This window comes from Phoxinus phoxinus, assembly GCF_949152265.1.
Source record: "Phoxinus phoxinus genome assembly, chromosome: 20".
Classification (NCBI taxonomy): Eukaryota; Metazoa; Chordata; class Actinopteri; order Cypriniformes; family Leuciscidae; genus Phoxinus; species Phoxinus phoxinus.
Genome location: NC_136895.1, coordinates 27,443,348 through 27,587,526, shown reverse-complemented (window position 1 = coordinate 27,587,526; position 144,179 = coordinate 27,443,348). Strand labels below are relative to the sequence as shown.

The window sequence follows — 144,179 nt, the reverse complement described above, 5'->3', positions numbered from 1 at the left end:
CCATGAGAGTTTTTCTACCAATTTGCATGATTGACATTATTTTACCATGTTTTTTCTTCTTAGGTTTGATGTACCTGATTATTTTAAAGTTTGCACATAGCATTTTCAAGCTGAGCCTAATTTAAATTATTCCAGCGTAGACCGTTTAACTAAAAACATAAAACTTATGTTTTTTTTGGCCGTTCATTTACACTAAAACGGCGTTTAGGAAGCCTGAAAACGTCTCCATGTAAACTACAAAAACGTGAATTTGTGAAAACGTTGACGTAATAAACATATGCATAACGTGTTCAGTCTATTGGGGCGTAGTGTTTCTTTACAAAGTGGCATCAAACTCCGTTTTTTTAGTCGTTTTCGTGAATCCGTGTGAACGGGAATTGATTTGATAACGTTGTCGTCTGTATGCGAATAACACAACTTTTCTGTTTTTAGCACATTGTTGTCGTGTAAACACCCTAAAACTATTAAAAAGTAGTTTTCATTAATTGAAAATATTCAAATATTCGATTTAGAAAACTTAAAAATTTGAAATGTTGCCTTGGCAAGTTACTGAATTAAAATATTTAAGTACTAAAATGAGAAGCTGAAATGAATTAAATAAGAACATTTAAAAAACACTAAAACATGAGTACACAACAAATCACAAAAACTTAAAAGCTAAAATGGAAATAAATATAAATGAATGCAAAACAGAAATATAAATAATAAATAAAAATGACTAAAGTACACAACAAAATGACAACTGGAAATATAGAAATACAAACAGTTATATTCACCATGACAGTCGTTCTCAACTGGTTTATAGATATTATTTCGGACAACCAACATAGTTGCACAATTTAATTATCAATTATAATTTAGCATTGTTTATTTTTCTCTCTAAATGCTCTTTGATCAAGACCCATTTTTCCCCAGTTGAGAACTAGAAATGTACTTTTAAAAAAAGAAATTCAAGCCTTTAATCACCATTTTAATACAACATTTCTAGTTTGACTGATCATTTTATAAATATTTATTTGCAAATGTATTTCATTCAAATCTACCCTGTTCATCAAACGGAAGGTGAAAACTCACCTATTAATCAAGAAGCATCTGATTACAGGACCCATCTTTCATTTTAATAACCTTATTTGGTTTCCAAAAATAAAAAAGCCAAATGAAAAACAGCACAGGAAACAAATTACAAACACATCAGTAACCAAAACAAACAACGGAAAAAAAAAAAAAACAGTATATGGAAACTCAAGTACGTTGAGTTTAACTCATGAGCATTAAAATCTGAAGAGGACGTTCTCCCCTGACTTCAGTAAAACGCGAAGCGCGGAGAAGAAACGTCTTCCCAGCTCCCGAAACTAGGAAACGAAGGAATGCAGATCTGACTAATTTAATCATTTTCTCTTTCACAAGCTTCTTCTTCTTATATAGTGGCCATATTGTCATTAGTGTCCCATCATCATCACTGGAATAGCGTCCCAAACTCCGTCATCGAGTCTCAAAAAGTCCCACAACTGGATGTTTTGTTGGTGTTTGAGTGAGGTACAGGGATGAGAAGTAGTCCCGTTGTGATATATCCGGCACACGAGTTCGTAGTGCGCGAAGGCCACGTGGAGGGAGTGTCACCAGTCGCTGTGGTTCTGGCTCCAGGATTTGGGCCCAAAATGGCCGTTGGTGCCGTTCTCTCCTCTCGGTGAATGACTGCGAGCGCCCGCTTTGAGTCGCTCTTTGGAGGGTGTGTCAGTATCTTCGTCCGAACTGCTCTCGATGTCGCTGCGGTCGTCTTTGGACACCTGGAACGACATTTGGGTATTAGCTGTGGCTCTTTTAAGGGTTTAGATGTAGTGTGCATGTATAAACATTGTTCAATCGTCTAATAGACCAATCAAATGGTCGGTTTTCAATTAAAGAACTTCAATACACTGTTGGCGTCCTTCCTCAAGAGGGCGCTTAGGTGCTTTAAAAGCCTTAAAGTCCTACATTTTAATGTTTTTGTCTAACTAAAGAAGATAAGTCCAAAACAATCCTTAAACCATTTGGTATTCTTCATATTTAATAAACTGCTACATTTTGATTGATTTCTTGAGTAAAATTGATGTGAATTTCATATTTTGCATTCTAATGATGTCCATGATTTATTAAGTGTGTCATATAGCAAGTGCCATAAAAGGCAGCAAGTTTCGTACCATTAGGATGAAGCCAAAATGTCTAAAATGCACTTAAAAAATATTTAGGCCTACATTTTTTTATTTATGTAATTGCATATAAAATTTACACCCATTTGGATAACACGATTTTAACATTGACCAAACTGATAGACTTAATGTGACGCATATTTGCCAGTCATGCGTAAGATTTATGTGCTCAAAATAAAAATAATGGCATAGTTTACTTAGATAATCATATATTCAAAATGCTTAGCATCAGCATAAATTCTTGCAAAAGCAATTAAAGTTAAAATACGGCTAGCTTTAAAACAAAATATTATAAAAGATTGATTTTCATAATAATAAATGTACAAATCTGGTTATTGTGCATTTAAAACTCATTCAGTTTATTAGTAGTTCTATTATCTGCTTTTTTTATGTACCATATAACTCGCTAATATTCGCATGAAATGCTAAATTATGCTAAATTACACTAAAACTGCATAATCCAAATGGTTGGATATTTTAAATGCAATTCAAATGCATAAATATTAAATATTTGTTGAGTGTGACCGAAGGGCTAAACTATGGAAGCTTGTTTCCGCCACAGAGTGAGAAATAAAAAAGGTAATTCTGACTTTTTATCTCAGAATTGCGTGATATAAAGTTGCAATTGCGTGTTATAAAATCTGAATTATGAGATATAAACTCGCGAGACATTGCGAGAAATATATTTGAAATTCTGACTTTAAAATATGCAATTGGGAGATATAAAGTCAGAATTGCATGATATAAACTCGCAATTCCTTTTTATAAAGTCAGAATTGTGAGATATAAACTATTCTGAGGTAAAATAAAGTTTTTTTTTTTTTTTTAAAGTCGCATTTGCGAGAAATAAAGTCAGAATGCGACTATTCGAGAGTTCTGCGACAATTCTGACTATAACATGCAATTGCGACTTTATTTCACGCAATTCTGACTTTATATCTCGCAATTCTGACTATAACACGCAATTGCGACTTTATTTCACGCAATTCTGACTATATCTCGCAATTCTGACTATAACACGCAATTGCGACTTTATTTTATGCAATTCTGACTTTATAACACGCAATTGAGACTATTTCACGTAATTCTGACTTTATATCTCGCAATTCTGACTTAATAAAACGCAATTGCGACTTTATTTCACATAATTCTGACTTTATATCTCGCAATTCTGACTTTATTTCACGCAATTGCGACTTTATTTCACGCAATTCTGACTTCATAACACGCAATTGCGACTTTATTTCACGCAATTCTGATGTAAGATGTAAACTTGCAATTGTGAGATAAAAAGTCACAATTATTTTTTAAAATGTTTTATTCTGTGGCGGAAACAAGCTTCCATACTAAACACATATTCTGGGAACAACTAAAACAAATCACAGAAAACAAGTAAAGAAGCAAAACTTACAGCCGAAGAAGATACAGAGAGCGAAAGACTCTAAAGCGAGTGAGTTTAGCAGAAAGAACGAGAGATTTCTATCAGGACAGAAGCAGAAAGACAGGAACAGCCTTCCAGCCAGTGAGAGAAGGAAAAGACATGTTCTGCAGGAGAGAGAGATAAAAGGAGGAAACGCGTGTAACTACACAGAATCATGTCCTGGAAGAGCGTCTCAGAACGAGGAGGTTTCTGCGCACCTTTCCTCTCATGATGGCTTTGAAGGCGATGCGTGCGATGAGGTACGACCAGAGGACGTGCAGGACCTGCAGGACCAGCAGCAAGAAGTTGAAGAGCCACCAGGACGGGTACGGCCCGATGATGTCCCAGCTCTCGAACAGCGTCGTGTTCAGGATCCTGCAACAGACCACACACCACAATACCGGCATGAGAGCAGCTCCATCTCAACCAAACCTGGGGTGAACACTTTTCAACTCTCCACAATTATTATTTTACCATTTAACAAAATATCCATAATAAACTCGTACTATTTTGGAGAGCTGCACGATTCTGGATAAATTGAGAATCACATTTTTTTTTTTTTTTTTTCAAATAGAAATCATGATTTTCCCATGATTCTGAACAGACATCTAAACAACAGAACATGTAATTTACTGCAAGTTGTTTAATTGATTTGAATGAATAATAAAAAAATAAAAAAATCAGTGACTGATTCAATGACTCACTTGAATCATTACTTGATGAATCAGCATTTTTGAACGAATAACTTGAATGGATGATTCAATGACTCACTCAATTCATTACTTGATGAATCAGCATTTTTGAATGAATCACTTGAATGGATGATTCAATTAATCATTCAAATCATTAGTTGATGAATCAGCATTTTTGAACGAATCACTTGAATGGATGATTCAATGAATCATTCAAATCATTAGTTGATGAATCAGCATTTTTGAACGAATCACTTGAATGGATGATTCAATGAATCATTCAAATTATTACTAGATGAATCAGGGTTTCTGAACAAATCACTTAAATGAATGATTCAATGACTCACTCAAATCATTACTTGATGAATCAGCGTTTTTGATCGAATCACTTGAATGGATGATTCAATGACTCACTCAAATCATTACTGGATGAATCAGCATTTTTGAACGAATCACTTGAATGGATGATTCAATGACTCACTCAAATCATTACTTGATGAATCAGCATTTTTGAACGAATCACTTGAATGGATGATTCAATGACTCACTCAAATCATTACTTGATGAATCAGCATTTTTGAACGAATCACTTGAATGAATGATTCAATGAATCATTCAAATTATTACTAGATGAATCAGGATTTCTGAACAAATCACTTGAACGAATGATTCAATGACACATTTTAAGTCATTTGGCGCCAACTTGTCGGTGTAACAATGTAATTAATACAAGCGTTATTAAAAGCGCAAAGTTACTTTCAAAAGGATTTGCTCTATTTTGATCGTAACCATAGACATCAGTGTTTATATACAAACTTGTATCCCAGTACTTTCTCTGGGTCAGCAGTAGCGTGACCACAGATTTGAATAGCTGACACCATGTTGCTGTCTGGGGTGGACGCTTGAATTGAGATTGCCACTTTCAACGATTAATCGTGCAGCTCCACATATTTTGTATAATAATATTTATACCATATCATATCCATACCAAATGTTCGAGAGAACAAAATTATTTATCACTTCTTGGAAAATTAGACCAAAGTATCAGTAATGAAAACGTAAGTTGAGTCTTGTTTTTTCCCCTAATAGATGACTTGTGTTTATTATTAATTAAGTATTAATATGCAAGTAGTATTATATAAAGTAATTTATAACACTATGAAAGGTTATATTTAAGACAGCACTAGCTTATAACAGTGTGTTCTGTGTGTTTTGTCAATCAGACACCAGGATGTGATGTCCTCTGATTGAGTGTCATGTCTGCAGTGGAGGTCAGGTGATCTGGATGTGGATCACGGTGTCGGTTCAGTCATCGTGACATCAGAACCCAGACACTGAATCCAGCCGCTCGGGTTTCAACTCTGTGCAGGAGGCCATCAGCGCAGCCGGACGAGCCACCGCTCGCAAAGACAGCTCGTTGGCACACACACACACACACACACACTCTTGAATATGTGGTTTACGGGGAGTCTCCATTTAGTGTTTTTTTTTAACGAGGACCACATTATAAATATACCACATTATCCTCATAAACTACATTAACCTGTACACACACTAACACTGACCACACACACACACACAGAATATGAGCAGTATTCAATGCTAAGCATATCCCATCATGCATCATGTTCGGGAACTCGAGTGCTCCGAATTCACGAGAACATTTCACTGCAAGTCAAATGAATTAGATGTTACATATAAAGTGAAATAAAGTGTTGCACATTTGTATCGGTGCAAAGATGAGTAGGCTATGAATATTTTGTACAACATTTGCAACTAGTTTTTATCACTTAATTAGAAGCTCCGCAATTTTTAAATGTGTGTCTTCTGTTAGTTACTGGTTTATTTTAAAATGCAAAGTATTGAACATTTTAAAAAAGCTCTGTAAACACTTGCATTTTTGCAAGACTATAAAAGTGTGTCCCATCGGGTAATCTAAAGTTCTGCACACACTTGCAGTCTTCAGCGTTCATGAACACTTGGGCCAAATACAGGTCAATGCGTCATGCAAGTGACCATGTGCAAAGACTACAAGTGTGTGTGTTTGGACAGGGCATCACACGCACACGTTCATGCACAAGCACACTCGCTCGCTCACACTCCTGCTCGCTCACACACACACACTCGCTCGCACACACACTCGCTCGCTCACACACTCGCTCGCTCACACACTCACCCACACACACTCGCTCGCACACACACTCGCTCGCTCACACACACTCGCTCGCTCACACACCCGCTCGCTCGCTCACACCCGCTCGCTCGCTCACACACACTCGCTCGCTCACACACACTCGCTCGCTCACACACACTCGCTCGCTCACACACACTCGCTCGCTCACACACACTCGCTCGCTCACACACACTCGCTCGCACACTCACTCGCTCACACTCGCTCGCTCACACTCGCTCGCTCACACACACTCGCTCACACACACTCGCTCACACACACTCGCTCACACACACTCGCTCACACACACTCGCTCACACACACTCGCTCACACACACTCGCTCACACACACTCGCTCACACACACTCGCTCACACACACTCGCTCACACACACTCGCTCACACACACTCGCTCACACACACTCGCTCACACACACTCGCTCACACACACACACTCGCTCACACACACTCGCTCACACACACTCGCTCACACACACTCGCTCACACACACTCGCTCACACACACTCGCTCACACACACTCGCTCACACACACTCGCTCACACACACTCGCTCACACACACTCGCTCACACACACACACTCGCTCACACACACTCGCTCACACACACTCGCTCACACACACTCGCTCACACACACTCGCTCACACACACTCGCTCACACACACTCGCTCACACACACTCGCTCACACACACTCGCTCACACACACACTCAGATGATGTGATACTGACCAGAAGGGGAAAATAATCAATCTTGTCCCGAAGAAGATTATCCCGAACACCACAAACAAGAAGTCACATAAACGCTGGTATTTGGCGTAGTTTGCCAACTTTGCAGCCTACAATGGAAAAGACAACACACAATTATTCCTAAAAAGGACAAAAACATTGAGATTATACATCAATCCTCATTTAAATATATTTAATGCAGAACTGAATAAAACAATAAAATACTGGCAGTTTTGGGAGTATAGTGCATTTTTTTTTAATCCAGATCATTAATTAAACATTATTAAATAAAACAAAAAATATAAAATTAAATAAAATCTAGAAATTAAATAAACATGAACTTGAAGTTGAGGTACTAAAAAGTAAAATAAAAATGACTAAACTAAATAGACGAGAACTAATAAAAATTACGAAAACATACAAGAAAAAAAAAATAAAAAAAAATGGAACACCGCAATAAAAACGTTCAAAATATTAATAAATTAGTCAAACTCTCAATGAAATTATAAATGCTAATGCAAATATAATAATATAGTTGATTATACACAGACACATGGATGTAAAATACATTATCCCCCTAATATATACATAAATAATTATACATTTTAGGTAAAAAAAAAGTAATTTTAGGTGCACTTTTACATTATTTTGCAATTATTTACGTAGCACTGAAAAAAAAACAGGTATTGCAGGTAATTTAGCATGAAGTCCCTCAGTTAAATGCTGGTTCATAAATATAATAGAGAATATTTGTAAAGGATAAGTCCGGCAGGTGTTCTTACCTCCAGCAGGAAGTCCGAGGTGTCGTGAACACACATGACCAGACTTCCCACGCGCAACATGTTATTTACATACGAGAAACTGATCAGGCTTATGGTAGCCAGATGATGAACGAACATAATGAGGAAATCCTGAAAGCACACAAGAAATATGTTAAACGCTGCCAGCACAATACGGAAATATTATGCAAACATTTTTTTTTTTTTTTTTTTTTTTACAGTATTATCCTTTCTCTTTCCACTTGACAGGTTCCCTGTGTAAACACAAGCAGGACCTGCATTCTCCAGATTTGTTTAATAAAGAGGAGCATTATATCTGTGTTATGATTGCTCTGTATCTTGCTACACAAATCTCTCGCCACATAATGGATATTGCTGCGGGCTTTATCTTACACAAACAGACGAGGCACACCCTGAAGACGGCCAGCCGAGGGAAACACAGGGATTATCTGTCTCTACGGCTGGCGGGATTGAAAAGGGCTAATGGTGTGAGACTGACAGATCAACCACAGACAAACAAAAGCCATGTGCGTCTGACAGCTGTTGAGTTTCCTCTCCATCACACAGCAGTTTGGTCATGTGATCTAGATTTGAACTAGTTTACACTGACGTGAGATTGTTGCGTTATATGCCGAGTATGCTGAGCTCATCAAGCAACATCATAATTCAGATGCTGTAGGAAGTTGAAGAGAGAGAGAAGTAAATGAAATAATAGGATTAAAACACAATAGTGCGCAAACACTGACCTTTCTTTTGATGTCTGTGAACTGGGAGAACATGAGCGACCAGTAGAAGGACAGTTCTGTTACATAATAATGATACAGGCCTGAGGTCAGCACCTATAGACACACACGCACACACACACATTATAGAGCAGAAACTTCATCGAAGGCACTGTTAATATGTCAGATTTTTTTTTTTTTTGCAATATACAACTTCTTATGAATACAAAGTACATTTATTCCACAAATCCTCATTAAAACAAAACAAAATAAAAGGCCATTTTAGTGAATTTTCTTTTATTTTGCCAGTGTGAAATTTCTTTCATGACTCAAGACCATTTACTCCCTAAATCCTCATTCTCTAAAATAAAACAAAATAAGTAATTTTTTTTGTCAATGTGAAATTTCCTTCATGACTACCAAGCACATTTACTCCGAAATCCTCAAAATAGAAATGTAAAAAAATAAAATAAAATGTCATTTTAGGATATTAAAGTTGTTTTTCTTTCATGACTACAGAGAACATTTATTCCATAAATCCTCAAAAAAAAAAGAAGTAATTTTAGGATCTTTAAGATTTTATCTTTTGGCAATATGCAATTTTTTTCATGACTACCATTTCTTCATTATTACAAATACCTTTTTTTTTGCATTCTCCATTGTGATTCTCATTACTGTTATGAAGGCATTTATTTAATAATTATTATAAAATAATGCAATAATTTATATACTTAATTATGAGATTACTTAATTAAAATTGTCATACAAAAACTTTTAAATATATTCATATAATAAACAATGTAAATAATATATTACTGCATCGGGGGGGAACATGTAGTTACTTGTCATGAAATAATGTCACAATGTAATTTTGTGGACGGTTCACACGGTTGAAATATTTCTGGCACAAGATTCACCGTCAAGGTTCATTTGAACTCAATCTGGCATCGTTTTAAGCATTACCTGATAGGGGTAGTTGTACCAGCATTGTCTCGTATCCCACATCCAGGGAGACTATGAAACACACACACACACAGTTAATAATGACAATACACAAAACCACAAGCACTCACAGAGCTGTCCAGCTGAAACTCACCTGCCACAGGAAATGGATCCCGTAAGTAAATATATAAAGATAGAATGTAAACCTCCACCTGCAGAGAAATCACAGCGGCTGTCAGATGCGGCGGTACAGAAAACACATCACAGATACTCACACACAGCCACGCATAGAGAAGGAAACAGTTTTGCACTCAAAAAGGAAGCATTAAAGGGATAGTTCACCTAAAAATATATATAAAAAAAATAGCCCATGATTTACTCACACTGAAGTCATCCTAGGTGTATGACATTCTTCTTTCAGACCAATACAATCAGAGTTATATTAAAACATGTTCTGGCTCTTTCAAGCTTTATAGTGGCACCATTTTTTTGAAGTCCATGAAAGTGCATCTATCCATCATAAAAGTGTCCCAAACGGATCTGACGGGATAATAAATGCACTTTTATAAATGCACCGACGGATGGATGGATGCACTTTTATAATGGATGAATGCACTTTTATGATGAACGGATGCACTTTTATGATGGATGGATGCACTTTTATGATGGATGGATGCACTTTTATGATGGACGGATGCACTTTTATGATGGATGGATGCACTTTTATGATGGATGGATGCACTTTTATAATGGATGGATGCACTTTTATAATGGATGTATATACTTTTATGATGGATGGATGCACTTTTATGATGGATGGATGCACTTTTATGATGGATGGATGCACTTTTATGATGGACGGATGCACTTTTATGATGGATGGATATACTTTTATGATGATAGATGCACTTTTATGATGGATGGATGCACTTTTATAATGGAGGGATATACTTTTATGATGATAGATGCACTTTTATAATGGATGAATGCACTTTTATGATGAAGGGATGCACTTTTATGATGGATGGATGCACTTTTATGATGGATGGATGCACTTTTATGATGGACGGATGCACTTTTATGATGGATGGATGCACTTTTATGATGGATGGATGCACTTTTATAATGGATGGATGCACTTTTATAATGGATGTATATACTTTTATGATGGATGGATGCACTTTTATGATGGATGGATACACTTATGATGGAAGGATGCACTTTTATAATGGATGGATGCACTTTTATAATGGATGGATATACTTTTATGATGATAGATGCACTTTTATGATGGATGGATGCACTTTTATAATGGAGGGATATACTTTTATGATGGACGGATGCACTTTTATGATGGCCGGATGCACTTTTATGATGGGCGGATGCACTTTTATGATGGACGGATGCACTTTTATGATGGACGGATGCACTTTTATGATGGACGGATGCACTTTTATGATGGATGGATACACTTTTATGATGGAAGGATGCACTTTTATAATGGATGGATGCACTTTTATAATGGATGGATATACTTTTATGATGATAGATGCACTTTTATGATGGATGGATGCACTTTTATAATGGAGGGATATACTTTTATGATGGACGGATGCACTTTTATGATGGCCGGATGCACTTTTATGATGGGCGGATGCACTTTTATGATGGACGGATGCACTTTTATGATGGGCGGATGCACTTTTATGATGGACGGATGCACTTTTATGATGGACGGATGCACTTTTATGATGGACGGATGCACTTTTATGATGGACGGATGCACTTTTATGATGGACGGATGCACTTTAATGATGGATGGATGGATGCACTTTAATGATGGATGGATGGATACACTTTTATGATGGATGGATGGATGGATACACTTTTATGATGGATGGATGGATGGATACACTTTTATGATGGATGGATGGATGGATACACTTTTATGATGGATAGAAGCACTTTTATGATGGATGGATGCACTTTCATGATGGATAGAAGCACTTTTATGATGGATGGATGCACTTTCATGATGGACAGATGCACTTATGGACATTTTTTTATATAACTCTGATTTGTATTGGTCTGAAAGAAGAATGTCATATACACCTAGGATGACTTAAGGGTGAGTAAATCATGGGCTAATTTTCATTTTTTGATGAACTATCCCTTTAAAGGCATTTAAAAAAAAAATCCAATCAAGTATGATGGCGAAACGTGGTGATTTCACTTCTGAATCACAGAGGATGTGGGCGGATCTTTTGTTTGCCAACAAATGCATTTGATATTGCTAAATCAGAAAATACATCATACGACTCCGTTTACAAAATATGCATGTGTGCACAATGGTGACAGACGTGTAAAAATGTCCCCAAGTGAAGGACAACAAACTGTCAATCATCAACATAATTCACACATAATGTATGGCCAATCTAGGGCACTTCCACTGTGGTAAAGTGAAACTATGAAGAGACTAGTTCAAATATTTTCCATTGAAATGTCAAAACATTCCTCACTAATGAACCAAACCAACCAGCTCCAAGATGAGTTATTAGCTTGTGTACGAATCTAGCTTATACTTGAAACTTGAAGCAACTATTGTTGGTAAATTCCCCATCGCTTTCGGTTTGGAGGTTCTGGATGGCATATTTTCTTTCATTATATTCTATGTGCTTATGAACTAGCATGCATGTGCGCTAGCAGAAATTGAAAACCTACAAGCTCTCGCAAAACTTTGTTCTTGTACTGGGTTTGTCCTGGTTCCGCCGCTGCCGAAACCATCGCTGGACCTTCCGCACGTCCCAGTCCAGCTGTTTAGACAGACCCTCTAAATGCCGCGAGTCCGGCGACTAGAAGAAACACAGAAAAACGGCGTAAATTTCATTTCAATCATTCTGTTGTGGAAGTGATGCTGGCTTTAAAGGATTAGTTCACTTTTAAAATGAAAATTCTGTCATCATATACTCACCCTTAAGTTGTTTCAAACCTGTATGAATTTCTTTCCTCTGCTGAACACAAAGGAAGATATTTAGAAGAATGTCAGTAACCAAACAGTTTTTGGTTCCCATTGACTTCCATAGTATATTTTTTTCCTACTATGGTAGTCAATGGGAACCAAAAACTGTTTGGTTACTGACATTCTTCTAAATATCTTCCTTTGTGTTCAGCAGAGGTAAGAAATTCATACAGGTTTGAAACAACTTAAGGGTGAGTATATGATGACAGAATTTTCATTTTAAAAGTGAACTAATCCTTTAATTATGTTTTTAAAAAAATGGCTTAAAAAAAAAAAAGGAACAAAATGGCTGCTTTTGAATTGCTAAGTTTAATTTCATTGCTAGAATTGTATTTATTTATCCCAAAATCCATGCACTTTTTATTAGGGATGTCCAGATCCGATCACGTGATCGGAAATCGGGCCCGATCACGTGGTTTCAGACTCGATCGGAATCGGACGTTACCTCCCGATCAGGACTCGGATATATATGTATATATATTCTCATTATTTTTTAACACATCTATAGTTATGCGGTGGCACAGAGTTAGACCCTTTTGACTCCACACACTCTAAAAAATGCTGGGTTGTTTCAACCCAATTTTGGGTCAAATATGGACAAACCCAGCTGTTGGGTTAAATTTTTACATTACATTTTTAACCCAACATTTGGGTTTGTCCATATTTTACCCAAAATTGGGTTGAAACAACCAAGCATTTTTTAGAGAGCACAGAAACAGCAACGCGTGCGGCATGACATCACTTTGTTGACATCACCAAAAGTTGAAGAATTTGTTATTTATTACTTGATTGTTCAAGCTACCTCACAGAAGTGCTCTGTTTGTTAACAGAGTTGTTGAATGTTAAAATAAGGTGAATTAAATAAAAAATAAGGAACATCCTGGATCTGTTTTTTTACCCTTCTTTATTCTTTTTTAAAAATGTATTATAGAAGTATCGGATCGGGACTCGGTATCGGTAGATACTCAAAATTAAATGACTCGGACTCGAGGGCAAAAAAACCTGATCGGGACATCCCTACTTTTTATAATATTCTTACACTTTTTGCATTAACTGACAAAATTGCAACTTGACTGGAAATGACTTGCAGTAAAACTTTTGTTCTCAATAGATATTTACCTTAAATTTTTACACATTTCATGCATTATATCTCAATGCATTGCATTATATTACAATTACATAAGTTCATGCATTATATGTATTGGTAAACAAGTATACTAACTTTTAATAAAACTTTATAAGACAAAAAAAACTTTTTGTTGGAGATACTACGTTACAGACGCAATTTGTGTAAAAAAAAAAAAAAAAAAAAGGCTTTGCTTGCTTAGTATTTTTTTCTTGTTTCCAGTCCAAATATCAAAAAATTATTAAATCAAGATGCATTACCTAAACTAGTAAAATGACATAAGATATTATGTCTTATTTTCTTGGGGCAAAATCTAGATTAAGAGACTACGAGTAAAATTATCTGCCAACTAGCTTAGGAAAAATAATCTAGTTTCTGTTTGAAGTATGATTATTTTTTCTTACCCCATTTGCAGATAACTTTGCTTTTCTTAAAGCAACAACTTGCTTAATTTTGATTTATTAACTCAGAAAACGAGACATAATATATTTTGTCATTTTACTCATTTAGTAAATGCATCCAAGTAAGATTTTTTTTTTTTTGCAGCAAAACATTTATTTAATTTCTTAGTTTTAAATAAACTAGTTGGAAAAAAAAAAGATTTATTATGGATTTTGACATTGTACACTTTAAAGTCTGGGACAAAAGTAAATAAATACATTTGTTTTAATAAAAATCAAACCCTGTGACAAATTGCCTTGAGTTATACAAATTTCTCACATTTAAAGACCTACAGAATAATCAGCAAAACGACAAATGCAAAATGAGGCCACGGACGGACATCTTTTATCTAAACTCAAATGATCAGATAAACCTATAACACAACGCCTCAGCTTCAGAGCTGATAAAGATGATTTACAGCAGTTCAACAAAACGGGTCATTGAAGTCATTGGTTATTGTAAAGATAAAAGTTACAACTTTACACCCAATAGAGTCTCTACTTTATTCATCTGTCAGGTAATGCTAAACCTGTTCGAGTTATATCTATGCATTGTTTCTCAGCTAAAGTTGAAGCCCTGCATGATGACATTGCTTTGATGGTCTCATAAAACACAGGCACAGCAGAGGAGCAACGGGTTCGTCATATAAGACACTGAATAAATATTTATGATTAAAAACACATTTTATCATATGTGAGTGTGAGCCTGGATCACAGAAACCAGTCTCGAGTCGCACGGGTATATCTGTGGCAATAGCCAACAATACATTGAATGGGTCAAAATTATCGATTTTTCTTTTATGCCAAAAATCATCAGGATATTAAGTAAAGACAATGTTACATGAAGATATTTTGTAAATTTCCTACTGTAAATATATAAAACATGTATTTTTGTGAGTGAATGCAGCACAATCGTGACATAAATGCACAACTTTAAAGCAGATTTTCTCAATGTTTAGATTTTTTTGCACCCTCAGATTCCAGATTTTAAAATAGTTGTACATCATCCTAATATCATCCTATCCTAACAAACCATACATCAATGGAAAGCTTATTTATTCAGCTTTCAGATGATGAATACATCTCAATTACAAAAAATGACCCATGTGACTGGTTTTGTGGTCCAGGGTCACATATTGCTATCGTCTTATTTTAAAGGTTCCAGGAGTTTGCGTCAGTTTGAGCCAAAACACTTTGGTAAATCACTGTAACCAAGGCTTATCGCTTTCTTTTCCATGACGCTAAAGCATACCTTTGTGATAGATGTAAACACTTTCTCCAGGACGGCGTTGGGCTGAGCTCTCCGACTCGACTCCGTCTGGATCTGAAGGATGGAGGCGCATGGACCTGCGATGCACCTGCACGAGGACACAAGAGCAATATCAGGATCTCATCCATCAGGACAGAAGAATTCATGGGATTTACATATACATCTAGATTGAGACGCAACTAATGTGAAGTGTTTTACATTCAACTGATTTTACTACTTTCCTTCCAGTCAAAGCCACATCCAGCTTTAAGCAAATTATAATGGATTAAACTACATTTGATTTGACCATGTAGACTTCAGAAAACAGTTCGGTAACACTTCACTTAAATCCTGTATCTATAATGCACTGGCCTTTTCATAACGTACATCATTATATCTTTTTGTCACCAAAGTTAAAAAGCATTATAATATAATATTCACAGATGCCTTGTAATCTGAAACATTGTCAAGTTTTACTAGCCTGGGTTTCCCCAGACTGCCTTTGCGCAGCGCGATTTTATTCTCGCTGAAAGGCAGTCTGGAAACCATGGACCTGATTTTCGCATCGTTTAGGGAACCAATCACAGAACGGGGAGGGAGCAGCAAGACGATGACGACATCTTTGCGACACAACTAAGCAGTTTGTTTATATCTATGGAGTCAACATGGCATCAGACGCGAAGCTACCTTTTGATGCAGCCTTAGATATTGTTCTAAGTAGTTTAGATCGCAATTTTATTTAGAAAAAAGAGCAGCGTTTGGCGTTAAACCATTTCTCTACATACGTCATCTGGTATAATGGAAACGATTGGCTATGAGCTACGTACAGGCGCATTTGATAGATATTCTTAGCACCCAATAAACGGCGCCGGCGCATTCGTAAACCACGCCTCAAATACGAGAAAAGGAACATGTGGTTCCCAGACCCAAGTCTCAACGAGAATTGGGTCTGGCGTTAGCCAGGCTAAAGTTTTACTGCATTTAAGGTGCATTATAATGTATTATAACTGTGGTTACGATTATTCATGAGACCATAAAATGCATTATAAGATAGATACATTCATTTACAAGGCATAATTAATGCATTAAAATACTTTTATAATGCATTATACATAATGGCTTTAAGTAAAGTTAACAACAGTTCAAATACAAACTTGTACAGGTTATATCAATTATCGGTAGGGATGCATCGATAATATGCGGATAACTCTTTGTATTTTGACAGCCGATAACCAAAATATTTTTATTTACATTTTTTATATCAATTTTGAGAGCCTGATTACAACAAAAATCTTAAAAGCCATGTCCCAAACACACAATTATAACATTTTCATTATAATTTGATGTAGCCGATATGGCACATGTGTCACTGAACTGTATTTTCCTTCTTTTTTCCCTTTTTTTTTTCATTTTTAAGTGATTTCAATCATACTTCAAGCAATTCAAAAGCATCATGTTGAGCAGTGCACATCTAAAAGTGTCTCAGCTGAAGGAAACGATCCATTATTTATCGGCTTATAAATATAATATTATATAATATAAAGGTCTGGCATTGCTCAGAGTAGCATAAGCCAAAACAAGGGAGGGTTAAGGAGAGGTTTTGTTTTTCAATGCATTATAAGATACATTACAAGGCATAATTATTAATTAATGCATTAAAATACTTCTATAATGCATTATACATAATGGTTTTAAGTAAAGTGTTAACAACAGTTCCAATACAAACTTGTACAGGTTATATCAATTATCGGTAGGGATGCACCGATAATTTGCCAAATACCGATAATTCTGTATATTTTGAAAGCCGATAACCGATATATTGGCCGATAAATCTTCTACATCCAAATTTTATATAAATTTTTAGATCACCATTAAAAGCCATGTCCCAAACACACAATTATAAAATTTTCATTATAATTTGATGTCGCCGATATGACAGACTTGTGCTGCACATATGTCACTGAACTGTATTTTCCTTCTTTTTTTTCATTTTTAAGTGATTTCAATCATATTTCAAGCAATTCAAAAGCATCATGTTGAGCAGTGCACATCTGAAGTGTCTCAGCTGAAGGAAACGATCCATTATTTATCGGCTTTATTATATCGGCCCGATAACGCTAACATTATAAATCATCATATATCGGCCGATACTGCTACTATTGCCGTTATTATTGCTCAAACTTAGTTTAGTGATTTGATAACCTCCTAACGAGAAGGATTAAGCTTCAGTGTGTACCTCGTCCTATACGGTTTCTGTTACAAACATGAGGGATTTCTAAAACGGTCAAGTAGAGGTGCTAATAACTGACTTACGACTTTTGCTAGCTTGAAAAACACAACACAATCCTCCAAAAAAAAAACGTATTAGTTAAAAGGGGTCAGGGTTCCTCCCTAAATTCTCAGCTGAGATTTGTGATCTGGAACATAAACTTCATAAATGTGTCTAGTCGGGTCCGAAACTGAAACACGTCGTCTTTATCAGCAGCATTTCTGAAGCAGTACAACAAGATGTTCATTTGACTCATGCAAAATCCAGCGATGTTGCTAAAACTCCACTGAATGCTAAACAAATCACTTTGACTCACTGATTAATGAACTCACTGACTCACTGATTAATGAACTCACTGACAAAACTTAAGGACGGGAACATTTATGACTGTGGCTTTTAAGATTCATTTAGATCTAGAAACAAGTAAATAAATGAAGACTGGCAGTGGATACTGGAAACACAGCTTGATCCCGAACATCTTACATCGTCAGGTGAGCTTTATCTCACACTATGAACACATTATTGTCTGTTTAAAGGGGCTTTTTATCTCAGCAAGAACGTGATTTTCTAAGAAACCTGGCTAAACAAAAATACTTTTCGTGTCGGTGATGCAACTATTAACATGTGTGTTTTAGCCATTTATAATTTGATTTCTTCTAAAAAAAAATAAACTGTAAACGCTGTGATTTGTGGCATTTTCAAAACATAGCATCCCTAACTGCTAGATATAAAACAAACTGATTCAACCAATGATGTGAGTTTTAGGCGGGAACATCTGTTTGGCTGACCAATGGCAGACAGACGCCTGGAAACCTGTTCGAAACAAACATTTTTGCAATACTTTTCGGCAAAACTAGTGCGACAGACATTACACACTTTAACAGCAAAAATGCCAACAGAGTTTCTACAATTCAGTTCTTTATTAAATCAGTTTTAAAATGAACTAAACATTTAATTGACTGATTTTCTTAACACATAGCCTATAAACAAAAATGTTCACTGAAACACAAGCTTTAGTAAGTTTTAGTAAAATTGTATGTAGGCACATATTGCCGACCGTCTACCATTTATTGTAAATTTGGTGAAATTAACAAATAATAATGTGAAATGTTGTAGTTTTACAATGTAATATTGTACTACAATAAAAATAAAATAATGAAATGTAGTTCATTTAATAAAAACAATGTGAAAAAAAACACGAATTGATCATTTTTATGTACAGATTTACTGTATTTTACTTTTTACATTGAAAATTGTGAATCTACTTGGCAACAATGGCTATTCGGTCCAAAAGATTTTTCCAAAAAAATTGCTTATTTATTAATTTACGATTTAACGCCATATTAGCAGCAATGGCTCGCCTATATTCATGGCAATCAACAGTACTCCACAATTAAAACAAATTATGAATTATGATTACAATATCACTTCAATACACCGTTTACAATAACTTAACAATTTTGTCTTAAAAAAATAATAATCAATATACTAAAACATACATATATACACACACCAATAACAGCAACAGTAATGATAAAACTTACATTGAATATTTCAATTGAAAATATGATAGAAATTCTAAAATTATTCCAGGAGAAACCTTTTTTAAAAAGTCCATTAATAAAATGTTGTCAAATATAATTTAACAATGTATATTTCTATTAAAATATTATGTACACAAGAAACGCTTACACAAATCAGAAACCGGTTTCTCTTTCCCTTTCAATAAACATGAATGAGTGACCAATTCGACTTTCTCGTGTAAACAACCTGGTCATATCTATTTTAAAATTCATAACAATAATTAACTCCTTGATTTAGTACTGGATTCACCTCATAAAATTTGCTAATATGCATTCGGTCCATTTCAATTGCCATTTATTGTACAGATTCAATTCAGATTTGAAATACTGTCAATTATTTTATTTTTTTTGTCCCTCATGCAAAATATTTAAATAAAACGGTCCATGAAAACAAAGTTAATGCGGTCAAAGTCCTTAATATAAAACCTTTAAACTTAATATAAATCATCTCTCAAACAATAAAAAGAGCAGCTTGATAAATACACCACATACTCAATGTGTCGACAATGGTTGTTTTGAGCCGTTTATTAACCCAGAACTGGCAAATGCCGATGAACTATGTCTCCAGGCATGTTAAACCGGCCCACAAACGACATGCTAAACTGTGGAATCTGACGCTCAGCGTAAAAAGCTAACTTTACCAATATGTTTTAATTAAAACAGGGAGGAAAGACATTAAGTGTCTCCCAGAGTTGGCGTTTCTGGCTTGCACAAGTCTAAGACGCAAACCATGTTGCGTAAACAGTGACATACCCTGTGCCTGACACATCCACAATCTTCCCTTTATGACGACAGGGTCAAAGTGACAGATGGGTCTGGACTAAATATTAGCTTGCTAGCTGGAGCTTTGCCTAAATCTCAGCTAGTTCAGTAGACAAACACAAAAGATTTAAACAATACGATCTCGGGTTAATCTTCGACATCGGCGCCGCCGCCGCCATTCATTAAAGTTAGCAGCCAGACTTGAGCTGTCGAGTCACATGACCGTCTGTGTTTTGTTTCAGGAAAGTGGGTTGCAACTGGCGAAGACACAAACTATCAAACCCAAGTGAACAGACTCCACGTGGGACGAGGGCTTTTCCTAGCTTGAGACAATAGAAAGCCTTGTCACCGCACACACACGTCATCTTCTGTTGGGTATATAGAGCTGGATATTTGCACACAACTATGTTTAAACTGTATTTTTCCTCAGTATTTGTCCTGTTTACCATTACAAATGTACTTGAGATGGAAGATGACTAACGATAATAAGTCTGGTTTTCTGAGAAAGTCATAAAAATTGAGTTTATACTTGAATCAAAAAAAAATCCTTGTTTTCCTTTTGTATATTTGCATTATTTCTTGTTTTAAACACTAATTTTCACAAAATAAGTCATTTTTCTTCTCAAGGAAATGCATCTTAACTTAAGTACATTTAGAGAACATCACTTTTTGGGAGTCTATACTTCTTTAAATAGACTACGAAAGGGAAGTAGAGTATTTCCATTCTGGTTTAAGGTTTATTCCTGTCACATTTGGTTTTGAAGACTTTCTGAAACAAATAAAGAAAACCCATTAACAAACAACAGCATTAAAACTCAGATTTAAATGTAAAACAGGATGAAGTGTGAGATCAGTAACAGCTCAACGCCTAAATTCATCCAGATTACATCACTGGCGTCACACACACACACACACGCACATCATTTCTGGCACAGCTTTAGCTGATGTAGTCATTGTAGGGTTTCTGAATAGTTCAGGTTTTATTGGCTGTTGTGTTCCAGCACCGTATGCAAACTCTCCATTGCCAGGACAGACGGGCTAACAGCGTTTGACATTTTCTCACTAACTCGATTTGCGTCTCTGGTAAATGAAACATGACCCGATGATGTCCTGAGTGGGCGGAGACTCGGTCTAGTGTGCCAGGCCAACATGACACCAAAAAAGGGACTGTGGATAAAACTCAATGGCCAATAAAACTACTCGACAGCTCGAGGTTAACGTTAATAAAACACGTAACAAGAGCCTGATAATCACATCCACAAGCCATATAATGCGTGTAAATATTCACTCACAACCATTAGACTTCATTACAATTCTTTCACTAAATGTAATGCAGCAGAAAACTAAATTTGGGAACAAATACAATTTTGATTCTTTACAAAATGTGTGAACGCAACGCACTGAAATTTGATCACACACTGATTTAGTTTACGTACAGGATTTTTAATAAATGGGATCAGACATTTGAGTTTGAGAATCGTGAGGTATTTATTTACATGCATTAACTACAATTCATTTACAATTCAATTCTAAATAATGTGATGCATCAGTAAATAAGAAATTTGGTCACATACTAAGTACTAAATGGACCGGCAAAAAAAAAAAAAAAAAAAAAAGCTGTCTGTAAAAAAAAAAAAAAAAACATGCTTTTTCAATAAAGTAAATACGGAAGAGGATTAGGGCCAGGCAATAATACAAAAATAAAACCATCTCGAGATTAAAGTCATTATAATGCGAGATTAAACTCGTTAAATTTAGAGAAAAAAAGTCGAAATACAATCTTGAGAACAAACTCATTAAATATCGAGAATAAAGTCGTTGTGTTGCGAGAAAAAACTCGTTAAATTCCGAGAAAAAAGTCGAAATACAAGTTTAAGAATAAACTCATTAAATATCGAGAATAAAGTCGTTGTGTTTCGAGAAAAAAATAGTTAAATTTCGAGAAAAAAAGTCGAAATACAATCTCGAGAATAAACTCATTAAATATCGAGAATTAAGTCGTTGTGTTGCGAGAATAAAGTAATTGTGTTTCGAGAAAAAAAGTCGAAATGAAATGTAGAGAATAACGCATTCGATCAGTGTTCATTGCATACTGATATCAACCTCATCGAGGTTTCGTGGTTTCCCAGGATACCATAAGACGCATTATTAATCATTGTTGGTTGTGTACGCCTCCATCCACAGAATGTAACGACTGTAACCATATACAGCTAATAGCAATGCTGTACGGTTTTAATTTATCATAGCTGTCCATATGCCAGAGTGCATTTGGGCCAGCGCAAGTGGCGTCTTCTCAAGCGTCTCCTTCGTCGTAATTCCACACCTTGAGCATCAACAAATAATGCTAGAGGTCGACCGATTCATCGGTTTTGCCGATTAATCGGCACCGATAGTTGACTGGTGGAACTATCGTTATCGGCAAAAAGATATACCGATAGTTTTTCCTGGTTGCGTCCATTGCTGGAGCGGCTGAGAAGCGCGCGCTGTCATTCATTACACAGTGTAAGAGCTGAGAAGGGTCTGCTGAATTGATGCAGTACAAGAGCGGCCTCTAGAGGTGTAATAAAAACTCGTGCCTCGTGTTGTTTATTTCGACACGTGATTCTGCGTGCTGCACTGAGAGCACATGCTGCGTGGAGAGCGCTGACATCAGATACGCGTTTAAAAAGCACCGACAGCTCAAATGTATGTATACAGTACATTTTGTCATATCATTATAAAGTGATTAATTTGTTGACTAAATGCTGCATTAGTAGAGAAAGAACAGCACACCAGTATGTTTGTTTGCCTTCGAGGCTGAGAGGACGCTAACATTACTAGTACCTCAAGCGGTTAAAACACTGACAAACATAAACGTAAGTCCGACCCGAATGTTTAATGTCACATTTGTTACCTCTATTTGCATTAGTTCATATCCAGCTGGTCACTTTTATGCATTAAATATGCAGAGAAGTTGCATATTTAAAGCTAGAGACGTAAGCAAACTGATATGTTCATACAGCCGACAGAAACATAAACGAATCAGAAAAGCATTCGATTTCGGTTATTTATTTTTTTCCATCTTCACTTTAATACAAATTTTGTTACTTTTTTATTAAGTTGGCTTGAAAAGAACAGTTAAATAGTTACATTTTGAATGTAACTGGTTTTATTTGTTATTTCAGTATTACTTTTTGTTTCAGTTTGAATGAATGTCTTTTATTGACTTAAATATTTATTCACATTTATATCATTTCATTTAGCATGTTTTCATGGTTCAATACAGTTTTATTATTTTTATAATAAAGTTCAGCACTGTTTTACTTGGAGTGTTATGTTTGTTTTTATCCAGTATCAATTTTAAAAACTATCGGTTCATTAATCGGTTATCGGCAAGTATGGCCCAACCTAGCTATCGTTATCGGTAAAATCCACTATCGGTCGACCTCTAAATAATGCGTCTTATGGTATCCTGGGAAACCACGATGAATTTCATGTTGGACAAAAGCGAGTACTTCGCGCTAGGGCTGCACGATAATGGAAAATAATTACATTGCCATATTTTTTCCCCCAACAATATATATTGCGATATTGAGAGCCATAACTCCAGGCTAAAGACAATAATTACCATTCCATGATATTAATAATTTCACTAATAAGCAAGCTTCATTACAAGTGACAAAAAGGTCACTTAATATTTTATTCCAAAATTAGAACATTTCTGTAAACACAAAAGCAGAACACATTTTTAAATAAAACGGCAGCTTTACACCAACCCCCTGATTGGTTTACAACAATATAACTTAAAATAAATATATTTTTATAAAACAACTTAAGCATTTTGGTTCACATTCTTTTAAGTCAACTTTTCTTAGCCAAAGTGCCAAAGTAAAACAGTGTTGGTGTTGGTCATCATAATCATATGAAATAAACAAAATGATATAAAACTTTAATATATTTTGTATTAAATCTTCTAAACAGATTAGAGAACATGTTTCTGTAAACAGAAAAGCCGAACATATTTAAACAGCAGCTTTACACCATACCGCCTGTCAGCGTCGCCGCATCACGTGCATCAAGAGCTGAGAGGGCACCAAAAAAATAGCCTAATGAAAAATCAATAATTATAATGGCGATATTATTTCAGTATAGAGATACAGACATCCCAAGTCCCGGGAGTCTCCCGCATATTGATAGCGGCTCACTGATGCCCGCGAATTAGTTAAAATCTCCGGAATCTAGAGCGAGCGTGCCCGCGAGACAGAGACTCTGCTCCAAACCGTGTAGCGCGTGCCTCATGAAGCGCATGTAATGTCTCCTGGTGCTACTGTGCTACTACCCTTCCTTCACATCGCATGTTCCGACGATGCGACTATCGCTCACTCGCACATCGCGATGTCGATGTTAAAACCGAATATCGTTCAGCCCTACTTCGCGCAAATTGGACTGTTTTTTTCTTAGCCGAAAAACACCTAGCCGACCTAGACCATGTTCTATTCTTTGTTACTGCAAGAAAGTCAAAAATATAGATTGACTAAGTGATCTAACTCTGCCATGTCCTCTATCAGTAGGGAGTTTATTCTCACAATTACTTCGACTTTTTTCTTGAAATTTAACGATTTTTTTTCTAGAAACACAACGACTTTATTCTCGATATTTAATTAGTTTATTCTCAAGATTGTATTTCGACTTTTTTCTCGAAATTTAACGAGTTTAATCTCGCATTATAATGACTTTAATCTCGAGATGGTTTTATTTTTTTATTATTGCCTGGCCCTAATCCTCTTCCGTAAGTAAAAACCTTGGTTCAGCTAAAGATGAAAAAAAAAAAAAGACAACTCAGTAGAATTGAAAACAGTCAGAATTGATGCATCAGTAAATCAGAAATTTGGTCACAACTCTATTCAAGAAAAATTTACTAAATAAACATTTTTGACCACAAAAAAAAAAAGCTTTACACTTCAGTGGCTGTAAAAAAAAATAAAAATCATGCTTTTTCAATTAGGGAAATACCCTGGTTTAGATAAAAAGATAAAATGCACGTCGTTGACTCAATTCAGTAAAGTGACAGTAAGAATTGAAACCTGTCAAATTTAAAAAATATTGTAGATGCTTAAATGTTCCAAAAATAACTCATAATTCCTATGTAAACACATAATGCAATGAGAAATATTGATTGTTAACGGTATGCAATGATGTAATCAACTAGCTTGACGCGCATGAAGACATTATTTAACTCCGGAAAAACCCATTGACCCACAGCACAACAGTTGTCTGAAGGAGAACTACAGCATTAACTATTCAGTGGCAGACTGAACTCTAGAGGAAAGGATCCTGGAAACGGGTGATGACACATTTCCAGAGTCGTAACCTCTCGAGCAACCGCCTCTGAATGCCAAAGTCACTCCTGAGGAGTCATTACGATCTTATGTTATCGGCACGACAGCTCAACACATTCCTCTGAGAGAATGAGGCCAAACAAGTGCGGTGTGAATGAGACCTTGTGCGAGTGTGTGTGTGTGTGTGTGTGTAATTGTTCTGGAATGAATGAAGGCTGAGTGAATGTTCTGAGTCCACAGGGAATAAAAAAACACTAAAAGCATGTAAAATTGAGCCAAAAGCACACTTCAATTGAATGCCTGAAAAAAAAAGAAAAAAAAGAAGATTTGGATTTAGATTTAAGATCTGAGGACAAGCACACAATTATAAAATAAACTAATCTTTTTATAAATAACTTAACACTACCCGAGTAATAAAAATCAACCACTAGGACATAAATTATCATCGCTGAAAAAAAGAAAAAGAAAAAAGAAAGTCATGTAGGTCTCAGGCAGGGGCGTTGCTAGACACAAAGCTCTACTGGGGCACAGGTCCCCCATTGTTTGTCTGAGATAGCAACGGTGACTAAGGAGGGCGGGGCTTACCGATAGGTCAATTAAATCCAAATTTCATATCTGAAAGAATGATTCATTGCTATCACACACAATCAAAGACAGTACAAAACACAACAATGAGTTTATTTTCTGTGCTATACAGTGCGGCAGGCAGAAAATTTGGATTACTCGGACCTACGTGTGCATTCGAAGGCCAAAAAATTGGATAACAATAGAAGAAAATAATGAATAAAATTACGATTATTTGTATTATTTTAAAACTTTTGTTTCGTCATGTTTTCATAGCCTACTACCTCCGTGAAAACACCGGACTTCGGTGTGCTCAGATGTGTGCGCGCTGCAGTTGCTAGGAAACACATACTCGCGCGGACATGGATTTCTGTCGCGCGGGTCAGCTTTTTTTATTGCGTTGCTTGTTTTATTTCTGCGTTGCAAATAGATAATTTCAATTACCCTATAATATAATTTCTATTAAATACACTGACAAATAAAATAATTAGTTAAACTCAAACTTCAGATTTACTGGGGCACAGCTGATTTATACTGGGGCACGTGCCCCAGTAAATGGGGTCTAGCAACGCCCCTGGTCTCAGGTTTAGATGTTAAACACCCTCTAAGTGGGACCGCAACTCCTCAATGTTAAAGCACATCAACACTATCTGTGAGCTGCAGTCACCGCTGATGAATAAATGAAGAGAGAGAGAGAGAGAGAGAGAGAGAGAGAGAGAGAGAGAGAGAGAGAGAGAGAGAGAGAGAGAGAGAGAGAGAGAGAGAGAGAGATAGAGATAGAGATAGAGATAGAGAGAGAGAGATAGATAGAGAGAGAGATAGAGATAGAGATAGAGATAGAGATAGAGAGAGATAGAGATAGAGAGAGAGAGAGAGAGAGAGACTGCTGATGTCACCCTGACCGACTGCATGCAAACGTCCTCCTGAAACCAGACCAACCCCCTCTGGACCAACTATGCTAATTGGCCTCCTCGGGGGCTCGCTCAGGCCCGAGACGCGAGGACGTCGTGAAACATGACAGGGGTGCGTGCCTGACAACGCTCAAGTTGGCCTGCACAACAAAAGAGGTCCAATTCACTGAGAGCCAATGTAGTATGTTCATGCATGACACTGAATGATTGGTATGTCCTTCTGAAACCATCAATGCATCAACTCGAGATCCTCGAGGGGACATACTGAATATTTACAAGCTCTTCTACAAGAATGAGGTCCGTCTGGAGTCTTAAGGCTTGCTAATCCACAAAACGAAGCTTTAGGTTCCCCTGAAGGTAAATCTAACTACTAAAGCGACAAGGTGGAGGATGGGAGAGAAAAAACACAACGAGCGAAACTTGTCAAATGTACATTTTTAAACAGAACCGGTGTGACCAGAACTTCACAGCCACGAAAAACAGTTTTTTGAAAAAACAAAGCTTTCCGTTCTCACTTAAAAGTTTTGCGTTTGCTTGCGAAACCTTCACGTTTCATCCGAGAAACTGTGCGTTAACTCGTAAAAGCTTTACGTTTCACCCGAGAAACTTTGCGTTCGCTTGTAAAACCTTTATGTTTCCATCCGAGAAACTTTCCGTTTGTTCGCAAAAGCTTTACGTTCTATCCGAGAAACTTTGCGTTCGCTCGTAAAACCTTTATGTTTCCATCCGAGAAACTTTCCGTTTGTTCGCAAAAGCTTTACGTTCTATCCGAGGAACTTTGCGTTCGCTTGTAAAACCTTTATGTTTCCATCCGAGAAACTTTCCGTTTGTTCGCAAAAGCTTTACGTTCTATCCGAGAAACTTTGCGTTCGCTCGTAAAACCTTTATGTTTCCATCCGAGAAACTTTCCGTTTGTTCGCAAAAGCTTTACGTTCTATCCGAGGAACTTTGCGTTCGCTTGTAAAACCTTTATGTTTCCATCCGAGAAACTTTCCGTTTGTTCGCAAAAGCTTTACGTTCTATCCGAGAAACTTTGCGTTCGCTCGTAAAACCTTTATGTTTCCATCCGAGAAACTTTCCGTTTGTTCGCAAAAGGTTTACGTTCTATCCGAGGAACTTTGCGTTCGCTCGTATAACCTTTATGTTTCCATCCGAGAAACTTTCAGTTTGTTCGCCATAGTGTTGTCAAAAATATCGATATTTCGATAAATATCGATACTGAAATATCTGAACGGTACCAATACTAATTTCCCGAAGTATCGATACTAGCCAAACTTTCACTTTCACTTCTCCCCAAAGGCGCGTTGACAAACACCACACGTGACGCACTCGTCTCATTCGCTCTGGTTAAATAGCAAAAGTGAAGTGAATGGAAAGATGGCGAGGGCGGCGCCCCCGCGACCGGCTTTGGTTGATTGATAAAGAACACCGCGAGCGGGCATGTCGGAGAATAGCGCGGACACGCGTAAAAACACACCGCGAGCGGGCATGTCTCAGTCGGAGAATAGCGCGGACACGCGCTTCACACCGCGAGCGGGTATGTCAGAGAATAGCGCAGACACGCGCTTCACACTGCGAGCGGGCTGCGGGCACCCAAAAGATTGTTTGACAATCAATAATCCCTCACATCACTCATTTTTTAAAATTATTTTATAGGTGAAAACAGACTTAAGGAACAGGCTCCAGGGGTACCATTTAGCAAGCATAGGCTACGCTCAGCATCAAGGGTGTTTGTTGTTTGGACAGACCTTTCCCCACTGCTACAAACAATCCTAAAGGAAACACTGTAACTCTTCTCATTTTAACTTTTCTGAAACATTAACCAAGATGGCCTAGTATTGTTGTTGATATGAGTCTGTGTTGTCTCGTTTTTTCACCGTAATTCTTAAAGTTAACATAATCTGACTGAGGAATCCGACAAGTAAATATTTTAACTGTGGTCAAATGTAAATTAACTTGTGCCTATTTAACTTTATTCAGAAAATTATTATTTAATTCTGCAATTTGCCTTCATTAGCTATTATCATCAATTTGATTACACAGATATGAATTAAACTAGACAGCTAGACAATGGCATCTCTGAATTCAATAATGAAATGCCTTTAACTAAACATTGAATGTTTAATCTTATTATTATACATTACTGACACTCTATCCTCCAATTTGATACTGTTAAGTGCTTTTTTACAGTAAAAAGCAAAAAAACAGTTTTGGCCTACTACAGTAGGCTATATTTTAATCTTTGATTACAGTAGGTTATACAAATACAACGGGTCATGTTAGCCCTGGTCCAATTAAAAAATATTAACAGATAGAACTCAGGACATTTTTGTTCATGTAAAATATATCTCATTGTCATGTTCTAGACTTGTTATATTTAGCTTTAAATAAAAAAAAATACCCCCTTAATATTGTGGCAGTTTTTTTCTCTGTGGTATCGAAAATGGTATCGAATATCGATATTTTTCAAGGTATCGTATCGAAGTTAGAAATTGTAGTATCGTGACAACACTAGTTCGCCAAACCTTTGTTCCATCCGAGAAACTTTCCGTTTGTTTCGCAAAACCTTTACGTTCCATCCAAGAAACTTTGCGTTCGCTTATAAAACCTGTGGTACCAACCGAGAAACTTTGCGTTTGCTCACAAAAGCTTTGCGTTGCCAGATAAATTTTGCATTAATTCGCAAAACTTGTCTTTGCGAGCGAATGCAAATGTTCATTGGGGAACGCAAAACATTTGCGAGAGAACACAAAAGCATTGATATACAATGTTTCACCCAATTCCATATTCTATTCAATCACCATGTCCCTTTAGGGCAGGGGTGGGGAACGTTGGTCCTGGAGGGCCACTCTCCTGCAGAGTTTAGTTCCAACCCTAATCAAACACACCTGGACAAGCTAATCAATGACTACGTTTACATGCAATAACCCGGTCGCGCACGGCCATGTAAACACCGGCAAAAACCCGGATATGCTCATATCCCGGTTTTTAAAAACCGGGATATTATACCTGGGGTACCCCTTTTCTAACCCGAATATTTTGTATTGTAAACGCGTTTCGGCATATCCCCATCAAAATGTGTGTTCTGCGCATGTTCTATTCGCAAGGAATCTTGGTCTTTTGAGTAGAGACGGCGCATAAAAAAACCCTGCGTGCAGTATAGCGGAAGTAAACAAGTCGAGGTTAACATGGCGAGACGCAGCACAGCACCGCACTTTTGGAGCGAGGAGGAGACCAATTTCTTTATTAGTGTGGTGAAAACCAAGAATATAATGTCTTTTATTGGATCAGTACCATTGCCAAAGCGCAAACAAAGACTATCGCTATCTGCCCCAAACTATTCATTATCCGCCTGCTGCTGCTGTTGTTGTTGTTGTTGTCTTTGGATACAGGAAGAAGAATCGGAAATGACGCATATTGCGTCTTAATGTTGTCCGTACGTCCAGACGCTAACCGTGCGTCGCCGTTTACATCGAGATTTTGGCAACTGATTACACATTCCATATACAGGAGTAACTCTCTCTGCTCACGCATGTAAACGGGTTATCCCGAATGTTTCAGAAACCCGAATAGTGACCTTAACCCGACCATAACCCGAATTTTAACAGCTTAAACATAGTCAGTGTCTTCAGGATCACTAAGGCTACAATCAGGTGAGTTTTTTTCAGGGTTGGAGCTAAACTCTGCAGGACAATGGCCCTCCTGGACCAACGTTCCCCACCCCTGCTTTAGGGGCTCAGTAGATATCAATCCGAAGAAACTATAATAAAAAATAGTTTCTTCATCTAAATACCAAAGCAACATTTCTTATTTTCATTTAGTTTAACTTGATGTAATAACTAGGCCTAAATTAAAACTAAATTTCATTCATTAAAATAAAATCTATTCAAACTAGCCTATATTAAATAAAATAATAAAAATGACAAAAACACAATTAAACACTAAAACGTTTAAATGAAAATGAAACCAGAAAATCTAAAAGTAAACATTTATTCAAAATAGTAATAAAAACAATACTAGCATCTCAATGATACTAAAATCACAATGTGTCTTACATGGTAAACCTTACAACCACAAAGACATCCAATCGAGGCAAAACTAAACCCAAAACAAACGTCATGGAAATCATTTACTTTATATACTTCAATCTCATCTTATGAACTTAAAAAACAAAAAAAACAACAAACGTAAGCACATTTCAAAGCATCACAGTTATAAGAAGACACCAGCCACACTTGCGTCAGACTAGTTTCACTTGATATTTTTAATGATTTGCCCACAAACCATGAGCGAAACTTGTCAAATGTACATTTTTAACCGTCTAAACAGAACTGGTGTGACCAGAGTTCACAGCCACGAAATACTTTCACCTCAACTGGATCGGTAAGAAAGAGAACGTCCCAAGAAGTTTCTCCTAACAGGTTCCTCGAGATCCTCATTCTTATCATACTTCACATCACATCACCGAACCCTAAACCAACACACTAACAAATAAGTTGCTTTTTTGGACATAGGCTAACACCCTCGAGCACCATTCGAATACCATGAAACATGAATATATATTGAGTAATATGCTAAACAGTTCCATCTAACACCACAGTACTTCTTTGTAAGCATATCAGACCCATGCACTTATTCTCATGCAAACTGGGTTTTAGACGTCAAACGAGATCCCACCCACCGAACTCTGGAATGTTTCTGCAGCCTATTCTTAGATAACCTTTATTTAACCAGACAAGTCACTTTAAAAAAAACAAGTTATTATTTTCAACAACAGCATATTCTAGTCCTAAATCCAAAATTCAAGACGCTAAATGTTCTTCTACAGCAGAAAGAGCGACGGTGGATCTCACATAACAGAATCATGCTATGACACCTCGGGTTTGGTGCAACTTACATAGTGCATTTTTTTAACGGTAAGTGTGTCTATTAAAGGATTAGTTCACTTTTTTTAAAAACTTTTGCTGATAATTTACTCACCCCCATGTCATCCAAGATGTCCATGTCTTTCTTTCTTCAGTCGAAAAGAAATTAAGGTTTTTGATGAAAACATTTCTCCATATAATGGACATCAATGGGCCCCAAACGGTTCAAGGTCCAGATGACAGTTTCAGCGCCGCTTCAAAGGGCTTTAAACGACACCAGACGATGAATACGGGTCTTATCTAGCGAAATGATCGGTCATTTCAAAAATAAATAAAAAAGTTTAAGATTTATAAGCACAAACGCTCACCTTGCTCTGTTCTGTGATGCGCGTTCGTGACGTCACGTAATACGCGATTACGTTGAAAAGGTCACGCTTGACGTACAGAGTCAGTGTTTACAAATGTGCGGAAGGAGGACCATACACACAAATTCAAATGTCTTTGTGTCAGTTTATCGTTTAAAATGCCCATTGGGTGTGTGTATCCTGGGTGTTGTAATATTAAAAAGCCTAAAAGAAAATTTTCGTCAGGACAGACATTTTTTACTTTTCATAGAAGCGTGACCTTTTCAACGTAATTGCGTATTACGTGACGTCACGAACGCACATCACAGAACAGAGCAAGGCGAGTGTTTGTGCTTATAAAACTTAAACTTTTTTATTTATTTTTGAAATGACCGATCGTTTCGCTAGATAAGACCCTTATTCATCGTCTGGTGTCGTTTAAAGCCCTTTGAAGCGGCACTGACACTGTCATTTGGACCTTGAACCGTTTGGGACCCATTGACGTCCATTATATGGAGAAATGTTTACATCAAAAACCTTAATTTCTTTTCGACTGAAGAAAGAAAGACATGGACATCTTGGATGACATGGGGGTGAGTAAATGATCAGCAAAAGTTTTTTTTAAAGTGAACTAATCCTTTAAGGAGTAGTTCACCCAAAAATTAGGATTTTGATTTCAATTACTCACATTCAAACTGATAAAGTAGTCCGTATGAGTAGTGCACTCTCTTCTATACGCCATATAGTATAGGTAAACGAGCAAAAATAAATGTAAAGTCGTTATTATTATTTTTTTCTCATTTTCAAAGCTTGGTAGCGTAAGTCCCCATTCACTTTTACATTGTATGGAAACGAGCAGCGTGAACATTGTAATAAAGCTCTCTTGTCATTTCACATAAGAACGAGCATCAAAAAGTGTGCAAGAAACATGTGGGTGAGCAGATGACACAAAAAAGAAATAATTTTTAAGTGCGCTATCCCTTTAAAAACAAGCTTTCCCACAGTGAGACACAAACACATGTCATTACCACTCAAGCACGCTTGAATTCAAAGCATACTTAAGACATGAACCTGTACTTGTTCATACAGTATGCATGCAGCACAGGCTCATCTAAAGGTGTGGTGGTCATTTATCATTCATTTCGGACACTACTGCCTGATATTATAATCACCTACCTAACAAGCATGAGAGAGAATGAGTTTGTGAAGGTAGTGGTGACATAATAAGACATAGAAAAGACGTTAAAGCAATGAACAATAAATGCAATCCTCTTTTCTGAGTCTAGGCCTTAAGCTGGTCAGCTGACAGATGCATCTGGCTGGGAGTTCATGACCAGGAGACTTGAAATGTCTCTCATGTTCAAAAAAACATCTCAAATTAAAAGTTAAGACACGTGCATCCACAACCGTTTACAATTTAAGACATGGGGGGAAGCACGTGATGCGAGTTTAAACGAATGAAATTGAATGTCAGTGGAGTTTAGGCTCTTTCTCTGATGGTTAAATGAATGCCAAACACAGTAAATAGCTTGCCATCAGACTAAAAATCATACCTCTCGAATATGATCCGCAATGCGAAGATCCCCAAGGCCAGCGGCAGCGCGGAGAGCAAGTGGCCGGCTTTCGGGTACTCCACCCCGGGCGCGGGGTCGGCCAGATCCGCCCAAGTGACATTGTGCGGAAGCCAGAAGCGCTCGTTCCAGAACCAGGCTGAGAGCGCAGCCATGTTAGAGGAAAACTGGAGATTCGGGAGAGAAGAGGACGTTTAGAAAGAAAGTATGAGGCTGGCAAACGATTCACCGCCCCCTTTCTCCCTCTCTCTCTTTCTATCCCTCTCTCTCTCTTCCTCTACTGTGTGTAGTTTCGTGTGGACGAGTTGAAGGTGTTTCCACTCCCGTGATGCGGCTGCACGAGGAAGTGTGCGCGCGGACAGATCTCTCGCGCTAGCCTATGTGTAACGTTAGCCTACTACGTAACGATATTACGATTAAATGCTTTTTATACACACACACACAACAAAGTAAATATATAATTTTTCTAGTTGTAAGTTGTTGTCGTTCACGTGTTTTAAGCTGTAGTGTTGTCCGCAATCTCTTCGTGATGTTGTCTAACCGATTTTTTTTTTAGTCACATTTTGTTACGTAGGTTATCACTAGGCAGTCGATCGAATATACATTTTTTAACAAAAAAATGCATTACAACTATTTTTAACCGTTTATTTGTGCGAACGAATCGGATCGCTATAATGAATCTCAGCGGTAGTCACCACAGACATGGTAGTCACAACTTCACCACTTGTTATATGGCGTCTCACTGTGGACAAACTACAAATAGCAAAAGTAACAACATTGACATCAGTTATTTTAGTGTCATTGAAATACTGTTAGTTTTAATTCATATTTTGAATTAGTTTTAATTTATATGTTTTATTTATATTTTCATTTCGGTTAAAGTTTTACTGATTTTGTTGTGCGTGTTTGTTGGTTTTAGTTTTTTTTAATAATTTTTAATATAAATACTATTTTACAATTTTTATCTCAGTTGTAGTTATTTTAGTACATCAAGCTAACGTAAATTATTATTATTTTTTTTGCCTTGGCAACAAGCTGTACTAAAGTAGGCCTATATATAGTAATTTATTTCAGTTAAAGTATTTCAGTTAACTTTAAAGTTAAAGTTAAAGTAAAAAAAAAAAATTTGTTCAGTAAAAAAAAAATGGTTAGCTATGATAACCTGTCATCGGCCAAGCACTGTGTTATAAAAATTATTTTGTATTTAAAATAAAGATCCAGTACATACAATATAATTTTTAATGTCTACAGTGAATCTTCATTGACTTCATTTATGATTTTAATTTTCTTGAGGTTTATGCCTAGAGTCAGTGGCGTCACGTGACCAGTGATTTCACTTGAACTAGAGCGCCGACTAGTGTTCAAAACAGAAAACCAGCGTAGGAAACAAGCTTTTCGCCAGGCGTGCATTAACTAATGTTATTTGAAAGGCTCTTTGTTTTGTTTTTTTAAAAAGTGAAAGTCCTTTTCATTTTTTTTTTCACTTTGAAATTCCATACATGCCAGGGTTATTATTGTCAACTAAAACATTATTAGTTGAAATAAAATGAACGTTCACTGTAATAAAATAATAATAAACCTTTTTTCCCAGGTAGGCTAGTTGTCAAGGCAACATGTATACGTTTCGTTTAGAAGTACTAAAATTACTTTAAACTGAAAGATTATTGTAAACTAAACATAACTATTTAAACAGATTATTTTATACAAAAAAAAAAAGAAAAATGAAAAAAAAAAAAAACTTTAAGATGGAAAGATAATTTAAAAATAATTCAGAATATTAATAGCAAGTCTAATAGTATATATACTATTCCATAATGATAATCAATGATATATACTATAGGCCTACTATATGATATTAGTATAACACTGATTACCAAGCAATCCTTTCAATGAAAACATAATTTGCATAAAAAATAATTAAGATCATTTATAGCACTAAAACAGTTTAATTAAATGCAAAACATAGTTTTATATTGATTAATTGTGAGCTGAATCAAAATAAAAATGTATTGAAAGTGATAAAACATAGTTTTGAAGAGGTCTGCACATGATTGACGTAAAAACATCAATATGGGTTCTTAGGGAATTTGTAAATTAAAAACATTTTGTTACTGATGTTTAAGTCGCTTCAACAGAAACATATACCATCAACTAATAACCTGAGAGCTCCGGTTTGTCTTATGAATCGAGTGTTTCCATCTTCCTTATTATCACAAAGCATTGGTCGCATAATTCCAGCAAGACTAAATGCTATAAATATGTGATTTAAATGCAAATCAAGTTGTAAAAATGTCTTGTACTATGGAAAATTAGCACCACCTGGAGGACTTTTTATAAGCTTAAACTATCAAATAATGAAATCACATAATTTGAGATGTTTATATGATCACATTCATATTTTCTGTGCTTTCAGTAACAGATTATTTAATATTCCATGAAAAGGTAAGTGCTTATTAATCATTGTGACATGCAAAGCATTTATTTGTAGGGGAACCCAGTTTAACCTCATAAATGAGGGAATGAAGACCCGAAGTCAAATCTGAAGATCATTTAGTTTACTGAAGACAGTTCTCCACACTTCCAAAGACAGTAACTTATAGTAAAAAGTAGGATCCATTATCAAAATAACCCAATACACGGATAAAAACAGTTCTTATAGGCACATGGATGACCAGCTGATTATACAGGTTATGATACATTAACAGTACAATATCTAAACATTGTTCAGTTCTTCACACAAATGTGTACAATATCTTTGACACAGTTCTCATGTAAATAGAGTAATAGGCGAGTGCGTTTACACACTATAAGATAAAAAAAAAGAGGCAATATTCTTCACATAAAATCACTGGAACAGAGCAATACATCCACAGAGAGTGAACTAGAGCTTATATAAAAACACACTGATACTGATACACCTTCACATTTTAACATCATAATGACGAACTGCTGTCAACTCTAATACACATGACAAATATAGATGCAGTGCATTAGTAACCTTCACATTGTCTCATACAGCCAACATGAGAACAGCTAAATAAAAATAAATTAGCACAACACATTAAACTCTAGCGCAGGGGTACTCAAGTTCAGATACCAAGTTGGCCAGATGTAAACCACATAAAATGTGAAGGACCACAAATTACAACTTGCATTGCATTGCAAAAATGTATGACAATATTTTCAGTTTTTACTGATTTAGAAATGCAGTTTATTACCTATCTTGCTAGATAAGTCTTGCTAGTCTTTGTCCTATTTAAAGTAATACTGAAAATGAAATAAATTTAATCTGGAAGAAAAAAAATGTGTTTTCATTTTCTTGCGATATTAATGCAAAAAAAAAATGTATGAAAAAAAACTCAAAATGTATGAAGAAAATCATTGAGCAAATACAGGCTTTTACTCATTAAAGAGCAGTGAATGCTTTTCTCTTTTTATTTTTTTGTGTGATTAATATTAAGTGCACAGAGGCATTAGGTTTATTATGCACTGTCACTTTAAGACCGTGTGCAGATATGTTCTGTAAAGACATAACCGACAGTGTTTGCGTGAATACTCTCCAAAACAGCTGCCGCTAACCCGGAAGTCGAGGTCATTTCCGTGATTTGGGAAAAGGTCATGGCTCGAGGTCATGGTGCAAATAGGTTGAAATTACTCCGAACCATCCCTTTAATTCACCTTTGGCTAAGCCCCGCCCCCCTTAGTTACGGTTGCTACCTCCGACAACTTCATCTGGGCTCTGGTATGGTATCAACATGGCTTATGCTGTGACGGCTCTTCCTGCTGAAATTTTATCAAACTTTTATAAAGCAGCAAATAAAGTGTCCGATAGAAGTAGGCAAAAGTGTCTGCAGTGTGCGTTTGAAGGCTTTATTCAAGACAAACGGTGAAACGCAAGCAACAACAAGGCATCCAAATAGAGGCAAAAGCATAACGGTCACAGTCAAACAATGAACCACCGCATATCCTAATGGAGACGGAGGCTGGGACTCACAATATCAAGGAGCAACACTGTTCATGCAAAGCTGGGTAGGTCTCTTCACTTTTATAATCGTTATTACAAAGCAAACGGACTACGCGAGTATAAAGTTGTATTTATTAGCAGCGTGTGCTAGCGTATCAACAATTAGGGCAGAGAACCGAAATCATAACCTAAAACTGTCTAACTAGTATAACTTCACAGCATAGGCGGAGTTTGACGTTCGAGCCAGGGGGGGCAAAAAAAAAAAAAAAAAATCATTGTAGCAGCTGGGACTCTGCGCCTATCAATTGGGTACGGAGCCCGGGAAGTAACCTGTGGGAGAGAAAAAAAATCCGTCCGCTCAGTTTATAAACCGCACTCACGAATTCTCAAACTGTTTCCTCGGTTTAACAAATCGTGCCCACAGGCTAATAAACCGTACCCACGAGTTTCTAATCCGCGCTCTTAGATTTGTAAACCGTGCCTTCAGTTTTTGTAATCTGTACCCACAAATTCACAAACCGTGCCCAAGCTTTCGCAATCGTTCCCACGGGTTTATACGCACGGATTTGTGGTTCCTCCCCCAGTCGGTGCCGGCAGATTCAACCAGGCTTACGGAGCGGGATACGTAGCCTACGCATTGCATTGTGTTTATAAACTTTATTTTCAAAAATGGATAATTTCCTGAATGTTCTAATAAACGACAGAGAGTTGGGTAACGCGGGGGGGCTATAATAGAATAATCAAAAAAGACTTCACATAAAAAAGAAATATAGGCTAATACAAACACATTTCCAAAACTGTAAAAGGTTAGGTTATTTAGCAATTAAAAATAAACTCAAATAGGCCTAATAATAATTATTATTACATTTAGGCTACACATTTAGAAGATGCTTTTATCTAGGCCTAAAACAACTTACAAAAAAGGAACACAGCAATTAGTCAAATGTCAGTCATAATAGGCTACAGGTTAGACAATAATTTGTGGACAATAAATGGAATACATCAAATTGTCTTAACTGCGTGCATGTGCATGCTTCAAGTGATTCTCAATTGTAGCGGGTATGGGGTGGAATATATACGATTTAATATGAATGACGTGCATCAAAATCTTTTGTTTATTTGGGATAATCTTAGCACTTTATTATTATTGTCTAACCGGTATTATGACTGATATTTGACGAATTGCTTTGTTCCTTTTTTGTACGTTTTGGACAAAAGCGTCTTCTAAATATGAAGCCTAAAATGTAATAATAATAATTATTATTATTATTATTTGAGTTTATAACTATACATGAGTTCACTTAAGACAGTAATATGTTCATCATAAAATAAGTTATCAATGCTTTATTTTTATAGGCTATATTTTACAGTTTTGGATAAAATAGGCCTATATTTTTTGCATAATTTTTGCTTAAAAATAAAGCATTCATAAATTATTTTATGATAAACATATTAATGACTTAAGTGAACTCATAAACGCAAATAATAATAATAATCAGCCTATCATTATTATTATCAGGCTACAAGGCTACATATTTAGAAGACGCTTTTATCCAAAAAATGAACACAGTTAGACAATAATGATACAGGGTTTTATTTGATTATCACATTCAAGATTTTGACGCATATCCAATTGCGGAGTATGAGCGCTTGTATTTTCCTGTCAACTGTGGAAACAACTTAAAATACTCTATAATTTCTGGTAATTTCCGTTCATTTTTGAGACGCGCTCTCACGGAGATCATGAAAGCGCGCCTGATTGTTTTATTTTATTTTACAAAAGCACAACGGTTTCTTGTTGTTGTGAGTTTACACAAAAAAAGTAGTTGCGAATGATGTATTATTCTTTTCTGTATGACCAGAAATTATAGAGTATTTTAAGTTGTTTCCACTGTTCGCGCCCGCGCCTCCGTGCCATGCAGTGCGCGCTCACACTCCGCATGCACAAACCCTTGGATATGCGTCAAAATCTTGTGTTTATTTGTGATAATCAAATAAAACCCTGCATTGTCTAACCTGTATTATGACTGACATTTGACTAATTGCTGTGTTCCTTTTTTGTAAGTTGTTTTAGATAAAAGCATCTTCTAAATGTGTAGCCTAAATGTAATAATAATAATTATTATTATTATTATTAGGCCTATTTGAGTTTATTTTTAATTGTTAAATAACCTAACCAAATATGAGAGCGCGGATTAGAAACTCGTGGGTACGGTTTATTAGCCCGTGGGCACGATTTGTTAAACCGAGGGAACAGTTTGAGAATTCGTGAGTGCGGTTTATAAACTGAGCTGACGGATTGCAAAACCGTCGCCACGGATTGTTTTTTTTTCTCCCACAGGTGACTTCCCTACTTACCACCATTTGGTTGTTTTGTGTTATTTAAAATGTTTATAATATATATATATTTTTAAATGCAACTACCCGTTTCAGCCTCCAGGGGGGGCAATGCTCCCCCTGCCCCCCCACAAACTCCGCGCCTGCTTCACAGTAAGGTTAAAAGCAAAAATAGAGACACAAAAGTGAGCTTGTTGATTCTTGAGGGGTTTCGCTGAATGTGAGGACGTCCACACAGTTTAATCCAAAAACGGTTTTGGGAAGGGAAAAACACGGACACCCCCCTCCAACCTCTCTGGGAAACACGTATCTGTGTTACAAATGCCCCAGGCACAACGTTTAACCATATTTTTGATAAAACTGCGACGGTAATAGCCTGCCGAGACCAAAAATATGAGCCGCCTGCGTTGAAGTCAATGGAGCGCTGTGAAAAAGTGTCGGACCCTCTGTGGGAGCTCGTTCTTGGCTGCGCTGTGATTGGTCAATCTACATTCTAGGGCGGGGCTTAGCCAAAGGCGAATTCTCTCTTCTGCCCAAGATTAAATAACATAAGTGCATAAGTACATTTAAACAGCAAAAATAAACTATCTTGTTATATCTGTGCAAGTGAATATATATAATATATTATTTAGGAAAACTATGATTCCCTATTCATTTTCTAATAAAAGAGAACTGGATTGTAAACCTGCATCATGTTTTACAGCTCAAAAACATTTGTTTTACAGCTACTAAAAATATAAAATGGTTTACTATATTATTAAAATAGTTTACCATTTTATTATTGTTTTACAGCTCAAAAACACAAGCTCACTTTCCCATTAGAGGTTTTTCCTATGGAAATAGAAGAGGTAGATTAACCCTGGTGTGCTGGGATCCTCTCAGATAACTGATCTGGTTCTGTAAGAAAACAATGAATCACAGAAGATAAAGACAGAGAAATTAACAGACAATCATTTAGAAGTTATAAAAACTCAGGAAATCAGCACATGTGTCATCTATTCGTGAACAAGACTCAGTTTAAAACGTTCGTTGGAAAAGTCTGAATTTTCTACAAGGATACACTACACTAGTTCAGTATCAGTATCTTCACTCAAAAGCTCTTGTTGTTTTTGAGAAACAAAATTATTTTCTCCCTGTCTGCTTTTGAAAATAATCACAAACACTATTTTTGCACAATACAAGCAATGTTTTCCTCTCACTAGTATCTGTAGGTGATACTTGCCTTGGAGCTCCTGCGGCGACAGTAAATCACACCAGCAACAACTGCAAATCCCAGCAGAACAACAACAACAGCAACAACTATTCCTGCTACAACACCTGAAGAACCACCTGAACCTGGATCAGCGAAAGACAGACAGTCAATGAATCTGTCAGATTGATCTAACAAACACAATTAGATATTAGCTGTGAATCTCAATCAGTTTAAAGTATATCACTGTTTCACACAGTGATGTCAAAAGTAGTGTTGATTCAGTACCAAAAGTCGTCAAGATATTAAAATTAAAATATATACTTTTTTACATTCCTCTGTAAGTGTAATCCTTCCAAATGGCCACTTTACTCACCAGTGACAGAAACACTAAAGATCTTTATGATGCTGAATCTGCCGTTGTTGATCTGTAGTTTATAATCTCCAGAGTCTGTGTTTGCGGTGTTCATGATGGTCAGAGATCCAGTCTCATTCACCTTCAGTCTGTCTCTGAATCTCTCTTCACACTGAACATCTGTACAGATCTTACTGTGATCTCCAGTGATTTTAGTGATGAAAGTATTATTAAAATACCATATCACCACATCGTTCGTTTTTATTACACCAGGATCTAAAGTGACAGATTCTCCCTCCTTCACTGACTTTCTCTTTACTTCATCTTGTTCTGCTTCAGAAACATCTGGAACACAAACCAACAGATGATTGGAGATCTTTTGGGGAAGAAACTCTATAACAAGAACAAACTATACAATTATTGTGCATGTTAATTTCCTAGATCTTGAAAAAATAAATAACATTAAACAATAAAATATAGTCAAATGAATTGTACGAAATGTCTATCTTTATTTATATAGACTTTTTTTTTTTTTTTTTTTAACTGAGTTGCTGGATTAAAAATAAATGTATCATTTATCCATATTTTGTGCTAATAAACACAATGGTTGTACTTATTTTAAATCAAATCCCCATCACTTTGAACCTTCACTGAAAAAAACAATAAGTAAATTTTACGTAGGCAAGTTTTTGCATGAATATTTTTAAGTAAATTTCACATATGGAATTAAGTAAACTCTGTAACAAGTAACAAAGAAAATTTGGCTATTAAAAGGTTGAGTAATATCTATTTAGTTGAAGTTTCCTTCGCAATACATCTCACTCAGACAATATAACATTAAATAAAACCACACTTTTAAAACATATGCTTTACTTAGAAACATCGAAGTAATTAATACAATAGATATTGTGCGAGACATCATATCTACATTTCAGAAGTCATTTGTTAGGAGAACGCAGAGACGTGTCATTTTGAGTAGAAAATTAACTCCAAATGTCACAAAATGGCAAGTTACTAATCCTAACAGCAAAAGCAATGATAAAACAGTGTAAGTACAGCTGGAAAACAGTGAAAAATTAACCTGATTAATTATTCAAGGCCCAGTGCATGATGGGAACACCAGTATCAGATAAGTTGAGTAATTTTATAATGTTGATATTTACGCTTTACTTTCTACACGATTGAATGGAGTACTAATATAAAATTTACTTAGTTTTTTTTTTTTTATTCTTGCCTGAACTAACTTTTTCATGTAAAGTAAATTTCATGTTTTTTTCTGTAGTATTTACTTCACCACAAAATCATTTTTATCAGTGTTGGTGAACTAATAAACAATGCGTATCAAACGCAAACAGAGCAATTTAAAAGAAATGTAAACAATTTATTTCAATTCAAACAAAATTAAAAAGAAAAGGTGGTCGGAAATGCTACAATGAGAAAATGACCAGAACAAAAATACTAATGGCTCACCAATGGTCAGACAAATCAGTTTCACATAACTTTTAAAGTTATTTTTACTTACTTTTAAAGGTACTTTTAAATAGAAAAAGCAACTCTGAAAGTCACGGTCATAATAAACACATTAATGATGTGATTTAAATGCATGTAACCTGAATTGACACATTCGTAAATGACTCACCATAAACAGAAACATTGAAGTATGCGTCACTGTTCTGGCGGTTTATGGACTGATGGTAAACTCCAGAGTCTGTGTCTGTGGTGTTCATGATGGTCAGAGATCCAGTCTGATGATCCAGCTTCAGTCTGTCTCTGAATCTCTCATCACCTTCATTACACTGAACATCTGTACAAATATAACTGAGATCTCCACTGATGTGAGCGATGAGACTCTTATTAAAATACCATTTAATCAGATCTCGTTGGTTTATTTTAATGGCAGTGTTTAGAGTGACTGAATCTCCATCCATCACTGACACTTGGTAAACATCAGATGCACCTGAAGGAGAGATAAACAAGTTCATTATAAATCTCTTGTTGGATAGTAGGACTAAGAATGTTCTGTGAATTTTTTACTTTTTTCTTTTTACATGGTGAAATATGTCTGGATTCATAATGTTAACATGTCAACAAACAGCAGAAGAACATAATTTATTCACTCTTCAGACAAACATACACGAGTAGGGTACGGGGCTAAAGGCGCACCGGGTAAAAGGACCCTTTGATTTGATTTTCCTCTAAAACAATAGATGGCACAAAAACTTGCCGCAGCACTTTCCAAAACATCCGCTTTTCAAGCAGCATGTGGAAATTTGTCTGATCCTTGACACGATCACGTTTATTCTGCGCTAATTTGATCTAATATTTATTTATTTTTTTATGTTGTAGATTCAAGTAGCAAACGAGAATTGCTAAAATTATTGACCATATTTTGAGACAAATGTCTTCTTAATGATTTTGAGTTTTGTTTAAGGTAATCAAAGCAACAGTTTTTCAATAATGGAAGAATATGTAAAAGTATGATAGTTGGGGTAAAAGGCGCTCCTGCTGTTGGGGCCAAAGGCATAATAATTAATGTAAAATATATGATAATAAACAGCTTTTCCCATTTGTTGACATGACATGGTTCGATTCAGATGAAAAATATGATATTACTCGTATAATAAAATGTAATTTAATGTTACTACTGTCAATTTATATAAAAAATTATATGGGATCTCATTCAATGCTTTTACAATCCTTTATTTTTTATATTTACATTTTAATGACAGTGTGTTATTTTATTTATCAAAATGAACAGAAAATAGAGCTAACTTTGCTAAAGTGATTATTTTGAACAAGTATTAACTTACACATTATTATTAAAAACATTATTTTAGCTAAAGTATTTGTATCAGTACTATGTGTCTTTTGCCCCATGCTGGTTTTACCCCGTCTGACAGTGGGGGAAACTGTGTCTCGTTTAACATAATACACCGCATACAACACACACACACACACACACACACACATTCGTATATTACATATCTATTGCACTTACATTATACAGCCAAGTAAGTTAGTGTTCACTTTTACAGACTAAACATTTGACGACAAAACACTAATAAATGATTACAAACTCCTAAGAAATACAGTGATATAGGCTTTTACCTTTTTATACAAAGCTTATAAAAACTTCTCTTTCCGCAGCACTTAATTTGAAGCACGTCAATTATTCTCCATTTTAATCGCTGAACTCGTTGGTTGCTTTGGACATGACAGCTGATTACCGAACTCCATTAAGCGATTTAAATCAATAAATTATCTTAATTAAGATTTCCTAACTAAATATTATTTTTTAAGACTGTCAAGATAAGCATCCTAAATCGACGAACTCATTTTAAGACTCAAGATAGAAAGTTTTTGCCCCCTGATGAAAATTAACAGCCCCTTTGTCCACCAAATTAGGACTAGGCTATTATACATTTCGAGTTTTTATTCAGTGTAGGCCTATACTGGTTTTATTTAACAAATTCCCTCAGATTTCCGCTTCAATTTTCATTCGGCAGACTGGTCTGAGGTTCTCCAGCAGGTAAAACGTGACTAAAATTACGTAGTCATCATTGGTTTTCATTTTTGATATGAATATGAAATGTAAAATATATATATAATAATATTAAAATAAAAATAAGCGTCTTACCGTGCACGAGGGATGCAAAAACTGCGAGCACACAAACCAAAAACTTTTTTTTCATCATATTCTCTCCGGTGAGTCGACGTCGGTGAGCCATCATCTCAATATGGAACGCTTCCTCGTTCCATATTCGCTCCTCCTCCCCGCGTGATGAACCAATCACATTTGGCTCTGAACAGGTGTATGCATGTCTATGGTGTATGTATCCTATGCTGAAATCTCCAAATACCCACACTTGGGCTGCGTCCCAATTCGTGATCCGTCCTATAAATAGTATTCGAAAGTAGAATTAGTACGTCCCAAATCGTAGTATGTTGAAATGAGTGTTTCAAAGTTAAGTGCAGATCGATGAACACTCTAACGGCTGATATTTCCCACAACCCATCGCGCTGGACGAGGATTCGGTTAGAACTACAAACACGAGTGAAAACTGTTAAAAAAAACTACTGACATGGAGGACGCGCGAGTCCGGCGTTATGTAGAGAGGTTTAGATAAAGGGGTTTGAGTGATTAATTATCAGTATCTAACCTGCATTTATTCAATGTTGTCCACATTATATCGCATCTGCAGCAGCTTGTGAACTTTTGTAAAGACACGTTTAGCCATTAACTTTTAAATGCATCATTATATTCAAATTCCAAACACATGAGGAGAGTCTCTGCATGACAGACCCGCGACTGGCAGATGAACGTGCGACTACATTTCTCTCCGAAACGGTAGGAAATTAAATTAGATTGAATGGAGGATTTTAACTGTGAAAAGATGATTGACAGGGCAGTTTACTGACAGGATGCACGCGAAAGATCTGTCCGTTAAAGATGAGGAAGTAGTGTGTCCCAAAGCTTGCCTTTTCTTTTGCTACACACTCAAAAGTATGTACTTTTTTTTCACAAAAAGAGTACATACTTTTAGGGCGTAGTATAAGTAGGCGGATTGGGATGACTTACTTGTCTACTTGCTTGTATTTCCTCTATTTGGCCCAAGTGTTCAAGTAGACGTAAAGACTGCAAGTGTTTTGATTAGTGATGGGAAACCGAGGCTTTCTGAACCATTTGAGGTTTTGCAAAAATTGTGCAAATGCGCATTAGTCACATCTGGTGGTCAGACTTGTTTTCGCTCATCGAAATTAATTTGTGCCAATGAGACCACACCTCATGTCATGTGTAGCCTGGTCAACGGATTCACATATTGATCAAAAATATAAAACATACTACAAGTAGCCTATATGTGATCATAAATAAAAAAATAAAAAAAGATGCTAATATGTGCTACAGCTAGCAAATAGCTAGCTACAGTCAATAAATGTAATTATGTCTCTCTAAAATAAATGAAATATTAATGGATGAATGAAAATAAAAACACCTGAATCATGTCAGGAAGCCTTTAAAAATGCACTTTTTAAGATTACTTAAATTGGGTCGCTTAAAATAACTTCATTCCATGATGTTGAAGTTACATGAACAAATTATGTTTGTTTAAACATCCTTCATGTTATGACTGTAAACATATATTAGCACATAGTCCAAATGCATTCAGTTTTTCAGAGCGTTCCCTCGTCACTCAGGTATGTTTGTCCACCCCCCAGAAATTTTTTTTTTTTTAATGATATTCTTGTCTCCTCGCCAGTGTACCGCAGCAATGTGCTTTTTTTTTCATTTTCTGTTCAGTTCATCAGCTGTTGGTACTTTATTTCAAGGTGAAGCAGTTTTGTCTAGAGAGGAAGTCAGAGTGTGAGGTTAACAAAAGCAGGAAAGGAAGAAGCTCAACACCTACGAACTAAAACACGCATCAATCCAGTGGCCACATACAAACTATTTGTCAGATCAAACCACATTTCTGTAGAAAACCGACCTCAGCGGGTTTCAGTTTGACTGAATGACAAGCTGCTGCTGTCTAACCTCAACAACACTGGCAATGAGAAATGGAATAAAACTAGTTTTTTATTTGGATGTTTTGCCATTTAGAACAACTGAGAATTATTACAATAAAAAAAATAAAAAAAAATGTACCATGACATTTTAGGAAGATTTATACAATATTTCATTACTACCATACATATTTGTACTGTGTGTGTGTGTGTGTGTGTGTGTGTGTGTGTGTGTGTGTGTGTGTGTGTGTGTGTGTGTGTGTGTGTGTGTGTGTGTGTGTGAAACTAGGAGGGTCTTCAAACTCTGACGGGGGAGGATTCACACCAGATGAACAGTTCTGCTGTGTTTGTTTAAATCAGCGGATGGTCTTTTTAGGTCAGACTGTTCTCTAAACCATTAAATAAAATGTTTCACAAGTTTGTTTTGTTCTGTTTGTGCTGGCGTCTGATTGGTAAGTTATAACAGCATTTTCATGGCTTAATGTCTAGGTCTGTGTTTGTGATCTGTGTTCAGGTGCGCACGGTCTCACAGGAATATAATGAAAATTATTATAGTGAATTTATTAAAAATTTTCAAACTTAATTTTAACGTTTTTTAAGATTGACTCATTTTTCTCAGATTATTATTAGATTATAATTATTAGATTATTACAGAAATATTTATTTATTTAGCAGGTGGTTTACAAATGGATATCTGTATAAAAAGAATAGCAGTAATCATGAACAACAACAAAAGTGTTTTTTTTTTTTTTTTAGTTATTAATGCCCACCAAACACACACCAGGACTGTTTGGTTCACACTTTCACTGCCTGCCACCTCACTCACTTCTTTCAGAAAGAGTGTCAAGTTGTGCTCTGCTTTTGCATTTGTGTTTGGAAAGACATTTTTATAGTGTACATTATTCTTCAAAAGTTTCTTTCTAGCATTGCTTGATTTTAGGCTTTGTAAAAGTGCATTAATGTGACAAACATGTTCTCCAGGTGTGTTTGGTGAGTCAGTGTCAGCGATGGAGGGAGATTCAGTCACTTTACACACAGATGTTACTAAAATACGTGAAAACGATGACATACTGTGGAGATTTGGAGATGATAAGTTTCTGATAGCTCAAATCAGTGGAGCTGCTGGAGTCTTCCCCACTTATGATGATGGTCCTGGTGGGAGATTCAGAGACAGACTGAAGCTGGATCATCAAACTGGATCTCTGACCATCACACACACCACAACTGACCATGCTGGAGTTTATCAACTAGAGAACAGGGGAGCGAAACTGTCATCAAAAACATTCAGTGTTTCTGTCTATGGTGAGAGAGGTTATTTGTGACTGCATGATTAAACTGATGAAAATCTGTTATGTATTGTTATAATCCACATTTCTGTTATTCTCTGATGTTTTCTCAGCTCGTCTGCCTGTTCCTGTCATCACCAGTAACTCTTCACACTGTTCTTCTTCATCATCAAATTGTTCACTGGTGTGTTCATCAGTGTTGAATGTGTGTGATGTGACTCTCTCCTGGTACAAAGGACTCAATGTGTTGTCCAGCATCAGTGTGTGTGATCTCAGCATCAGTCTCTCTCTACCTCTGGAGGTGGAATATCAGGATAAAAACACCTACAGCTGTGTGCTGAACAATCCCATCAGCAACCAGACCACACATCTGGACATCCACACACTCTGCCACACATGTGCAGGTACCACAGCGCAACACCCCACACACACACACACTAAAAAATAAGCACGATATTCTTCTGTTTGGCAAAATTCTTTCAATCTGTATCTGTTTTTAAATCATATTTTATCATTGCTTTTTCTCTCTCTCAGAAGTCCATGTTCACTGCTGTGGTTTTACTGAAGCTGTGATCCGATTGGTCGTCTCTGCTCTGGTGGGCGTGGCTACTGTCGCTGTTCTGCTTTATGACATCATGACGACAAGAGGAGTCAGGAAACGGATAGGCCCATCATAAATATTCTGACATCTGTGGAGTTTTAATTCAAATACAGCTTTCAATAAAACCAACAAGAGCAAATTTGTAGGTGCAAATCGATTGATCAAGTTTATAAAAAATATTTTAATTTGAGTAATGCAATTGTCATTAAAATACCATTTAATTCTGACTCCTTGGTTTATTTTAATATTAGTGTATAAAGTGAGTGAATCTCCCTCCATCACTGACACTTCATCTGTGCCATCAGACGCACCTGGAGAAGAAATTAACAGTTAATCAAATCTATTTTAGATCGAAAGACAAAAAACAAATTATAAGGAAAGAACTGGGTAGAAGTTTTTCTTTCTACAGATCATGCATACGAGTAGAGAAATATGTCTGTATTCAAATGTAATCGATGCAAACAAACAGCAGAAGAATATATAACAGACTGATTTGTTGTAATATTTATATATATATATATATATATATTTCTAAAGTGTATAAATTAAATGGCTATAAATAAAAATTAACTAGTACAGCCACATCATCTTTGTTTGATTAAATCCGTCCCTTTAATTTATAATTCGCATCAAGCAAAAAATATAATTCTTGTTCACAGTAATACAAACCAGTGGTGTAGTATTATTTATTATTATTAGCCTATTATACCAAGTATTTGAGTAAATCTGAAAGTTACTGTACTAAAGTTTATTTTTGGCTACTTTGTAATTTGACTGATCAGAGATATGAGCAACTTTTACTCTCTACTTGACTACACTTTTGAACGAGTAAGTTAGTTCTCTTTACTCCACTACTTTTGTGATGAGTAATGCAGTTACTCTGATTTTCAGTTTACCTTCACGAAGTATGAAAACAATAGAGAAACTAAGCCAAACCCCGGGGAAAGAGGACGTTTGTTCACCCTAAATGTAGTACAGCTGTTTAAGAGCTTTTCGAAATTATATTTCAAGTGTCATTCAGCAAAAGTGAGCCGGTTAAAACGGTTTAAATGTGTCTAAAACTATTTAGTAATTTTTGATTTATCGTTGACAGGAATATGAATTGAAACAAGTAAGTGTCTTAACGTGAACGAGGAATAAAAATACAACCAACACACAAATTATAAACTTTTTTAGCAGCAGCGTGTCCGCAACGAACGGAGGCGACTGCGATATCCGTTGTTGTGAAATATTGGGTCCTCCCTCAAAAGGTTGGGTCCTCCCTCATTTTTTTTAAATGATAAAAGCTGTTTTAACTATGGTATAATAACCATTAATGTCTGTATAAGTTATCTTATAGCATAGCATACAGATTAGCCTGATAGCTTAGTTTATAGGCTACACACGCAGTTGCACTTACCCTAAGGCCTTTCCACAATCATCTTTAATGTAATTACGAGTTCAATTAAGTGTTAAAGGAACCGTATGTAAGATTGTGGCCAAAACTGGTACTACAATCACTTTCAAATTACTGTAGAGCGGTGTATCCCCTCCTCTCCCCTGACTCGAGGTTGCCAGATAGGTTTCGTAACGTTAGACATTTTTTATCCGACTAGAGTTAGAGCAGACTAGAGAAGAGCTGGCAACCCGGATGCCGAAACACTACTGACTTCGTGATTGGTAGATAGGTGGAGGGTGGCGCATCGGGCCAAAACACAACATGACAATATCAACATCAGTTGAGGACAGCAACTTCCCTTTTAAATGACAATATCCTGGCCGGACTGTTGTCAGTGATATAAGTATTTGACATGAACATGATTTCTTAATGTCTACTGACATATCAGGGCCATTTTATGATTAATTGCAATACATTTCTGACATACAGTTCCTTTAAATGTCAAAATATTTCAGTTATAAAAAGAACAATGTAATGTTCAATTATTCACTTAATAAGCAATTATTATTATAAATTTAATCAACAGTTTACCAAAGTGAAAGAAATGACATAAAATTCCTTTTATTATGTACTATATAGTAAGCATATTTAAAATGTATCGTTCTTAGTATTATCAATTGACTGATAGTTGATGGAGACCCGATTTCGCTGAAGGACCAGATTTGTCATGACACTGTTTCACATTTTACCCTCATCAATCATCATCATCATCACTTTTTAATTTAATTCATCGTATTGCCTTTCTCTTAATCCCAATATCAAAAATAAAACTTACATAAACCCTGCCCCCAGGAACGCGATTTATAGATTATCATGACAGAATATGCTAATCAATGACTTGAAGATATTAACTCCACATCAGCAACATAAATTCATCAACTAACCATTCAGAAATTTCCTTTTGCATTACATGTTGTCACTTCTTCTTGAGTCTCTCCATCTTTGTCTGACTCCGGTTCAAACATAAAAGGCTAAACGTTTGTGAAAATGTTTTAGTGCGTGTCTGTGTGAGGTAATGGTAACACAGCAGCTGAAGCTCAGCTCATTTGCATTTAAAGGGACAGACACGTTTTTTTTGCTCACGTGCAAATTCTGAGATGGTTAGATTGTGGGGTATTTTGAGCTGGAATTTCACAAACACACTCTGGGGACATCAGAGACTTATTTTACATCTTGTGAAAAGGGCATTATTGGACCCCTTTAATTTTTTTTAATGATTTATAAATACTATACGAAGCACAGTGAGTGAACAGCTCAACTTACCTCAGAAGACTCAACGCTGAGAGACTAGTGTGTGATAAGTGTGTGATGTCTCCTATTCTGTTTATTGGCGGTACAAAAGACTTCCACCCACAGCCTTAGATTAAATCAAATTCAAATAAAAGAATACATTAAGGGGTCATAGAATGAGAATTCAAATGTACTTTTGAGTAACAAGTTAAGTCAAAGATTACTTGGTGAACAAATATAAAAACTAAATAAAAGTGAAAACTAATGAGATATTTCTCTTTATTGACTTAAAAGGTGTCTAAACAAGACGAGGAGACATCAAAGAAGCACCCAGTTACATAGCTACATGATCATTTCTCTTGCATAATAACTTGGTGGTGAATATATCAAAAGTTGTAGAAACACTAGATATTCTTAACACAACAATGAAGAACAGTTTATTCAAAAATCTCAGAGACATGTCAGCTTCCCGGAGTACACTTGAGCACACAAACCTCATGTAAAAAAACAACTTTTTTCATAAAAGAGAGTAAAAGAAAAAAAGTCACACATATGCATTATAAAAAAGAAAAAGAAAAGAAAGCACAACACAAAAATCATAATATGTATAGGCCTATTAATTATGATATTTAGATATATAGGAATGCAACTTCTTAGATATTGCTCTTCTGGGAGAAACTTTGAGCAAATCTCAATCTCAAACTTGAAACCGTTGGTCTTGAAAATTTAAATAGTTTACTATGGAAATTTAAGATTATTTTTTGGTAACTTGTTTTGGAACAAGGATTTTGTGGAAAAAAACAACAACTCCCACTGCTTGACATTGTGTGTTAGAGCCATAACTACATTCATAATTGTGTAATATTTTGCCCTATATCAAGATTATGTTTTTTTAATAAATGTGTATTTTGTGTTATTATGTTTTTGGAATGTGAAAAGATGCTGTGATGGATTTATTAATGAATAAAAAAGTAAAGTGTATATCAAACTAATAACTCTATCATTTAAACAAAATGTACTGTTTGAAACTAGTCGAAAACTCGTGACTTTGGGTGTGTGAGTGAATGAAACTACTAGACAGAGGTCTAGTTTTAAAACCTTGTGATTATGAAGTAATCAAGAAAAACAGTTTGTTTACCTAAGGGTCTGCTTATGAGGAACTAATCAAATTGTGGGGAAATTATGTAATGTTTCATGTAATTTTTGCCATACCCCTATTCTATAAAAACAGTTTCGTAGTCCTTTTGCTGGTGGGATTCTCTCAGAAATTTGCCTGAGATCCTCCCGCCGTGATTAAAGCATATTTTGAAGGCATTGTCTGACATCTGTTTGGATATTATTGCTGCGCAAGTAAGTTAGTGGAACAAGTTATTTAGCGACACACTAGAGACCTTACTACCAAGTGATAGTGTTCGATAGGGGGCGAGGTGTCATTCGACTCTTTATGAGACTCTTAGGCGGGGTTAGATAGCGGTCAGGTAACTAATTCTTGGGCATTTTATTTATGCGGTAAGAATAGCTATGCTTAGGCGTCAACCCGCGCGTTCAGACGCAAATCAATGGAGTATAATATCTTCAGGTGTCAAGGACACTCGGTTTAACTCAAGTCACACCAAAAATCAAAAATCTACCACAGTGAAAAATAGTTTGAGTTTGATTTCTGAAATGTAACAAGACAAAGAAAAAGTAAAGTTTTATGCTGCGTTCACTAGGGATGGGAATTGAAACCCGGTTCCACTCGAGAACCAGTTCTAAGTTTTCGATATTAATCGATATTGTATGTAAAAATGTAAATTCTGTCAGTAATTAGTCACCCTCATGTTGTTTCAACCCCGTAAGACTTTCGTTCATCTTCGGAACACAAATTGAGATATTATTGATGAAATCTGAGAGCTGTCTCACTCCTCCATAGGCTTCTAAGGGATTGAAACTCGGCGGCCCAGAATAGTTAAAGACATCGTTAAAATAGTCCAAGTGACTACAGTGGCTCAACCATATGTTTATCAAGCAACGAGAATACTTTTTGTGCGCAACATGAGGGTGAGTAATTACAATTACAGAATTTACATTTTTGGTTGAACTATCCCTTTAACGAGTCCTCTTATCAATGCTCCTGCTCAGAGACCCAGCCATACAGACGTGAGCTCACAACTGTCTCTTTTGTCCTTTATCGGGCACCATAGCACGGCATGCATCTGTTCGTCATGAATGAATGGACGGTCTAATGGTTGGCTTTATTTGACTAACCGAGACAAATTATGCCCGCCAAAGTCTTATTTGATCGGTGCGTAATGTAGATAAACTGCTGCGCTTGTGACAAGGCGCATGTTTAACTGAGAGTGAGAGTGAGAGTGAGAGAGAGAGAGAGAGAGAGATATTGATCCTTATAGCTATGCAGTGTTCTAAGCAGCTTGGATCGGTCGCTGTACGTGATGCAACACTTATTTAACCACAAGAGACTTGAGACTTGACTTGGACTCTAGCTCAAAGACTTGAAACTTGACTTGGACTCTAGCTCAAAGACTTGAGACTTGACTTGGACTCTAGCTCAAAGACTTGAGACTTGACTTGGACTCTAGCTCAAAGACTTGAGACGAGACTTGGACTCTAGCTCAAAGACTTGAGACGAGACTTGGACTCTAGCTCAAAGACTTGAGACGAGACTTGGACTCTAGCTCAAAGACTTGAGACGAGACTTGGACTCTAGCTCAAAGACTTGAGACTTGACTTGGACTCTAGCTCAAAGACTTGAGACTTGACTTGGACTCTAGCTCAAAGACTTGAGACGAGACTTGGACTCTAGCTCAAAGACTTGAGACGAGACTTGGACTCTAGCTCAAAGACTTGAGACGAGACTTGGACTCTAGCTCAAAGACTTGAGACTTGGACTCTAGCTCAAAGACTTGAGACTTGGACTCTAGCTCAAAGACTTGAGACGAGACTTGGACTCTAGCTCAAAGACTTGAGACTTGACTTGGACTCTAGCTCAAAGACTTGAGACTTGACTTGGACTCTAGCTCAAAGACTTGAGACGAGACTTGGACTCTAGCTCAAAGACTTGAGACGAGACTTGGACTCTAGCTCAAAGACTTGAGACGAGACTTGGACTCTAGCTCAAAGACTTGAGACGAGACTTGGACTCTAGCTCAAAGACTTGAGACTTGGACTCTAGCTCAAAGACTTGAGACGAGACTTGGACTCTAGCTCAAAGACTTGAGACGAGACTTGGACTCTAGCTCAAAGACTTGAGACTTGGACTCTAGCTCAAAGACTTGAGACTTGGACTCTAGCTCAAAGACTTGAGACGAGACTTGGACTCTAGCTCAAAGACTTGAGACTTGACTTGGACTCTAGCTCAAAGACTTGAGACTTGACTTGGACTCTAGCTCAAAGACTTGAGACGAGACTTGGACTCTAGCTCAAAGACTTGAGACGAGACTTGGACTCTAGCTCAAAGACTTGAGACGAGACTTGGACTCTAGCTCAAAGACTTGAGACGAGACTTGGACTCTAGCTCAAAGACTTGAGACTTGGACTCTAGCTCAAAGACTTGAAACTTGACTTGGACTCTAGCTCAAAGACTTGAAACTTGACTTGGACTCTAGCTCAAAGACTTGAGACTTGACTTGGACTCTAGCTCAAAGACTTGAGACTTGACTTGGACTCTAGCTCAAAGACTTGAGACGAGACTTGGACTCTAGCTCAAAGACTTGAGACGAGACTTGGACTCTAGCTCAAAGACTTGAGACGAGACTTGGACTCTAGCTCAAAGACTTGAGACGAGACTTGGACTCTAGCTCAAAGACTTGAGACGAGACTTGGACTCTAGCTCAAAGACTTGAGACGAGACTTGGACTCTAGCTCAAAGACTTGAGACTTGACTTGGACTCTAGCTCAAAGACTTGAGACGAGACTTGGACTCTAGCTCAAAGACTTGAGACGAGACTTGGACTCTAGCTCAAAGACTTGAGACGAGACTTGGACTCTAGCTCAAAGACTTGAGACGAGACTTGGACTCTACCTCAAAGACTTGAGACTTGACTTGGACTCTACCTCAAAGACTTGAGACTTGACTTGGACTCTACCTCAAAGACTTGAGACTTGACTTGGACTCTACCTCAAAGACTTGAGACTTGACTTGGACTCTACCTCAAAGACTTGAGACTTGACTTGGACTCTACCTCAAAGACTTGACTTGGACTCTAGCTCAAAGACTTGAGACTTGACTTGGACTCTACCTCAAAGACTTGAGACTTGACTTGGACTCTACCTCAGAGACTTGACTTGGACTCTAGCTCAAAGACTTGAGACGAGACTTGGACTCTAGCTCAAAGACTTGAGACGAGACTTGGACTCTAGCTCAAAGACTTGAGACGAGACTTGGACTCTAGCTCAAAGACTTGAGACTTGACTTGGACTCTAGCTCAAAGACTTGAGACTTGACTTGGACTCTAGCTCAAAGACTTGAGACTTGACTTGGACTCTACCTCAAAGACTTGAGACTTGACTTGGACTCTACCTCAAAGACTTGAGACTTGACTTGGACTCTACCTCAAAGACTTGACTTGGACTCTAGCTCAAAGACTTGAGACTTGACTTGGACTCTACCTCAAAGACTTGAGACTTGACTTGGACTCTACCTCAGAGACTTGACTTGGACTCTAGCTCAAAGACTTGAGACGAGACTTGGACTCTAGCTCAAAGACTTGAGACGAGACTTGGACTCTAGCTCAAAGACTTGAGACGAGACTTGGACTCTAGCTCAAAGACTTGAGACTTGACTTGGACTCTAGCTCAAAGACTTGAGACGAGACTTGGACTCTAGCTCAAAGACTTGAGACGAGACTTGGACTCTAGCTCAAAGACTTGAGACGAGACTTGGACTCTAGCTCAAAGACTTGAGACGAGACTTGGACTCTAGCTCAAAGACTTGAGACGAGACTTGGACTCTAGCTCAAAGACTTGAGACGAGACTTGGACTCTAGCTCAAAGACTTGAGACGAGACTTGGACTCTAGCTCAAAGACTTGAGACGAGACTTGGACTCTAGCTCAAAGACTTGAGACTTGGACTCTAGCTCAAAGACTTGAGACTTGGACTCTAGCTCAAAGACTTGAGACTTGGACTCTAGCTCAAAGACTTGAGACTTGGACTCTAGCTCAAAGACTTGAGACTTGGACTCTAGCTCAAAGACTTGAGACTTGGACTCTAGCTCAAAGACTTGAGACTTGGACTCTAGCTCAAAGACTTGAGACTTGGACTCTAGCTCAAAGACTTGAGACTTGGACTCTAGCTCAAAGACTTGAGACTTGGACTCTAGCTCAAAGACTTGAGACTTGGACTCTAGCTCAAAGACTTGAGACTTGGACTCTAGCTCAAAGACTTGAGACTTGGACTCTAGCTCAAAGACTTGAGACTTGGACTCTAGCTCAAAGACTTGAGACTTGGACTCTAGCTCAAAGACTTGAGACTTGGACTCTAGCTCAAAGACTTGAGACTTGGACTCTAGCTCAAAGACTTGAGACTTGGACTCTAGCTCAAAGACTTGAGACTTGGACTCTAGCTCAAAGACTTGAGACTTGGACTCTAGCTCAAAGACTTGAGACTTGGACTCTAGCTCAAAGACTTGAGACTTGGACTCTAGCTCAAAGACTTGAGACTTGGACTCTAGCTCAAAGACTTGAGACTTGGACTCTAGCTCAAAGACTTGAGACTTGGACTCTAGCTCAAAGACTTGAGACTTGGACTCTAGCTCAAAGACTTGAGACTTGGACTCTAGCTCAAAGACTTGAGACTTGGACTCTAGCTCAAAGACTTGAGACTTGGACTCTAGCTCAAAGACTTGAGACTTGGACTCTAGCTCAAAGACTTGAGACTTGGACTCTAGCTCAAAGACTTGAGACTTGGACTCTAGCTCAAAGACTTGAGACTTGGACTCTAGCTCAAAGACTTGAGACTTGGACTCTAGCTCAAAGACTTGAGACTTGGACTCTAGCTCAAAGACTTGAGACTTGGACTCTAGCTCAAAGACTTGAGACTTGGACTCTAGCTCAAAGACTTGAGACTTGGACTCTAGCTCAAAGACTTGAGACTTGGACTCTAGCTCAAAGACTTGAGACTTGTTACAGCAAAAGTATTATGTTACTGTAATGCATTACTTTTGTAATGCCTTACTCCCAACACTGCATATTACTTTGATCCTTATAGCTATGCAGTGTTCTAAGCAGCTTGGATGGGTCGCTGTACGTGATGCAACACTTATTTGAGACTTGGACTCTAGCTCAACGACTTGAGACTTGGACTCTACCTCAAAGACTTGAGACTTGGACTCTACCTCAAAGACTTGAGACTTGACTTGGACTCTACCTCAAAGACTTGAGACTTGACTTGGACTCTATCTCAAAGACTTGAGACTTGACTTGGACTCTACCTCAAAGACTTGAGACTTGACTTGGACTCTACCTCAAAGACTTGAGACTTGACTTGGACTCTACCTCAAAGACTTGAGACTTGACTTGGACTCTACCTCAAAGACTTGACTTGGACTCTAGCTCAAAGACTTGAGACTTGACTTGGACTCTACCTCAAAGACTTGAGACTTGACTTGGACTCTACCTCAGAGACTTGACTTGGACTCTAGCTCAAAGACTTGAGACTTGACTTGGACTCTACCTCAAAGACTTGAGACTTGACTTGGACTCTACCTCAAAGACTTGAGACTTGACTTGGACTCTACCTCAAAGACTTGAGACTTGACTTGGACTCTAGCTCAAAGACTTGAGACTTGACTTGGACTCTACCTCAAAGACTTGACTTGGACTCTACCTCAAAGACTTGAGACTTGACTTGGACTCTACCTCAAAGACTTGAGACTTGACTTGGACTCTACCTCAGAGACTTGACTTGGACTCTAGCTCAAAGACTTGAGACTTGACTTGGACTCTACCTCAAAGACTTGAGACTTGACTTGGACTCTACCTCAAAGACTTGAGACTTGACTTGGACTCTACCTCAAAGACTTGAGACTTGACTTGGACTCTACCTCAAAGACTTGAGACTTGACTTGGACTCTACCTCAAAGACTTGAGACTTGACTTGGACTCTAGCTCAAAGACTTGAGACTTGACTTGGACTCTACCTCAAAGACTTGAGACTTGACTTGGACTCTAGCTCAAAGACTTGACTTGGACTCTAGCTCAAAGACTTGAGACTTGACTTGGACTCTACCTCAAAGACTTGAGACTTGACTTGGACTCTACCTCAGAGACTTGTGAGCATCTCTGATAACTAATCGGTAACACTTTACAATAAAGTTCCCTTTATTACATAAATTACATAAAAAGTACAGCTTGCTTACTCAAGTGTAAACTTTTAAAACCACTTGTTTTTTTTGCCGAAAAAGCACGACTACTTTTTTTTCCACACAGTGCTATGAGGAATCGTTAAAGAATCAGATCGATAATCAGAATCGTCAGTGGCATCGATATTGATAAAATCTTATCAATTCCCATCCCTAGCGTTCACACCAAACGCAAATAGATTGTATGGCGTGAGTGATTTCAATGCGTTATTCCTGCGGCGCGAATGAGGTGTTTAGTACGGTGGACGCGACTTCGCCTTGTTCGCGCGAAACATGAGAAAATTCATGCGTCATTCGCGTCAAAGAACACATTTAGTCATTTAGCAGACGCTTTTATCCAAAGCGACTTTTATTCAAAGCGACCTGTAGCTGAGGACTACAGCAAGCGAGTCATCGTGAAGAGGCAAAAACAACGCAAGAAGTGCTCAAAATACAAAGTTCAGGCATTGCTCAGAGTAGCATAAGCCAGACAAGGGAGGAATAAAAGGAAAGGGAAAGGATTTTTTATTTTTTATGTTAAGTGCTCATGGAAGAGATGAGCGATTCTTCACACAGTGGTGTCTTTTCTGATGAAATTTTAAACCATTCAACAATGAAAATCCCTTTCCACACAAACACACGTAAGGCTTCTCCTTTGAATGAATGTGCAGGTGGTTCTTCAGGAAATATGCTACACTAAATTTTTTACCACAGTGATTACAATTAATTGTTTTTTCTCCAGAATGAGAAAGCAGATGTACTCTAAATGAAGATGCAAATCTGAAACTCTTCCCACACTGATCACATGTGTGCGGCTTCTCGCCAGTGTGGATTTTCATGTGTTTATTAAGGGTTCCTTTAAATGCGAAACTCTTCCCACATTGATCACATGTGTGAGGCTTCTCTCCAGTGTGGATTTTCATGTAAAACTTAAGGTATTCTTGTGAAAAACTCTTCCCAGACTGATCACATGTTTGCAGCTTCTCTCCGGTGTGGATTTTCATGTGTTTATTAAGGGTTCCTTTAAATGCGAAACTCTTCCCACATTGATCACATGTGTGAGGCTTCTCTCCAGTGTGGATTTTCATGTGAAACTTAAGGTATTCTTGTGAAAAACTCTTCCCACACTGATCACATGTTTGCAGCTTCTCTCCGGTGTGGATTTTCATGTGTTTATTAAGGGTTCCTTTAAATGCGAAACTCTTCCCACATTGATCACATGTGTGAGGCTTCTCTCCAGTGTGGATTTTCATGTGAAACTTAAGGTATTCTTGTGAAAAACTCTTCCCACACTGATCACATGTTTGCAGCTTCTCTCCGGTGTGGATTTTCATGTGTTTATTAAGGGTTCCTTTCAATGCAAAACTCTTCCCACATTGATCACATGTGTGAGGCTTCTCTCCAGTGTGGATTTTCATGTGAAACTTAAGGTATTCTTGTGAAAAACTCTTCCCACACTGATCACATGTTTGCAGCTTCTCTCCGGTGTGGATTTTCATGTGATTATTAAGGGTTCCTTTTAATGCGAAACTCTTCCCACACTGATCACATGAGTGCGGCTTCTCTCCGGTGTGGATTTTCATGTGATCTTTAAGGTATCCTCCTTTTGAGAAACTCTTCCCACACTGATCACATGTGTGCGGCTTCTCTCCGGTGTGGATTTTCATGTGATTATTAAGGGTTCCTTTTAACGCGAAACTCCTCCCACACTGGTCACATGTGTGCGGCTTCTCACCGGTGTGGATTTTCATGTGATCTTCAAGGTGTCCTCCTTTTAAGAAACTCTTCCCACACTGATCACATGTGAGCAGCTTCTCTCCGGTGTGGATTTTCATGTGATTATTAAGGGTTCCTTTTAATGTGAAACTCTTCCCACAGTGGTCACATGTGTGCGGCTTCTCACCGGTGTGGATTTTCATGTGATCTTTAAGGTATCCTCCTTTTGAGAAACTCTTCCCACACTGATCACATGTGTGCGGCTTCTCTCCGGTGTGGATTTTCATGTGATTATTAAGGGTTCCTTTTAACGCGAAACTCCTCCCACACTGGTCACATGTGTGCGGCTTCTCACCGGTGTGGATTTTCATGTGATCTTCAAGGTGTCCTCCTTTTAAGAAACTCTTCCCACACTGATCACATGTGTGCAGCTTCTCTCCGGTGTGGATTTTCATGTGATTATTAAGGGTTCCTTTTAATGTGAAACTCTTCCCACACTGGTCACATGTGTGCAGCTTCTCACCGGTGTGGATTTTCATGTGATCTTTAAGGTATCCTCCTTTCGAGAAACTCTTCCCACACTGATCACATGTGTGCGGCTTCTCTCCGGTGTGGATTTTCATGTGATTATTAAGGGTTCGTTTTAATGTGAAACTCTTCCCACACTGGTCACATGTGTGCGGCTTCTCACCGGTGTGGATTTTCATGTGATCTTCAAGGTGTCCTCCTTTTAAGAAACTCTTCCCACACTGATCACATGTGTGCAGCTTCTCTCCGGTGTGGATTTTCATGTGATTATTAAGGGTTCCTTTAACTGTGAAACTCTTCCCACACTGGTCACATGTGTGCGGCTTCTCTCCGGTGTGGATTTTCATGTGATCTTTAAGGTGTCCTCCTTTTAAGAAACTCTTCCCACACTGGTCACATGTGTGCGGCTTCTCTCCGGTGTGGATTTTCATGTGATCTTTAAGGTGTCCTCCTTTTAAGAAACTCTTCCCACACTGGTCACATGTGTGCGGCTTCTCTCCGGTGTGGATTTTCATGTGATCTTTAAGGGCTCCTTTTTGTGAGAAACTCTTCCCGCACTGAACACATGCGTGCAGCTTCTCTTCTCCATGAACTGTCATGTGATCTTTAAGACTTTGTTTGTATGGGAAGCTTTTTCCACACTGAGAGCAAGTGAAATTTTTGATGGCTCTTCTCGGTACAAGTTTACTTCCAGCCTGTGAGCAACTCAAAGGTTTTTCTTCAGTTTTGACACGATGTTCCTCCTCCGCTTCATCCAGTTCTTCACTCTCCTTAATCTCTACCGTCAGGTCTAAAATGAAAGTTAAAAGTTAAAATTTTCAGTAAATCATCAAATATATACATACAGCCATTGTTGTCAAAATAACTGTCAACAAAAGTGAGTACACCCTAAGTGGTAAAAGCAGTACGTCATTTAACCATGCAAAGCCACATGTCCTATTCATGATGTTCATGTTTTTGTCTGCTTGACAGGACCATACAAATTTGTGTATCTTATATTAGAGCTGTTCAAAAGGCTCCTCTGTTACTTGACCAATCGCACTCTTCAACGTCATCACCGATCACGTGGCAAGGAGGAAAAGCAGATGCAATGAACGTGAGCCTTTCCGAGATGACTCCACTTTGTCGCATGTTTGTTGGCAGCATCTGAATATTACTGATATAATATAGTGTGCGGGAATAGAAAGTAAGTGTATTTTGTTAGTTTTTTCCTCAGAATTATGCAGATCGTTCCTGCCGCGATTCGGATGTATCTAACGCCATTGCGCCATAGGAATGTTTTATTGCCATTATTTAAATAATACTGCCGTTCTGTTATCCTTTTTTTCATTTCCATAATAGCTACTGCAAGTAATACCCACAATTTACAGTAGAATATGACAATGTGTTAGATTATTGTGATTTATGAGTACATGCTATCATTGGTTTGAATGTGTTCAGTCACCATAAATGTGCTAAGGGAGCCATCTTGTGGGCTTATTGTTTTCCTAGTACTGGTATTAACAGCTCAAATGTATGGTTATTCATATTTGTAAAGAGCATTGCCTTATAATCCTATCACTTATAAATGATGTACATTATGTAAATCACTCATTTAAGTGTATATCTGTATTTTGTTCCAGAACCACACCTGTTATATTCGAAATAATCATCAGTAAACTCTTTCAAAGAGATTTGGAGTCTGCAGAGTGAATTCATTACAATTGATGTCATTACACAGTTCTGACCGACTGTCTGCAGGGATTCGAAACAACCCGAATTAGTGTAAACTTAAAACTCAGCTACAAGAGCAGTTAAAATTTGGTGCTTTGAGTACAATTCTCTCATACTGACCACTGGATGTTTAACATGGCACCTCATGGCAAATGGCTCTCTAAGGATTTGAGAATTAGAATTGTTGCTCTCCACAAAGATGGCCTAGACCATAATAAGATTGACAACACCCTGAAACTGAGTTACAGTACAATGGCCAGGGTCATACAGTGGTTTTCCCAGACAGGTTCCACTTGGAACAGGCCTCGCAAGGGTCAATCAAAGAAGTTGAGTCCTTGTGCTGTGCGTCAGATGCAGAAGCTGGCTTCAAAAAACAGACGCATGAGTGCTGCCAGCATTGCTTTAAAGGTTGTAAAAGCGGAAGATCAGCTTGTCAGTGCGCAGACCATACGCCGCACACTGCAACAAGTCGGTTTGCATGGCCGTCGTCCCAGAAGGAAGCTTCTTCTGAAGCTGGCGCACAAGAAATCCCGCAAACAGTTTGCTGAAGACAACCTGTCCAAGAGCATGAAATACTGGAACCATGTCCTGTGGTCTGATGAGACTAAGATTAACTTGTTTGGCTCAGATGGTGTCCAGCATGTGTGGCGACGCCCTGGTGAGGAGTACCAAGAAAATTGTGTCTTGCCTACAGTCAAGCATGGTGGTGGTAGCATCATGGTATGGGGCTGCATGAGTGCTGCTGTTACTGGATTCCAACATGTACTGTGACTTTCTGAAGCAGAACATGATGCCCTCCCTTCAGAAAAGTTCTGCCAGGAAGACTCAAATGTTACGTCGCTCATTACTTTCTGGTCTATCTATTACTTGGAGTATAAAAGATTGTTACTAACACATTTGAGTTTGCAGATGATGATGCAAACATTCACCTCCATCCTCCCCACCACCACCAGGATGGTCCCTGTCCATACCTCCCTGGGGGTTGGCTGTGCCCCTGCCTTCATTTTTCTGCAGGATATGCAGAGTCTGCTACCCTCCGAATGTGAATTACGGATGGGGCCCGCGCCAAAGAACATCACCATCCAATATTTTCTTTTAATTTTCTGATCTATTAATTAGTAAACGTCATTGTGATATCATCTTGATTTCCGAGTCTTTCTAGTAGAACTGGGCCGAACGGCATGATAATGACCCCAAACACACCGCCAAGATGACAAGTGCCTTGCTGAGGAAGGTGAAGGTGATGGAGTTGCCAAGTAGGTCTCCAGACCTTAACCCTATTGAGCACTGTAATGGAATTTTTCTGTGTTCAGTGATTCCTAATGATGGCCTCATCTGTTTTCTCACTTGCAGTGAGAAGGGGCCTTTGTGTGATAATTTACTATGGTTTGGAGTAAGTGGAGGTAAGGAAAAGCAGGTGGTCAAGGGGTCATCTTGAGTGCATTTGTACTTTATAGCCTAAAAGGTTAAGGGGGCATTTACCTCTCAGGGCCAGTGGAGGAATAGAAAAGACAAACTGGGATCTCTCCTTTAGGGGAGGGAAGAAATAAGGCCTTGGGGGGAATAAGATATAAAATAGACAGGCACTGTTTCTCTTTATCTCTCCTCACTGACTCACACGTGTATTGGTGACGAAGATCTCTCTTGCAAGAGAATAAATACTTTCATAAACTTTAATTTGGACTCAAGAGTGTCTCTTACTCAGTGATGATGTTTGTTTGAAATAATTTGACACAACAGCACCTGTGGGGCTCCTCAAGCAGAAGGCGGAGAAGCGCCATGTGACTAACATCCAGCAGCTCTGTGATGTCACTATGGAGGAGTGGAAGAGGATCCCAGCAACAACACCTTGGACAGTTTTGACATGTTCACTTAGGGTGTACTCACTTTTGTTGCCAGCTATTTTGACAATACTTTAACTATGAAAAGAACCATCAGCTTATAATTTTCAGAGCCCTTCTTTAAATTTATAAAACGGGTAGTTCCGGTCCTTGATTCTGATTGGTTGAGTCACGTTCAAAGCCGTTGTAAATGACTCAACAAACATACAGCTGTGACCGCATTACATTAATATAACTACTAATTAGCGCAACTGCTGTTTATGATTCTTTGTTGCTGCCGGTTGCTTGGCAACCTCTTTGGAACTACATTGATTGGCGGAGGAATAAATGTGTTCTAAAGATAATTATTTTTGTTGCTGGTGTTTATTTTATGAATAAAATAAATATTTTTATTCACTTAGATCACTTAGATCACTTATTCACTTAGAGCACTTAGATCTGCTGGGCAACTGCTTTTGGTTTCTCCCAATGCAAGATTAAAGAGCAGAGGTGACCGTGCCTTTGCAGTGATGGCCCCGAAACTCTGGAATAATTTACCTTTGTACATTAGGCAGGCACCTTCACTTGCAGTTTTTAAATCACATTTAAAAACATATTTGTATGGTACTGCATATAACACAGTATGAGAGTTACTTGTTACTTGTCGTTTTTTGCTTTGTTGTTTTTTCTGTATGTACAGCACCTTGGTGAACACCTGCTGTTGTAAAAAGGTGCTCTATAAATAAACTTTGATTTGATTTTGATTTGATTTGATTTTATATGGAGTAACCGTTTTCTAATAGCAATAAGCCCCTTGAAGCCGTGTTTTACAGTGGATTTAGATAAGGGGGTTTTAGGCACTCCGCTCCGCGTCGTAGCTAACAACGCCCCTTAGCTGTTCTAAATTTACTGTAAATCACGGCTTCGCAGGGTTTATTGCTTTAATACACTTCGCATGGCCTTTGTCGTGAACGTATTTCGTGAAGTTCCATGGGATCAAAGGATTTTGATTGTTTTATGGGTTTCAAACGATTTATTCGGTTTTGAATGAAGAAATGGTAATGAACTTGCATGGATTGTTTTTACTCTGTTCTGATTGAAAGTTTTCTCTCTCTCTATGAGCACATGGCTGGAGTGCAGATTGTGGTCTGCCGGAGAGGCCACGCAGAGCAACCAGAAGAAGGGAGGAAGTCAGAAGAGTCTATGGTTGGAGTTGCGATTGCGACTACTTCTGACTTGAATGAAGAAATTGTGCCAAACTACCGATGTTGTCTTTGATTCTGTTGTGGTTCAGAGAGTCCTCGCTCTCTTGAATGAGCACATGGCTGGTTGTAAGTCAAGGCCTGCTACCCTAGGGCCTGGAGAGGCCATGCAAGACAGCAGCCCAAAGATACAGAAAAGGCCAAGAGGGGGAAGAGTTGGCTCGACCAATAAGAAAGGTGCAATTTCCAAGAAGAAATATAGTATCGTGCTCCAGTGTATTCTATCAGTAGCAGTTTTGGCTCCTCCGTCTCAAGATACTGTACAATGCGACGTACATTCAAACATATGTTAAGGCAAAGGTAAAGTTACATCACAGGCCACTGCAGTTCACTAAAGTTCATTATTTGCATGTGCTTTAAAGCCTTGCTGGTTAAACATTTAATTTGTGTGTTGATGTGCTGTTCTAACATGTGCTTTTCTGAGCGGGTACACCCAAAGCTCACAGGCACTAAAAGCCTGTCAAACAGTGCCTGGATACCGGACTAAGTTATCTTTCTTATTAGAGAGTCTTATTGGGCTAATACTGTCAAGTACACACAATACTGTCAAGTTTAATGTCTAAAATGAAAGCAAACATTTGAAAGAAAATAGATGCGTACCAGTCTTAAAGTGACAGTACCCTATAGTAAACATGCTGCCGCTTGTCCTTTTAAAGGGATAGTTTACCCAACATATGAAAATTCTGTAATTATTTACTAACTCTAAAGTTGTTCCAAACCTGTATTTATTTCTCGTGCTGAACACAAAAATTAGATATTTTAAATAATGTGGCTAGGAAAAGAGTTGCTGGTCCCCATTGATTTTCATATTAGGAAAAATATAGCTACCATGGAAGTCAGTGGGGAACAGAAAGTTTTGTTACCCACATTCTTCAAAATAACTTCTATTTTCATTTGATGAAAGAAATGTATTCAGGTTTAAAACAACTTGAGAAAGTATATAATGACAATTAATCTCTTCAACGTTAATAAAATAACAAAAAACAAAGAGAAAATCACTCACTGCTCTTGACCGAGAACTTTAATAGTAGCTTTAAACGCCTTTGTGCTCCGACATCCCGTATGCGGTATATCGCATATTTTTGTGCGATAACTTCGCGACATACAACTTTTAACAATTTTAATACACAATTAACACAGCAGGTACAATCATAGTCTTTGTCAGACACTCACCAACCAAATATGAAGGAAGTCACCTATAAAGCCTCCTGTTAGTAACATTACAAAAAAAATTTTTTTTTAGTTCACTGTAGAGGGTCCATACAATCTAATTCTGTGAAATATTTAGTCCATAACACATTTATATATCAATAAACATCCACGGAATGTAGTAGTAACATTTCAAGTTAGCCGACAGAACTATCACATCGTCAACGCATTCTGTTGGTCTAGAAGATTATTTTCACAGTAAACATTATGGACTTTATGCCAAAATGGCCAGACACCTGAACCTTTGTTTGACAGCTAATTTGAGCCAATCGGTTCATGCAAGAGGGTTGACCATGCAGCATTAGCCAGCCAGCTTGCAGTATGGGGAATGGTCCCGCCTTGTCTTTGAGGGACAGTAGAAAGATCCAGTTGCATCAGAGTTTGCAAATGACTGGCTTATCTGATAGCCAATGCAGTTTTAGTGGGACGAATCGACTGATCGGCCACAGAAGTTTTATGGTGACCCGTGCATCATGCATGGCCAATGTGACTCTTGGAGATATGTTTTTGGATGGGGAGACATCACTCTCGACAAGTAAGTGTTTTACTATATTATATAGCCTAACATATTTTACTTTGTATACTGAGGTATGTGTTTGTGTTTTGAGATTTTCCTGCAAACTTCTGTTGTGTTTTTGCTTGTTTATGCACGCATGCATTTGGTGTTACTGCCCTTTCAGAAAGGACGCGGAATGCGTAGCGCTGGCCGCTGGGTTCAGCGTAGTCCTTCAGATACAAAGCGATTTGCTGGCCAAAGCAAAGTAGGTGGATTTTTCAAAACTTTTAGCGGGAATTCTGTACGTCTAGTTATTTAGATTTTTGTTCATTCTTTTGGTCAGCAGCAAACTATGTATCTGTCCCATTCAAAACACACCTGACATGCCACACCTGAATGGAGGTCTCCATGACACAGCTTTTCTCACAATGTTCCAGTTCGACCCCAAATTGTACATCATACAGCTCAGGAAATTCCGACACACACAGTACTAGCTGTTCATCCATTTTGATTTCCGCACTTGTTTGGATGCCCCGTTTCTATTGGCCGCGCAGGTAATCGTCCCAGAGCGCAGCGGCAAAAGTTGAACTATTTTGAACTTTGACCGCGGCGTGCGCTACACTTTAGTCGACGTAAAACGTCCTCGCGCTGCACAAGCCATTGAAATAAATGGGTTTCATAGCACAACACAGAGCATTCCGCATCCTGTCTGAAAGGCGCTTTACACGCTCATGCACTGTTGTGTGTGTGTGTGTGTGTCCGTCCGTCCGTCCACTGGTTTATGTTTGTGTTTTCATGCACTGGTTTATATTAGGGATGGCGAAAACTAAAATATTTCTTGACCGACCACCGAGCCTCATTAGCCGGTTGAAACCGGTCAACCGATTAGTTTGAAATAGTTTAAAATATAGTACGCTATTTAAAATACTAGCCATTTCGAGCCGTGCCTGCAATTTCACTCACACACACACACTGCTCCTCTCACACACACACACACACACACACACACACGGCGCCGCCCTTCCACTCACGTCACTTTTAAATCCCCTACAGCGTGAAACATGAGTCCTGCAAACGCGGCGCAGAGGATCTTGTATGTAATCGGAGGACAAACGCCTCCTTAGTTTCGAAATGGTTTGGGTACAAGGTGATCGCGTTGAAAATAAAGGCGTTTGTCTAGTGTCAGCAGCTCATTTGAAACATTGCCGCGGCTTATTTAAGAAAATGACAGCTCCGAAGAGACGCCGCTTTAGTTTGAGGTAGTGCTAACAATAATAAAGAAAGATGATCATCATCACCTTATCTGTTACCACTGAAATGTAGATGTAGTGTATTTTCATATTTAAGCACTGTATCACACAACTTACATCGGTGTCATTCTTTGTGGTGAAATGGTCCCACACACTACTTTTCTTTGCACGCTTCATCCTGTCGTCTGCCCTGGCTCTAACCTCGAGTGTGTTAGCCTGTAGCCTTTACTTTTCGCAAACCTTGTGAGCGAGTGAACCCAAACGCTGTGACCTCGCGCCACATGTTTTTATTGGCGAGTTATGAAAAATTGAGTGTGAGGGATTTGTTCACTTCACACAAAAAGATCTTGGAATGAGACGGCTAACTCTAGTAGCGTATAGTCCACTGTATATAATAGGCTAATTTAGAGATCACTTTATTTTTTTTTAACCGACTACCGACAACTTTGATCGGTTAACATTGATACGGTCAACCATCGGTCAAAGGGTCATCAGTTAACATCCCTAGTTTTATATATATTATATATGTGTGTGTGTGTGTGTCCATGTTCATGCACTTGTTTGTTTGTGTGTGTGTTTTCATGCACTGGTTAATATGCATGTTTGTGCTCACGGACTGGTGTATGTTTGGCTGTTCGTGTGCGTGCATTTCTGTTTACATGTGTGTAAGCATGTATTATTTGTAAATAGTTTGATATTTCAACATATATAGTGTATAATAGCTCACCTCCATGAAAAGGACAGGTGAGTGTGATGGTGGTGGATGAACAGCGGCTCGCTGGCGGCAGTGGGCCTCGTCCCCGTTATAGGCCCAGGCAGGCGACACAGAACTTGTTAGTCGGGCGGGTCAAAAAAATGAATGACTGAGGCATTTATATAGCGCTTACATATGAACTATTGTACACCCAAAGCGCTTTACAATCATGTCGGGGTCTCTCCTCAACCACCACCAGTGTGTAGCATCCACTTGAATGATGCGCCGGTAGCCACAGTACAACAGCGCCAGTGCGCTCACCACACACCCCAGCATATGTGGAGAGGAGAGAGAGTGATAGAGCCAATTCAGTAGATGGGGATTATTATTACACCCCTACTCTTGACGAGAAGTGCCATGGGATTTTTAATGTCCACAGAGAGGTTTAACGTCTCATCCGAAGGACAAAAAATCTGTTATTTATACTACCCTGATGTTGTTCAAAGCATGTATGCATAATTTTTTTAACGTCTCATTGTTTTGTTTAGGGATTTTTCTCTCACACACAAAAATCTTTAGAGTTCTGCAGAAGAAATTCATCCAGATTTTTTAAGTTAAGGGTGAGTAAATTATAAGGCTGCACAATATATCGAAATTATCGCTATATCGCAATATGCATATCGCACCGGCTTGCAATAACTGGGGTCTAGCTTTAATAGGAATCAGTAGCTGTATATTTAATTCATACAATGAAAACTAAGCAGTGTTTTATTTTTCCATTTGATTATTAAGTTTCTGTTGTTAAATAAAGCTAATGTAGGCCTACCTGAAACCCTAAACCCCATGGTTTACACGGATGTTAAAATATTTCTGTAACTGTTCACTTTCAGAAGGATATTTTCTTGCCACAAAAAGAATGTGAAACACGTATGTAGGTTATATTTTTTTTTATATTTGAAAGATAATTTAATTTATTTAACACACTTTAAGCATTATAGTATCGCAGATCGAAGATCGCATTATTTAATGTATCGCATATCGCATTTTTCTTCAATATCGCGCAGCCCTAGTAAATTATGTCAGAATTTATACCTGTATGATGAATGGATATGTTGACTGCATAACCATTAAAGAACTGCTAAAGTTTTATAACTTTAATGTTTCACAGCATCATTAATAAAGAATCCAAACTCCTACCTATCTGTTCCTTTTCCTCCGTATCTTCAAGCTTCACAACAATGTCGCGTTCTTGATCAGGACGACTCCTGTTCTCACTGTAATCTTCAGTAAACTGCATTATTACAGGTTTCTGTTCTTCCTGCTGGTCTAAATGCATCTCTTCACTTATAAATAGTGATCGTTAAAAAAAAACTATTTTTGTTTGGAAACAGCGCGCGTCTCCTCTTCTTCTGTGTTTTTGCCGGTTTGTGAAACATATTTAAAGTGTGCGTCTGCGCCACCCACTGGTCTGGAGAGTGAAGAGCACAATTAGCTTAATGAAGACAGAGAAAATGAGAAAACAGTATTGTGTGTGTGCTCTGTGGTCACTAACTTTTAAATTAGACAGTTAAACACGTTCAACTAAATGTTTCTTATTTCTTTCATTTTTCTCTCTCCTCCTTTCTTTCTCTTAGGAGTCAGTGTGTTTCTTTGTGGTTCATGAACACATTTTTTTCTGTGTTCAAATGTTATGAATTATTATTTTATAAAATATACACTATCTTAAATCTACCCCCAGAGTCATCATTGTGTGAGGTATGAATTAATTAAAAACTCTTTTTTTTTTAAATACAGTAGCCTACAATTGTCTTTTACAACTTTTTACATTATAGTCATACATAACATAATCTATTTAAACTCTATACAATAGCATGCTCTCCATCTGCTCATCTTCAACAGTCCAGAAACAGCATTATGGATAAAACACTGAACATCAGATCCGATGAGACCTTCAACAAACAGCTGAACACACACCTCTTCCACTAATATATCAAACAAGACACTTATTATAATAAGCATGAGAAATGATCAATGTTAATCTATTACAGGTTTATAAGCTGCAGCTATAATGTAAGGAACGATTAATAAGTAAAGTTACAGCTCAACAGTTGTGTTTTTGCTAATTCAATGGGAATAAGGTTACAGAATTCAGATAATCCGGTTGGGATTCTCTCAGATCACGTGATGTTTCTCCGTCTGTAATGAAACAATAAATTAATTATAATTATAATTATTAATCAGAAAATAATTTTCTTAATTAGTCGTTATTCTTTGTTTAATGTCTGAATAAATGACTAACCACATCACACACATACATCTGTATCTACTGTACATGGCTGAGGATCTCCGGTTTTCTACAAAGACATAAGCTACAGTAAATTACCTCATCCTTGGACCACGGACGCTTTTTCACTACGTCTCCTTTAAAAGATAAACACGTACACTAAACATTAATTTGCATAATAAAGACAATATTTTCCTCTCATTATAATATCTAATATGTGATACTTGCCTCTCCCAGAGCTCCTGTGGCGATAGTAAATGATCACAGCAGCAGTTACAGCCACACTGTAAAAAACTATTATTGGTTTAACCTAAAAAAGTAAGTTACCTGGTTGCCTTAAATTTGAGTTTATTGAAATTAAAGGAGAACTCCGGTCAATTTTAACATAAAGCTCATTTTTTTGTAAATTTGGAGTGCTGTCAATACAGAGAACAACGACAAATATCGGTGTTGCCTACACTGTGTTATCCTCTTTTTAAAATTTGCACCCTGTTGACTTCAATGGGGCAAGTTTTAAACCTGCTTTTATCCTCTTAACATCCTTGATATGTAATTACAAGTGCCCAGCCATGTGAGTGATTCCTTCAGAGTGAACACGAGTGAATCTGACTGCAGTAGATGTGAAAGATATGAATAAAAATTATGTTATATCAGTCAGCGCACATACCTGTATTTACATCCTGTTTTCGGTCGAAGTCCAAAGTAGTCGATTGTCGAGTTCACGCGTGTGATCATAGGTAACTAAACCTATGCGCGTGAACTCGACAATCGACTACTTCACAGCAGACTTTTCCCTCCACAGATGCACGTCTGTAAATTAGGGAATGAACTTGCGCTCGGGGGGGCGGTTCAGTGAAAAGAGGAGCGTGTTCCGGTGCAAACGTTCCCTGGTGATATTTTACAGTTTCAGAAAACAATTCCGCCGCTGACCAGGAAAAACCCAGTCTAAAGACGCGTTATTCAGATGCTATTTTAAGGCCGCGTGCTTGGCCATTATGTAGCGTGTGAACAGCGCACATACACTTTGATTCTCTAATCTACACAGGCACAGCAGTTTTCATTTTTGCAAATCAAACATTATTACAAGGAAAAATATGAACACACGAGGGAAATCATTGTTGTGTCCGTGAAGATGTGAAAAAAACAGACATAAATCTAGCTTACACATTTACCCAAACTATTATACGCCTGTTTAACCGAAGCTAATTTGTGTGGGTTTCTCCCATCATCCCCAATGTCACTTCTCTGTGTTTTACGGTCCTGACGAGAACGTCGGTCTCCTCGGCTGTGAATCGCTTCTGGCGTGCGCCGGCAAATCCGCCGTTATAATAGCGATCCGCCGTGAAACAAGCGCGCCGGCTCTTAAAGGGAATGTGAGAGGACGCTCTGATTGGTTTATTTCACGTTACGCCCAAACCACACCTATGAATAATGAACATTTTAGATTTGCGTCGGGCGCGCAAGAGTCATTTATCCCGCCGGTATAATAGCAACAGCGCCCGGGATCCGCCCACAAAGTTACTTACGTTTCGCGTTTGAAACTTGCGTTTCAAATCGTTAAAATAGGGCCCTCTGTGTGACATCGGGTCCTAATGAACGAATAGTGTCGGCCCAGATCCGGCCCACATCTGGTACGTGTGGAGTCCATGTGTACCAGATGTGGGCCAGATCCTGGCCGACACTGTGTTGCTGTCAGTTATTCAAAATACGTGTTTTCAATGTATTCTTAGTTTAAAAAACTAAAGACACTTATTTAGATGGTTGTTATAGAACAATCCCAGATCACACTGTCAGTGTTTGGGCATATTCACACATGATTTATACACAAATACTTTTCTTTTTCTTTTTAGATGAGAACAATACATCACTGTTGTTTAAGCAAATGAGCATTAAGCTGTGTCATCAGTAACCTAGTCTTCACAGTCGTCGTCTCAGTAGAGGCTATTTCAAGATGCAAGTTAACATAACATGAGTCAAACCCACACTTGGACACATCTCTAATCAGTTAATCACTCACAAAACCGCATTGTTTTTGGGATATGCAAAAACATAAAATGGAAAAAGAACAACTTTTGCAGTTCGTATCTTCCGATAAAGCCTCCATGGATATATTTCTGTTCAGAGTTTGACCACTGACTTTAATTGAACTGTTTGCCAAACATGCTTCGATGATTCAGTGGTTGATGTCACTGTTAGACTGTGATGTTCATTAATAGCAGGACAGGATGTTCATAAAAGCAGAACAGGAAGAAGGCCTTCCCATACAAAAGACATACAGAAATGGTCACTCTCCTGCACAAGATGTTTGTCCATCCCACAGATTAAAATAACATTTCTGAAGAAACGAACCACAGCAGGTTTCAGTTTTTCTCAGAAGCTGAACTCATAGAATAAGAGTCAGAAGAACATTTATAACATGCGTTCAGTGGAAGTGTGTGTGTGTGTGTGTGTGTGTGTGTAAACTAGGAGGGTCAAACTCTGTCGTGGGAGGATTCACACATCAGACGAAGAGCTTGAGTGTTTTCAGTGGATGATCTTCTCACTGAAAAACTGAAGAAAATGGTTGAAATGCGTGTTTTGTTCTGTTCGTGTTGGTGGCATATGATCTGTAAGTTATGAAACATTTTTATGGCTTAATATCAGTAATAAGCTGGGATGGTTTTTTTATTTGCAGTTCTTCACGGATGAATCAAATTAAACTTATTGTGACGTGAGATCTGAATAATTGAAATTACTATGAATTTGCATTTCTCTTCACTTTTTGTATCAGTTCACACGTAAACTTTACAAAACTGACGTCAGGCTTTATAACCCAACACAGACTCAATCTGTTCTCGTTCGTGTTCTTCAGGTGTGTTTGCTGTCGAAACCAACAAAATACAGTCAGTGTCAGTGATGGAGGGAGAATCTGTGCTTCTACACACTGATGTCACTGAAATACACACACACGACGACATACTGTGGAAGTTTGGAGCTGAAGAGTCTCTGATCGCTAAAATAAACAGAGATTCGGGAATATTCTCGACATATGATGATGTTCCTGACGGGAGATTCAGAGACAGACTGAAGCTGGACAATCAAACTGGATCTCTGACCATCACACACACCACAACTGAACATACTGGACTCTATGAAGTAAAGATAATCGCATCTGAACTGTCATCAAAAACATTCAATGTTTCTGTCAATGGTGAGTACAGCTCATTTCTACGTTCTTCTCCACTGCGCAATGTGACGTCTTTTCAATGTCATTATTGGACGTCTAATTTCGGACCACTGAAGGGGTTGTTTTGTAACGCCAGGCAACGTCATTTTACAACCCTTTTCCATGTAAGGGCTATTTATAGTCCAAATGTGGTCTTTTCAACATCAAATTTAGACTAATTTTAATACATTTTCTATAACTGTATAGTCCCATGTTTCAAGAGGATGGAGGACATGTTTTCTGTACCATGTATTTACATTTATGCATTTGGCAGACGCTTTTATACAAAGTGACTTGCATTGGATTACACATTTACATTCTTATCAGCTCTTGCTTTCCCTGGGAATCGAACCCATGATCTTGGCGTTGCAAGCGCCAACGCTCTACTGTACTAAACTGTATTAATTTTCCTGTTTGGCTCAACAGCAATAGTTTCAACAGGAGATGCATTACACCTTTGTATGCGTCCCCAGTTTGAGTTATCACCTGGGGTTTTTGGGAAATGATCTGGAAAAGTATGCCACCTTCTGAAATGGGACTAGCTCATTTTCCAAAACCTCCATTTGGTTGTAATCCGTTATTTTGCAATGCTTGAACACGCCGAATCGCACCAAATGTCTGGCGTGTTGCCTCGGCCAATCAGAGTGGCGTTTACTGGTTGGGTCATGATGATGTGCTGCCTCAGCCAATCAGAGTGGCGTTTACTGGTTGGGTCATGATGATGTGCTGCCTCAGTCAATCAGAGTGGTGTTTACTGGTTGGGTTATGATGATGTGCTGAAGCCCCCCCGGGCGGAGACCGGCGGAGAAGCTCGCAGGCAATCGGGGGGACGTGGATGCATAAAGTCTGATAAAGTGAAGGGAGAAGCCCATAGAGAGTGATAAAGTTGCTCCCGCTGCTAGCTCATGGACAGCTAATGCTCACGCTCTCCGTCTCTGCGAGATTTGGAAGGGAATGATTCAGATTTCTCTCGGCACAGCGACTAGAAGACTGACAGCTGTCAGACAGGCTCACGTCACATCTAAGTCGTCAAGCTCAGTTTGAGTCTGCGCAGTTCGCCTGGCGATCAGGAAGTGAGTGCTTCAAATGGGCTTCACTTTTCTCCGTTAAAATCTATGGGGTCCCTTTGTTCATCTTATATACTGTCTATGGCTGCCTCAGCCAATCAGAGTGGCGTTGACTGGTTTTTGACTCTTTGGTTGAAACCCAAAGCCCCTGATAGAGAGCTGTCCTCGGCTGTCCTTGACTTTTCTGCTGCTGTTGGTTCTTTTTAATTTAGGAATAAAGTGGATTGGCCTACTGAATAAATAAATAGGCATATATACATGATAAATCGTGTTTGTTTATAAATAATCTGTATTCATATCATGTTGATAACAACAATGTTGATATTTGTAAATAAAGAAATATTACATATTAATCATGTTTTCCTGCACCTGTCATAGACGACCAAAACTTTTCCCAGTTCAAAGGTCAAATGTTGAACATCAATATGACGTCCAAGTTGGGTCATGATTGGACGTCCAAATAGTGGACCTAGTTTGGATGTTGAATAGATACAGAATTGGTCAAGGACAGACGGACCCAATATAGACATGATTTGCACGTCTATCCGATGCCCAATGTTTAGTGGGTCACATTTATTGACAGTAAAAAGTCTCTATTAATACATTTAGCTGAGGCAGAATCTGTTGTAGAGCTAGTTTATGATTGGCCGCTAGATTTACATAATTGCTGAACATGCAGACACTTTTATTTTTTTAGTCCAAATTGTGTTTTATTATGTCAATCACGTTACTGTAGTTGAGTAGATTTTTTTTATTACTTTGTAGACTACTTTTACATGAGTACATTGTAAGTATCTGTACTTTTACTGCGTTAATTTCCCGCATTTGTGGTCGTATAATGCTTGTTTAAATGTTATTTTTATCCATCAACGTCATGGATTTTATTTTCGACATATTGACAGAATGTGTACTTTTACTTTCCGAACAAAGCCAGCTTGTTGAAAACCACAATCCTATTTTATCATTGCTTTTCTCTCTCAGAAGTCCGTGTTCACTGCTGTGGTGGTTCTACTGAAGCTGTGATCCGATTGGTCCTCTCTGCTCTGGTGGGCGTGGCTACTGTCGCTGTTCTGCTTTATGACATCAGATCCAGAAGATCAAGAAACTGATTGTGACATATCTCTAAGTTTTAATCAGTACTGATGCAAATGGAATGATCAAGTTTATAAAAAAAAAAAATTTTATATATTTTTTTTGTATGGAAAACTAAATCACTGTTTGATGAAAGTATACAATGCACTTTTTATATGATATTCAAATATCATTTGCTTCAAATTGAACTTTATTTAATCGTATTATTCTCAGTATATACTCTTGTTTATGGTTTATATATTTTATTTAAGATATATTTAGATATAGTCTGATCTGAGTAGTGGCAGAGTAAATATTATAGTGTAATCTGTGATGACCTCTAGCGGTGAGTTTGAGGAACTGTAGATTCATCATTATACACTGATGATGTTTGACCATATGTATTGACTGTCATATTATGTATTATGTATATATATAAATAGTTCAAAACTAATTAAAAAAAATGAGAAACAGCTGTAAGAGTATATTAATGATATAAAACAAGACTAGCACAATCTTTTCACTGAAAAATTGCTTAAATAATGATCATCAATGAAATAGTTAGTTGTAGTTGTATACTTTATTGTCCTTTTTCAGGAAATTTGTCTTGGACTCAAAGCTGCATTTATACACAAATACATACAACATATACACACACAAACCAATAAAAAGCTAAAATCTATATGAGCATTACCAGACTACATTTAACATATTAATAGATACAGGAATAAATGACTTTTTGTAATGGTTGCTCTTACATAATGGGACTCTATACCGTCTTCCTGATGGTAGCATCTGATACATTGAAAATAAAACATGGCTTGAATCTCTCACTATTGTCTGTGCATTTTTAAAAATCAGCGATTCGTAAATTGATTGAAGTGATGAGTACTCCCTTACACCCATAACTTTCATCGCAATTTTCACAGTAGTTTATTTAAAATGTTGCATTTATCCACATTCTGTTATTAAAAGCAACAGTAAAAATGATATTCTTACAATACATTAATGCAAATAAAGAGCAAAAGTGACATTTCAGATTCTGATGAGTTAATCCAAATAAACAGTTCTGCCTGAAGCACAATACAAACTGTGTTTTGAAGTTTTTATACACTTCGCACATTGTATTATGCAAATACAGTAGATTGATAACAAGTCAAGTAAAAACTGACAGTACAAGATGTGTAGTGCAAATCTTCTTCACATTTGTGCATTAATACATTTGTAAATGAGCTGATGTTGACTGAGAACTCGTGTTTATCTTAAAGGTTTAAGTTGTCACAGTGCAAATATAGTGTTAAATGCTGGTTTGAGTGTTTCCATCTTCCTAAATATCACAAAGCATTTGTTCTATGGATGTATCAAGATAATAAGTAGGTTATTGTTGAAGTGAATAATAATGAAGTAACTACAGTGAATAAGCGCCGCCTGTGTTTCCATCATAATGAGTCTCTATCAGAATCTCCTCTGTAGAAACACTGAACTCCTTCTCAACCTTCAACACACAGCTGAACACACACCTCCTCACTAATACATCGTCTCAAACAAGGCTTTTATTATAATAAGCATGAGAAATGATAAATGTTATGATAATCTATTCCAGGTTTATAAGCTGAAACTGTCAGATAATGTAAGTAACGTTCATCTAAATGTCCTAAATTATATGTGCTTCCAGCAACAGGTTGGTTATTATTTCCATAATATGTAAATAGTGCTTTATGATGAATAAGTAAAGTATTACATCTATATCTAACCATGTTAAAGTCAGCACCCATAACTATAACAGCAGTTGGATACATTAATTTGAGGTTTACTATGACGTTACAAACATCTGAAATCAACTGTCTGTTTTGAATTAAATTACTGAACCCATAAACATTGACCAGAATAAAATAATGATCGTCCATTTTCAGAACACAAATTAGCCAGTGACCATTATTGCTAAATCTAGATGTCACTATTTTACCAGGTGAGTTGCAGAACAAGATGGCCACCCCTGCTGATCTAGTAGACCCATTTTGTTGCATTTTTTGCAACAAAATAAAGTGAGCTTTTTCGCGTGAAGCTGATACGAAGCTCTTTGCGGATCGCGTGATCCTTGGTCATTCCCCACAGCGCATCTCGATGCGATCTCTGAGTGAACTGAATTATGACGGGTCTTGTTTTCTTTTCTTCACGTCTACCTACTCGATGAACTGAGTCCACAATCTGGTTGATGCTCGAGGACCATGATGGTGAGATTTTAACTAGTAAATCAGCGACCGTCTCACGTATGTCTTCACCTTCCTTTTCTTTTAGTCCGCGAATCCTAAGATTCCACCGGCGTTTGTGTCGCTCTAGCTCTAGGACACGTTCCATTAGCTCTGCGTTGTCTTTCTTCAAAGCCGATACATCGCGAACCGTCGATTGTAACTGCGTTTTGCAGTCTTTCATTTCCTTAGCTATGCTAGTCAACATGATGGAGTTCGGTTGCAGCTGGGTGTCTTGTGCATCCATCTTATCAGTTAGCTGCTTTATTGCTTCCAGGACTGCATTCATACCTTCTTTTCCTCCTGTCCCCGTATCCTCCCTTTTAGCAGTTGTGATATTTAACGGTGAGAATGGTTCTTCTCTTTTAGTTTTCTTGGTGGAATCCACTTTCATCCATACAGCATGCCTATGGTTGTTAGTTGCGTCGTTGCTGGGGGAAAAAGCCAGAATCTTTATTGGTCGTTTAAAATGATAAAAAAAATAAAATAATTTGTCATTTCATAAGGAGCACTTTATGGCAATTTGGATATTCACATCTGGGACAGGCCTAGAGAGCTTAAAGGCTGATTTATACTTCTGCGTCGTACCTACGCCGGAGCCTCTACGCAACAGACTACGCGTTGGTTTTCATTTATACTTCTGCGTCGTTGTCCGCGTTGACGCGCAATTACATGTGAAACCCGAGGGAGGGTTTCTAGCAGACCAATCACAGCGCTTGCGTCCGCGTAGAATTGACGCGCTGTTACATTTTTGAAGAGGTGCACGTCAGGGTACGCCGAAGGGTACGCGCGCTACACACAGCCTACGACGTAGCTGCGGCATGAGTTCGACGCAGAAGTATAAATTGGGCTTTAGACATGCAATGCACCCGGTCCGCCATCTTGCCGGAACCCGCAAGTGGTTCTTACTTCAAGACCAGCAAAGTTGTGTATGGAAGGCGATCGGGGTCAATAGTCTTTAAACAAAACGCGTGAAATTTGACCGCGTCAACATGCACTGTTTGTCGCGGAAATTGTTTACGTGTTTCTTTTGTATGTGTAGACACGCACGTTCTGGTCATGTTAACCCTTTAGAACCGAATGTGTCGTCGCCGACACAGATCAGCAAGCTGTATTCATTGTACCGTAACTCTTCAACTATCAAAACCATTCAAATTGCCCCTGACAGTAGACAACATGCGCTTTTCGGCAATATACGACTTATTACGGTAATTTCATGCTTTCCGTCAGCAAATGACAGCGGGCTTTCTGGCAGAGCGGGAAGGAAGGATTTGAACCGAGAGATACGAAGCGTGGCGGGTTAGAGTGTTTTGGATTGCATAAAATAATAAAAGAAACAAACAAATACATGGTGAAAGAAGTGGTGTGGTACTAGTAGACAGCAGAAGAGGGGATTGGGATGATTCTTAATGAAACTTGGGAGGCCAATGGCCGTTACTTTTTCACGTATCTTTACATGAGGTGTATGTGTGCGTGCCTAATATGAATTGATGCATTTGTATGTGTGCGTGTATGAAAAAAAAGTGTCCTAAATGAAAACTGTGCAACCCAATGTCACAAAAAAAGACTTGTATAGTTGTATTATACTTCATTTTTCAACTTTAAAGTGTAAGTTTCTTTCGTTCGTGATTTATTTATTTTTTTCTAAATAAAAATCGAAAAATGTATTCTCGTTTTTTAAATTTTTGTCTTTTTAAATTCTATTTACAAACTCACCGCACACAATAATGGTCAATAACTGTAATTTGTTGAAAGCTAGTCTTTTTCTGAAAAAGATGACACCTTGCACATGAAGATAGCACATTGTTTTAGAATTTTACAGTCAAAAAATCAAAATATGTGAAAAACACCCATTTTAGCTTCAGGTTCTAAAGGATTAAAGGTGCAATATGTAGGATTTTTGCAGTAATAGTATAAATGTTTTTTAAAGTCTAAAGACCGTTGCTATTTTAAACACAAATGGAGACATGGGTTCTGCTATGACCCTATAGTTTGTTTGTGCTGTTCTGAAAAATAATGTTTGTGCATATAATAATGTTTAATCTTTGTTTGTGCAGGTTTTTTTGGCAGTTTGCTAAAATAAAAGAGCCGCTCTAAGCTGTTGACTTTTCTACCTTGAGAAAGAACGTTAAACAAACAACTTAAAATGGCATGAAATCATGACATAAGACTGACATCACTCACAACATACCAATGCATTATCCCTCATGAATAAACATGACGTCTGATGTTTGTATACATATATACCAACGTACCATCGAATACAACATTTTCAATGGCTACGGTGCGTGTTGACGCGGTCAAAATTCACACGTTTCTTTTAAAGACTTTTGGCCCCATTCGCCTTCCATAGTTTTGGTGCTACTTAAGTACCACTTTTCCTGGTTCAGAGCTGGTGATTTGGGTGTCGAAAGACAAGTAACTGATTTGAAACTATAGGCTCTGAACCAGCACTCAAACTGCCTTGGTGGAAAAGGGGTAACACACACACTCTCTCTCTCTCTCTCACTCACTCTTACTCACTCACTCATTTTAGCGCTGGGACCGCTCCATATTTTAGTTTCAAACGATCTGCAAATCCAGCGTCGAACTGGACCTTGTTAATAAAAAGTTTTGTCACTGAAATGCCGGGAACAAACAAACAAACACACTTGCACAACTCCGCTGCTGCCCCGGAAAAACAAACCGCATCCACTGTTCCCCTAACGCTGGGTTCTTTACAAACGATTAATCGCAATGAAACCGCACTCGATTTGGCAAAGCTGTGAGTGTGTGTCACATATCCATCTGAACACCAGAGGGTGTCTTCTCCACACACACACACACACACACACACACACACACACACACACACACACACACACACACACACACACACACACACACACACACACACACACACACATACTGGTACGGGTGCTTTATAAGGACTTTTCCCCCTAAAAAGATCCATCCTGGTTTATGGGGACCCACCTTTCCCTTTGTCATAGAGATTAATAAAAAATATTAAACTGCTCCTTATGGCATGGGGTAAAAATCTGACTGCTCAGAATTTAATTCTAATGAAACAGTCTGGTAATATGAAGACCTGACAAACTAAAGCACTGTAAGGACAGGGCAGGAGTGGGCGTTTCCTGATTCAATTATGATTTATGAGGACTACCCTGGTTTATCTGGACATCACTCACATACACACACACATCTGACCATTAATTATGAGGACTAACCTGGTATAACCTGGACTAACTTTACCCATGAGAGTGCCACATCACTTAAGTTTGTTTCAATACCAGCATATAGAAAAACAAAACAAGAAATTATCATCAAATTGTTCACACTGGCTTAAACTTTAAGAGAGATTTCAGAAAACTAACCTGAGTTTGTAATGTGAGATTTAACAGGTGTGAAGTGAGTGAAGAGCAAAGAGAGAAGAGGGAAAGTGAAATACGGAAATATTTTAGCTTTAAAAATTAAGAAAATAAAAAACCAAAAGGAGTTTACACTATTTAACCATCACTGACAAATGCATTCACCCACAAGTATTTTTCATATTTGAACCTTGAATGTCAGTCTTAATTTATTCATTAGATTTTAAGAAGTTTTGTCTAAAGATAGTTTTGAATAAAGCTAAATATTTCCAGTTGATTGGGTTTGGGTTTTGTTAATGTGAAAAGAGAAGATTGTTCAAGACTTGGTATTAGTATCTAAATGAACATTGCTGACCATTTGGGTTTAACTGTACATCTGTAACCATATGAATCATGCATACACACACAACCCTAACTAACCCTTGATTATGAGGACATTTTGGGTTTAACTGGACCTCTCACACACACACTCTCAAACACCTGACTAACCCTTGATTATGAGGACATTTTGGGTTTAACTGGACCTCACTCACACACACACTCAAACACCTGACTAACCCTTGATTATGAGGACATTTTGGGTTTAACTGGACCTCTCACACACACACTCTCAAACACACACACAAACACCTGACTAACCCTTGATTATGAGGACATTTTGGGTTTAACTGGACCTCTCACACACACACTCTCAAACACACACAAACACCTGACTAACCCTTGATTATGAGGACATTTTGGGTTTAACTGGACCTCTCACACACACACTCTCAAACACACACAAACACCTGACTAACCCTTGATTATGAGGACATTTTGGGTTTAACTGGACCTCTCACACACACACTCTCAAACACACACAAACACCTGACTAACCCTTGATTATGAGGACATTTTGGGTTTAACTGGACCGCTCACACACACACTCTCAAACACCTGACTAACCCTTGATTATGAGGACATTTTGGGTTTAACTGGACCTCTCACACACACACTCTCAAACACCTGACTTAACCCTTGATTATGAGGACATTTTGGGTTTAACTGGACCTCTCACACACACACTCTCAAACACCTGACTAACCCTTGATTATGAGGACATTTTGGGTTTAACTGGACCTCTCACACACACACACTCTCAAACACCTGACTAACCCTTGATTATGAGGACATTTTAGGTTTAACTGGACCTCTCACACACACACTCAAACACCTGACTAACCCTTGATTATGAGGACATTTTGGGTTTAACTGGACCTCTCACACACGAACACCTAACTAACCCTTGATTATGAGGACATTTTGGATTTAACTGGACCTCTCTCTCACACACACACACACTCTCAAACACCCGACTAACCCTTGATTATGAGGACATTTTGGGTTTAACTGGACCTCACTCACACACTCTCAAACACACACAAACACCTGACTAACCCTTGATTATGAGGACAAACTGGGTTTAAATGGACATCACAATTAACTCCACACATAGCAGGAGTACCTGTATTAGAGTTAACCATACTAAACCAAATCAACTATTCTACGTTAAAGAGTGAATTCACAAATGATTGTGCATCTTTTTGCTGCCACTAAACCTGTAAAAGTAATACGCACACCTAAGGAAATAGTGCTACAATGTGCTGTTGCTATATCAACCAACATATACACGTGGTGCAAAATGAACCTGGTTGGAGAAAAGGATTAAAGATCAGCAAGTTTTACACTTCATAGAAGACTAGTTAAAGGACAATTAGATGAAGAAATGCAACTAGACAGCCAATAAAAACGAACAAAATTAAATTGAAAGGGCAATTTTTATTTTGCAAATGGTAAAAAAAAGGCTCAACAACTGAGGTCTAATAAGGCCATTATTAGAGATGCACCGATTGATCGGCTTGGGACCGGAATTGGCCGATTTTCACGTGATCGGCCATGACCGGCGATCGGCCAGTCAGTCTGACATATACCGGTCAAACGCACTCTGGCACCGCATGATTAACATCGCGCAACATCAGCATCACACGTGCACACGGAACGCACATGTAGAAAACCTCATGAATTACGTCAGTTTCACACCGCAAGCGTGAGAGGCGCGTATTTTTTTCGGCGTGCATGTTAATCAATGAGTGCATCACACCGGGAGCAGGACAAGCAGGAGCGTCGCGTGAGCAGCAGTGAAGCGCAGTCTATTTTTGCTGCGTTGCTCACACTCAATTAAAGTGAAAGCACACTTTTTTTGATGTGCAAAATAAATATGATTTCACACAAAAAGTGCCAAAAATGCACTGAATTTGCATGTCTAGTGTGTTTTAACAAGAACTGGAATAGGCTATGTCAGAAAAGAAAATGAAATGACTCAAAAATATTTATAGAAAATTCACCCATTTAAACTTGTTTTTATTATTCAGTTTGGGTAGAAGTATATGGTGTTTTGTATAAAAAAAAAAACATATAGAAAATAAATGTGTGTGCTGTTCAGTGGTTAGAAAAAATGAAATCGGAATCGGCTAAAATCGGTATCGGCGGGTCAACCTCGGAAAAAATCGGAATTGGATTACAATACAAAATTGTAATCGGTACATCTCTAACCATTATGGGACTAAAGTGCATGAGGGAGTGTGCCTCAAAATGACCACAGCAACACACTGGAAATAAAACCAAATTAAATTGCCTTCCAGTAAATGCATGTATTTGTAAATTTCTTTCAAAACAGTGTTTTAATAAAAGTAAATAAAAGGATGTCTTGAACACTCTTCTGGCCCAAAAACACTTTAGAGAACAAAACCCACAGACATTAAAGGTTGTATCAGCGATTTCAGGCCCAAACATAAATGATCACATTCATCTAATCTTTCCTAACAATCCGCTAGCTGCCCGCCCCATAAGCATGCCGTCCAAAAACCGCGTCTCTGTAGGCAGCCTAGGCTCTGAGATCTGCACACAAAAACAATGGGTTTCACCAACCACCAAAACCAAAATAAACAGTGTTCCAACCAATCACCGACAGTTCCAACCAATCACCGCAAAATCTCAAACCACAACACCCCCACCTTTTGTGTGCAGATCTGAGAGCCTAGGCTGCCTACAGAGACGCGGTTTTTGGACGGCATACTTATGGGGCGGGCAGCTAGCGGATCGTTAGGAAAAATTAGATGAATGTGATCATTTATATTTGGGCCTATTTTTGGGCCTGAAATCACTGATACAACCTTTAATGGAAGGCAACACTGATCTCTCGAAGAACTCTAAGATGATTTCTTTTTCAACATCAAACCTCAGTTCCTCACGAAATCCCTTATATTTTGGGCCGTTCTTTCTCTCAGAACAGGGTCCTCTGCAGTCTTGCACTGCTCACACTCTGCCTTTGTTGCAAGGTGTCCCTTTGAAATATGGACTCTGAAATGTTTCATGACAGCATTCACTTCATTTGGGCTCCATGGCCTTTTCACTATTCTCCTCAATTTGGTCTCTGTAAAACAAACAAACAAACAAACATACATATGTATACCTATACACCTATATGTATATACATGGAATAACTTTAATATACCCAAATGTTTAAATACCTCTGGTGTTCTCAGTTTCATCCTGATTCATTTGGCTTTTTCCTGAGGGGTAAAAAGCAACAATTAAAATGTATTCCAGCCCTACAATCTAAACAGTTTCGGACCATGTGAAATATCAGCAGATAAGCACACAGGGAAAACTAGTCTCTGGTCCTGTGTAACACGAAAAGGACCACTTTACACTGAAATGTTTTTTGGTGAACGGAGTAGTATTGGATGAGTTGATCAGAAAGATCAACACCTCCCATATTCTTGTTGTATTCAGTGACAGGGGTTGGGCATGGAATGGATTTGGTGTTCCAGCCTCCATCCTGAGTTCTTACCCTCCTCTGAACTGTGTTGCCAGAGAAGGCCGGGTGAATTGTGGAGCAGACAGAGACTTCCCGAGTGTCCATCCACTAAACGAAAACCAGAGGGCCGTCACGGATCCACCTGATGGTGCCCCTAGGATCCTTTTTGTTCATGGCATTTGTGGTTGTGCGGGGGCATCCTCGTCTCTGTTGTCCCTGTAGGTGCCACATGCTCCAAAGTTCATGCTGTAGAGATCCATGAATAGCTTTGGACTTGTGTAGAAGTTGTCTACATACACATTGTAGCCACTCCCTAGGAATGATTTGCTCATGAGGGACATAACCGAGTCGTATGCCAGTCCTACACCAGAAGCAAACACAGACTTCCCCGTGTATACAGCAAAGTCTAAAGTGTACCCAATGCTGCTGTCTGCCAGCACAAAAAGTTTGAAGCCCCACTTAGTTGGCTTCGCCTTCATATATTGCGTCATGCCAGTGTGAGCCTTTGTTGGCACCATCCTCTCGTCCACTGAAAGGTTCTGCCGTGGGCGATAAAATGCTCTGCATGCATGTTTGATGTCATCTAAAAGGGGCTTCAGACGAAACAGCCGGTCATAAGCTGGTGTCCCTCTCTTCCGGTCGTTGTGGACATCTTCATCAGGGTTGCTCATGTGGATGTTCCAGGAAATTACCTGCTACCTGTCACGTGCCATCACTGAGTGGGGAAACTGTTGGCTGAAAATGGTGTTTGTCCTCCAGTAGTCCCGGATATTTGTCAGTCTCACCAGTGCAAAAAAGAAAGTCAGTCCTAAATATTGGAAAAATTCTTCAACAGTTAATTTTTTCCAGGAATATTTTTTGCCAGTGGCAATGTTTTTTTTGCAGCGTCTGTGTATGTGTTATTACACAAAGTGGTTGCTGCACTGTCACTGACAAAAAGTTTGAAAAGGTCCAATGGTGTGTATATGGATGATGTCCTGGCTTTATTGTTGGGACGAACCTTTTGGGCACTGGAGGGATGTCTGGCTGACTCTTACTGTTCCATGATGGAGTTGGGGCTGCTGGCTGAGGTGATCTAGATCTCGACCTTGTGGATTCAGGACTCTGTCGACCCCTCAAGCTGCCGGATCTGGATCTGGATCTTGACCTTGACCGCGCTCTCCCTCTAGACCGTGACTGCAGCCGTTCATGGCCTATTCTAGAGTGCGGATCGGGCCGAATTTTTCTGTCCGAGCCCGGCCCGCGTCCGACAGAGCAGTAAACCGAACCCGACCCGAGCCCGACAGGCATACAGATATTTATGTTCGAGCCCGACCCGAGACCGAAAGTTAAAATCCCGTTTTTTTTTATTCTCATACTAATGACACATGTACGTTTGTTTGTGTGGAAAGCCCGCTTTTATTAAGCAACTGAAAGGAAGAGATTCAGAAATGTCAATAGATGAGCGTTTCAGCGCGCGGAGCAACAAGCGCACGTAACACAGGCGTACATGCACGTGTTTCGTTGTCACGGGCCACGGCTACATAAACAAATTTCCGCACACAGGAAGACAGATGTTATGGTAATATTTTACATATTTTTTAATCACAAAAACGAACGTTTGCATCAAGTGAAAGCATCAGGCACATTGGCTACCTACATAATAACCTGTTTTAAATTTAAAATGTTCAATGCCTTCGCGCTGATGTGACCGAGCCCGACCCGAACCCGAACATCATTTCTAAATATCTGTCCGAACCCGGCCCAGCCCGTCGGGTACCGGCGGGTCCCGTCGGGCTTGGGTCGGGTATCCATCCTCTAGCCTATTCCTGGCAGCTGCTGGGATGCTGCAGCAGAAGTGGGAGGCTGGGATGCTGCAGCAGAAGTGGAAGGCTGGGATGCTGCAGCAGAAGTGTGAGGCTGGGATGCTGCAGCAGAAGTGGGAGGCTGCGATGCTGCAGCAGAAGTGGAAGGCTGGGATGCTGCAGCAGAAGTGGAAGGCTGGGATGCTGCAGCAGAAGTGGAAGGCTGCGATGCTGCAGCAGAAGTGGAAGGCTGCGATGCTGCAGCAGAAGTGGAAGGCTGGGATGCTGCAGCAGAAGTGGAAGGCTGCGATGCTGCAGCAGAAGTGGAAGGCTGCGATGCTGCAGCAGAAGTGGAAGGCTGCGATGCTGCAGCAGAAGTGGAAGGCTGCGATGCTGCAGCAGAAGTGGAAGGCTGGGATGCTGCAGCAGAAGTGGAAGGCTGGGATGCTGCAGCAGAAGTGGAAGGCTGGGATGCTGCAGCAGAAGTGGAAGGCTGGGATGCTGCAGCAGAAGTGGAAGGCTGGGATGCTGCAGCAGAAGTGGAAGGCTGGGATGCTGCAGCAGAAGTGGAAGGCTGGGATGCTGCAGCAGAAGTGGAAGGCTGGGATGCTGCAGCAGAAGTGGAAGGCTGGGATGCTGCAGCAGAAGTGGAAGGCTGGGATGCTGCAGCAGAAGTGGGAGGCTGGGATGCTGCAGCAGAAGTGGGAGGCTGGGATGCTGCAGCAGAAGTGGAAGGCTGGGATGCTGCAGCAGAAGTGGAAGGCTGCGATGCTGCAGCAGAAGTGGGAGGCTGGGATGCTGCAGCAGAAGTGGAAGGCTGGGATGCTGCAGCAGAAGTGGAAGGCTGGGATGCTGCAGCAGAAGTGGAAGGCTGGGATGCTGCAGCAGAAGTGGAAGGCTGGGATGCTGCAGCAGAAGTGGAAGGCTGGGATGCTGCAGCAGAAGTGGAAGGCTGGGATGCTGCAGCAGAAGTGGAAGGCTGGGATGCTGCAGCAGAAGTGGAAGGCTGGGATGCTGCAGCAGAAGTGGAAGGCTGGGATGCTGCAGCAGAAGTGGAAGGCTGGGATGCTCCAGCAGAAGTGGAAGGCTGCGATGCTGCAGCAGAAGTGGGAGGCTGGGATGCTGCAGCAGAAGTGGAAGGCTGGGATGCTGCAGCAGAAGTGGAAGGCTGGGATGCTGCAGCAGAAGTGGAAGGCTGGGATGCTGCAGCAGAAGTGGAAGGCTGGGATGCTGCAGCAGAAGTGGAAGGCTGGGATGCTGCAGCAGAAGTGGAAGGCTGGGATGCTGGAGCAGAAGTGGAAGGCTGGGATGCTGCAGCAGAAGTGGAAGGCTGGGATGCTGCAGCAGAAGTGGAAGGCTGGGATGCTGCAGCAGAAGTGGAAGGCTGGGATGCTGCAGCAGAAGTGGAAGGCTGGGATGCTGCAGCAGAAGTGGAAGGCTGGGATGCTGCAGCAGAAGTGGGAGGCTGGGATGCTGCAGCAGAAGTGGAAGGCTGGGATGCTGCAGCAGAAGTGGAAGGCTGGGATGCTGCAGCAGAAGTGGAAGGCTGCGATGCTGCAGCAGAAGTGGAAGGCTGGGATGCTGCAGCAGAAGTGGAAGGCTGGGATGCTGCAGCAGAAGTGGAAGGCTGGGATGCTGCAGCAGAAGTGGAAGGCTGGGATGCTGCAGCAGAAGTGGAAGGCTGGGATGCTGCAGCAGAAGTGGAAGGCTGGGATGCTGCAGCAGAAGTGGAAGGCTGCGATGCTGCAGCAGAAGTGGAAGGCTGGGATGCTGCAGCAGAAGTGGAAGGCTGGGATGCTGCAGCAGAAGTGGAAGGCTGGGATGCTGCAGCAGAAGTGGAAGGCTGGGATGCTGCAGCAGAAGTGGAAGGCTGGGATGCTGCAGCAGAAGTGGGAGGACCCTCCTCAGCGGAAGAATGGGAGCTTTCCTGTCTGGCTCGGGTGGGTGGGCTGGTGTCTTCATTATCATGACTGTAAAACAAATAAAGCAAAATATTAGATCATACATATCAGATCAATTAGTGTTTTTGTATTTGATTTCTCACATAAGATAACAATGGCTGAGATTGCTACTGTACCCCCCAACCCACCACAGCTATAATATGAGCACTCTCTCCCCAGCCAAAAGGTGTGACCAACCCCCCACTACAACATCCTTGAGACATTCTCTCCACAGCTAAAAGGTGTGACCAACCCCCCACTATCCTTTGTTTGTCTGAGTTTACCTAGAGATACAAACAATGGCTGAGAGACAAAGTGTAATCCACAACTCTTACTACTCTGTAACAAACATAGAAAACGAAATACTACTTTTACAGAACTTATTATTACATATTTAGAAAATTTATATTTTATAATATTCGTTTTTTTTATATACTTTTACAGTAAATAAATAAATGGAACTTACTCTTCAGCAGTGTCTAGACCATCCTGGTAATCGAGTTCCTCATCAGTCAAATAGCTCTCTTCTCCAGAAAATCCATCATCCTCCATGGCATCAAAAAAGGCCAGCGCTTGATTTAGATCCATGTTTCTCAATCTCTGACGATCCATTATTCTCCGTGTATTCTTCAAAACTCGCGTCTCTCTGTGCGTCTCTCTCTCCCCTCGAAACCACTGTGCCGTGCGTCTCTCTCTCTCTCTCTCTCTCTCTCTCTCTCTCTCTCTCTCCACAATATCAGCCTTGGTTCATGCGTAATGACGCACACCAACGTGGACGACGGATCAGCCTGTCATTGGTCAACAACCTCACGCAAAGAATCACGTGATATCCAAAATGGCAGCTAGCATCGAGCTAGCGGCAAAAATGACAGAAAATGTATAAATTATGGACATCAAGTGGATAAAACTTGGATATAAGTGTTTGGATTTATTGCTGAAACACTCTAAAAGGACGCATAAGTTCCAGGCTGGATAGAAAAACTTCTGTAAAGGCTAGAAAGACACCAAAGACACCCCCGTGACGGCTAGCTCGTTAGCTTTCTGCTGCAAAAAACGGTAAGAAAATCAATCAAATAATATAAATATTTATCGGAGGAGTCGTGTGGCGTCGTGGACGATGCCGTCGGGCTCAAAGGGTTAATGCAAATGGGTGGAGTGTCTGTTCCGGATGGCTCCTGGACGCCTTCCCGGGAAGGTGTTCCGGGCGCGTCCCACCGGGAGGAGACCCCGGGGAAGACCTAGGACACGCTGGAGAGACTGTCTCCCGGCTGGCCTGGGAACGCCTCGGTGTCCCCCCGGAAGAGCTAGAGGAAGTGGCTAGGGAGAGGGAAGTCTGGGCATCTCTGCTTAGACTGCTGCCCCCGCGACCCGGCCCCGGATAAGCAAAAGAAGATGGATGGATGGATTTGTTTTAGACAAATATGCTTGCACTCTGTCACCAACTAGATATATTTAAATTAATGAAGGCCACTTTTCACTGGTAACAAAAGACATTTAGCATTATCAGGACCCACAAATATTCCCCCACTGCATTATATATATATAGTAGTTTAATGTAGTATTGACACTAAAACTCTGTAAACTTGATTGTTTCCCCTCAAACAGTAACTTTTATTTTTGGGTGTCCTATACACAATACATATTGTCACTATCCACAATATATATTGTTGCATTTTTGTATTGCGATACATTGCTTAATTGACAGCCAATCGGAATCAATTCTGCTATAACATGCTTCAATATATAAGCGGCAGTCAAAGATGCGATCACAATAAACAGAACGTTACCGTCTGCTGGTTGGACCCTAACACAGTTATGGTTAGTGTGAATGGGCCTTAACAGTTTACATCTCTGTGACTGAAAGTCACAAAGCATATCCAGATTGAAAAGTGTGCATATTGGGTCTACAGCTTATCCACAATAAAGAAGCAGCCGACACATACCCAAAGCAACATCTTTTCCTCAAACCCTATCCCTGACATGACGGTCCTCGTAGTGGAGAACTGTCCTTACATTTCAGGTCAGTGTCATGCCCATCCCCCAACGCACGAGTTATGAAAATGAATGAACCGAGCAAGGTACATTTTACTCGAATTTGAGACGTCACAACAGGGTCTTTAAGACGACAGTCCACGTCAACCAGTCTAGTATGGTGCCCAACCATCCTACACTTAACATTGCCTGTGTCAAAGAGAAGAAAACAATGAAGGAACATGCGCTCACTTACTTTCTGTTTCACTGATGAGGAAGGATTCACACTGCATTCAGTCACAGCCACTGATGTCTCGTCACACAATTCCTGTAATTATGAGAAAGACAGGTACAACACTGAGGCAAGGATGTTTGCCAATTGGTCACCGCAACTAATTCTAGTATCAACCAAAGTCTAAATATCTAGTGTCCCTTTCATTGCTCCGTCGTGCACAAAGCAGACATGCAGAATTTAAAAAAAATAATCTGCATCATATAAAAAACTAACATTCATGAAATACAGAACATGGTTGACTTTCAGTGATAAATTATTTAAGAGACTCACCCTTAAACGCCAAGGCCAAGAGGAATCCCCATAGTTGTATGTGACCTCCTCATCTGGAAAGATATGTCTTATACTAAACAGACACAGGTGTGGCCTTCCGTCAACAATGACTGTCTTGACTTTGCAATTTGGATCATTCACCAGTCGTCCAAGTGAATGTCCACCGTACTCTTTTGTTGCATCTATGCTGTGATAAAAATAGTGCAGTAAGAAACTTAAAACATAGACACACACTGAAACATACGGTTCTAACTGAACATTTGGGTTAGGCTAACCTTGGCCTATTTAACCTATATTCAAATACACATTGTTAAAGTTAACTTGACTTCCTAAGAATTTAATAGGTCAGATGATCCACTTAAGGTAAAAAAATAATACCCCAGTTGAAAAATAACCATGTTATTGATTATCACTACTAACTAATAAGTTCCTCATGTTATGAGAACCATAGCAAATCTGCTATTGTAATAGTGCTGCACGATTAATCTTATCGCAATCGTAATCGCGATGTCAAGCCTGTGCGATTATATGACGCAAAATGCTGCGATTTTGTGTAAAATAAACAATGGGCTGGTACGCAATTAACGCAGCATCTGTTATTTTTTGTCATCCTTTGGCTAGTGTTACATGATAATGCTCTCATGCGATTGCTTAAAACCATTAATGCGAGACAAGTCAAAAGAGAGCGCGCTGATTCGCTGAATGTCCGACTGTGACTCATAGAAAGACATGCGCCAGAAATACAGTTCTCTTTCGCGCTTGAACGAACAATAACACACAATTATGCCAAAATGTCGTTTGTCGAGTATCTTCATAACATAAGAGCAGTCTTATGATGGACGTATAGAGTTGTGAGAGAATGAGGCGCATGTGAGATCCGCGTCTCTGTCAGCAGCGGCTGCTCTTAAAGGGCCAGCAGCCAAAGCTTTCTGTCAGTAAAGTAAATCAAAGAACAAAGGGGACAGAGAAAATTACTCACTGCTCTTGACTAAAGAACTTATGTAGCTTTAATAAGGATTAGTCTATTTATTATGTTTGATAACTTTATTAAATTTCTGTATACCTGAAAGAAAGGGAGGGCACAGGTAAATATGACATTTATTATGGGTTTATGTGAGGATTATTTGAAGTTCACTTAAATTAAAAGCTGTTATATTTAATGAAGTCTAATAAATGTTTTTTTTATTTTTTATTATAGCTTTCAATTGTAATGATGGAATCACTGTAATGTTGGATGGCTATAATTAATGTTTTTAATGGGGGTGGATTAATTTATATCCAGACATCAATGGCTTCGATGTTATCAATCATTTAGTTGTTGTTGCTAGTTTGAGTTGAGAAATACACATTTCAGAATTATCACTAATCTGTGTGTGCATTTTGCTTTAGATCCAAGCAAGTAGACTCATGAAACCATTTGTTTATTATATCGCAATTGCATATTCCAATTGCAATATTGACCTCAATCGCAATATGACATTTCCCCCAAATCGTGCAGCCCTATATTGTAATAATAATAATCATCATCATAATCATAACTGTTTTTATTAGAATGACATGCAACTAGTTTGCTCTGAATATGAACCAAAAATAAATAAATAAACCAAAAAAGAAACAGCCAGCTTACCAATAACTGGTTCCATTCCATGTGAAGTCAAACAAGTAGTTGCCTTGAACATCTTTAACATGTTTACTTTGAGAGAGAATCCCACGGTATTCAACAACAAAGGTGGATGGTTCAATGTGCTCAAGTGCAAACACACCTCTCCCTAAAAGAGCAAAATAATATATAATAATACAAATAAAACATGAATCCAAGTGCACCTATATGTTACACAGCTAACCAACCTATCCTTTTAAAGAGTTAAATCCTGTAAAACTGTGTAATGTATAAATGTAATATGAGGTGCAAGAAAAAATAAAATAAAAAATAAAAAAATAAAAAAAATCAAGCATTGGTTTTCACTGTGATATAGTCTACTAGTTGAATTTGGTTGTAACCAAATTAGGTACAACAAATAAAATAAAAATAAATACTTAACTATGTATACAGAGAATAATGTTTACATTATTCTCTGTATACATAGTTAAGTATTTATTTTAAAATAATAATAATAAAAAAATTGTTTAAAGTTTTTTTTTTTCCATCTCTTAACCTTTATGAAAAAATTAGCGGCTTACCCAAGGGTAAAATGTGTGAATTTGAAAGATCATGTCCAGACTGCCAGCAATAGGCCTACTTTTCATTCTTACAAGTGCATGCCTACTTTATGATTTGATTTGCCTGCAGTCTGAACATAGTCAAATTGCCTTGTGGTGCACAATTTACCTTTGAATGTGTTGATTTGTCGTCCCTCAATGAAGGCTTTGTCTTTGCCCGACAATATGTGTTCTTTTGCATCCTGCTCAGGTTTTATTCTCTTCTTTCTTAACATGTTGACTGAAAACATTCCAGACAACATAATTAGTATGTGTGTATATATATAAATATATATATATATTAGATAGATAGATAGATGCTTTATATACAGTACATTATTGTCAGACTGTAGTCTGTATCAATAAATACAACATTTTACACATAAATAGTTGATAAGTGAGGTTTTGAGGCTTGCTACTTATGATAAGAAACAGTCTCCGATTTCAAATTCAGTCCATTTTAATACCATTTTATCACTCTTTAATGTGGCGCCTCAGATCAAACGAAGCTAACTAAACTCGTTACTTAGAAAAATTAACTATAGAGAGAAAGTTTTAGAAAATGTTACATGTATTACACCTGATTTACATTAAAATAATACATGTAAAATCAAATTGGAAATTGAATCGAAAGAATGTGAATTAAAATTGAATCATAAAATGTCTGCTAATATCCAGCCCTAAAATGAATAAACTAAATATTTTTTCAAGTCATTCTAATGACAGTAACATTACATTAATGAAAGTATACTTTTACATTAATGAAAGTATACTTTTACATTAGTTTCGTTTCTGTTTATTTAATAGATTTCTGTATCTTACTGTATTAAACTGTAAATTCATCCACTCAACTTTACCAGTCATCATGATGACATGACAACATAGATTTGATTTATTTCAAAATGTAAATTAATTCTCTCATAGCATCCATGGAGATGTATCTTTCATCAACTAATACTAATACTTGTATGTGTCTATGAACAACAAGAGAATTTCGTTTAAGTACCAAACAAAACAAAAAACGTGAATAGCATGTTCAAGTTGTTTGGAGACGCCATTTTAACTGCTTATGGACTTATATTAGCCCGATTAATGGCCACGTTTAAAGTAATGTAACTAACGTTATTCAAAACTGTCTGACTCATGACACTTAACTCCACAAAGGTAGAATATATAAATAAACGCACTTACCTTCCTCGTGATTTAAAGTGAAAATCTCCCACTATAGCTCGTCAACTTCGCTCGAATTCTGCTAATTAATCTTTCATGATGATGATTAACCTTCAGATTAATCCATAGACAGTGGATTAATCACACCGTCACACCACACGTCTGCGATAGAAGATCAGAGGCGCAGGCGCGCTGACTTTGACGGATGTGAAATGCAGCCAATCACTGACGAGGATTCCAGCAGCCAATCACTGACGAGGATTCCAGCGTTCCACCAATGAATCGCGCTTGAGCGTGGTCTGGGTGTATTAGCGTCGAATTTCACATAGACAATCACTGACGAGGATTCCAGCGTTCCACCAATGAATCGCGCTTGGGCGTGGTCTGGGTGTGTGAAATGTGTATGATACTGCAGTAGCGTCGACTTTCACATAGAGGGAGATTATACACTCTGAGCATACACTGGCACACACTGAAAAACGGGTACAACGGATTTATAAGGACATATTGAGAAAAAGCGGGAGGTGGTTAGGCGCAGCCTGATAAGCCTTTCTACACTGCTCGACTTATGAGGACATTAGTGCTGTCCTCGTAGTAACGGTATGTCCTCATAGAGTCGGTATGTATCCATGGTTTTTGTCCTCATAATCCGGTCGCACCAACGCACACACACACACACACACACACACACACACACACACACACACACACACACACACACACACACACACACACACACACCTTCTCTTCTGTGATTCTGCATGTTAACAGACTTGTTAATGCTGAGATAAAGATTTTGTGGCTCAGATAAGGTCCAGTTTTATGTCTTTGCTCTTGGCTGACATGTGGCATTGCTATGACCTACTTGTGGCCCAGATCTGGCAAACAGGAGCGGTCCACCCAAGTGCCATCATTCCACTCCGCATGTGACCCAGATCATCTTTCCACATGTGGGCCGACACAAAGTTACTGTAATTATAAAGATTACTCAAATGATACTCACCACGCAGTGACACAAACCCAGAAGCTCCGAACGATGCTGTATCTGCAGCTGCGGATCCTCAGAGTATAGAGTCCAGAGTCTGTGTTTCTGGTGTTTGTGATGGTCAGAGATCCTTGATTCACCTTCAGTCTCTGATCTCCAGTGATGAGCATGTCATTATAATACCAGTTCATCAAATCATTTGGGTTTGTTATTACACCAGGATCTAAAGTAACAGATTCTCCCTCCTTCACGGTCTTTCTCTTCATTTTATCTCGTACAGCAGCACAAAAACCTGAAACACAAACCAACAGATGCTGGAGGATCTTTTTGAGGAAAAACTCCACAACAAGAATTATATGTGGATATAATTGTACATTTTCAATTCCTGGATCTTGACAAATTCAGTAGAAACATTATGAACTGCAAGATTGGATGTTGGATGTCTTTATTCGTAGACTTACTGTTTACATGTCAACTCTGCTGGAGTTTTTTTTTTTTTGCATGTATTACACACGAACATGTTTAAAACAACACATTACTACATTGTATATTAATATAATGATATAATTACTTACGGCACTCTAATTGTAGGAGCCAAAATGTGTTTATAAAGGTGATGTGTTATACTCATTTTGACCATTGAGTGGCGCTGTGAAAATCACAGAGATATCAGTGTATATAGATGGCCTTCCTTATGCTGTAGGTAGGTGTGTTGACCCGGAAGGGCAAAAAGGTTTTGACTTGAATTGTAGGAGCCAAGTCTAATACCAAGGGGGTAATCCATCCGCCGGAAACTGAAGCTTCCCCGGGCGCCGCCATTGGCTAGCGGACCCCCACCCGCTGTTAGCACTCCATTGACTCCCATTCATTTTGGCGTCACTTTGACAGCGAATAACTTTACATTTGAGGTGTTTAAAGACACCATTTGTCCATTGTTTATTTCTAAAGAAACACGACAATGTATAAAAGGCTCCATTACCTTTTATCTTACGTTATGGCCCCGTAGAAGCAGTTTTTGTAAAAATAGGCTAATGATTGCGTCATAACCACGTGACTCTCTGTCGCACAGTCGAGAAATTACCGTATAGACCGGCGGAGCAATCGGGGGGACGTGGAGGCATAAAGTCAAGAGAGAAGCCCATAGAGAGTGATAAAGTTGCTCCTGCTGCTAGCTCATGGACAGCTAATGCTCACGCTCTCCGTCTCTGTGATTCGGAAGGGAATGATTCAGATTTCTCTCGGCACAGCTACTAGAAGACTGACAACTGTCAGTCAGACTCACGTCACATCTACGTCACCAAGCTCAGTTTGAGTCTGCGCAGTTCGCCCAGCCATCAGGAAGTGATGCTTCTAATTGACTTCACTTCTCTCCGTTGAAACCTATGGGGTCGCTGTGTCCAGTTTATATACTGTCTATGTCTAATACTTTAAGCAAGAAAGTGAGTCAACATAATCACTCCGGGACCAAACAACTCAGTAGCTTAAAGTATTAGACTTAGCTCCTAATATTAAAAAATAAGTACATTATAAATCTAAAGTATTTATGATTTCCAAACACTGATCATTATATGAGATAAACGGACAAACTACACGATCTTTACACATTTACAATTTCTTTGGACTCTATAGTGAACTAAAATAATAAATGCATTTAAACAGATGGAAAGAACTGGAATGAACAGAACAAAACTAACTGTTAAAAACTAGTTTCACCAGTGGAATAAAAAAACAGTTGAAAGTAATTCTGTTCAATGATGCAGATAAAGAGAAAAGCCCTGCATGTCACTGCTATAATAAACCAATATCCCGATGTAAACGGCGACGCACGGTTAGCATCTGGAGGTACGGACAACATTAAGACGCAATATGCGTCATTTCCGATTCTTTTTCCTGTATCCAAAGACAACAACAACAACAGCAGCAGCAGCACGCGGATAATGAATAGTTTGGGGCAGATAGCGATAGTCTTTGTTTGCGCTTTGGCGCTGGTACTGATCCACCAGCAGCACTTGACACTACTGTGCCTCATGGTCTTTATTAATAGAAGGAGAGAAATTGAGCAAGAGATGGGAAATGTAGCTGGAGCTGTGCCACACATATAAAGAAATTGGTGTCCTCCTCGCTCCAAAAGTGTGGTGCTGTGCTGCGTCTCGCCATGTTAACCTCGACTTGTTTACTTCCGCTATACTGCACGCAGGTTTTTTTTATGCGCCGTCTCTACTCAAAAGACCAAGATTCCTTGCGAATAGAACATGCGCAAAACACACATTTTGATGGGGATATGCCGAAACGCTTTTACAAGACCAAATATTCGGGTTAGAAAAGGGGTACCCCAGGTATAATATCCCGGGTTTTAAAACCAGGGATATGAGCATATCCGGGTTTTTGCCGGTGTTTACATGGCCGTGCGCGACCGGGTTATTGCTAATATTCTGGTTTTGAACGGGTTATTGGCTGCATGTAAACGTAGTCAATGATGTGATTTAAACATAACCTGCTTTCAAATATAATGACTCACCATGAACAGAAACATTGAAGATTGTTTCAGTGTCGCCGCCTTTGATGATCTCTAGTTTATATTCTCCAGAGTCTGTGTTTCTGATGTTCATGATGGTCAGAGATCCAGTCTGATGATCCAGCTTCAGTCTGCCTCTGAATCTCTCATTACATTCATTATACTGAACATCTGTACAGATATAACTGAGATCTCCACTGATGTGAGCGATGAGGGTGTTACGAAAATACCATTTAATATTTTCTTGTCGGTTCAGTTGAACACCAGTGTGTAGAGTGACTGAATCTTCCTCCATCACTGACACTTCAACTGATCCAACACCAGACACACCTGACGAAGAAATCAACAGAAAATAATGTAATGTCTATGACAGACAAACAATATACAACAGGAAAGTGCTGTGAATGTTTCTCTACAGATCAGACAAGCAGCATAAAAACACAATTGATTCACACATCCACAAACTTACATGTTATATTGTAGGTTATATGGTGTTTATTATATACCATACAACACACATACTTAACTTAAACACATCTTAAATTAATATTTTGCATATTAATATTGCAAATTTGCATTCACACAACCAAGAAGTGATCAGTGCCATTGTAGCTGATGGTAGTAATTTCCTTTACAGATTGATGGTGCCTTATTTCACGTGTTATGTTTGGCCTATACAGGCAGCTGTAGGTGTTTTAGAAAGGTGCGTCTCACAGTCACGGGTGACGTCATCTGTTTCCGGCGTGGCGCGGGAGTGTATGGTAAGGAGCTGCGGGTCGTGGCTGTACTATGGAAGGCCAAAAGGGCCAAAACGTGTGAAACTGTCGTGTCAACACGTAATTACGTCTTAAGCAATTTACGCAAAACGTGTGATGAAAAGTTTTCGAAATGCACAAAGAAAAATAAAGGTTTTTAAATAATTACATGCACTGCAAACAGTTTTGTTATCAACTTTTAAGAAGACTTTTTTGCAATCTTTTAATTACAAAATAATTAGTTTTACTCTAAAACACAGTGGGCCCTATCTTGCACCCAGCGCAATTGACTTTGTACACCGAGGCATGTATCATTCCTATTTTGCACCCGCGCACAGCGGACTTTTCCCTCCACAGACGCACGTCGGTAAATTAGGGAATGAACTTGCGCTCGCGGGGGCGGTTCAGCGCAAAGAGGAGCGTGTTCCGGCGCAAACGTTCCCTGGTGATATTTTCCAGTTTTAAAAAACCATTCCGCCACTGACCAGGAAAAAACCAGTCTAAAGACAGTGGCGCGTTGCGCGAAGCTTATTGGGTGGGTTTCTCCCATCATCCTCATACAAAGTCACTTCTCTGTGTTTTACGGCCCTGACGAGAACGTCGGTCTCCTATGCTGTGAACCGCTCCTGGCGTGCGCTGGCAAACCCGCCGTTATAATAGCAATCCGCCATGGAACAAGTGCGCCTGCTCTTAAAGGGAATGTGAGAGGACGCTCTGATTGGTTTATTTCACGTTACGCCCAAACCACACCTATGAATAATGAAGCGACTTCAGACCAACACATTTTAGATTTGCGTCGGGATACGCCCACAGAGTTACTTGCGTTTCGCGTTTGATACTTGCGAATCCTGATCGTTAAAATAGGGCCCAGTATGTTTGATTGAAATAAAAAAGACACAAAGGAAACTCTATAGTAAAAGTCTGCGTGTGAACCGGAAGTTGCAACCGACTTTATCTCAGTGTTGTGACGTATTTCCGAGAGAAACGGAATACTAAACGAGGAAAAATAATGGGCATGGCTTTTTTTTCCAACTAGAAAAGTAGGCGTTTCATTCAGAAATGGAGGCAGATCTAAACGCAAGTTTACAATCGGTTGTTGAGGATTACTCGCCGCCTGAAACACCGCCAGCAGTCCCCTTCAATCGAGAAATTAGTGTGCAGCAGGAGGAGGAGGAGGAAGATGAAGAAGAACAGGAGCACACGGAGGATCATTACGTCACGGGAATCAGACCTTACATGTTTGAGCCGTTACATGCAGAGAGTTCGAACGGTCACCTGGACGTGGCGGCTCAGGAGCAGGATCACACTCGCGAGCATCTCGATGTGTCCCAATGGTAACACTAATTGTAATTATTTGTATTTGTTATTACTGCTGCAACCTTAACCGTTATGATAGTAACCTGCGTTTTAGGTTTATAATATGACAAAGTTATGTTGGCAGCCCTGTATGATGTTCAACGTCTCAAGAGCTTGGTTGTAGCTAGTTCCACTTAGCGTCAAACTTTGTGAGGTACCAACGGTCGGTGTACACTGACGGGACTGCGTTATCTGTTAATGACAGATATCTCACAAACCCCATTTCGTGTTGCCCAATTTTTGAAGCATTCGCGCGTGAAGTGCTTCAAACACATCCGTGACCTCTCTGTTATCCCTCCTTCCTCGAAATGTAAAAAAAAAAATCAAGCCATCTGGAACGTAACGAGGGAATTTTAGGGAATGGGAAAAGTGTTTTGTGAGTGAGTGCCACAACCAAAAATGCACCTCCTCGTCATCTCTCCTTTCACGCGCTGTCAATGTTCGCAAACACACAGGCAGCCGGTCTACTGTCAGTTGGAGGGGCGTGGTTACGGATGTTAAGCAGACACCAAAACCGTCAAACCTACGTCATCAGGGAAGGTCCTCCAATGCAGAGGGGAGCGGCATTTTCTGATTTTGATTAAAGATTACGAAGCCAAAAAAATTGTTTTGTGTGGATTGACTTGCATGGATGAATTGTTCACCACAAAACGATAAATTTAGGCAAACAAAGTAAATATGGTCAATTTTGATTTCATGTGGACTTTAACAGTGCATATCATTTACACGCAAAAACTATTTTTGGCGTATAAATGGCACGAGAAATAAAATTTGCGCTTTAGATATGCACTTTCATGAGATCATATTGGCCAGTCACACAGCGACGTCGCTGTCTGTAAACTCCTCCAGAAAACCGCGTGGGCGCACTTGAGTGTATTTTGAGACGCAAATCTAATAATGGAAGCGGCAGCATAATATGATAAAAAAATATATATATATAAAAAAATTAAAAATAAAATAAAATATTTATATATATAATAAATTACGTTTCTAGTATTTTACTTTTAATGAAAAACCAGGGGACCCCAACCCCCCACCTCAAGGTCATTTTCCTCTTTGGTTCGCGTGAGAAAATGGATGTGTGGCGTGTCAAAAGTGTCAATTACGTGAGCCTCACACTGAATGCGTGAGTCTCAGTTGGCAGCCTGGAGCCCTGCTACTTTTATGAGAGGCTAGCGGGTGAAGAAAGGAGGAGGACGAGAACATCACAGTTGTTTGACTATCTTTGACTAAATCTGTAGACCTACCCTGGTAGACACAACACTGGATAACTGTGATAACGTGTTGTTTGTATTTGGCTCTGCCTTCAGAGCAGGGGTGTGCGATATCACGATTTTTGATCGTAGGCAAAAACTAGTTTAAACGTAGGTAGTCTGCTCGGGAACCGATGCTCTCGAGCCAAATATGGTTCTTTCAGTGAGTATATGGCTCGACGTTAGGAAAAAAAGTGTGTCATGTATAATACACTGACCAATTGTCATCTGGCACAACAAGTTCCCGTCATTTATAAATAAATCGTTTGAAAATTACATGGACAGACGAATTTACATGTACGAAGCGATTTGAATCTGCGTCGTTGAACTAATGGATGTTAATTGACTAGAAAGCACTGCCCAAAACCAGCACCAAAAGTAGCCTATGGTAAGTATAGTATTCAAGTCACTTGTATTTAGTCTACACTGTTAGACTTTGCCGTAATTTTACAGTTACTTACCGCAAAAAAGCCCAGTAAAATACCACTTATATTATTTACGGTTAACTACTGTAATATGCACTGCATTGTGGGTATTTTGTGTGAAATTTACAGTAACTTACTGTATATGGTAATTTACAGTACTTTACTGTTTACGCAAAAGCAGTAGTGCTACTGTAAATGAAGAAGACAGATTTCTTGAAGTGTGTAGGCTTCTTTTGACAAGGCCTGCCTCTCTGCAGTATATATGAATTGGCATATATGCAAAGCACTATACAGGAAAGAAAAAATAAATAAATAATAATAAAAAAATATATAAGAAAAAAAGAAATAAATAAAAAAATTATCAATACATTAATAAATTAAAAAAGGATTTTAAATACAGAAATGTTGGCCCTCTGAAAAGTATAATCATGCATAGTTATATACTAAATATATTAGTTTCACCTTTTAATTTGAATTACTGAAATACATGAACTTTTGCACAATATTTTTTATTTTTTTATATATAGTTGCCTAACTTGCCTAATCATTGCCTTATAATTCACGGGATGACTGCACTTGTGTTCATTGTGTACACAACGTGTATTAGGCTACTAGGGCTATATGCATATTGTATTAATGTGTTAGGCCTATTAAAATGTCATATAAAAATGTTTTATAGTTTTTTCCCCTGTGTTCTGCAGATGAAAATCATGAATCTGCATTCTCAATAAGCAATGCACACGCTGGATGTTTAAAAGTTAAATAAAAAACACGTGGATGGAAGGATTTATTTTAATCCTATATAAATAAGTCATTTTTATATTAGGATTTTCTCCAAAAAACTGGTTCCCATACATAGACATTAGACCTTATTTTTTATAATTTTATAAAATTACTATTTTAATTGTTGCTCGCGTGCAAAGCCCGCGCAACAGCCTCGCAGAATGTAAACAGGTTTGTGTGTCAAGCGCGCGCTTATCAGACGTCCCTGCTGAGAGTGGATCGCCACAGACGCCAGCTGTGAGTTTTTCTGAGGTAAGTAGGCTACTTTAACTGAACAAATTTATTTTATGTTACTTTTACAGCGTAAACTATTACCAATATCAATTAAATATAGCTAAATGTATGAAGAAAGTAAATAATACAATCTAATAGGCTATTATTACTAAAAGGACAGTCTGAAGGAACTTAGTTTTCCTCAAAAACTGCCGCTTTCATATCCCATTATGTCTGACTGCCTTTTCCAGTCGATGGACCCAATCTAGTATTTACACAAACAATGGTTTTCCGTAATTTTTACGACCAGTTAAGACATATATTACTCGTCATTTAAAAAAATACCGTTAATGTGTGTGACGTTAGGCTATTTTGAAGTTACCTAGCGCGTTTTTTTCAAAGGCACTCTCTCGCACTCTCGCTCCAGGCCGATTCTATGGGTGTATATGCACCCTCAAACGCAAGCAAGAGCACCCTCAATTGATACTGTAATAATATTTTGGCGCAACAGATTTGCCAAACGCCCCAGTGTATATTTGTGCTTATTTGTGTTCACGCTCTGGAGAACGGAAAATTAATCCATTTACAACGCGTTTTGCAGCGGTGAGCAGCATGTAGCCAATCACAGATTACCGGTAGTTGTTGGTCTCTTGAACGCAATGGCCAAACAAAGGTGTTCAAGTTAGTTAGTCAGAATCTACTCACCGCCCATAACGCCATTTAAATTCAGTGTCGATTTATGCAGGCTCGCGAATTTCGGGCTCGCGAACAAATGTCCTCTATTGAGGACAATAAAGAATGAATATGAATGTGATATGAATATGAATCCTCTCATTAACAAAGTGTAAACACGATGTAAGAGATGTATTGGACCGACAGCTGCAAACTATTTCTGAAGTGACAGCTAAATTTACATAATAGTATCATACGTGCTGGATTCACTCTGCACAGGACAGACATGCTTAAAATAGTAACGCTTTTAACGCAATATAAAGGCAGGCTAATAGATTAATTGATACATTTTCATTGCAAAATATTTTAGAAATTCTATGCTAATTATTGGTAAAACGGCCCCCCTATCCCTTCCCCCTCTCCCTCCTGCATGTTGTAGGCTAAAAAGTTATATTCTCTTCTCTCTTTTTTCAGTGTCGATTGTCATCTGATTGTGCAAGTGATCAATCTAGCAGTCATAGATCTGTGATTAATCATGTTCATAACATATAGTCATTAGCCAATAATCATCGATGAAAAAATAATGTTTCTTCTTTTTCTCTTTTGTCTGTGTCAACAGGAGCTAACTACAGCCCAAAGGCTCTTTTAAGAGCCACAGCACTGAGGGTCTTTGGCTTTGTAAGTATATGTTTTGAGTAACTATCAGATGCATTATGTGATAATGGAGCCTTGCAGGCCCTACGCTTTCTTTAATTTATTCATTTAACCATATTAAATGTGTCATATTTTGGGCCCTGGTTTAACGATCTAAACGTATGATAGGGCCCTTTATGTCAAATTTATAAATTAATATAAATTGAGTTATAATAATACAACACAATCAGGAAGAATAAGTTATCAATCAAATTAAATCAGAATCAACAAAATTCATACTTCACAACACTGGAAAAAAGTTGTTTGCAACTTCCGGTTCACTGGGACTTTAATGAGCCTCAGAAGTGGCAGGAATGCATTTAAATTCTTGATAACAGTGTTATGAGATTAAAGTCAGCATTAAAATCAAGATTGACCCTGTTTACTTTGTTAGCGCATATTACTAGTCTTGTGGTGAACAATGAATCCGTGCAAGTTAATACACAGAAAAAAAATTGTTTGCCGTGGTAATCTATAATCAAAGTCTGAAAAGTTACTTCCGGTCTGAAATGGCGTTCTTTTTCTGATGATGTAGGCTTGACGGCTTGGGTTGGAAAACGCTTAACCACTCCCCTCAAACCGTTACTCTGCTTTGAGCGAGAGATGGAGAGGAGGAGCGCTAAAGTAAAACCCTGCCCTCTGTTCAATATTCCGTTTCACTTGGAAATACGTCACAACACTGGAGACAAGTCATTTGCAACTTCCGGTTCACGCGTACTTTAATGTTTTAAATAGAAGGTTTTGATTATAAAAATATAAAATGATTTAAATAATACTTTAAAGGGTTAGTTCATCCAAAATTGATAATTCTGTCAGTAATTAATCACCCTCATGTTGTTCCAACCATGTAAGTCTTTCGTTCATCTTCCGAACACAATTTAGGATATTTTTTATGAGAGCTGTCTCACTCCACCATAGGCTTTCAGAGGGAATGAATCTTGCTGGCCCAGAAAAGTTATTAAAGAGATCGTTAATATATTCCAAGTGACTACAGTGGCTCAATCTTAAGTTTATCAAGCGACGAGAATATTTTTTGTTTGCAAAAAAAACACAAAAATAACAACTTTATTCCACTATTAATTTCCTTCTCTCTGGGCCTCGAGTGAGTTCACTAGTATAACTGTGCAGCGCGTCTGTGTTAGAGGGCCGCTTTTAAAGATGACTACTGTATGTGTTAATATGAAAATGTAAGACCTGTGTTTGTTTTAAGATTCTTTTTAAGGATCAACCCTGAAAAGGTTGTGCACGGCCAAAGTTGGCACAGGTCGAAAGACAGGAGGTGTTGTAAAGAGAAAGGTGACTGCCATCAACTCCCGGGTAGCAACGTTTCTGCAGAGGCTCACCGAATTTGAGTGGAGAACATCAAATTAGGTAAGTTTCTTATGCAGGGCTGGACTGGTACAAAAAATTGGCCCGGACAGGCCACCACAATCAGTCAGACACCAACACCAGTACACAATTTTTGCAGTTCCATTAAATATTTGTCCCTGCTGTTCTCAGGGTATCCGTGAATCCTTTAAAGGACAACTCCGGTGAAAAATGAACCTAGGGGTAATTAACACATGGTTACCGAGTAGATCGTTCTCTGGGATGTGTTTTCATGATAATCGAATGTAAAGAGTTTTATCTCTAAATACAGATTAGCTTATAACGCTAGTATATGGGGCAGAGAGTAAGTTAAAGTAAATCGCTAGTTAATACCACTAACAAGGCTCAAAATAGCCTCACACTACCACGGTAGCATAATGAGGGTCCCTACATGCAAATCGAAGCATTGAGAACTTTGTACGTGTACAAACAGTTTAATAAGAAGATACTTTATAAAGACAGTACATTACGCGTATTCAGACACAGCCATCTTGGAAAACAGTCTCGACAAGTCGAGCAACGATTGCCATGCTAAGTGATTTGAACTGTGACTTGGAATCTTCTGTTGTTTCCGGAAGAAAGCACTGAACGCAACAGAGAAAATAAATAAATACAAATAATAATACAAAAATGAACAAGTCACAGTTCATATCACTTAGCACAGCGTTCGTTGCTCGACTTGTCGAGACTGTTTTCCAAGATGGCTGCTGTCTGTATACGCGTAATGTACTGTCTTTATTAAGTATCTTCTTATTAAACTGTTTGTACACTTACAAAGTTCTCAATGCTTCGATTTGCATGTAGGGACCCTCATTATGCTACCGTGGTAGTGTGAGGCTATTTTGAGCCTTGTTAGTGGTATTAACTAGCGATTTACTTTAACTTACTCTCTGCCCCATATACTAGCGTTATAAGCTAATCTGTTTTTAGAGATAAAACTCTTTACATTCGATTATCATTAAAACGCATTACAGAGAACGATCTACTCTGTAACCATGTGCTAATTACCCCTAGGTTTATTTTTCACCGTAGTTTTCTTTTATAGGAACACTCCACCGTTTTTTAAAATAGGGCTTATTCACCGTCTTTTGTACATTTAGATAGGTGGGCAAATGCATTTGTCTCAGTGCATGCATTGTTTTAGTTTGACAGGGTCGGCGCTTGCTTAGCTTAGCATAATGAATGGAATCATTTGTTGCCAGCTAGCATGTACTGAGTAAAAGTGATAAAAAATAAAACACCTAATTACTACTGCGTATTCACAAGTACAAATAGCGATGCAGATTAAGACTAGGTGATTTCCAAGGCAGATATTGACTTGGGACTATATCATGGTGAAGCACAGGCGAAGCACTGATACTTGGGCGCAGAGATATCACGCAACACATGAAATCTGTCAACTTACCGGCGTGACCTGCACCGAGTATCTTCGCTTTTGGATTGTGTTGAGTTTATTTCAGTCGGCATAGGTTGGCATATTCCCCCACACTCACACCACCAGTTTGTGTTGGCTCTCATCCTCACGTCCTCAGGTTGTTGAGCGATCACAACCTCCTCCTCCTGTTGTTCTATTTCCAAAGCACGCAGCTCCTCTTCTGAAAACTCTGGTTCATAGAGGTATGGTTCTGGATCTTGACTGTCTGAGAAGTCACCCTCTTCGTCTCTCACAAAATCAGCCATGTTCATCGTCATTTACTATGTCTACTGTAGGAAAAATAGCCAGCTACTATTATGTTGACTGGGATTTCATGTGTTGCGTGATATCTCTGCACTCAAGTAGCAGTACTTCGCCTGTGCTTCACCCTAATATAGTCCCAAGTCAAAATCTGTCTAGGAAATCGCCTAGTCTTAATCTGCATCGCTATCTGTACTCGTTGTGAATATGCAGGCCACAAGAAGTAATTAGGTGTTTTTTTTATATCACTTTTACTCAGAACATGCTAGCTGGCAACAAAAGATTCCATTCATTATGCTAAGCTAAGCTAGTGGCGACCATGCCAAACTAAAACAACGCATGCACTGAGACAAAAGTCTAAATTTAAGAAAGACGGTGATTAAGCTCATATTACATGTGCGGTGCTACCAAATCAGGTGCTGGTGCTACAATCTGTAGAACTTGCTGTTTGAGTGTGTTATGTCCAAGGATGTATTTGTTTTGTTTTTTTATTTATTTTCCCCTTTCTCCCTGTTTCTCTCTCTCTACTTCCCATAAGCAGAAAGGAATTGCTGCCACCTGACGCCAATGATCGGGTGTAAATCTGCTGTGATTGGAGGAGAGGAAGCTTTGGGGGCAAAAGCAGCACCATTCCTCAGATCAGTTATTTATTTGTAAACTTTTGTTGTATTGTTCTTTATCATACAAATGTATATTGTTATTTATTTGGGATTAGTAGAGAGGTGGGTGCCATTTCCTTTTGATTTAATTTCCTCTTGTTTTAGCTGAGAACTGTTAGTGTATTTTGTACTTGATTAAAAAAAAAACATTTTTTTGCGTATTGTCATGATCTGCTTTTATTTGTTCTGCATGAATTTCTCTTTTAAATGTTGCATCACAATAAGTAAATTGAATGTAATTAATTGTGATAGTAAATAATAAATATGCTGATGTACATGAACTCAAGTAACTTTTTTGGAATTTATTCAATTCAATAGCATTAATAGTGTAAAATAAATGAAAAATAAGTTGCAGTAAGGGTATTGTACTGTAAAATGAAACTGCGGTAAGGGCATCATACTGTAAAATTAAATTGCAGTAAGGCATCTTACTGTAAAATGAAATTGCAGTAAGGAAATCATACTGTAAAATGAAATTGCAGTAAGGGTATCTTACTGTAAAATGAAATTGCGGTAAGGGTATCTTACTGTAAAATGAAATTGCGGTAAGGGTATCTTACTGTAAAATGAAATTGCGGTAAGGGCATCATACCGTAAAACACATTTACAGGTAAGCTACTGTTAAGTGGAACTTACAGTAACTTACTGGCAATAGTGCTGCCAGTAAGTTACCGCAAAAATACAATAAAATGTCTAACAGTGTATATTGATACACCGTTTACCATTTGATGAAACTATCATAGTTTGTTAAATGAAGCCCAGGCCTGCAGGCCTATTATATGAAGTGTAGGCTGACAACAACACATAGGCCTAATACATAATATGGAAGTCAATGGGGACCAGCAATTGTTTGGTTATTGACATTCTTTAGAATAACTTGTATTTTCAACAGAAGAAATAAACTTATTCAGTTTAAAACAACTTGAGACAGAAAATAATGACACTTACAGTTTTTTGGGGCGAACTATACCCTTAATGTTAATAAAACAACAAAACACAGAGAGAAAATCACTCACTGCTCTTGACTGAGAACTGTGATAGTAGCTTTAATAAGAATCAATGAATCATTTGTGCAGTAAAGTCTATGTAGTGTTTGTAATTTCTTTCTTGAATGCTACTGTTAAATAAACATGTAGCTGAAAAAAATCACTGTTTATTTAATTAGTATAAAATATATGCTGTAATTATGCAATCTTTGATCTTATTTTTTTTTAACAAAGACAAAATAATGTCAAATATTTTTAGCTTCACCACTTTGGCCTAAATATTTGCCATTCTTTTTTTATATATATATTCTGTTACCTTTGGCTGTAATGCTCAGTCACTTGCAAAATAGTAAAACCAACATGAAAAAGATCGCAATAAAATCGTGAATCATGATTTTTCTGGAAAAAATCGTGATATGATATTTTTGGCCATATCACCCACCCCTACTTCTTGTCTACAGAGACAAAACAACAGTATTAGAGATATAAACTACTCTGCTCAAGTAGATGATCTTGTGGCTTTAACCGAAGCCAGTAAATTAATGGCAGGGAAATGCATGGCGATTTAAAAACTCTTGTTTTTCGTTCGGGATGGCTCATTATTTGGGGTGTTGTGGAAATATCGAAAATATGCTATTTTGTTGACTTATCGAATTTCTATTTGTAAATGCACACAAAAAAAGATAATATTTTTTATAGGAAATGGCAGTACAGATGCAGCCGAGTTGTGTGTGTGAACATGACATGTTAAGATATGTCTTCTCTCCTATCTAACATTTATGTTTAGGCGAAAGCAGATCAAGGAAAAGCAGCTGATACACCACTGCACAACATCAAACCGGGAGATTTAAGATGTGATGACGGGATTATGAAAATCTGACATTTACTGTAAAAATTGGTGAAGTGACAAGGCTAATTAATATTTAAAAAAATGTTAGGGTTATGTTCCAATTTTTTCTTCTTCTTTATTTTGTGGGCTATAATGGGTTGGCACGGACTGTGTTGGCAATAGCAAACAGTACTGAGAATAATTTGACAATAATTAATGTAAATAATAATAAATAATTACTACTTCTGGGGGTTGATTAGCGCAACACTGAGCGAACTCTCGTCTCCTCACCGCGGGGCTTCTCAGGCGCTGCGAACAAATCACTCCGCAGAAGTAGCAGTGCTTCGCCTTCTGAGAATATAGTTCCCAGTATATATACGGTTAGAAGATGGCTGTGTCTCATGTGATCTTGTTATTTGTATACGCTGTGACTATACAAATCACAACATGTAAAGAGGAAAATGTTGGCGTTATTTTGTCACTTATTAACAGCAGTATGCTAGCTGGAGCCATTTACCTCCAGTCTTTGTGCTAAGCTAGGCTAGCGGTGTGTGCGTCAGACAGAGTTACGGTACGCACTGAGATGAGAAGGGTATGTATGGACTTATCTAACTCTGGGGGATACGGTGAATAAGCTAAAGTCCCAAAAAGTCGGCGTGTTCCTTTAACGGAAAATAAAAATCGAGAAGAAAGTCGTGTCTGAAATCCACAATAAATTTTATTGCTCAAAATAAATGGAGAATATCTCGTGTTTTTCCATGGGTGATTGGGTATATCCCGTCAAACCTGTAGGTGGCAGTGTAACGAGAAGCTCAAGCCCACGGTAGCCAATCAGAATCCCGAAAATAGTCACATACTGTGACGTCGCTGCCTAAAACTCAGTTTTTCTCAGTTTACATGCAAACAAAGTTTTCCGAAATCTCCACTCTGGCACCAATTTTTAGAAAGAATCGTTTTCAGAGGCGAATTCTCCGTTTGCGTGTAAACGAAGGGCACATAAACGGGGCCTAAGACACTCGAAGGTTCATTTGATTCCGTCGCCATAACAACTTGATATATATAAAAAAAAAAAAACATTTTTAGAAAGTGTAGGCCCAATTTGTTTTTTTTATTTACACTTCTATATTTTTATATATTTTTTTAAATCTTTGGAATGATTAAAAATGTTAAGCTGTAAAGTTTGTTAGCTGTCTTGTTGATCTTTGTTCAGTAGCCTTAAGAAACATTTAGGCTACTGTAAACTTTAAAGTGAAAAGTTACTTTTTTTGTAAAAAAAAAATAAAGTAATTTTTTTGGTTCATTAATATTTAGGCTACCTGGCTGGTTCTTGCACTGACAGGTCTTTGTCTGGATCTGAGTCTTGAATAAATATCTGGTTTGAGCAGGGAACTCTTTAAACCCATTCTTTTTTATCGTTGACCTACAGAAAAATAAATAAATGAATGAATAAATGTCTTACCGTGCATGAGGAATGCAGAAACTGTGAACAAATAAAAGAAACAAACAAACTTCTTTGTCTCCATGTTTCCTCTCAAACGTGATTTGATACTTTGAATGAATGCAACATCATTGCTGAAATACAGCAGTATTTATGTATCTGGTGTGTCGTTGTTGTCAGAGACCACGTGATCATTTGAGATGCCAAACGCCTCCGGCATGAAAGTACACGTGAGAAAGAGGTCGCAGTGAGGAGAGAGAAAAAAAGTGCAGTAAAGACAGTTCTCTCTTCAGGGCTGAGTTTAACTCCAAACTGATTGGTCAAATGTACATCATGTGGGCGTGGTCACTACTCAAGAGCGGGAATGTCTGAGAAACACGTGTTCTGAGGCTGTACATGGTTTAAAGTCTAATACAAACTGTTTCAATCTACAATATAAAATTGTATTACATCTGTTCATGTGATAATTCAGATTTATGCATTGATGTGTTCGAATTTAAAAAAAAGTATAAAGTTTTTTTACTGTCCTAATTTACCTTAACATGTTAGATAGTAGCATTCAGCAAAAGAGGGACATCCTATTAAATAAATGATAATACATTAAATATAAAATGTATTATGACAGATTATGTGTTTTGTGTGATTTAATGGTTGTTGAGGATGAATGGCATTTTTTGTTTTTTTTGCCCGTTATATCATGATTTAAGAATGGGTATTTGAGAGAATTCAATATAAAAAGCCTAATTTGTTTTGGATGACGGATGGGGATATGTTGAATTGGCTCTTTGAAAATAAAATCTATAGTTTGGCTAGATATGTGGAAAAGGCGTGGAAACTTAGGCAAAGGAATTTATATCCTGACCTAAATTGACGGTGTCTTGTCTTGTTTTGTTTGTTTATATTGTGAAAATGATGGTAATGTATTGTGTATGATGGTCATCTTCCTATGTTCTTTGTTTAATGGTCATCTTTGTGTATTATGTTTGTTTTATGTCATTAGTGTCTTTTAAGCCTATAGTGCAAGACACTTTAATACAAAAAAATTATAAAAAAAAAAAACATTAAATACATTAAAAAATTTACATTTTTAATGTACACAAATGTACATCACTGAGCATGAAACATCATCATTTTCATTACTAATCAACGATTGTGTCTGTTTTTATAGTTATTCTTTTCCATTTAAAGAAAAAATATATTTTTTAATATCCTGTTGTAAGCAATAGTAATATCTAAGCACAAAGTAGATGTTTTTTTTTTAATTGGGACAGTACCAATCGCACTGTCCCAACTTACCTGAAAACAGCTGTAGAATAAAAATGAGTTCTTATTACACACACACACACACACACACACACACACACACACACACACACACACAAGCAGATGTCAACTCAGACAGAAGGCTTGTTCGTCTTCATGCTGCACAGACTGATCGCCAGCTGACTTGAATCAGTGCATGCCGGTTAGAAATCTAAGAAGACCCACTGCAGTTCGCTTATCGCAGTAACTGCTCCACTGATGATGCAATTGCCTTCACCCTGCACATTGTCCCACAGAGTTGGTGGCAACATATGGTGCTTTTCCACTGCATACGGTACGGCACGGTTCGGTACGGCACGGTTTGGCGCTTTTCCACTATATAGTACGCTATGGCTCGGCTCGGTAAGGCTCACTTGTGGCGCTTTTCCACTGCATGGTAAACTAATCTAATCTAATCTAATCTAAACAGACGCAGCAGTTTTCATTTTTGCAAATCATACATTATTACAAGGAAAAATATCAACACACGAGGGAAATCATTGTTGTTGAAAAAATAGGCATAAATCTAGCTTACACATTTACCCAAATTATAATACGCCTGTTTAACTGAAGCTTATTTGTGTGGGTTTCTCCCATCATCCCCAATGTCACTTCTCTGTGTTTTACGGCCCTGACGAGAACGTCGGTCTCCTATGCTGTGAACCGCTCCTGGCGTGCGCTGGCAAATCCGCCGTTATAATAGTAATCCGCCGTGGAACAAGCGCGCCGGCTCTTAAAGGGAATGTGAGAGGACGCTCTGATTGGTTTATTTCACGTTACGCCCAAACCACACATATGAGTGATGAAGCGACTTCATACCAACACATTTTAAATTCGCGTCGGGCGCAATAGTCATTTATCCCGGGATCCGCCCACAAAGTTACTTGCGTTTCTCGTTTGATACTTGCGTTTCAGATCGTTAAAATAGGGCCCTGTATATATATAATGTTATCCCATACCTTCTGCAACTGAAGCCAATGTTTTTCCTTTGAATGTAGTCCATCAAAGGATTGCCAGTCCATCATTTTCAAGTTCCAGCAGATTCCTTCCGTCGCAGGTGTTCTGGCAATAGTTAGATGAATGTTTATGGTCATGGTCCTCTTGAAAAATAACAACTGAAACCTTAAATATGTTATGATCTAATAATTTTGGCCACCACTGTGTATGAGACACATCACATCTCAGAATCAGGGTCTTTCAAAGGGGCACAATAACTTAAAAACGCATCTAAAGGCTGCGGGCGGGTCCAGATGCGTGTCTGGAGATTCTTGATGTTTTTGCCAAGAGTGCACTGAAGCGTTCATTTGGGTTCTACGTTGAATCCAAAGAAGTTCACTTGAAGAGGAAGTTGCCAAAGTCTTATTTAGACTTCTGGAACCCTGACACCTGCTTTATTTGCAAGAAAGAGAAAACTATTTCCCACAACAATGGTAGTCATTTTCTTTACGGGTTGGAGTAATGAATAGTGTGTTTAATTTGGCCTAAAAAGGCAGCTGTAGTCTGTACAGCTGTACACCGAATGTCATCAGATTGTGGGAGTGTGTGGTACTTTGTAAAAAAATTTGCAGTCAAGATAGTCGTATAGTCAAAAATAAGGATATTGGGCCCTCAGAGCCAAAGCAGTGGCTATATCTATATCTATATCTACAGTACATATATATATATATATATATAAATTCATAATTTAAGCTCAATTAGATATATACTAAAGGGTTAGATCAGATCTTTTATCAAGCTATTATAATTTTTTCACAGGGGGTTCAGGATTTTCCTCTCGAATTCTGGACCATTTTTATATTCTGCTTAAAATAAGTACTAAAAACAAACAAACAAACAATGTACATAATCAAAACGCCCTCATCATGAGCAGAATTTAACTAGTTAGTTAACAGAAGGTAACTAATTTAACAAAAGTTAACAGAAGTTAACTAATTTCAAAGTTCCCTTTCGAAACGTTTGCTCATATTGCGTCGCTAGACACTATGGGGAAAACTCATTTTCTCCAAATTTTGAAGCCTTTAATTCAAAAAAACGCATTGCCACTGCACAGCCATAACAGAGCGGTGATCTGAGCGTGCTCATTGGCTGCTCAGTGGGAACTGCACGAACCTATGGCGAAGCAGCGTGTCTGCGCAAGCCAATCGCGGAACATCCCGCCATGAATACAACATGTGGAAAAAAAGTGTCACTTTTTGCCAGCCAAAAGTTTGTACCTGTGTCATCAGTGATGGGTTTTTGTGAAAGATCTTCCCTGTGCTTTCTGATCTGCTGCCTAATACTGGTTGTGGAGGACCTCTGTCTAGGCCTTCCGAGGAATTTTGAAAGAAATCAAAAAAAATTTGTTGAGGATTGTGCTACTTCTGGTTACACAATATTCTCCTCTTCTGCATCATCTTCAGACTGATCCTCATGATGTGTGTAGCTATATACCAGGGGCGTAGTTTGTGGGGGGTTGGTGGGGAGATAACCCCCCCCCCCCAATATTTAAATATATGCATTACAACCCCCCCCCCCCCCCCCCCCCCCATATTTATACCATAATCACATGAAAAATATGCAGAATAATTTTTTTAAACTATATTTTTTGTTCCAAATTGAATCGGAGTTTGTCATAATAAATCAGACAAAAATACTTAAGTCCCCCCCTCCTTTGCACAAATTGGTAACGTCCAATTTTCCTTTGCAATTTCACCAACAAACACAGCTCGCTGACTGAGCGCTCTATTACTGTTTTAGACCTATTACTCTAATAGTAATACGCTCTATTACTGTTGCTTGACAAGTGGGACAATGAAGAGAAGCTCTGCCCAGCAGAGTATTTTGCATTGCTGGTCAAACAGGAATAAATTATGCACTGAGAAGCCAGAGAAGCTATGATATGAAATAAAGGTGTAACTAGCTAGCTAACTAACGACAGTCCACATATAAGTTAGTGTAACTTAGCTTAGCTTGCAGCTTCATTGCAGCTTCAGTCATAACTATTAATATAAGAAAGCGACAACAGCTTTTTGTTATGTTAGTTCATTTTAATAGTTACCGTATGCCATAATTATCAAAATCATATTTATTCACACTGGAAGTGCTATAGTTAAGCAAAAAACAGTATTATATAACATGAGTAAGAATATCACGTCTTTTGTGCGCTCAAGTTTGTTATTTCAAATGTAGGAACGCAGGAAGCAGATTCAAGGTGTATATAGCAGAAGAGTTGAGCAGTCAGAAGAGGGAGAGGAGGAACAGTTGATCCGGTAAAGATGATGCCATTCAAACAATAAAAATTTAGAAAAACTGAAAAGTCATTTTTGTTTGTATCATAAATTTTACAACATTTCAAAAGCTGCTTCTTTACATAAAGTTACACCATACATTAATGTCTTAAACTGCTTCAAAGACTCCAATAAACAGCTTTATAATTAGTCTTTCTGACTTATCTGTATCACAGTGAGGAACAGGGGGAAGACAGCAGACAGGCTGCCATTTCAAATGAGCAGGTAAGAAAACAGGGACAGTGTCACGGTGCATGTGTAGGCAGACGAAGGCGAAGAGGCATAAGGCTCCAATGCAAAAGTTTAACTTCAAATATAAATCCAAAAGGTATAAATAGGCAGGTAACACATTCCAAATACAACTAACAATCGACCAGTACAGAGGGAACTAAATACAAACACTGATGAACTGAAAACAGGCGATACAGATGAAGGTAATTAACTAAACACAGGTGATGAAAATGAACTAATAGAGGTAACCAAGGAAACAGATGAGCTAATATTGACTTGACGAGACTAAGGCTACGTTTACACGTGGCCGGTTATTCTCATAAACGGACTTTTCACCCCTCTCCGTTTTCAGAAAAGTGTTCGTTTACACGAACCCGTGTATATGCCGTCAAGAGCATGCCAAACCTATAGGTGGCAGTGTAACGAGAAGCTCAAGTCCACGTTAGCCAATCAGAATCCCGAAAATATAGGTCGCACTTTTGACGCAGTGCAAGTTCTGTCGCATACTGTGACGTCGACTGCCTAAAACTTTTTAGTTTTCTCAGTTTACATGCAAATCTCCACTCTGGACGGAGTTTTTAGAAATTATCGTTTTCAGAGGAGAATTCTCCGTTTGCGTGTAAACGAGGGGCACAACCGAAGGGAAATGTCTCCGTTTTTCAAAATAACCATGTACGTGTAAACGGGGCCTAAACCGAAACACAACACCGACAGACAGGACAGGTACAGAAATATTCCTGAATGTTTGATAATCCACAATATACATCTTTAAGATATTTTTTTGATTATTGAGGACCATTTATTTGGTCAAATAAAATCACAAATAGTATAAACAAAAATGTGTTAAAATAGAATTAGAAATAGAAAATAGAAAAAGATTGGAATAGCCTATAACCAATGTGTTTGATAGTTTGTTTTTTCTGTTTTTTTCTGTATGTCTTAGACTAATACTCTTAGTGGATTTGTTCTCATGTCAGATCCAAGGTGATAGTAGCAGGAGATTAGACCAATCAAAAGAAAGAAAGGAAGAACAGGTTCAGCTGCAAGACAATCAGGTACAAGACAAACAAACACTACTGAAAAGACCAATGTAGATGTTAAAGGTTTTAAAGGGCACCTATTATGACATTTAAAATGTTCCTAATATTGTTGTGGGAGTCCCCAACAACAGTTTTACATGCATGCAATGACAAAAAACACTTTTGTTTTCGTATAATATGCATTTATTTTTACCTGATTTGCTCACCGACTCCCAAATGATTCGTTCAACGACTCATTTTTCAAACCCCTCCTTTGCGCGACGCTAATCTGCGTTGATTGGTCAGATGACCCAGCAGTGTTTACATAGATAATACTTATTTTTAACACGGAGTACAATGATGCTTTTATCAATTAAATTGTGTTATAATAATGATTATAGTCCACTGCTTTATAGTTTGTAGTAAAAAACGAAAAATAAGATAAATAATTTAATGTTATGTTATGTTAGCGATAGCCCAGAGTTCATATTGTAAAAGCACAATCAGTCTTTGTTTGCATTAGCCTGATGCATAAACATAACGTTTTTACAAATAAAAAAATTAAAAAAATGCAGTTACGTTAGGCTACGAGGTATTACTCTATTCTTTAAGACAACTCCGAAAACAACGACAAACACTTCACATATCTCAATACAATTGCCATTGAAGACCTAGAAGCTAAACGGTGCTTAGCCTACACAACAAACAAAATAATTATTAAGCATGCTACATAAAATATAAAAGCAAAAATTATTAATAACACTTACAGGTTGTGATACGGAGGAGGAAGCTGATGCAAATACACTTGGAACTGAACCTTCCTTCAATATTCCTTCCTTCGAATCCAAGTTTGATTGCATTTAAAAAGCAATCGTCTTCAAAATGGCGCGAACAAAGCACAAGGCTCGGACTATACTTCTGTGGTATAGTGAATTGTAGCCACTTAGTCTTCAAATGCTCCTCCTTGGGCAGATTAAAAAAGTTGTCTTTTGTGTCGCACTTCAGAACACAGCATCTCGTCGCCATGATGTTTTCCCTGCTGGCCTTGGAGCGCAATAAGTGGGCGTATCGTATTCAAATAACTTGACAAGTTGACGTCATCTAGTCAGAGAAAAAGCTTCGGTCTTCTAACGATTCATAAAAATGACTCAGAGTCGACTCTCACTTTTGAAAGACAATAACTTTATATACGGTGCACTTTCATATTTCAAACTTTGCAGGATGTTTTTGTTCACTTAGATCTATGTTACACACTACATGAAAGGTAAATTTCAAAATTCCATAATAGGTGCCCTTTAATATAAAACTGGGTAATGTGTATTACAGTGAGGGACAAGGTGAGGATAGAAGTCAAGCAGCCATTTCAGATGAGCAGGTAAACATTTAATTTAGAGATTTTTTTTTATATGATAAACTTGCCATTTACAAGTTGCTACTCTATAAAATATGGAGTTATTTGATTTGTAACTGTGTTTCTTTTCATGTCAGTTTCAGAGTGAACCTAATTTTAGGGATCAGCTGAGCCTAGTCAACAGGGACAGCGAAAGGGTTTTATGATTCAGAAATCACCACTTGCTCTGCACATCCTGATCCCAAGTTTATAGTATACAGACTAGGGCTATGTGTTACATTTTCAGCAAAACTGGTTTCAGATGTTCCCCTGGCTGCACTACAGAGCCACTTTAAAAGGGGTTTTATGCTTTTATTGTGCTAAAGTCTTCTTAAAGAAAACAATGCTTGCTTCTAAATTTGATCCTGCCTTTGTGAGTACTGGCTTTAAGAACTGCACTGTAAAAAAATGTTTTACCTCTCCAAGTCTAAATATTCTAGTGACTGGTCACATCTAAATGTTTAGATTGGCCCAAGTGAAATTCTGTCAAATAAATTGAATTAATTGTTGCAATAGTCTGTTAACATTGGCTCAATGAGAAATAATATGTCAGACTAATTGAAAATTTTAGATGTTACCAGTCTCTAGAAAATTTTGACTTGGGGATGTAATTTTTTTTTTACAGTGTGGAAAAACGCAGTTGAAAAGTTTACAGCTCATGCTAAAAGTCACTGCCATGCATCAATTGTGTATGCTCAAGAAACAAACATGGCTTCACAACTCTCCTCAGTTGTTTCTAGACAACAGGAGGAAGCAAGAAATGCATTGCTAAAAAAATGTGGGATGTGTTCAGTATTTGGCTCGACAAGGTATTGCATTGAGAGGTCATGATGAAGAGAGGGGAAATTTTTCCCAACTTCTAAAATGCGAGACAACCGATGATCCAGCACTTCGCAAGTGGCTAGCACAAAAGCATAATTACACAAATCCTCAAATTCAAAATGACATACTCAACATAATGAGCAATGACATCATAAGAGGAATAACAGATGCAATTAAATCCCTTCCAGTGACTCAGTTTGCCTTAATTGTTGATGGAACACAAGATGTCTCCGGCACAGAGCCAGAGTCTGTTTGTCTTCGTTATGTTGACCACGACTTGATTCCTCATGAGGAATTCATTGGTTTTTATGCAGTGACAGAAACTACAGGAGACAGTCTTGCAAAAATGGCAATGGATGTGTTGTCATTATCTGCATTACGTGGCCAGACATATGACGGTCCAGCCAATATGTCTGGAAAATACTCTGGAGCACAAGCTGTAATAAGAAAAAAACAGCCTTTATCTTTATATGTGCACTGTGGAGCTCATTGTGTAAACCTAGTTACTCAAAAGGCATGCACAGCTTCAAAACTGCTGAGAGATTCGCTTGATTGGGTGCATCAGCTAAGAAATCTGTGTAGCCTGTCTGGTCAATTCAAAGAAAAGTTTAAAGAGATTGCTAAGGAAGATCATGGTATCTCAAGCACTCAGTACGACACCAAGCAATAACATCTGTTCTCAAGCAGTATGATTCTGTACTCACTTCCTTAGAGGAAATGTCAAACGGCAATGCCCCTAGTGCAGCCACCGTCAATGGCTTGCACCACCAGTTTCACAAAGGTAAGACCGTACTGGGTCTTGTTTTGGCAGGAGCTGTGATTGGAGAGTTGGAATGTTTGAATCGTTCTCTCCAAAGAAAAGTCCAAAGTCCACAAGTCCGGAGTGTGCCATTTGGGACAGGGCCTCAGTGGTTCAGGAAGCCTCATTTTGCCATCACTATCTGTCGATGAAGGCACGAAGATGAAGATGAAGATGAAAGGTTTCCAAGATAAATTGAATGATCAACAAGTTTATACAATAGACTAGTGCAGACACAACCAAACACATACGAGACCGGACAAAGAACAACAGACAAGCAGGAACACAGATGACGAGACATGACAGACAGCTGTGATAATGATGATCACTGGCAGGTGTGGGTAATGGTGCAGGTGTGAGCCGGAGAGGATGATGGGACGTGACAAACAGAACTGTGACAGAATGCCCCCTCCTCGCGCCGTAGAGGATGAGATGACGATGAAATAGGCAGAGGATACTGGAGGTGGTTCTGGAGGTGGACGGCTGACTGGGAGCAGGGAGGACAGAAAAAAAACCCAGGGCGCTGATCTGATCTGATCTGAGTAAATATTATAGTGTGATGACCTCTAGCGGTGAGTTTGAGGAACTGTAGATTCATCATTATACACTGATGATGTTTGAACATCATGTATTGACTGTTATATTATGTATAAATTAATATAAGCTATGTGTGATCCAAAAAGAGTAAAATATTTATCCAAATAAAGTGACAGAGAAATAATAATGTAAAACATCTCAGATCAAACTAGAGACCGACAGTGATATATAATGAACACATTTAGATGTAAAAAAACTAAATGATCAGATAATATTGTATTATTGTAAATATAAAAAAACGAAAACAAAATCAAAACTCTGATACCTGAAACTTGCAGATAATTTCAGCGATAAAAGTTCTCAGATCATCCAGAAAAGTTGAAACAATGTGAATGTTTTTAATGTGTTTCTAGATTGTTCCAGAAGTGACTGTTAAAGTCTCTCATATTTACAGTGTTAAATCACACAAATGAAACAGTAATAATGTGAAGAAAAGCTTCAGGGTTTGAACATTTCTATAAGAATTTATTATAAGAATTTAAGAATTTATTATTCTTACAATAATCAAATCATTTATTTTATGATAAAATTGTCCTTTACAACGTTTTACATTATAATCACAGAAAATATATATAAAGTTCTATACAAAAATAATTTATAAATATTAAATATTTGATGTTTTGCACATTATGTGACCATCAGAGAACCGTGATCATGTGATTGTGTGTTTAATTATTGAAATTAACATAGTAAAACCTTTAAGTGTGTGTGTAGTTCAGTGTGACGTGTTGAAGGTGTTTACTGAAATATAATAACGATAAACTTATTTTTTATCAGTTAGCCAACATTTAGTTTAATTTATGTTGAAGTACTAAAACTGTATGCATGTATAAATAAAAATTTATAAAACAAGGCATATATTTAAAAGTATATATAAAAATTACAAAATCAAAAGTACTAAAACTTTAACTAAATTAAAATGAACACAGAAAAAATATATATAGTTCAAAACTAATAATAAAAAAAGAGAAACAGCTGTAAGAGTATATTAATATAAAACAAACACAATCTTTTCACTGAAAATATAAATTGCTTAATTAATGATCATGTATAACAATGAAATAGTTTATTTAAAATGTTGCATTTATTCACATTCTGTTATTAAAAGCAACAGTAAAAATGATATTCTTACAATATAAACATGCAAATAAAGAGTAAAAGTGACATTTCAGATTCTGATGAGTAATAAATAACCAAATAAACAGTTCTGCCTGAAGCACAATACAAACGTTGTTTTGAAGCAAAATAATGTGTATACATCTTTATACACTTCGCACATTGTGTTATGCAAATACAGTACATTGATAACAAGTCAAGAAAAAACTGACAGTACAAGATGTGTATTGCAAATCTTCTTCACATTTGTGCATTAATACATTTGTAAATGAAATTATGTTGACTGAGAACTCGTGTTTATCTTAAAGGTTTAAGTTGTCACAGTGCAAATATAGTGTTAAATGCTGATTTGAGTGTTTCCATCTTCCTGAATAACACAAAGCATTTGTTCTATGGATGTATCAAGATAATAAGTAGGTTATTGTTGAAGTGAATAATAATGAAGTAACTACAGTAAATAAGCGCCGCCTGTGTTTCCATCATAATGAGTCTCTATCAGAATCTCCACTGTAGAAACACTGAACTCCTTCTCAACCTTCAACACACAGCTGAACACACACCTCTTCACTAATACATCGTCTCAAACAAGACTCTTATTATAATAAGCATGAGAAATGATCAATGTTATGATAATCTATTCCAGGTTTATAAGCTGAAACTGTCAGATAATGTAGCCTAAGTAACGTTCATCTAAATGTCCTAAATTATATGAGCTTCCAGCAACAGGTTGGTCATTATTTCCAGAACATGTAAATAGTGATTATGATTAAAAAGTATTTTTTTTCAAGTAAAAACTCAACGGCTGAAGTGTTTTTGCTGATTCACGTCAATGAGAATATATAATGTTGCAGATTCACGATGATCCTGTTAAGATCCTCTCAGATCACGTGATGACACACACACACACACACACACACACACACACACACACACACACACACACACACACACACACACACACACACACACACACACACACACACACACACACACACACACACACACACACACACACACACACACACACACACACACACACACACACACACACACACACACACACACACACACACACACACACACACACATCTCACTGTAATATCTGTATGTAATACTTGCCTTTCTAAAGCTCTCCCTGTGCCGACAACTGAAGACGAATCTGAAACACAATAGTCTTTGTTCACACAGGTTTGCTTTAAACTGTCACTCATATCATGTTAAACAGCACTTGTTATGAAATAAAATTTAAATTATGTATTCTAAAATTGTAATGACTAAATGAGACTCACCCATGCAGTGTCAGAAACACAGAAGCTTCTAATGATGCTGAATCTGCAGATGCTGAACTGTAGTTCATAGAGTCCAGAGTCTGTGTCTCTGATGTTCATGATGGTCAGAGATCTAGTCTTCTTGTCCAGCTTCAGTCTGTCTCTGAATCTCTCTTCACACTGAACATCTGTACAGATCTGACTCTGATCTCCAGTGATTTTAGCGATGAGAATGTCTTTAAAATACCATCTCATCACATCATCTGGGTTTCTCACACCAGGATCTAAAGTAACAGATTCTCCCTCCTTCACTGACTTTCTCTTCATTTCATCTCGTACAGCAGCAGGAACTCCTGAAACACAAACCAACAGACGCTGGAGGATCTTTTTTTGGGGAAAAAAACTGCACAACCAGAATTATATGTGGAAATAATGGTGCATATTCAATTCCTGGATCTTGACAAATTCAGAAACAAAATAAACTGCAAAATTGCTAAATATCAAGTTAATCGTGGATGTTTTTATTCGTAGATTTACTGTTTATATGTCAACTCTGCTGCTTTTTTTTTTTTTTTTACAGACCCGCACATGTTCTACACACATGTTTATACAATGCATTACTACATTGAAATATACATGTCTACATCATAATATTCCAAAATAAGGACATTATAAATCTAAAGTATTTATAATGATTTGCGATCACTTCTGATCATTATGAGATAAACTGACAAACTACAAGATCTTTACACATTTACAATTTCTTTGCACTTTATTGTGAACTAAAAACAATGAGTATGAAATAATAGATGCATTTAAACTGATGGAAAGAACTGGAATGAACAGAACAAAACTAACTGCAGAGGTGGGTAGAGTATCCAAAAACTCTACAAGAATCCGACACGTCCGCCTTGCGCTCGCAAGAGTTTTTTCACATACGTCAGCATGACATCAGAGCCAGGCGGACCGCACTCGGACACTTTTCTAACCGGCATGCATCTCGCGCTGATCACCGGTGATCGGTTCTGTGCAGATTTTGTTAATCTAAAACAAGCCTACTGTTTCACGAAGCCTCGATCTGCCCAGCCCTAGCTCGCGCTCATGACCGCTACTGAACATCTGAACACAAACAAATGCACATCGACGGATCTTCTGTCTGTTTTCCAAAATGTAATAAAATGTATATTTCTGCAAGTGCGTTAACTGTAGGGTAGAAGGGAGCCAAAACAGAGCCAAAATGAAAGTCCATAAGGTCCAAAGCAGCGACCAGGGAGGGACGGGAGGGTTGAGCCACGGAACTTCAGGCAGGTCAGGAGTCCTGGCTGAGGGCCAGGATGGTGCAGGCTGTGCAGGACACCAGGGCGGCCATGGCGGATACGACCCTTCGGGCGGCCAGGGCGGAGACTTTCCCTCGGGCGGCCATGGCGGAGACATTCCCTCGGGCGGCCAGGGCGGAGACTTTCCCTCGGGCGGCCAGGGCGGAGACGACCCCTCGGGCGAAGCTCAGAGAAAGCTTCATCGCTGCCCAGCTCAGAGAAGGCTTCATCGCTGCCCAGCTCAGAGAAAGCTTCATCGCTGCCCAGCTCAGAGAAAGCTTCATCGCTGCCCAGCTCAGAGAAAGCTTCATCGCTGCCCAGCTCAGAGAAGGCTTCATCGCTGCCCAGCTCAGAGAAAGCTTCATCGCTGCCCAGCTCAGAGAAGGCTTCATCGCTGCCCAGCTCAGAGAAAGCTTCATCGCTGCCCAGCTCAGAGAAAGCTTCATCGCTGCCCAGCTCAGAGAAGGCTTCATCGCTGCCCAGCTCAGAGAAAGCTTCATCGCTGCCCAGCCCAGAGCGTACATCCCAGCTGCCCAGCCCAGAGCGTGCATCCCAGCTGCCCAGCCCAGAGCGTACATCCCAGCTGCCCAGCCCAGAGCGTACATCCCCGCTGCCCAGCCCAGAGCGTGCATCCCAGCTGCCCAGCCCAGAGCGTACATCCCAGCTGCCCAGCCCAGAGCGTACATCCCCGCTGCCCAGCCCAGACACCGCTCAAACCCCAGAGCCCAGGACAGAGACTGCACCTCACCGCCGTAGGCGACGGAGGAAGAGGAAGACCCAAGATTCCTCCAATGTCCCTGAGGCCGCTGCTGCTGCCCTTTGCCCCGACTGCCTGATGAACTGTTCCCTTTGCCCCGACCGCCTGATGAACTGTTCCCTTTGCCCCGACCGCCTGATGAACTGTTCCCTTTGCCCCGACCGCCTGATGAACTGTTCCCTTTGCCCCGACCGCCTGATGAACTATTTGTGTTCCCCTGTTCCCTCATCCTATGTCTGTTTCCCTGGCCTTTGTTTATTCAGTGTTCCCCTGTGTTGGTGCCCCTGCATGGACCTGGCCCCCCGTCCCTCCCCCTGATCCTCCATCGTGCCTCCTCCCTCCTGGTCTCTAGTTGTGCCTCTGTCCTTGTCTTGTAGTGTCTGGAAGCCAAGTTTTTCCTGTACCTAGTCTGTTTGTTATTTTGTCATCTGCTCTTTTGGATATTGACCCTTGCCTGCCTGGACCACGTTTTTGGATTATCCTTTTATAAAATAAAGCCTCGTTTGCTGCATCTTGGATCCAGTCTGCTTTCTTCCTCAGCGGTTCGTGACAATGTCACTGATATAATAAACATGATGATATGATTTAAACATAACCTGCTTACAAACATAATGACTCACCATGGACAGAAACTTTGAAGATCTTTTCTGTGTCTCTGCTGTTGCTGCTGTCCTCGCTGCTGATGATCATTAGTGTGTATTCTCCAGAGTGTCTGTTTCTGATGTTCATGATGGTCAGAGATCCAGTCTGATGATCCAGCTTCAGTCTGCCTCTGAATCTCTCAGTAACTTTATTACCTTCTTTATTACACTGAACATCTGTACAGATATAACTGAGGAATCCAGTGATGTGAGCGATGCAAGTCTTATTAAAATACCATTTAATATTTTCTTGTCGGTTTATTTGAACACCAGTGCATATAGTGACTGAATCTTCCTCCATCACTGACACTTCTTCTGTATTGACACCAGACACACCTGAAGAAGAAATTAACAGAAAATGATGTAATGTCTGTGACAGACATACAAAATAATAAATGAGGAAGTGCTATAAAAATATTTCTCTACAGATCAAACAAGCAGCATAAAAACACAAATAACACATGCACAATGCCACCAAAACAGTAACTATTATACAGGATAAATAACTCAAACGTTAAGCGGTACCATTGTACACTTTGAGCTAGATACTTACAGCTATTAAATATTTTGCAAAGTATATACAGTGAAATGTCTGATACTTACTGCAAAAAGCATTCTCTGCTCCTAAAAGTCCAATGCAAGGCTCAGGCTCCAGATCCACAGAATGTGCTTCAGAAACAAATGTAAATATACATTACCAAAATGGCTGAATTTCACTACATGACCATAAAGAATAAAACAGGGTGCCTTCTGACAATTTACAATTATTATAGAGTGGAGAAATCGTGGAATAAATTAATAAGGTTTTGACCTTCACAAAACATACGTTTCTCAAGCACTCATCCCACGTTTTCATATTAAAACCAATTTCCTCTTCCCAGTGTTGGGAAAAAAAAGAATATTTAACTTTTTCTTTTCTTATTTACTTTCTTAGACGTTGTGTGGGGTTTCTTTTTATTTAACCATGTGTTTCTCTCCTGGAATGTACAGGTGCTGGTCATAAAATTAGAATATCATCAAAAAGTTGATTTATTTCAAGAATTCAACTTAACAGGTGAAACTAATTTATTATATAGCCTCATTACATGCAAAGTGAGATATTTCAAGCCTTTATTTGTTATAATTTTGATGATTATGACTCACAGCTTATGAAACCCAGGAAATCAAAATCCCAGAAAATGAGAATATTACATGAAATCACACAGTAATCACACAATAATACCATGGTCATTGAACCAGGTTTTGGTTCTTTTGGCAGTGTGAGCACGTGCAAATCCTGCTGGAAAATGAAGGAAGGATGAAGTGCTCTGGACATGTCCTGGTAGACGGCTGCGTTGACTTTGGATTTAATAAAGCACAGTGGACCAAAGTCCTCTTTTCTGATGAAAGCAAATTGCATCTCATTTCCAACACCAGCAGATGACATGGCTCCCCAAACCAACACAGACTGTGGAAACACTGGACTTCATGCATCTTGGATTGTGTGCCTCTTCTCTCTTCCTCCAGCCTCTGGGACTGCGGTTTCCAAATGAGATGCAAAATTTGCTCTTTGTGTTAAGACAAAGACACTCAAAGTTTGGTCAATTTGATAAGGCCTTTTTATTTATTTACACTTTTATAGTTATTATTCTTTTTTTTCTTCTTTTTTTTAACTTAAAATGAACAAAATGTTTGTTAACTGTCTTTGTTAACTGTCTATCTTTGTTCAGTAAAGAAAAATAAGTGAAAAGTTATTAAATATTATTTTTGCTTTTTAAGCTTTTTATATTTAGGCTAGCCTACCTGGTTCTTGGTCTGACATGTCATTAGGCAAGGCAAGGCAAGGCAAGTTTATTTATATAGCACATTTCATACACAGTGGTAATTCAAAGTGCTTTACATAGAAGAAATAAAAATAAAAATAATTACATAGATAGTAAAAGAAATAAGAATAATTAAAACAGTTTAGAAAATAAAATACAGTGCAAACAGTCGGACGAACAGTGCACAGTGCTCATTCAGTAAATGCAAAGCTAAACAGTGGTAATTCAAAGTGCTTTACATAGAAGAAATTAAAATAATCAAAGGAAATAAGAATAATTAAAACCGTGTCTGAGATGGAAGTGATTGAGCAGGTTTGCGGTGCCACTGGACCTACAATCCAGGGACGTCCTCTGCTGGGGTGGTGTACCACACCAGTATTGCCCCACTGGGCCCCCACAGAGCACGTTTCACTTTTGCTGTTTTAAACTAACAGCGAACCTCTATACTCTCCATAGTATAGATAATCTTCACTCGCCTCGTCGGAGTGAAGCTCTCCCGTTCCCCTTCAAAATCTCTTCCAATCAGACAGCCCTAAAAATTAATAAAATCTTCCTGAATCACAGTTCGGAAAATAAAATAAAAAAATAAAATACAGTGCAAACAGTCGGACGTATTTTATATCGACCGGTAGCTATTATAGATCTTTCTTTTAAAAGGATCTTCTTACGACTTACATGCATCAACTTTCTTTTCTCTTTCAATCTTCTTACCATCTATCAACTTTCTATTCTCTTTCAATCTTCTTACGACTTGCCATGTATCAACTTTCTATTCTCTTTCAATCTTCTTACGACTTGCCATCTATCAACTTTCTTTTCTCTTTCAATCTTCTTACCATCTATCAACTTTCTATTCTCTTTCAATCTTCTTACGACTTGCCATCTATCAACTTTCTTTTCTCTTTCAATCTTCTTACCATCTATCAACTTTCTATTCTCTTTCAATCTTCTTACGACTTGCCATCTATCAACTTTCTATTCTCTTTCAATCTTCTTACGACTTGCCATCTATCAACTTCCTTTTCTCTTTCAATCTTCTTACGACTTCCCTGTATCAACTTTCTATTCTCTTTCAATCTTCTTTCAATCTTCTTATGACTTACCATCTATCAACTTCCTTTTCTCTTTCAATCTTCTTACTTACCATCTATCAACTTTCTATTCTCTTTCAATCTTCTTACGACTTCCCTGTATCAACTTTCTTTTCTCTTTCATTTACTTGCACATTCTTTTCACTTTCCTTAGCCCAGCATTCACATTCTTAGCTCTTTCTCAGACTAAAACTTTAATATCCAACAGTGGCACAATGCTATTGTACAATATTATTATATCGTTGACCTAAAGAGAATTAAAAAAATAAATGTCTTACCGTGCAAGAGGAATGCCGAAACTGTGAACAAAGAAACGAAAAACTTCTTTGTCTCCATGTTTCCCCTCAAACGTCCTTTGGTACTTTGAATAAATAGTGAGGAGAGAGAAAAAAGTGCAATAAAGACATCATGTGTGGGCGTGGTCACTACTCAAGAGCGGGAATGTCTGAGAAACACGTGTTCTGTGGCTGTATAGGTTTGTCTAATCAAATTGTTAAAGTTTAAATTCTAATACAAACTATTTCAATCTACAATATAAATTTGTATTACATCTGTTAATGTGGTAATTCAGTTTTATGCAATGATGTGCAAGTTTCTTAGTTTGATTTTTTTTTTAAGTATAAAGTTTTGTTACAGTCCTAATTTACGTTAACATGTTAGAAAAACAGGACAGTAGCATTCAGTAAAAGTGGGACATATTAAATAAAAGATAATACATTAAATACATAAAAAAACACAGAGCTGAGCATGAAACATCATTATCATCATCATTAATCCAAGAATGTGTCTGTTTTGATAAATGTTAAAAAACGTCTTTTACATTTTTATCCTGTTGTAAGCAATAGTATTATCTAAGCACAAACTAGATGAAAGTGTGTGTCCCACTTCACAAATTGCACTATGCACTGTATAATCTCTGTATATTTGAGAAAGAAAAAACACACACATATATATTCCGTCAAAACCGTTGGAGATAAAAGAGACCTTGAACATTTGTTTAAAACATTAATAGTGTAGAATAGATTCATTCCATTTTTTACACAGTTTACCAAAAAGTGTCCCAGTTAGCTGACTGAGTCATTTCCTGGTCTCGTGTAGCCAGACCTCCAGACTCACGGCAGAAGATCTGGAGTCAATTAACTTTCACTGGCCAAGGACCAACCAACTGAATCAAATCACTGTTTGTTTAAATTGTCATGTCATACAGAGACACACACACACACACACACACACACACACACACACACACACACACACACACACACACACACACACACACATTCCCAATGTTCCACTCCTGGGAATCCTGTAGAAGCCAAACGATTAAGCAGATGTCGACTTGGACAGAAACTCCTGAAGTGTGGTCGTGATGCGTGAGGCTGAGACTAGTTTCCCACCATCTTATCAGCACAGTTTAGTGAAAGCAGCCGCTGCCTCTGCTTTTATGAGCATGACATGGGAAGTCGACACGTGGACAGTTTTCTGAATTGCTAAAACTAATTCCTCAAAACCATCTCCCACTTTCTCAAAATCTTAAACACAAAACCAAATCTTCAAACTACATTCAGTGAACATCTGACTCTTCTGGCAAACAATTGACTCAAAACCATTTTATCTGTGCTCAAAATGCTTTCAGATCTTACATCAGTCAAAAATATAATGACTATAAAAATAATTTATTAGACAAAAAAAATGGAGAACACAGAATCCAAAGCATGCAGTTACAGAAAAACAGTAGGCTATATAAGCCAAAAAGTTGACAGTAAAAAACTCTAAATGAAAAGCATGTTACAGTCACTCAGAAGAGTTGTGCAACTTCTAGGCTTTTATTGTTAAAGCTATAGTTATAAATTGTCACAGTGTCTGGTTTGAGTTCCCTGGGAACTCCGGGGTTGGAGTTCCACTGGCTCCGGCTCTGGAACAGCAGACACTGGCATGTCCAGGATCCGAGCCAGACGCTCCAAATAGTCCATCATTCCCATGGCGGCCCCACCAATAGGCATCTCTAGATCTGTCTCAAACTGGGCAGACGGGACGTGAACAGTCTCTGACTGGGCAGACGGGACGTGAACAAACTCTGGCTGGGCAGACGGGACGTGAACAGTCTCTGACTGGGCAGACGGGACGTGAACAAACTCTGACTGGGCAGACGGGACGTGAACAGTCTCTGACTGGGCAGACGGGACGTGAACAAACTCTGGCTGGGCAGACGGGACGTGAACAGTCTCTGGATGGGCGGACGTACGTTTTCCCCTTCTCCGCCCGCGATGGCGAGATGGTGGCTCTGATCCGTCCCTCACCAGTCCAGGGACGAAGCGGGGCCAAGGTGGAGGGTGGTGTTGGCCTTGTTCTCGACCACCTCCTCCTCTGTGACCTCCCCGGGTCCCACGAAAAATAACTAGGCGGGTCCCCTCAAAACAATCCCTCCTCTCCCGCTCGATGGCTGGGGAAGAGAAGTTGGAACACATACCGCTGGATCTAGGTGTGACGGAGTCCTTCTGTCACGAACACACACAAGATGAGAAGATCCAATAGCAGTAGTTTATTTGAGGGGTAATCCGTACTCACAATCCAGTCCAGGCAAGGGTCAAAAACCATAAAGGCAATCCGAAGACACAACACATGAACAAGATACAGGCCGCAACAGGAACGGAAGTGTGGGGACATTAAACAAGGACTCCGTGACAAACACTGAAACAGACAGGGTATATATACACAAGTGCAAACAAGGTGACGAGAAACAGCTGAAGGAAATGAACAATCAGTGACAGACAGGATTATGGGAAATGTAGTGAAAATGCCTAGACACCGTGAAAACTGAGACCTGTAGTGTTAAACCCAGGGACCCACCAGACACTGTGACACATATACGAAATATATCCACATATATAAAATATATATAGCCTACCCATGTCCATATATAAAACCTATAGAAAATGGAACAATTGACATATAAAAACAGCCCATATATTTTATGTATGTATAATAGTGTTTTTTTACATACATGTCACATATATAATTAACAGGTTTCAAATAGAATTTGTGTAGTATTTGTTTTGTTTTTATGAGCTGGTCAAGAAGAGGTAAAATAATAATAAATAATACATTTTATTTATAAAAGATTCGAAAATGAGATAGAAATTGAAATGAAATGTGGATATGTAGACTTGATCTGTAGACTTGAAATAAATACTTAAATAGTAAAAAGTTTGGCATATATAAATTAAACATATCGGTGACATATATGGTCAAAACATACAGTATTATATAAATAATAATCATATACATCATATTAATATATGTCAATATATTTAATATGGCAAATTTATGTTAAAAACCTATATCAACATATGTAGAGATATGTATATATGTGGTAGCAATATATTGTCTTATATTTAGCATATATGACGGCGTCACTAGCGATATAGGGACATATATGTCATATATTACATCTCCGTATTCCTCTTCTCAACATGGACTACGTGTCCCGGGGGCGGGGCTTATGTACATTTTAGGGTTGCTGATGTCACTAACCCGGGAGGAATGTCGTGTAGTCCCTACCAGCCGTTTGTTGTAGTCCTTTTCTTTAAAAGCAAATATCTTCCTTTGCTTTAAACTTTGAGTGTTGTAACTGCAGATGTTGTTTATGCTCAAACAGCAACATTACACACTAACTAAAGTTAGAAAAGTAAAATCATACTCTACCACCCCTTTAATAACAATCGATGAAATGTTTAGACCCTTACTGATAAGTAGATCTAGAGTGTGTCCACGATTGTGTGTGGGTCCGTGTACATGCTGAGTCAGATCAGAAGTGTTAAGTATAGTCATTGGGAGATTGGTCCGCTGATAAACGACTGAATTTTCAATCTTTAAAGTGTTTTAAAAAAGTTAATTGAAATCCTTCTTAAGGAGTTAAGACTACTCTTTCCGAATATTATTTTTCCCCACATGAATGATAAGTCGATTTGCAGTCTTGTGCTTCTTCTGAATGTCTGAAAATTCCCTGTTTACATCAGAAACTGTTGCGTGAGGAAAGCTGCACGGGGTTGTATTCCTGCTAATGTTTCTGATCATTTGCTTGTTGCAACTCTTCCAAATTAGACTTCATTTTCATATTTTTTCATCACTCAATCTAATAACACATATTTCACTGTTCAAAATGTGTATTGGTCAATTAATTAATTAATTCGTTACATTTACATTTCTGGGTACTCAAACCGCTTTACATAGAAGGGGGGATCTCCTCAACCACCACCAATGTGCAGCATCACTTGATGATTCATGGACATAAAGTTCAGTAAAACAGCAAGCCGCATGAAACCAGTGTCTCCGTGGATTATTAAAACACATCCAATAAACATCACATGGTGTCAGTAGAAAACCATGCAATACTTGAAGCCTCCTAACAGTTTGGATTTCGAAGGAAAGCTAGCGGAAAACTGGCGGCAGTGAATTCAAAAGTTTGATCTGTATCTAATTACAACTGGCATTGCAGAAAGGAGTGACAAGGTAAAATGTGCGACATTTCTTCACGTGGCGGGAGATGATGCCATAAAGGTATTTAATACCATAGACTTTGATGATGATCTGGATGATTTTGAAGTGCTCAAAGAGAAGTTTAGAGACTGTGAGCCAAGAAAGAATATTACGTATCTGAGGCATATGTTTTTCACGAGAGCACAGGGACCGGACGAAACCATTGATGCATATGTGACTGACTTAAAAAATAAGGCGAAAGACTGTCAATTTGCAACTTCACTTGATTAAAGATCGGATTGTTAGTGGTGTTTACATTGACACCGTGAGGGCTTCTCAGGGAAACAGATTTGAAACTAGCAAAGGCTGTGGATATCTGTCGTGCAAACGAAATTACACAATAACCATAGATGACAATGATTGCAGCCATATTGCGCCAGAACGCCCACCACACACCAGCTTACTGGTGGAGAGGAGGCAGTGATGAAGCCAATCAGTATATATATATATATATGGGGATGATTAGGAGGCCATGATGGGCAGAGGCCAAGGGGCAAAGTTGTCCAGGATGCCGGGGTTACACCCCTACTCTTTTTCCGAAGGACATCCTGGGATTATTAAGCCAACACCAAAGTTTGTCATCAAGTTGTCTAGTCTAGTTGTTTCCATGTCTAGTTTTCCACTGTCTGATAATGGAGCTCTTTGGAATGTAACACAAATGTGTCTGTCGTTGCCCTGGTAACGCAAGAGTTGCTGTGGTGACATCAGATCCTTTATGACATCAGATCCAGAAGATCAAGAAACTGATATTATAAACATTGTGACATTTTTTTTATGGAAAAATACATCACTGTTTGATGAAAGAAATATATTGAGGCACAAGTAGCTATACAATGCACTTTTATATGATATTCAAATATAATTAGCTTCAAATTGAACTTTGTTTTATTCGTATTATTCTCATTATATACTATTGTTTATGGTTTATATATTTTATATAAGTTGTATTTAGATGTCTGATCTGAGTGTCAGAATAAATATTATAGTGTAATCTGTGATGACCTCTAGCGGTGAGTTTGAGGAACTGTAGATTCATCATTATACACTGATGATGTTTGATAATCATGTACAGACTGCACAAAGCTATGTGTGATTCAAAAAGAGTCAAATATTTGTCCAAATAAAGTGACAGAAATAATAATATATGTCAAAAATCTCAGATAAACTAGAGACCAACAGTGATATATAATGAACACATTATTTGGATGTTTTAGAATAGCTGATCAGAGGTAAAATTACGTAAAACAGTTATTTTGAAAAATAAACGATCAGATAATTTTGTATTATTGTAAATAAATAAACAGAAAACAAAATCAAAACTCTGATACCTGAAACTTGCAGATAATTTCAGCAATAAAAGTTTTACAAGTTCTCAGATCGTCCAGAAAAGTGAAGTTGACACAGTGTGAATGTGTTTTTTTATAATATTTTTTTGTTTCTAGATTGTTCCAGAAGTGACTGTTAAAGTCTCTCATATTTACAGTGTTAAATCACACATTGTGTCAAATATAAAACAGTAATAATGTGAAGAAAAGCTCGAGGGTTTGATCGTTTCTCAGAATTTAAGACAAAAATATTAGAAGAAATTAAATTATTCTTACAATAATCAAATCATTTATTTTATGGTATAATAAATCTATATAAAGCTCCATACAAAAATAATTTATAAATATTAAATATTTGATGTTTTGCACGTCATGTGACCATCAACCGACATCAGAGAACCGTGATCATGTGATTGTGTGTTTAATTATTGAAATTAACTTAGTAAAACTTTTAAGTGTGTGTGTAGTTCAGTGTGACGTGTTGAAGTGTTTACTGAAATATAATAATAATAAATTGTTTAGTTTATGTTGAAGCACTAAAACTGTATGCATGTGAAACATTTTTTTTTTTATAAAACTAGGCATGTATTTATAACAATGAAATAGTTTATTTAAATGTTGCATTTATTCACATTCTGTTATTAAAAGCAACAGTAAAAATGATATTCTTACAATACAAACATGTGAATAAAGAGCAAAAGTGACATTTCAGATTCTGATGAGTTATAAATAACCAAATAAACAGTTCTGCCTGAAGCACAATACAAACGTTGTTTTTAAGTTGTTATACACTTCGCACATTGTGTTATGCAAATACAGTAGATTGATAACAAGTCAAGTAAAAACTGACAGTACAAGATGTGTAGTGCAAATATTCTTCACATTTGTGCATTAATACATTTGTAAATGAAATAATGATGTAGAACTCGTGTTTATCTTAAAGGTTTAAGTTGTCACAGTGCAAATATAGTGTTAAATGCTGATTTGAATGTTTCAATCTTTCAAAGTCCTGAATATCACAAAGCATTTGTTCTATGGATGTATCAAGATAATAAGTAGGTTATTGTTGAAGTGAATAATAATGAAGTAACTACAGTAAATAAGCGCCGCCTGTGTTTCCATCATAATGAGTCTCTATCAGAATCTCCTCTATAGAAACACTGAACTCCTTCTCAACCTTCAACACACAGCTGAACACACACCTCTTCACTAATACATCGTCTCAAACAAGGCTTTTATTATAATAAGCATGATAAATGATAAATTATAATCTATTCCAGGTTTATAAGCTGAAACTGTCAGATAATGTAAGTAACGTTCATCTAAATGTACTAAATTATATGTGCTTCCAGCAACAGGTTGGTTATTATTTCCAGAAATGATGTTTTATAAACAAAGTTCGGGAGGAACACGTTCAAATAATTGATCCAATTATCACATCATTCCAACCAGCTGTCAACAATCAGTAATCAACATGTCTATCCAATCAGCATGAGTGGAGACCTATATCTCATCTGACTCACCAACATTCCTCGACAGTTTTTCAGCATCCCTCCACCGCCCCGTCTCCTCACACTCGCCTGGTTACTTCCTAAACCAGCAATACGGGGGGAGTACTCTGGGTTCGGGCCGAATACCGAGCCCGGAGCCCTCTCTTCGGACAGCACGCCAAATATGCATAGGCTACCATTTATTCCATCTGACTTATCTGTAAGTGTGAACTCGTGAACATGTAAATAGTGATTATGATTAATAAGTATTTTTTTTTTCAAGTAAAAACTCAACGGCTGAAGTGTGTTTTTGCTGATTCACTTCAATGAGAATATATAATGTTGCAGATTCACGATGATCCTGTTAAGATCCTCTCAGATCACGTGATCTTTCTCCGTCTGGAAACAATAAATTGCAGATTGTTAAAGACAAAGAAATGAACACACACACACACACACACACACACACACACACACACACACACACACACACACACACACACACACAGAGTAATATCTGTATGTAATACTTGCCTCTTCTAAAGCTCTCGATGTGGCGGCAACTGAAGACGATTCTGAAACACGAGTCTTTGTTCACACAGGTTTGCTTTAAACTGTCACTCATATCATGTTAAACAGCACTTGTTAACTTAAAATTATGTATTCTAATGACTAAATGATACTCACCCATGCAGTGACACAGACACAGAAGCTTCTGATGAAGCTGAATCTGCTGTCGCTGATCCGTAGTGTGTATTCTCCAGAGTCTGTGTTTGTGGTGTGTGTGATGGTCAGAGATCCAGTCTGATGATCCAGCTTCAGTCTGTCTCTGAATCTCTGTTTACACTGAACATCTGTACAGATCTTACTCTGATCTCCAGTGATTTCAGCGACGAGAATGCCATTAAAATACCATTTCATCAAATGATTTGGGTGTTTTTCTACAGGAGTCTCTAAAGTCACAGATTCTCCCTCCTTCACTGACTTTCTCTTCATTTCGTCTCGTTCAGCAGCAGGAACTCCTGAAACACACACCAACAGATGCTGGAGGATCTTTTTGGGGAAAAATTAATAATTGTGCATATTCAATTCCTGGTCTTGAAAAATTCAGTAGAAACAAAATTAACTGAAAAATTGCTGAATATCAAGTTAATCGTGGATGTTTTTATTCGTATAGATTTACTGTTTATATGTCAACTCTGCTGGAATATTTTTTCACAGACCCACACATCACACACAGACATGTTAAGTACAATGCATTACTACATTGAAATACATGGATTATAATATTCTAAATCTAAAATATTTATAATGATTTGCGATCACTTCTGATCATTATGAGATAAACTGACAAACTACAAGATCTTTACACATTTACATAATTGTTTTTTCTTTAGTACTTTGGATCCCCAGTGAACTAAAAACAAAGAGTATGAAATAATAGACGCATTTAAACGGATGAAAAGAACTGGAATGAACAGAACAAAACTACTGGATCATCAGTGGAAAAACAAACAGTTGAAAGTAATTCTGTTCAGTGATGCAGATAAAGAGAAAAACATCCCTGAATGAAACTCCTATAATAAACACACTTATTGTCACATTGTTAATGTGTTCTGTTCTGTGTTGTGATCTTGTCTCCCCCTGTCCTTGTGATTTTGGTTTAGTCCTGTTAATTTTTCCCTGTCTGTTTAATTAGAAATTCCCGACACCTGTGTCTTGTTAATTTTCCCATTTACCCCAGTTCTTTTAAGCCCTGTTTTCCCTCAGTGTTGGTTGGTCGTCGTTGTATGGTAGTGTGCTTTGAAGTCCTGGAGTGTTTTCCTTTCTTCCTGAAAGTTTATTTAATTAATAAACTAACTGCATTCAAGTACCCGTGTACTCGTCTTCGGCATCCTGCACCAAACCTGACACATATATGATTTAAACATAACATGCTTTCAGGCATAATGACTCACCATGAACAGACACTTTGAAGATCTTTTCACTGGCGCCGCCATCAATGGTGTCTGTGTTGTTGATGATCACTAGTTTATATTCTCCAGAGTCTGTGATGCTGATGTTCATGATGGTCAGAGATCCAGTCTGATTATCCAGCTTCAGTCTGTCTCTGAATCTCTCATTACCATCTTTACACTGAACATCTGTACAGATATATCTGATACCTCCAGTGATTAGAGCGATGTGAGTCTCATAAAAATACCATTTAATATTTCTTTGTGGGTTTGTTTGAACACCAGTGTTTAGAGTGACTGAATCTTCCTCCATCACTGACACTTCTTCTGTATCAACACCAGTCACACCTGAAGAAGAAATAAACAGAAAATGATATTTATGACAGACATGAGTAGGAAAATAAAAAAAAACAGGAAAGTGCTGTGAACGTTTCTCTACAGATCAAACAAGCAGCATAAAAACACAATTGATTCACACATCCACTCATCAGACAAACGCACATATCACATGCTTATTGTACATTCTAATAAACACACTTCTTGATTAATATACATTTTTTGCATTCACACAACCAAGAAGTAATTATTGCATGCGTTCATACACCAAGATGACTATAATTTAAAGGAGTGAAAAAGAAATCTGTCGCTAAGAAAACTTATTTCAGTTATTTTAAGTATTTCATCTAATATATATATATATATATATATATATATATTTGTTTTTTTAAATAATACTTAGAACCATGTGCACTGATAAACTGATATTTTTTATTATTATTTATATGCTATTGTTTTTTTATTCATATTTTGAATTAGCTCTTATTTATTTTTATTAGCATTTTTAAATAACACTAATTTAAAGTGTAATTTATTTTCAAGTTGTTTTATTTTTTGCAGTAAATAATTTTGAAACATAATTTAACATTCTATTAGCTGTCAAAAACAGTTCTATCATACCTAAATTGAACAAAGAACTACTTCTTTGTTTTTTCTCTACAAAGAAGAAAAAAAAGCTCTTTTGAATCTCAATGTGCAAGCAAAATGTAAAACGAAACCCATTATTTTATACACATTTAAATGTGATCCATTTCCATTTGTACTTTACCAACGCAAACAGGAAACTCTATCAAATGCTCGGTCATCTTTGAGCTGAAGAGAAATGAACAAATGAATGTCTTACCGTGTGAGAAGAATGCAGAAACCGCGAACAAATAAACTAAACACATCTTTGTCTCCATGTTTCCTCTCAAACGCTCTTTGGTACTTTGAATGAATGAATGATTGCTGAACTACAGTGGTGTTTATGTATCCCGGCGAGTGTATACCACATGATCATTTGAGATGCCAAACGCCTCTGCCTTAAAAGTATAGGCCTACACGTGAGTCAGAGGTTGCAGTGAAAAAGTGATCGGAAAATCATATTTCGATCTACAATATAAATTGGTATTACAACTGTTAATGTGATCATTTTTATGCAATACTGTGCAAGTTTCTTCTTTCAATTTGAAAAAAAGCATAGGCTAAATTTTTTATTCTGTCCTAATTTACCTCAATTAGATAAAATAGGACATAGCATTCAGCTAAAGATGGACTAACATGAAACATCATAATCATCATCATCGTCATCATCATCATTCACGAGTGTCACTATTCAGAGATCTCCTCCAGAAGGGCATCTTCTTGGCCTGTGTGGGACCATTCGTAGCAACCGGGTGGTCTTCCCACAAACTCTCTGTTGAATGGAAGGACACCAGGGAGGGGTTCATGTAATGTAACACGTAATTAAACCAAACATAATATGTTAAAATAAACAAAATAGTCTAGCTATAACATAAAAAATGCAGATAAAATAAAATATAAAAAAATCCACTGAAATCAGAATCAACAATGTATTCCTAATTCCAAAACATGGATTTCACACACACACAAAAATAATAATATTATATATATATATATATATATATATATATATATATATATATATATATATATATATATATATAAAATGAACTATATATATATACTAGTCATATATATATACATAAATAAATACAGCTAAAGATTTCCAGACTAAAGTGGACTAATTGTTTCATCGGAGTCTCTGATTAAAAGTCTGTGAAGCAGCGACGCGTTCTATAGGCTATACAGTAGGCTATACGATCATATCTTTAAGCCCAAGTCAACATTGATGCCATCCAATCCAACGTTGAATACCTTCTACAAAAAATTAACGTATGAAATTGACAAGATTTTTGCCTCAAAAGGAAGAAGGCAATATAATTTCTGTTGCGGGGTATCACGAAAGTTCAGTTATGGTGCGTTCACACCGGACGCGAATAGCGCGTCAGGCGCGAGTGATTTCAATGTTAAGTCAATGCAAAAACGCGTTACGCGCGTAAAAAAATCATGCGGCGCGAATGAAGCGTTGTTTATACTCGACGCGTCCGCACGAGCGCGAGTCTCCGCTGACTGCGCGCGCACCTCCCCATACTATGAGGTGTGATTTGTGCACTTTATAGCGATCGCTAAGCAAACTGAGAGGTGATCAAACGTGTATACGCTCGCCAGCCGTCTGGCCAAAATCCCATAGTATTCAGGCGTCAGACGTAAGATTTGAGACGTTAGACGTCACGTTCACGTGTTGGAGCTGCGCTCAAAGTGCGCGGCGACGTAGCTGAAAAAGCTTTTTTTTTTTACTTTGCATCTGAATAACGTACGTGTGGATAAACGTGTGGATAAACGTATGGTTATTAGCCGAATAATTATAATATAGCTCGGAACAAATGAGCGCAACAGCACACAACAATCTCATATAGTTATTTACCGCGCGCAACACGACCAATGGAGCGGATTTTCTGAATATTATCAAAAACAAGCCTGTTTAATTATCATAAATGTTTTATTATATAAACAAGTAGCCTATTTAATATTAAGTTACTTACATTTAAGATACATTATTGACGAAAATAGTTCCAAAGGAAAACAACAATAAGCGCGGTGTTTTGTTACTGAATGATTGCGATTCGGCGTTTTGAACGAATCGTTTGAATGAATGACTCGCTTATTAAGACGGTCACGTGCTGCCACCTATTGGCGGTTTAGTTTCATTGCATTTTTTTCTTGTATATTCAAACATTTATTTAAAACATTAATCTCATAACATCAGGCTATTTATTGCAGTTGCAATTTTGCAGTGTAAATTATTTAATTTGATTGGTAACAGACCTTTTTATTATTATAACTGAATTTATTGATCAAATGTAATGTTTGTGAGCGACAGTGCAAAATCTTACACAAATATACAAAAGTTCCACTTACACTACACTTACAGTAGGTCACATTAACAGTTACCTGACGTAAGATGAGAGAAATGTACATATTGTACATACAAACTATCACGTTGCACTCCCATTAAATCATGATTGTCATATTTATTTGCAGACATTTTTAGGTACTGTATTTTACCAAATAAAAAAGGCAACATCACTGTTTCCCAGCCCTGTTCCTGGAGGCACACCACACACAACACACTCTCCATCTCTTCATCACCACATCTCCATCCCCTCATGATCTTCAGGAGAAGAGGTGCTGTTGTGCCTCAGGGTTAGCAAACACTCGACCACGTGTCTAAGTGAGGGTCACACAGAGTTTGGTGACAAGACCAAGAAAATGTTTTTTAGAAGAGTTGAAATATTATGCACTCACAGTACATTAAAATACAGTGTACATTGCCCTGCATATTATGCTTGTTGTGGTGCAGTCGCCTATAGAACTGGGGTTCCCAACCCTGAGTCCTGGAGACACCCCAGCACACATCTTACATGTCCCTTTTGTATATAGTTAATTAATTAAAAATTTATGAACTGCTCTGAATCAGATAGTTTTGATTGGTTTTGATAAACAGAACAGAGAAACTCATAAAACATTATGTTTAACAGGTAAGTTCAAATCAGTCAATGAATACATTCTTATTTTTGTTTTCTTTTTACCTTTCTTTCACTTGTGCACATCATTAAAGCATTTTCTTATTCCTTTGAACAAATTGCAATTGCTTTTGTACATATTGCAATTGATAATGTACAAGTGTCACCATTTTTCCACATTTTCAATTGCTCATGTCATGTTGATCAAAATATAGTAGATGGTTCTCTGTTGAATAGTCTTACCCCTCAAAACATCTAGGCATTATTTCCTTGCGTAAGCCATTACATGCAAAATTGTTGAACTATTTGTCATAAACTGTCAAGCATAGTTTTACACATTTACACAAAACAAATTAAACTGTGTTCTGGGATATCGCGCATAATGGAGTTGGAATCAAGTGACTCCTCTCACAACTTTGTATACGTGGATGAGGCTGGCTTCAACCTGACCAAATGCAGAAGGCGGGGTCGGAATATCATCGGTCACAGAGCTACTGTGGATTTGCCAGGCCAACGGGGAGGAAATATCACCATGTGTGCTGCTATTTCGGAGCATGGTGTCCTAACCCACATCCCTTTTATATGGCCAT

General features: G+C 38.2%; 6 protein-coding genes and 1 long non-coding RNA gene across 8 annotated transcripts; 2 read left to right on the top strand and 5 right to left on the bottom strand.

The window, feature by feature from the left end:
* Nucleotides 1-749: 749 nt before the first annotated feature.
* cers5 (ceramide synthase 5) lies at nt 750-34,428 on the bottom strand. Its single transcript, XM_079592684.1, has 10 exons — nt 33,661-34,428; nt 15,495-15,600; nt 12,379-12,509; nt 9,812-9,869; nt 9,679-9,729; nt 8,740-8,832; nt 7,997-8,125; nt 7,218-7,324; nt 3,828-3,984; nt 750-1,787 (listed from the first exon to the last, which is right to left on the bottom strand). Exons 1-10 carry the CDS (start codon nt 33,831-33,833, stop codon nt 1,617-1,619), a joined length of 1,176 nt encoding a protein of 391 aa, XP_079448810.1. The 5' UTR covers nt 33,834-34,428; the 3' UTR covers nt 750-1,616.
* Nucleotides 34,429-40,512: 6,084 nt separating this feature from the next.
* Nucleotides 40,513-45,280, bottom strand: LOC306987999 (uncharacterized protein). Its single transcript, XM_079592693.1, has 5 exons — nt 45,161-45,280; nt 43,163-43,480; nt 41,545-41,868; nt 41,202-41,314; nt 40,513-40,876 (listed from the first exon to the last, which is right to left on the bottom strand). Exons 1-5 carry the CDS (start codon nt 45,252-45,254, stop codon nt 40,811-40,813), a joined length of 915 nt encoding a protein of 304 aa, XP_079448819.1. The 5' UTR covers nt 45,255-45,280; the 3' UTR covers nt 40,513-40,810.
* Nucleotides 45,281-47,337: 2,057 nt separating this feature from the next.
* Nucleotides 47,338-49,135, top strand: LOC306988005 (SLAM family member 5-like). The gene is made up of 4 exons (XM_079592703.1): nt 47,338-47,474; nt 48,004-48,324; nt 48,422-48,712; nt 48,843-49,135. The coding sequence occupies exons 1-4, from the start codon at nt 47,429-47,431 to the stop codon at nt 48,983-48,985; spliced, it is 801 nt and encodes a 266-aa protein (XP_079448829.1). The 5' UTR covers nt 47,338-47,428; the 3' UTR covers nt 48,986-49,135.
* Nucleotides 49,136-59,253: 10,118 nt separating this feature from the next.
* On the bottom strand, nt 59,254-71,016 carry LOC306987974 (uncharacterized protein). The gene is made up of 2 exons (XM_079592649.1): nt 70,801-71,016; nt 59,254-61,949 (listed from the first exon to the last, which is right to left on the bottom strand). Exons 1-2 carry the CDS (start codon nt 70,937-70,939, stop codon nt 59,461-59,463), a joined length of 2,628 nt encoding a protein of 875 aa, XP_079448775.1. The 5' UTR covers nt 70,940-71,016; the 3' UTR covers nt 59,254-59,460.
* Nucleotides 71,017-74,259: 3,243 nt separating this feature from the next.
* LOC306988016 lies at nt 74,260-78,062 on the top strand. Its single transcript, XR_013795304.1, has 3 exons — nt 74,260-74,495; nt 74,739-75,077; nt 77,141-78,062. It is a non-coding gene; the product is annotated as an uncharacterized lncRNA (long non-coding RNA).
* An 8,075-nt stretch (nt 78,063-86,137) lies between these two features.
* LOC306988651 (histone-lysine N-methyltransferase set-1-like) lies at nt 86,138-95,402 on the bottom strand. 2 transcript variants are annotated; one of them, XM_079593748.1, is made up of 6 exons: nt 95,296-95,402; nt 94,594-94,735; nt 92,967-93,153; nt 92,658-92,729; nt 86,417-86,458; nt 86,138-86,319 (listed from the first exon to the last, which is right to left on the bottom strand). In XM_079593748.1, exons 1-5 carry the CDS (start codon nt 95,399-95,401, stop codon nt 86,444-86,446), a joined length of 522 nt encoding a protein of 173 aa, XP_079449874.1. In that variant the 5' UTR covers nt 95,402; the 3' UTR covers nt 86,138-86,319; nt 86,417-86,443. The 2 variants fall into 2 exon arrangements, with proteins under 2 accessions (XP_079449874.1, XP_079449873.1); XM_079593747.1 differs by lacking the exons at nt 86,138-86,319; nt 86,417-86,458 and having other exon boundaries at nt 91,730-92,729.
* A 29,113-nt stretch (nt 95,403-124,515) lies between these two features.
* On the bottom strand, nt 124,516-128,128 carry LOC306988888 (uncharacterized protein). The gene is made up of 4 exons (XM_079594059.1): nt 128,071-128,128; nt 127,444-127,800; nt 124,772-125,103; nt 124,516-124,641 (listed from the first exon to the last, which is right to left on the bottom strand). The coding sequence occupies exons 2-4, from the start codon at nt 127,763-127,765 to the stop codon at nt 124,606-124,608; spliced, it is 690 nt and encodes a 229-aa protein (XP_079450185.1). The 5' UTR covers nt 127,766-127,800; nt 128,071-128,128; the 3' UTR covers nt 124,516-124,605.
* Nucleotides 128,129-144,179: the final 16,051 nt, after the last annotated feature.

Coding starts and splice junctions, on each gene's coding strand:
- cers5 (XM_079592684.1), bottom strand. CDS start 33,833: ATGGCTGCGCTCTCAGCCTGGTTCTGGAACGAGCGCTTCTGGCTTCCG. Junction 9,870..12,378: donor ACAAAGTTTTGCGAGAGCTT/GTAGGTTTTCAA, acceptor ATTTCTCTGCAG/GTGGAGGTTTACATTCTATC. Junction 8,126..8,739: donor TCACAGACATCAAAAGAAAG/GTCAGTGTTTGC, acceptor GTGTGCTTTCAG/GATTTCCTCATTATGTTCGT.
- LOC306988005 (XM_079592703.1), top strand. CDS start 47,429: ATGTTTCACAAGTTTGTTTTGTTCTGTTTGTGCTGGCGTCTGATTG. Junction 47,475..48,003: donor TTTGTGCTGGCGTCTGATTG/GTAAGTTATAAC, acceptor CATGTTCTCCAG/GTGTGTTTGGTGAGTCAGTG. Junction 48,713..48,842: donor ACTCTGCCACACATGTGCAG/GTACCACAGCGC, acceptor TCTCTCTCTCAG/AAGTCCATGTTCACTGCTGT.
- LOC306988888 (XM_079594059.1), bottom strand. CDS start 127,765: ATGGAGGAAGATTCAGTCACTATATGCACTGGTGTTCAAATAAACCGA. Junction 125,104..127,443: donor CTTCAAAGTTTCTGTCCATG/GTGAGTCATTAT, acceptor TTTGTGTTTCAG/GAGTTCCTGCTGCTGTACGA. Junction 124,642..124,771: donor GTGTTTCTGACACTGCATGG/GTGAGTCTCATT, acceptor ATTGTGTTTCAG/ATTCGTCTTCAGTTGTCGGC.
- LOC306987974 (XM_079592649.1), bottom strand. CDS start 70,939: ATGCATTTAGACCAGCAGGAAGAACAGAAACCTGTAATAATGCAGTTT. Junction 61,950..70,800: donor GGAGGAAAAGGAACAGATAG/GTAGGAGTTTGG, acceptor CTTTCATTTTAG/ACCTGACGGTAGAGATTAAG.
- LOC306987999 (XM_079592693.1), bottom strand. CDS start 45,254: ATGATGGCTCACCGACGTCGACTCACCGGAGAGAATATGATGAAAAAA. Junction 41,869..43,162: donor CTTCAATGTTTCTGTTTATG/GTGAGTCATTTA, acceptor TTTGTGTTCCAG/ATGTTTCTGAAGCAGAACAA. Junction 40,877..41,201: donor GTCGCCGCAGGAGCTCCAAG/GCAAGTATCACC, acceptor GTTTTCTTACAG/AACCAGATCAGTTATCTGAG.
- LOC306988651 (XM_079593747.1), bottom strand. CDS start 95,401: ATGTTAAGAAAGAAGAGAATAAAACCTGAGCAGGATGCAAAAGAACAC. Junction 94,736..95,295: donor ACAAATCAACACATTCAAAG/GTAAATTGTGCA, acceptor TTGCTCTTTTAG/GGAGAGGTGTGTTTGCACTT. Junction 93,154..94,593: donor TGGAATGGAACCAGTTATTG/GTAAGCTGGCTG, acceptor TTTTTATCACAG/CATAGATGCAACAAAAGAGT.